This window comes from Anastrepha obliqua, chromosome 2 (genome assembly GCF_027943255.1).
Source record: "Anastrepha obliqua isolate idAnaObli1 chromosome 2, idAnaObli1_1.0, whole genome shotgun sequence".
NCBI classification, from domain to species: Eukaryota; Metazoa; Arthropoda; class Insecta; order Diptera; family Tephritidae; genus Anastrepha; species Anastrepha obliqua.
In genome coordinates this window covers 13,540,436-13,643,473 of record NC_072893.1, presented here as the reverse complement: position 1 = coordinate 13,643,473, position 103,038 = coordinate 13,540,436, and the positions used below count along the sequence as shown (strand labels likewise).

Genomic DNA, 103,038 nt, shown 5'->3' with positions numbered 1-103,038 from the left:
AACATAACATGCTGTTCAAGCAAGGTAACGACGCATGAGCAAGATAACGACGCATTTTTTGGTGCGTGCAGCCGGCTACATAGAATTATAAGACGTTATCACGTCAAAAAATAATAATAACATTAAAACAACAGGTATTATTAACAAACTTGGTTTTATTTTAAATTCTTCAAGTAAATCAAATTAATAATAATTAATAAGGAGGCATATGCAAATACAAATACGTGAATTTATATATGTACATATACGCATATACATACATATATACGCTCACTTAAGTAGGGGAGAGCAAGATGTCGAACGTTGCCGTTCGTTTGCTTTGTCGTTCCTTCCGCGCTTTCGCTTGCAGTTCATTCAATGCAATGAGCAAGGTAACTACATATGAGCAAGGTAACACTAATATGAGCAAGGTAACACTAATGAGTAAGGTAACACTAATGAGCAAGGTAACACTAATGAGCAAGGTAACTACATATGAGCAAGGTAACACTAATATGAGCAAGGTAACACTAATGAGCAAGGTAACGACACATTTTTTCGTGCGTGCAGCCTGTTAAATCGAATTATAAGACGTTATCACGTCAAAAATTTTTTTCAGACCACAAGAATTGTAATTTTGCTTAAATTTCATAGTCATCACAAATTGTTACACTGTAAAAGCTTACACTCACCAAAGCTTTTGGGATCGTTCACTGTCGTCAAGTCAACAAAATGTAAACAAAGGATAACGGCAATGTTGTTTTTGTTTTGATATGCGCAATTCGTATCCTTTGTGCATGATTCGTGACAGACATTTATCGTATCTCTTCAAATTACGTCGCCGTAAGTTTTAAACGATAAAAAAGTAAAACCTCAAAAACAATGCAGTTTTACAGTGGAGTTAACTGGAAATAAAAAATAAAAAAACGGAAATTATAAACGAAAGTAATTTTGATTAAGAAACGTCATCCAATTGAGAACAAAAAAAAAAAAACAAAAAAACGTTCAGAGCCTGCAATCGATTTTTGAATTAAGTTAAACCATAGAATAATCGATTAGCTAACGAAATAATTTTGGACTTCATTAAAAGACCTAAAACGCCTTGCAAGCGCATTCAAAACCATTGAATATAAAGAGGCTGTCACAAAAAAATAGAGAAAGAAATAAAAATCTAATTGATTACAATTAAGTATGGCCACCGATTCGAAATCTACAACTATTAGCAGTATAACAACAACACCGCATACAACAACTACAACCAGTGCGAGTTCAATGGATAATACCAAAGTAGCAACGGAATCATTAGCCATACACACAGCTGCAAGTGGCGTAGGAGGCGGTACAACAACCAGCGTTGTGGGCAGTGGAGGGGGCGAGGCCGGTGGCACATCATCCAACAATGACAAATCAGAAAAGCATATCGCACGTATTGATTTTGATGCTCATGGCGATAGCATTGCTTTGCTTGCCGGTGACGATTCGGATTACACGCCACCCCCATCACCGCTATCAGCCATTGGCTATGGCCCACCAATGGAGCCGCAAAAGCGACGTTGGTTATCATCTTTGCATAGTGTAATCTTTATCATTACCTGCGCCCTAGCAGTGTTCATTGTTTTTCGTAACGTCTTAACTTGGTGAGTATTTTTGAGGGAAAATTGCTAAAAATGCTTCACAGAAAAAAATTTAATTGGCACAAATAAAAGTAAATAAATGATTTCCATATTTTACTAATTCTTTTGCAATACGCAATGTTTTTTCATGCTTTGAAAATAATTTAATTAATATATTATTTATTTTTATTCAAGAGTTACCTTTAGCTGCTATTATTTTTTAACTGTAATTTATTTTTCACTTATTTACTTACATATACTTACTAGCAAGTGCAGCACTCAGACACAATTAAATCCATTGTACTGCACTTTGGATACCTTTTTAAGTTTCTTTAAATCTACGCGACCGAAGTAATCTGAATAGACCTTTTAGTCCCAAGGAGCCCGAAGGTGGTCGCTTCTTAACACATCAGTGCCAAAGACCTCAAGCCTTATTCGAGCGAAGGCGGGGCAGACGCATAGAAAGACAGCGGACCAGTCTCATCCTCCTCTCCAAGTGCTGGGCAAAGTGCGCTGTCTGAGATGCCCACCTTTTCCATGTGCTTTGCCCATAGAAAGTGGCCCGTCATCAGTCCAACCAGCCTCCTACAGTCTTCTCTGCTTAGTGACAGGAGGAACTGCGACAGTCGGTCGGACATGACAGGTAACATCAGTTTTGTCCATCTGCAGCCTCTCTCAGCCTGCCAAGCTCGCTTGTGGGTTAGAGTAAGCCGTTTGCTAACCGTGGCTTTGATGGCCACAGAAGGGGGTGGCAGAACGCGCTCCGGGCCAAAAAAAGTTGGCCTCAGAGCTCATTCTAACTAAATAGTCAGAGATCTTGTTTCCCGCGATACCCACATTTCCCGGGACCCATGTTAGCATCAGGCTATTATGTCTACCGACATATATTAGTTCAGCCTCGATTTATAGGACTCGACTACCCTTGAAGTGGTTGGTGGGCTGTCTAAGGCAATAAGCGCAGCTTGGCTGTCGCTGCAGACACATATAGATCTGCCCTCCATCTGTTATCCACAACAAAGTTCATCGCTTCTTGAACAGCATACACCTCCGCTTGAAACACAGATGCATGCATTCCAAGAGCAAAATGCACGTAGACCCCAGAGCCGAAGCGGTGCTCGGTCCTGGAGCCATCCGTAATCGTCTAGTGGTTAAGACCCTACGTTGTGGTCAATATTTACTTACTTCAAAAGTTTAAGAACTTGAACAGAGGGCTAACTGTTGGATACCTTTTTTACAACCTTCGGTTGGGCCCCCGTGTCGGTAATTTGTTTCGTGCTGGTCAGGGAAACTTTTTAAAAAATTATATCCATAAATCGATAGAAAATTTAATTTTAAGAAGCTACCTGGAAGCTCAAGTCGTTAGCTACAATAGAAATATGTTAAATTCATGTCTAAAATAGAAAAAAGCCAGATCCGGGTACCGAAAGGAGTGTTAATTTCCTTCTGCAAGAATATTTGTTTTTGTAAATGCCTACATCATGCATATACATGCACATATATGCTTTTAAATTTGTTGTTGTTTTTTTTTTTTTTTTTTTTTGAGAACATATACAAGGTGGCGCAAAATTAATCACCCCATTTATAATTTTTTAAATTGATGTCGTACGTCAATCATATTTGAAACTTTCCAAGAAAAGCAGCAGTATACAAGTAAGGCACATTCATCAAAGGTTGTGGCTCTACAGCACCATCCATGTTATACTGTCACAGTTGCAAACAACCGGAGAAAAAGGAAGCAATCTTCCACTTCCTCTGTGAATGCTCTGCCCTAAAGAAGAACAGAATGTCAACGCTGAGCAAACCGCTGTTCGAGAGTCTTGAACAACTGTCTGGCTTAGATGTCAACAACCTGACAAGGTTCCTGAACCGCACAGACTGGAGATAGTCTTGCTGCAAATAACTGTTAAACAAGTTGGTAACGAGGATGTGGCAACAAAATGGTGCGGAAGCGCTAGTTGGATTCTGGATGAATCACCACCACTCTAATCAGCCAACCAAAAACCAAAAATATATTTTCGATGTCAGTTACCAGGATGCCGTCTTTTTTTCTTACAGGGCATCGTCTGATCTTGAAACCTTCTGTGAGTCGCCACATCTTCTGGTAAAATTTTCGAGTGTTTTCCCTGCCGACTAACAACTCAAACTCTTCGCACTCACGTATTTCGACATTTCCCTTCTATTCGCGGAAAAAACGTTTCGCTTCCCTCTTCAACTCTCGACATCGCTCCTGCAAGCGTCACGTTGCACTCTATTTGGGGTATATTTCCTTCCCATGGCGATTTGACCTCCCTCATCATACCAGCTGATTCGCTGGGCGTTTGTTTTCATTTTATAGCTATATTGTTTTAATTTTTACTGTTATCAACGAGCGAACGTATGTACTACGCCATTCTCTTTCTTATTTGCCAATTACGTCGCAGCCGGAAACACTCTCACGGATGACACAATCTTGAAATCTTTTTTGGTTAGTTTCGTGTATCCGAATCAAAGAAAAACCATACACAAAAAATGAATTTTCTCTGCTTTTTCACTCGTATTATTCAATGAAATGCTAATGACCGCTTTTACTTACGTTACATATGCACGAGTATGTGTTTGTGCAGATGTGTACGCAGAGGTATGCAAGTATAACACATACATACATACGGGTATGTATTTTTATATATCAGTGATGCAATGTAAATAATGAAAAACAGGCTTGCAACATGCACGCATACATACATACACACATACATACATATAGGCATATGTCACTTTCCAATGTAGATTTTATTAGAGCTTTCTTTTTGACGTGTTTGTATTTGGTTTTGTTTTCTCTTATTGCGCACTATTGACGCAGGCATGTGTACCTATATATGTATGTATGTATGTACATATGTACCAACATACCTCTACATTCAATACTACAATAAGTACAAAGATAGAAAAATGACCACAAAATAAACATTGTGGGATGCCTTTAATGCGCACACACTTACATAGTATATATTGTATGTGCCGTATGTGCCTACGCTTGACCGAATGTTTACTTTTTACATTTCCCCAAGCTTGTTTACAATTTGCTCTGTTGAGTGTTAAACGCCATTCTCTCCGTCTCTCTTTCTCTAAAAAACAAAACACTTCCAATAAGTATTAAATGATTTGTATTTTTTGTTTCTCCTCTCACAGTATTAGTGTGTGCCTAGTGTGAAAATTCGAACTTTGTGTGTTACATACATAGGCACTAGTTCTGAACTAGTTTAGGCTAAGACTATTGCAATGTACCAGGTGACAGTAGTTTAATGAAAAACACGATTTTCTTCATTTGAATGTTCGTTTTCGAACGTAAATAATCGTACAAAAGAGTGTATATACTTAGTCCAGCCAAAAGTTCTGTTACAAGTTAAGTCCATTAGAGATATGAAATTATAATACTTTTTTTAGTGAAGTTAGTTTTATTTAATCATGTAAATATTAAAATAAAAAATTTAAATTTTCATTCGAAATTGTGACCATTTGCTTTGACACAAGCCTTCAAACGATTTGTCCATTCAGCTATTCTGCTGCTCAACTGCTTCAACACCCCTTTTGTTTGCGTCTTGGGAAGTTTTAGCATAGATTTTGTCGTTTTGCTTATTAAAAACTTCTGCAACAGTGAACATTTTCTCATCTGTGAGAATAATATTTTCATGCCCGTTGACCGCGTGCCACCAAAGCAGCTGCTTACCTGTCGAGTCTAATTTTCTTCAAACGCGTTGTCAAAATATGACCAGTTGAGCGACGGAAGACTTTTATGTGAATATCATCTCTAATTAGTCTTAACATGGATCTAGTCGATACATTAATTTTCCTCATTTTCTGACCAGTTGAGCGACGGAAGACTTTTATGTGAATATCATCTCTAATTAGTCTTAACATGGATCTAGTCGATACATTAATTTTCCTCATTTTCTGTTTTCTAAGAGGATTTCTACAAATTCTTTCTCCAACAGCTTTTATGGCTTCACTGGTTCAAACAACCCAAAGACGACCACTTCTTTAAGAGAACGAATTTTACTCGTTCTCATGGCATCGGAATCCAAAATACGCAGCCTGGAGGATATTCACAAACGAAATGCTCTGTGCTATCCATTTCTTTTAAACAAGTCTTGCAAAAAGGATCTTCAATGACTCCAATGGTGGTCATATGCTGACCCCATGGATTGTGTGCTGTAATAATACCGACTGTGCAACTGTTTCCTTTTTAGACTTGTCACAAAACACTTTGCCAGACCATCGCTCTTTATGTTAACTGCATACATAACCGCAAGGTTAAGTTACAAGGTTTGTTCAAAAAGTATCGCGAATTTCGAATTTTCGCAGGTTAGGTATATTCGAATTTCGATTTTTTTGTGGCGATATGTTGGTACTCATGTCTCTCACTTATGCCGACGAGTTCGGCCATTTTGAATGTTCAGTTAATTGTTGACAGCTGCTTTGCTTGCACGTGTTTCGGCTCTTCGGTCTTCGATTTTTACCTATTCACAAAATAGATCAAAGAACCTGTATCGAATTTTGAGTGAAAAACGAAATTAAGTGCGCGGATGCATTCCGAATGTTGACTGTGTCATACGGAGAAGCTTGTTTATCGGTGGTACAAAATGTTCTCAGAAGGCCGATAACATGTGAACGACGAAAAGCATGTCGGACGCCCGAGCACTTCAACAACAGACGAAAAAATTGATGAAGTGAAGAAAATGGTATTGGCCAATCGTCGAATCACCGTTAGGGAAGTTGCTGAGAACCTAGACATATCGATTGCCACATGCCATTCGATTTTTTTCAATGATTTGGGTATGGGTCGCCACAAAATTCGAGTTGTTGGACTTTGTCCGCGACGGCCCAAATTTGCTCCGGAGGGTCATAACTGGTGACGAATCGTGAGTTTATGGTTATGATGTGGAAACCAAAGATCAATCATCTCAATGGAAGCAGCCGCACGTACCAAGACCGAAAAAAGCGCGCCTAGTTCGGTCGAATGTAAAAGTTTTGCTTACCGTTTTCTTCGCAGGGGTAATTGCAGGGGCGTTGTGCATCATGAGTTCTTGTCACAGGGTAAAATGGTCAATAAGGAATATTGCCTGCAAGTTATGCGCAATTTACGCGAAGCAATCCGCCAGAAACGCCCGGATTTGTGGAAGAACAAAAATTGGATCTTGCATCACGATAACACCCCTGCTCACACATGGTTGCTTGTGCGCGACTTTTTGGCCAAAAACAACACACTAATGATGCCACAGCCACTGTATTCCCCAGATATGGCCCCCTGTGACTTTTTCTTGTTCCCGAAACGGAAGAGGCCCATGACAGGACGACGCTACGCTACGATTGACGAGATGAAGACAGCATCGAAGGAGGAGCTGAAGAAGATAAAAAAAAAATTATTTTTTGAAATGCTTCGAAGATTGGAAAGAAAGTTGGCACAAGTTCATAATAAAGTATATATTAATGAATAAATAAATAATTTTTGAAAAAACACAAAATTCGCGATACTTTTTGAACACACCTCATATACTGGCTGGCCGAAGCCACGCAGAAACCATTTTGGTCCATAGCGATACCAGATCAGAGTCTTTTAGCGAAAATATGCATCACCCAAGCTGCGCGTACTGTTCGCGAATTTTAGTATTGATAAAGTTAAATTATTATGAGAATTTTTTCTGCACACAGCCATGAATTTAGTTTTAGTGACATTAATCTTAAGGTCGTATTTTTTGGTGTATTTACCAATTTCATATAATAGGCTTTGTAGATCTTCCATATTGTCTGCAAAAAGTTTCGCACCATCAGCATATCTACTGTTATTAACAATCAAACCATTATCTGTCTATCGTCCATCTTCTTGTACAAAATCGAATGCCTGTTCTATTCTGTTTTGAAATGGAGCGCGGCTTCTTGTTCTCAAAACCGTATCTTCTCACTATTATGACAAATGCTTCTTATTGGCTAAGTCCAGTTACTGCTATGCAAAAACAATACTTAAGGTCTATATAGTCATAAGCACATGAACACCTCTGCATCTATGTACCTAACGGCCAATTCAGACACACGTATGTGCTTACTATCCTACACCAGTCCTATTTCGGAAAATGTTATAAGTAATTCAGCATTTAAATGAATTACGCGATAGCGAATGTTACCGATTAATAATTGTTTGACTAACGAATTAGGACCAGTCAATTTTCCTACGGGGAATGCATATAGTGCCTGGTATACAAATAAAGGTAATGGCTTTGTTGTGTAAACAAACACGCCTATGCGTGTTATTGTTGTATCGATAACAACTGCAATTTTCCGCATTCCATTTATACGTGTGTGTGTGCTCATATCATACATGCCTTGCAGAGAAATCCACTGGTGGCCTACTAGTAAATTTGATAACAAAATAATCTTGTTTATATTAAAAATAATTCTTTATCTTATGTTCATATATAATTTTCTTTTGTTTTCTTTATACCAGGCTAGATTGAATATAAGCTCCTTCTTTTAAATTTACTAGAAAAAATACATATCTTTAAGAAATATTTCTTCATTTACAATAAGTTTATTAGAAAAAATACATATCTTTAAGGAATATTTCTTCGTTTTTACAAAATGTCTTGAATCTATTAAGCACTTTTGTCACATAAGTAAAGCACCAAAGCATAAACAGTAGCATAGTCGTTGATTTGGTCGCCCGTTAAGCAGTGATGGTAAATGTAGGGAAAATTCCCCACATGTAGGGAAAGAAGGACATATTTTGTTAAATTCTGTAAATGTAAGGAGTTTTCAAGAAGGACAGAAAAAAATTTGAAATAGCGGGAAAAACTAGAAAAGTTCATTTAAAATAAAAATCCGCAGTAAGGTTTCATGCCAGACTTTTTTTCTTTATGGCAGAATACTTTTAAAAGCGTTAATACGGCTACATTGCCGTTTTTTTCTTCGTTAACGCTAACGCGATTTTTTCTTTGCGCTTTTCACTTTTGAAGTAAGTTTGCAAATAATTTAGTTTTAGCTTTTTTTATATTTAAAATTCATATATACTTATATATGAGTTCCTCCTCTTGGACTGACTCTTCGGAGGAACACCAGAAAAAACAATGCAAGTATCGGAAACAAAAGTTCAATAACAAGTGGCTTGTCGACGACAATTTTAGTGGCTGGTTGGAAGCTGTCGCTAGCGATCCATTCAAATGAAAATGCGCTGCGTGCGACAAAGTTTTGAACTGCGGCAAGTCTGATTTTCAGAAGCACGCCGAATCAGAAATGCACCAAAAAAATATGAAGGCAATAAAAAAGACACCTAAAATAAACAGAGTTTTTTAAGAAAAAATCGAGTAAACCAAATAGTTTCAGAAATTTCGAATTAAAACTTAGCATGTTCTTCGCTGAGCATAATATCGCGCTGCAAGTGGTGAACCATTTAATCCCACTCTTAAAAGAAACCGTGCCGGATTCTGAAAAAATAAAAACTCCGCCTTACTTTAAACAGAACTGAATGTAATGAAAAAGTCTAATTTTTAGTCCTTTTGCTGAATTTTTCTTTACATTTGTGCTTATAATATAATAAATATGTGTGATTATAAAAGGTGGCGCAAAATTAATCGGGTGGGTCAAAATTAACCATTCAACTTCTTACTAAATAAAAAATTATTTTGAATGACGGAAATCTTTATTTTGACCCTTACGTGCTCTACTGCTTGTCTGTTTGTATGCTGCAACGGTCTGGCTCACAAGTGTCAAATATGATTGCCGTAGGATGATATTTGCAAATATTATAAATCTTTCCATAATTGATTAATTTTGCGCCACCTGTTATATATAATATTTGAAATAAAATTTTTTTTTATTACAAAGTGTCTTGGTGCTAGTCCAAAACTTAAGCAAATAATTCAATTTTGACGTTGCAAGTGCCTCATTATAGTATAAACACAGGAGAAAAAATGTGGGGAATTGTATAGGGAAAATTTATTTTAGGAGTAGGGAAAAGTAGGAAATTTTTTTGGGCTGTGTAGGGACTTTTCAAAAAATCATTTACCATCACTGCCGTTAAGTAGCCCATCCCTGTGGGCTAGGGATAATATTTCCGAATTGTTGAAAAACTTTCGACATTCCCTGAAGTCAAAGAACACATCAAGAAGTAACCTCCCATATTAGAAGCAAATTCATAACTAAATGACAGGGTTGAGAGAATGCACTTGCACATATTGCGATACCTCAACTCGAGTCTCAGTGTTTTTTAAATAATCAGATGTTGAGCAGCTGATGTAATTATTTTAGTTTTGTGTTTATTTGTTCTAGAGGCTTGTTAATACGAGTATTTTCAACTTGACACACAACTTATTTCTTTCTATGAGTTTCCTTCTTTGTGTTAACCCATCCTTACTTTTCATATTTGTTTGCTATCGCAGGCTTTGGTGACACAATTTCTTCTACGTTATCCCAAACATTTTATCAACATTTCCATTATATTAATTTTTAAGTTACGTTAATTTTTTCACAACAATCTGACCCCTCATGGGCCACCAAAAAAAAAAAAAAAAAAAACGAAAAAAAACCCATACTCTGCTCAGGCCCAATGTAGAATAGCTCATATAGCACTTTACACGTGTAAGAAAATATTGGGTAAAAAATGGGGTCTGCAACCAAAGTTATCCAATTGGTCCTACCCAGCCATTGTAAGAGCTATAGTAACATATGCGGCACTAGTCTGGTGGCCCGCTATAGAAAAGAAATAAATACATACAACCCAACCAAACTATACAAGATACAAAGATCAACATGTATCTTAGCCACAGGAGCGCTTAGCAGCAGTCCCACTGAAGAGTTTTACGTGCTAACACAACCATTATATTTACACATAAAAATAGTCACTACATGCAGCGTGGTGAGACTCAGAGATATAGGAAGCTGGACAACAAAATCGCCACTACTGCTCAAAAACAAATCGGACTTCACAATCCTCAACCTAAACTTCGTGAAAGACTTTACGGTACGTTTTCCACCGAGAGCCGAATGGAGGAAAGGGAAGTGCGATGCGAGGTAGTTGCGATGTCGAAATCTATACCGACGGTTTTAAAATGAAATGTGGGAGCTGGCCTCTATTCGAAGCCGCTCAACTTATTCAAATCAATTCGACTTCCTGACTATGCCAACTTGTTCCAGGCAGAAGTATTAGCAAACAGGGAAGCTTGCAAATTACTATCATACAACACTACAAAGAAATTTGTGCAAGAGTATCTTTTTTTTTTAAGGCAATCAAGCAGCTATCAAGGCCTTAGATTCCAATTCCATTTTATCCAAGTTAGTTTTGCAAAGCGGAGAGGAACTAGAACTGCTTCAAGTTACTCTGATATCGGTTCCCGGCCACAGGGATATAGAGGGTAATGAGATAGCAGATGAGCTAGCAAGTAAATGTTCGACAGAGTAGGCATAGCTGAGGCGGTGAGAGTTGCTACCCCATTCAAAACAATAAAAACATCCACTGTTTCACACTACTATGCGCAAGAAGGTGGAAGCAGTTAACTACAAACCCCATAACAAGAAAAACATGGCCGTCATGCAATAGCCAGAGGACGAATTATCTGTTAAGATGCCCTCACCCAAACATTTCACATATCACTGCAATCTTTACAGGTCACTGGAAGGTAGGGGATCATGCAGCCAGACTTAACCATCCTTTCTATCCCATTTGCAGCAGCTGTCAGGTGGAGGGGGTGAAAAAAAGTCATTTCCACTATTTATGAGAATGTTCAGGTTAAGCCAGAACAAGACTTCGCTCTTTCGGAAAGCCATTTCTACAGCATAGGGATACAAAATTTACTGTTATGCTTGCATCTCACGAAATGGATCTGAAAAAAAAAACACCAGTCTAACGGTTAGACGCGATAGAAGTGAAACCTTCCGTAAAACAAACTGAGAGAGAATGAGACGAAGGCAGCATTAGGAGCGGGATAATTATAGGTTCCTTATAATATTGCTATAAAGTTCATATTTTATTTTCTTCATTTTATTATTATTCATCCTCAATGTTTTCAATTTCAACAAATGATACGAGTGGCTTATGATAGATAAAATATGATACAAATGCTTTGGTTTCGATGTTGTCAACATATCTTTGAAATACCGCGTCAATGGTTGTTTTTGATCGTGTTGTCGATTCAGTGCGATTGTTACACATTTTTAAATTGAATATTGTATTGAGAACGTCAATTAAAGGAACCGCTGTGTCCAATGCAAAATTTACGTTAAAATCGCCACTTAAAATCATTGGAACTTTATTGTAATCTTTTCTAAATATCCGCGATACTTCTGGTGTATACTTTATTAAATTTTCGTGAATGAATTCCGTGATGCTATTTATTGATTTTTTTTTCTGTCGATATTCACGACACTTTTCTGCATTATTTTTCGGCATAATTGCGGTAAATATTTAAAAATGAAAATATTTACGAATATAAAAATACACATGCGGTTGCTATTATGAGCGTCCCCAGCAAAACCTGCGTGACCGAAACTCTAACACAATTACACATATGCACTCGTATTTGTTTGAAAATCGACTTTTTTTTTGGTTCTCCGTCACCTTTGGAAAATGTGTAAACAGTAAGCAAACTTTATTCATATATTTTTCCTCATTTTTGCATCAGTAAAATTAAACAAACGACGTAGCCGAATGGGTTGGTGCGTGACTACTATTCAGAATTCACAGAGAGAACGTCAGTTCGAATCTCGGTGAAAACACCAAAATTAAGGAAAACTATTTTTCTAATAGCGCTCACCCCTCAGCAGGCAATGGCAAAACACCGAGTGTATTTCTGCCATGAAAAAAAGCTCCTCATAAACATATCATAAAATAAAATTAAATAACTGTATAAAAAAAAATTTTTTCTTGTGATTCGAACCAAGGATTTTGCATCGGAAGGTTACATTGCTAGCCGCTCGGCTATCGCGCCATGCTGTCGGCGCTGGCCTAAAAGTTATTTAGTTCGTCGCTACGTGTATATGTAATATTCGTAGCCAAGAGTGTCGCTTTTTTCGTTTCACTTTTTCTCAAATCACTCCCAACGATTCTAAAGAAGTTTTCACTTCAAAAATCAAAAAAAAGGCATCACACGATAACAGATTATTTCAGTAGAAATACTCAACCACTTCAACGACACAATCTTTTATTCTACCGTTCTTTTTCCCCTTCATACTCCAATGTTTTATTCTCTTGCTGGCGTTCAGGTTACACTTTTTTCTAAACCTTTTTTCAAGTCCATGTACTTTTTTCTACAGCGTCTCTAGAGCCCCCATACCTACCATGATTACAGAATGCAGTGGTGTGGCCAACAACTGCTACTAACTATTTTGAAGGAATCGGCAGCAGGGTTATGACAGCAGGGTTATGACAGCAGTTTATTTACGAAAAAACTGAGATTGTGTTGGTGATATATGAAAAAATTAACGCAGCCAATCGTTATGTTGTTTCGTTGCCGTCTGAACAACGACAGATTGGACGACTGTGTGAATACGTGTTAAATGAGCGAGCAGAATTCCGCTGCCGAATCTCCGTGACGTGGCCATTGTACAGACCAATAAGTAAAAACACTCTCAACTGATCGTCAAAAAATGCCCACAGCTGAGATCGCCTGTTTCCAAAATCCTCTTTTATGTAATATGGCTGCATAAAAAATTATTAAAAAATGTCGTACAAATTTAGATATCCTTCAATAACAAAGCATTATTACTGGGTCCGGCACTCGAAGTGTAACCAATTTCAGACCGCTCACGCAGCTGATGCACGGGCATCAAATAGATCAATTCGTAAACTACCAAAACCATAGGGTTTATTTGATCGACCTTTCATACGAAAATTTGAGTCATCGATTTGCCACCACGAGGCAGCACCCGCCACAGATAATGGATGGGCCACTGTAACCCCAGATTGGCGCTCTTCAATCATTTTAATCGAGCCTGGCGTCAAGGTAAATGCGAAATATAATAGGGAAAGTATTCTGGAGGTTGCTTTGAAGCCGCAGGCAGACAAACATTTTGGTGGCAGACCATGGACGTTCCAACAGAACTCGGCACCATCTCACAAAGCGCGAGTGAACCAAGAATGGCTAAAAAACAGCATTCCGAACTTCATAACGTCCACACAATGGCTCTCAAGCTCACCAGACGCGCATCCGATGGATTATTACCTTTGAGCAATTTTGGAGAGCAAGGCCGGAACTAAGAGATTCACCAGTCTCGAGGCGTTGAAAAATGCCATTGACCGCGAGTGAGCCAAAATACCTACAAAGTCCCACTCAGACAGCTTGCGATTTGTTTTCGGACCATCTCAAGGCCATAGTCAAGGCAAAAGGTGGTCATATCGAGGAAAAGTAAATTGATTCTTCATCATCATCTTTTGGCTCTAAAGCTCTTTGTAAGCTTTGGCCTGCTCCACGTGGGACCTCCATACGTCTCGAACGCTTGCAACTTTTTTCCAGTTCATTATCCTAAGTTTCTTGATGTCGTCCTCTAGTTCGTCGGCCCATCTTGTTCTCGGCCTTCCTCTTGCTCTATTCCTCTTGCTCTGGCTTCTACGATTTTCTTCTGCGCCCTCGTACCGTCCATTCTTGTAATGCGACCCAGCCATCTTAACCGCTGCGCTTTGATGAAACGTATAACATTTTCGCCCTTTATCAGTTGATCTAGCTCGTCGTTCCGTCTTATCCGCCACTCGCCGTGATCTTTGATTGCTCCGAAAATTCTTCTGAGTACTTTTCGTTCGAAGGCTTGCCGTTTTGTTTTATCTGCTTCAATTAGCGTCCACGATTCAGCTGCATAGCATAATACTGGTCTAATGATGGTTTTATACAGAGTCATTGATTCTTTATTTTGTATTATTTTCACACATTTTTTACTTTGAATTGCATGAAAGTAATTCTCCAAACTAAATATAATATATGGCCTTTTTAATTGGTTATACTTCGAGTGCCGGACCCTGTATAGTAGGGCGGGTCGATTTAAAAATCGCTCATTGCTCTGTGAAAATCGTATTCTAAGGATCAAAATAAGAAACTTTGCCGAAGGAACCAAACCTCTAAAACGAATTCGGATGTCCCCCAATTTGGGTCGAACGAAAAATCCCACTTTGACCCATTTAGAGTACTCCAATCGAGTCCAAATGTATAACCGACCCCCACTAACTTTGGACGGCCGATCCACCCATGCCAGTGGCACACCCCCTGGAACTCCCCTGGGGGGTTCCCCATACAATCATTTCAAAATATCACCATTTTTGGCCTTTACGTGAGAAAATAAACTAAAAAGTTCGACCCAAATTGGGGGACATCAGAATTCGTTTTAGAGGTTTGGTTCCTTCGGCAAAGTTTCTTATTTTGATCCCTAGAATACGATTTTCACAGAGCAATGGGCGACTTTTTTGCCTTCCCACATATCGACCCGGCCTACTATATAGCTAATAAATATTTTAAAAATATTTTATTTTGTAAATTTTCCAAATCAAAGACATTTTTTTTATTTTTTGATCGATATTCTATTGTTTTTAATGTTAGCATAAAAATTCTGGCAATGTTACCATAGCAGAGCTGGGGATACCACCAAAAAGACCAAGCACTCACACCATCATACACCTAGGTGCCTGTCAAGCTCACACATAAAAAAAAAATGCCAATAAAAAGTTTTTTTACTTATAATTTTAAACAATGGTCGTGACAACCGAAGTTACTATAACAATTTTGCTTCCGATGGCCACACCTGGTAATCTATCATCCTTTATACCTACTACCTCCAGCAATATGAGAAAAATCGACTGTAGGAAAAAAAATACCAGTCTAACGGTTAGACGCGATAGAAGTGAAACCTTCCGTAAAACAAACTGAGAGAGAATGAGACGAAAGCAGCATTAGGGGCGGGATAATTATAGGTTCATTTTATTATTATTCATCCTCAATGTTTTCAATTTCAACAAATGATACGAGTGGCTTATGATAGATAAAATATGATATGCTTTGGTTTCGATGTTGTCAAAAAAAATACCCAAACGGACCGCAGAAACAGACTTACAAATTTCTTCCATTTTCGTCTACTTGTATTCATATAAAAATTTATGTCTCTTCCCACCAAAGCTAAATGTATTAAGTTTATTTCTTCTTGTATTTATTCAAGGCCGAAATCCCGGCGGTACTGCAATACCGGGCCAACCCGTGGCAGAGGTGGAGCAAGCCTCTAAAACACTACGCCCATTTCCAAAAATCAGTTTAACATTTGTTGTCCTCCAATGGAGGATCTATCAGATGTTAAACTGATAAGAACAGATACCACACTACCTAGTCAATAGATTTTCTAATAAACCTTTTGAGAATTACACGCTCACCAAAATTATTTATATCAACATATAATATAACGCTTCGTAACTAAATAACTTTTAGGCCAGCGCCGACAGCATGGCGCGGTAGCCGAGCGACTAGCAATATGAGCTTCCGATCCAAAATCCTTGGTTCGAATCACAAGAAAAAATAAAAGTTATTTAGTTCGTCGCTACGTTTATATCAACGTATAATATAATACTTCGTAGCCAAGAGGGTCGCTTTTTCGTTTCACTTTTTCTCAAATCACTCCCAACGATTCTAAAGAAGTTTTCACTTCAAAAAAATCCCTTTACATATTTGATTCACCCTCTCAGCGCTACTCTTGAATTGGTTACTTATTTCACTAGTTTTAAGATTTTCCTGCAGGGCACGCCTTTACATTTTTATCGACATCAACCAATGCCAGTCATCTTCCAGCGGACTCCATACGCTCTCTTGCATCTGTGTTAGCGCGAGTGCATTCGAGCAAGTGTAAATTGGTGAGCGGCGAAGCACTCCGATCGCTTTGTTTTGATGTAAATTTCGTTATGAATCGAGCGAAGAGATCGTTGCACAGCGTACCGACCGAGTCCAATTGTGCCCATTAATTCCTACTCATAAACATATTACCACACAGCACAAGCGGGCTGACATTCTTGCCATAGTCGTCCAGAAATTCGGTTCTCCATTCATTCTTCAATTACGTTTAGTGTACAGTTTCTTTTTTTTTTTGTTAATTTGTAGTTTTCCATTTTCCATGTTTTGCAATTACATATGCACATAGAGACATATGTACATACACTTATCGCATTGTAGTTCCGACTTTCGTTTCAAGTTCAGCTTAGCTCAGTTTTAAACTGGAAGCCTTGGCATAGATACACCTTTTTGGCGTCATTTTTTTTTTTGCGTTCATTTTTGTTTTTACTTTCTACTATTGTTGTTGTTTTTCTTATTGTTGATAATGGAGAAATTTTACTATTTGGATATGTTTCTACTCAGGCATTTGCAAAGCTTCTGGGGTGCATCGGGTGATTTCTGGCAGGCGCAATGGGATAAATTTATCGATAAAACAGGTGAGTAAAATTTCGAATAGTGGTAAAATCATTCAAAACGTCATTCCTTTGTGTAAATAATGTGCTACTGAATGTGTTACTGACAGTGTGTGTGTGTGTATGTCACTGTTATGCACACACACATACATGCACACGTTTGTGACCGATAATTGTGCCTATGTACATACGCATATCTGCTTTCTTTTGTGTCTAAAGCATTTGTTTGGTGTCTTAAGAACTGGCAAGTGGATTTTGGCGCAAATAGCTAACAATTTGATTTATTGCGCAATCTATTGTCGTGAACGGTACTCTATGGCAGTTGCCTCATATTATTAATTGACATTCGACCACCTAGAGAAATCGCATAGTAAGTGATAATCCATGTTATCGCTGGTATTATTTTTGTTATAAAATTATAGTTCGTAAGACAACAAAAACCGTATGACGGAAAGTTTTACACTGTACAACATTTTTCAGCGGTGTCACGCCTTTTCTTCCATATATGGAAGAGAGGAAAAATTTTATATGGAAAAAAAGAAGGGCCTAGCGCCGTAAACAGAAAAAATTGTCAAAAATCAACGGTATATTGTAGTCATTTGAAACTTGCACTTTGTTATAGTAAAATTCAATGGGCTAGAAAATTGCATACCCAGAAAAATTCTGAAAATTTTGCTTAAATAGAAATTGAAAGTTTTAATGAAATTTTAAAAAATGTCGTAGAAAACTTGAAACTTTGTGTTAAATTGTTTATCTATACTAATATTATAAAGAGGAAAACTTTGTTTGTTTGTTTGTTTGTAATGAATAGGCTCAAAAACTACTGGACCGATTTTAAAAATTCTTTCACCATTCGAAAGCTACATCATCCACGAGTAACATGGATTTTATTTTATTTTGGAAATAGGGCTCGAGATATAGGTCAAAACGTGGACCCGGGTAACCTTCGGATGTGTATGTACAATATGGGTATCAAATGAAAGCTGTTGGTGAATGCTTTAGTACATAGTATTTTTCATGCCGCTCCATGACTGGGGTCTCGAGATATAGGTCAAAACGTGGACCCGGGTAACCTTTGGTTGTTTATGTATATAGCTGTGCTCATAATTATGAAAGAGGTCTAAGTCAAAATTAAAAAAAAAGAGGTTGTCTGTAAAGTCGGTTTACTGACGATAGTTTAACGTGACAACGTCATAAGAAAATATTGATGGAATGGTTGCAATTTTCAAAACAAAATTTTAATTTTATTTGTTTGATAGATATTTTGTATGGATATAGAGGAGGAGGTAAATGGAATTGCAATGGAATAGGTCAAGTTACATTTACACAAACGTGAAAAATGACGAAACATTTATCAAATTCATGAAAGATATCTTCAATTTCGATTGTGCATCAGACGTTAATAAGTCAACAACACTAAGAGGCACCATCATCGATTTGCCTTTTTCAAGACACTTTACACTCGAAACACTCCCTTTCATTTCCTACTTTTTCTATCATCGCCCTATTCTCAACAGAGGAATGGTTCATTACCATGCACACAGGAAGAAGGCATATGCAAATACAAATATGTGAATTTATATACAAATGCGCATATACATACATATACATACATATATATGCTCACTCAAGTAGGACAGAGCCAGATGTCGAACGTTGCCGAACGCGGGGGCCGATTGTGCTCTTTGTCGTTCGTTCCGCGCTCTCGCTTGCAGTTCAAGCACATTAGCTTACATTTGCTTGCATACGGAATAGATCTTTACATACAGATTTGTTCTTTTTGAAAATTGCGCGAAATTGTATATGTATATGCATGTTTATATACATATATTAGTATACAACATATCTTATAAGGTACATACATATATGGTAAATATTACCATACATTTTTTCCTTCATATATAATAAAGAAATTAATAATAATAACATTAAAACAACAGGTATTATTAACAAACTTGGTTTTATTTTAAATTCTTCAAGTGAATCAAATTAATAATAATCAATAAGAAGGCATATGCAAATACAAATACATGAATTTATATATGTATTGTACATATGCGCATACACATACATATATACGCTCACTTAAGTAGGAGAGAGCAAAGATGTCGAACGTTGCCGTTCGGTAAGGTAACACTAATGAGCAAGGTAACGACACATTTTTTCGTGCGTGCAGCCGGGTAAATCGAATTATAAGACGTTATCACGTCAAAAAAAATTTATCACTTATTTCACATCCACGTTATCTTAACACATTTGCGACGGATGACGCCCAATGTCGTCAGTTAAGATTTTCCCTTGGGGGAGGATGACGCTTTATGTCGTCATTTAAGTTATCGTTTAACAATTTTCAAAAAATGTCACTTTTCAAATTCAAATTATTTTACAATACTATACAATTTACATATTTAGTTAACAGAAACAAATGACTAGTCGGTAATGTATCAGGTCAGTCCATAAGTTCGTGCGTATTTTACCCATAATTTCACTTTTGTACGATTTTTGCATAAAAAAAATTATTCGCGGAATATAACGGAACTATTTATATTTTCTTTGATATATTATGCATTCAACAAGTGATTTTAATCAAGGATAGAAGCACGTATTGTTAACAAATAAAATGGAATCTTCAAACGCGTATAAGAGGCATATTTTGTATTTTTTTATAAAAGTGGTAAAAATGCAACAACTGTTGCTGCAGAAATCAACACTGTTCACAGAGAGGATACCGTGAGTGTAAGGACTGCGCAAAAGTGGCTTTCAAAATTCCGAAGTGGTAACTCCGACGTGGAGGATGCCCAGCGCGCTGGTCGTCCTGAAGTCTTTAACTCCGACGCCTTGCTCGAACTCGTGGAAGCTGCGCCAAATTTGACAGTCGATATGATAACTCAGAGGTTGAATTCATCGCATGGTATAAGCACCTGGTTCAGTTGGGAAAGGTTTCAAAGCTGGGAAAATGGGTTCCGCAGAGACTTTCCGTCGCCAACCTTCAGCAGAGAGTGTATGTGTGTTCTCAGCTGCTGCAACAGCTTGAAAATGAAAGTTTTTTAACCGTATCGTTACTGGTAATGAAAAATGGTTAGATAAAGATGAAACACCAGAACCGACCCCTAGAGATGGCCTTCACCCCAAGAAGATGCTCCTGTCTATTTGGTGGGATATGACCGGTATTGTTTATTATGAACTTCTGGAACCAAACCAGACGATAACCGCTGATTATTATTCCCATCAGCTATCAAACCTGAATGAGGCACTTAAGAAAAATCGACCGTCTTTAGTGAATAGACGCAAAGTTTTGTTTCACCACGACAACGCAAGACCTCATACCCCAAGGCAAACATTAGGCAAGCTGAACGAACTCGGATGGGAGCTAATGCCGCATCCACCATACTCTCCGGATATTGCACCTTGTGATAATCACCTCTTCGGTGGACTTCAATCCCATATGAGCAACAAGAACTACTCCTCAAAAGAAGCTATAAAAAGGGATATCGAAGCATATTTTGACTCCAAGGGCAACAGATTTTTTGAGCAGGGAATTAAAAATTCGCCTAAACGTTGGGAAGACATTGGAAATCATGAAAGAAAATATATTATTGATTAATAAATACCTTAAACATCTTTTTTATTAATTTTAAAACCACCTTTAAAAACGCACGAACTTATGGACTGACCTGACAGTAACAGCAAAAACTACGGTAAAAAACAAATTACAAAATATAAACTATTACAGTAATGAAGTAAAAAAAAAGATGGAAAATAAAATGAGATAGCAAAAATAAAAGAAGATAGAGAAAGATGGAGGGAGAGGGAGCGCTCAAAGTGGTGGATTCTGACAGACGCATCTACAGACTTTGAGGTTAGAAGCCAAATTGCTCGTGCTCTGTGTTCACAATAACATACAGTAATTTTTGTAATGAAATGTTAACCCAGTATCTGCTTTGCTACTGAGACTGAAACATTCTCTTCGAGACTTCCAACGACATAAGAACAAATCCAGTCTAAAAAGTATAATTTATAGAAATTTATTCAATAATTTCTCATTTCTGAATAATAAAAACTAGGTGTGATATTTTTCTAAAAACCCTCAAAATGGAGGAAGAGTTTCTTTTGGAGACATATGAAGATTCATTATCAAATATCGCTGAAAATGAAAGTGACAGTGAGGATTCTGATATTCAACTTACGAGGTATGTTAGAAAAGTATCGGACTTTGTTTTTTATTTCTAACACCTGACAAATTTGAATTACACGCGCATGCATAAGCAGACCTGTAACCTTCCTGCACATACATATGTGAATTTTTTCCCGCCTGTCGCTAACGTCAGTTGCTGTCAAGCAGTGTGAACGTATCATGGTATTTAGTGCTCTCGTCGGTTTTTGAATACAAGCAAAATGACGGAACGATTGGAGCAGCGTTACTGCATCAAATTTTGCCAGAAACTGGGCGATAGCCAGGTGGAAACCATTCGAAAGATTCGGACGGTTTTCGGTGACGATGTTATGGGCATCACACAGATTAAGGAGTGGTTCAATCGGTTTAAAAACGGTCGCACATCGGCGGAGAGCGAGCCACGCTCTGGTCGCCCATCAACATGCTGAAATGAGCATGTCATTGCCAAAGTGAACGCTGCGGTGATGCGGGACCGTCGTGTGACTATCCGAGAAATTTCAGAAGAGATAGATATCAGCACTTTTTCGGCTCACTCCATTGTGACCGAAGATTTGGCCATGAAGAGAGTGGCGGCCAAATTTGTGCCGAAGCTGCTGACGGATAGCAAAAGGTGTTGAAGTCTCACAGGACATGCTGGACTCCATAAAAATGATCCGGAATTCCGTCGAAAAATCATCTTGAGTGATGAGGCCCATTTCCACCTCGGTGGATTCGTCAACAAGCAAAATTGGCGGATTTGAGGCTCAGAAAATCCAAGAGTTATTGTTGAAAAGCGTCTCTATCCTCGACGTGTGACTATTTTGGTGCGGTTTATGGTCCGGCGGAGTCATTGGACCTCACTTTTTCGAACATGAAGCTGGAGCAACAGTTACAGTGAATGGATTGCGCTATCGAGAGATGATTAACGATTTTCTATGACCAGAATTGGATGGTATTGATCTGGACAATGTTTATTTTCAACAAGACGGCGCTACTGCCACACAAGCAACGAAACCATTGATCTTTTACGGGAATAACACTTCTTATTGGAAAATCCTTTATAAATAATTGACTTAAAATTAACTTGAGTATCTTGAAAAGGGGGACAAAACTAGAATTCAACATAAACATGCACCATAAGTTTCTTAAATTATACAAAAATTTACTAGCAAAAATAGTCCTGCATTTCCCAAGCAGTGTTCTGATATTTATCATCGTTGATTTCTTCCGTTTGATTGAAAACCAAAAATTGCTTTAAGACAAAGTCCCCTCTCTCTTCCGCGCCCGTCTTTCTACGAAGGACTTGAATGACACAAAATGTAAATATAAAGTGGCATTAACATGGATGAAAATTACTCCCTCAAATAATATTGAAAAGGTAGACCACAAATTTTTGGTATAGGGTCATTGCTTTCAACCGAATGACCGTGATTTCGGTTTGATAGAATGAAAATAAAAAAATTTTATGGAAATAAAAATAAAAAACCCAGAGCAATATTATGAATTGATAGAAAAGTGTAGAAGGAAAAAATCATGTTCGGTAAAACGAATGTCGCAGCCGGATTTTATGTCGACGTAGTCACTAGAAGAATCAATAACAAAAAGAGTTAAGAATACCGCGTGCGAATTTGTCTCTTGGCTAAAAATTTAATGGATGCGTTTCTTGAAAAACTAATCTTATAAAATGTTCTACAAAACTTCTTTAGATGATTCTAAATCCCACGTTTTGGATCTTACACCTAAAAGAGGAAGACCAAAAATATACGAAAATATTAAATTACTTCCATAAAAAGGAAGTCCAAAATAAACGAAACTGAGCTAAAATAGAAACGACAGGAGCTTTGTTCTGATACCTTCGAGTTTATTTATTCAAAATAGTCGCCACTGCCCTCGATACACTGTTTTGCGCGATCGAAAGAGTGCTTCAGATCATTGACCGGAATGTCCTTCAGGATGTCGGCACAAGCCTTTTGGATGACCTCTATGGACGCAAAACGTTTTCCTTTCATTGCCAAATAAAATTTTTCGAATAGGTAGAAGTCACAGGGAGCCATATCAGGCGAATACCTTGAGTGACTGATGGTTAAAAAGAGATTCCTAGTCAAAAAATCAGTCACAAGAATGGATCGATGAGATGATGCTTTATCATGCAATAAACGCCAGCTTCCTCCTTCGCGAAATCAGGATTTGATTTTTGACTTCTCCAAACTCGATTTTTTGGTTGGTGGCTCGTCTGCGGCCTTTCATTCGGCACTTTGAAACACCACGTTTCATCACTCGTTACAATGTTGTAAAGGAAGTTCTCGTCTTTTCTCGCCTCTTCAATGAGGTCTTACGAATGTTGAATTCTCAGCAATTTTTGGCCGTCAGTTAACTTACGCGGAATGAAACGTGCACAGACCTTTCGTAAGCCCAAATGGTCAGTTAAAATGCGATAAATCGATGTTTTGGAGATACTCAACTCCGATTCCATGAATTTCAACGATGATTTCGGTTCATTTTTGATAAATTTACCAACAATTTCGATGAAGTTTTCCGTGGTTACTGATTTTGGACGGCCCGCCCCGTACGTGCATTGTCATTTAAGTCCTCACAACCATCTCTGAAACGTGTAAATCACTCATGAACTCTAGCACGAGGTAGATAATCATCGTCATAAACGTTTCTTTTCTTTCAAATTTTTCGGTAAACGTTTTACCAATTTTAAAACAAAATTTGATATTAGCTCTTTGTTCGAAAGAGCCAGTCTTATTCATTTTGGATTTCACCCTATATAGCGGGGTTCGAAGGTTTGAAGGCCGAAATTGCAAAGAAACGTGCGTATATGGCAAAGAAAAAAAATTTGGTTCAACAAGGCAACACACGCGGTGTCACAAGTCAATCAAAAAAATAGCAAAACTACGTTAATTGAACTTCGAAGCAATCCGCAGCGTTCGCCAGATTTGCCTCCCAGCGACTACTGATTGTTCGCAGCCATAGAAAAATGCTCGCCGGTAAGAAATTTCACTCGAATCAAGAGACTATCGCTGAAACTGAATCCGTAAAACTAATTTTGCACACGAAAAAGTGTTTTCTTTGTTACACCCGGGACTTTTTAGCCCATGTGTTACTTCCTGTATTGAAAATATCTCTGAACTATTTTTCAATTTACAAATTTTACCAACTATGAGTTTCGTAAGACCAACAAAGCAATGCCTGCCAACATAAGGTCAGTGGAACCAATGCTGTGTGTGTTTCCTAATCTTTTTGTTGTTATTTCATGAAGACATTAGGTATAAATATTGTATGTCTAAGAAAGTTTTTATAAGCTGTATTGCCACTTGACCCTTGCGACAGTTTTGAAGTTTTTATGCCATTAGCGACTTTTATGTTGTTTAATATTTCGTCTGCTTCTAATCGTAATCGCTTTGTGTCCATTTCATAAAAAATAAGTAGAAATATGTTTTTACATACAGACAATCTATATATAGTAAATGTATACTCATATGCATTAGACCGGAGTGAAATACGTAAATTTTTTCAAATCATATCGTAATAGCAGGGAAAAGTTGCTACATATCAATACAAATTCAGGAAAAAAAAGAAATTTCAAATCGGTTAATATCTTCCGTTCGCGCATTGCATTTAAAATTTACAAATTTTATAATAAATTGAACAAATATTCGAAAAATTGTAAGAGGTGGAAATGATGTTAGATAAAGTACATTTTTTGTAGACTATTACAACATCAGGTATAGTTTGAAAAGAAAAACGTCTACCGCTTTATCAAAGCCCCTACAGACCCTGAAAAGAAGTGGAAAATGTCATTTTTTGTATAAATTTACGTAATTGCGGGTGGTTAGTTTCTCTATTTTAATTTTTGTAGAAGTTTTGTACAGCTCTTGGCCCGCCCTTTTTGGACGACTCAGAACTCACCGCGTGAAGGTGACTGTACTACGAGTTCCACCCACTCCCTTCCCAACCAACCAACCAAAGATGAAAAATTATTTATTCGGGAGTGGCAAAGTCTGCTTTAGTGTCAAATTGAGGCATAACTGTACGAGAAGTGAGTGCTGCTCTTATAAACCCATCACATCTCTCGTTCCCATACACTTTTGAGGACGCTTGAGTTACTAGTTTTACGCAACGCTCCACAGCTTGCGTATGGCATGGAATATTTGTTAAATCTATGGTTAATTTAGGTTTTTCTTTATCAGAAATTAATTGCAAGATATCTTCAGAAGAAAGGCTGTCTAAAATTGGGGGGCAGGTAAGTTTCATTTCAGACCAATTAATTAACTCAAAATGTTCATTTGCTTCAAAGTTCAGTTTAGGAACCAAAAAGTTTCTAATATTTTTGTCTTTTGAAGGGATTTCTTTTATTTTCAGAACTCGCCTCAATCCAAGATCGCGGACATGCTCTCTGTCATCTACCACCATAGAAATTTGATTTCTAATGGCGGTATCTTTCTATCTTTAGGGCATGTGCAGTTGATAGTTACCGGCCTGGGACAAATACACTTGTCAAAGCTTCTTTGACAAAAGCAATTGAGTGTCATCTCGCACTTGCAGGACGAAATGTCAAATAATGTACTTGAAGATTGTTCAATAAAATCATTGTACTTCTTTTGTTTCTCAGGTGTGTCTTTGTCCCTTGAATAAGATTTACGAAGAGTGTAGTATCGATCATGTAGATGTTTAATCTTTTGTACAACTCTTGTGTGGGAAACTATTGGAATCGAAGCCTTGGAATAAAGGGGCTCAGTCTGATGAGCTACAGTATCTGCTACAACTGTGAAGCTTAACTTCTGACCAGAACTGGCAGCAGAAGATTCTACTGACATTTTGTACCTCACTTCTTGCCAACATTGTATAATGTCGGTATTAGTGGGAAGGACCGATGACAGCAGTGGTTTAGGTGCACCAAAAAATGGGCAGTGTATGTCCTTACGAGTAAGAGACATGAATAAAATGTTTCAAGAGATTTAATGTTAAGTAATTGTGTAAACTATGTAATTCAAAAGAACATCGAATAGAATTTTTTTTGACCAAACAGCGCTGTTCGACAAGAGTGAAAGCAGAACTGGTAATGACCAGAGAGTACTAGCTCTTCCGTGCACTTCGTTTATCGGTATGCCAGAATCAAAAGCAAAATGAAAAGAAAGACGATGGAATACAAGTAACCACATGGAAGACGATCTAAAGCACAGACGTGTTGTAGTAGCCGTAAGCCGCTTTCACGCAAGCCTCATTTGGCATAGGCTTCCTTAGTAGATTTGGTGTAAAATTGGTAAAAGTTAATCGCTCAGAACCACAGAAATGGATAGATTAGTAAATTAAAAATCTACTACTCAATGCTGAAAGTGCTATGTATAAAAAGGGAGCTCGATCTTTAATCATTTACAACTTCTACAAGTTTTCGTAAATCAGCTAGATTTGGGATAAAATTTGTAAATTTTAAATGCAATGCGCGAACGGAAGATATTAACCGATTTGAAATTTCTTTTTTTTCCTAAATTTGTATTGATATGTAGCAACTTTTCCCTGCTATTACGATATGATTTGAAAAAATTTACGTATTTCACTCCGGTCAAATATGCATGGGCTTATTTGACTTATCTTTGTTTATTATTCCGCACAAAGTCTACGTACAGCAGAAAATGTACAAGGCACATAAAAATAGATATGCATTCTTAATTATGTATGTATGTATGTGCATATATGTATGTATGCATGTAGGCAAGAACCTAATCTACTTTTCTGCGCGTAATTGTGATGGTCACGGTCATTTTCCCTCTAACTAAGCATATGTACATACATACATACATACATATGTGCATAAGCCGCAAAGAAAAGGGTACACAAAAAATAGAAAAACTCTAAAAGCTTTTCCCCACCTCCGTTTAGAATAATAGAACGAGCCCCATTTGAGTATTCACATGTACAATATGATTACTGCAGACATGCAAGTGTGTACAGTAACACCTCGATGCAACAAATCTCGTTATAATAAAAACAGTTTCGCATGTTTACAGTGTCATGAAGGTTTTCATGCACAAACACTTAATAGATATAACGAAGAAATATTAAGTTTCCATGCTATTCATGTACAAGTGCCTTTCCCATGGCACACTCGAATTTTTCAACCCTTTTTCTACACGTTGCATTTAATTAAATTGTGTTCAAAATGTTGTTAGTGCGATTAATGACCTTGGAGTAATTTTCGATATGGGGCTTTCTTTTATTAAGCACGATGGAGAGAATAATAAGATGGCGCCAATCGTCGGACCGGTACTTTGCTCTCAGCGAACTTGACGGAATCGCTGTGTGTGTGTGACGACGAAGTTGTGCAATTACTGCGTGTGTTGTTTGTGTAGTTTCTACTTCTTCTTGCATTCTTGTTGGCATTTTCACATCTCTCACATGCAACTACACCAATGTGGCGCTATGCACTCTCTTCCAGCATTCTTGTTTATTAAGCAAATACCGATTTACATTTCATTCCATCTCATTTATTTCAAGTGTAAAACATAACACTCGTTTTTGCAGACCCCTTAAAGCTAATATGAGCTTAAATTACAAAACATTTGTACGTAGTTAAATAAATTAAAACGAAAAAAGTTTACAAATTCATAAAATTTCTTCTCTGACATGGAAAAGTCAAGCGGAATAGAGCTCGAGTTCTCATTGAATTCTCTTAGTGCGCAGCCAATAGGAGCATTACGCGCATAATTCGTGTTAAACAATCAGAATCTGAAATGGGTAAGCATTGCGTAGAGTTCTGATAGGAATATAAAAGTAAATGCTCCATAACAGAGATGAACAAACCATTTCCCTTTCTGAGCCAACACACGTCTCCAGCCAGCCGAAGTCTAGCAGCAGAGAGAGCGCTGCGTTTGCCTCAATTTACGTAATAATTTATTGCTGTAAGCATTATTATGCGATGCACGAAGTATTGACAAATTTTATTCAAAGCTTTCACAAAACAAACGATCTCGATGAGGTCACAAAAATAAGAAGAATGTTGGTAATGAAACAGATGATAAGTAGTAACAGATGACACGCATAGTGCAAACTTCAACACTTTACAAAAAAAAACACAAATCAAAATAAATAAATAAAATTTCTCCTTTAATTACACTAAAAACAAAAGACAGTGAGAGTATAGACCTTCCACTCTCTAGAGCCTTGAAATTTATTAAAAACAAACGAGAATTATGGAAACGAATAGAATTTGAGATTTCGACGTGGATTTTAAAATACCGTGAGATTGAGACATCCTACGGCATTAGTATACGAAAAGGTGGTGTGTTCGCGTTGAATCACACACAGTTCAAAAAAGGTCCTAGAAGCGCAGCTGGACAAAAAGCTTCGAAAATTGACTTCGAAAAAAAATGAATGCAATAGTGTATTGATAATTACCGAGCATATTTTTAAAACAATAAAATCGCTTTCAATCATTAATGTTTTTCCATTGTTAGCCCAAAAATACAGAGTTTTCCAATAACAAGTGTTATTTTGAGAGATGATTCGCTAAGGAGAGTTGGTTAACGATTTTGTATGGCCGGAAATGGATGGTATTGATCTGGAAAAAGTTTATTTTCAACAAGACGGCGCTACATGCCACACAAGCAACGAAACCATTGATGTTTTAAGGGAAAAGTTTCCGGACCGTGTTTTCTCTCGAAGAGGTGATCACAATTGGCCACCGAGATCTTGTTATTTAATACCTTGTAACTTTTTTCTTTGGGGCCACGTGAAAGAGAAGATCCACACCAACAGCCCAGGGTCGATTCAAGACCATCTTTGAGAAGTTCATGACCCACTTTGCAATTCGGTTATGGAAAATTTCATGAAAAGGATATTGTCCTGAAGCGTGGTCGTGGTGGTCATTTGCCTGATGTTAACGGCATACCTTCCTCTTTATAATGAAATAAACATCCGATCATTTATATACATTTTTTTTTTGTCGGGACAACTAGCAAGTGCAGCACTCAGACATTAATTGAGTCCATTGTACTACACTTGGATTCCCTTTTAATTTTCTTTAAAAATCTACCCGATCTCCGAAGAAATCTGAGTAGATCTTGTGGTGCCAAGGAGCCAAGATGGTCGCTTCTTAACACATCAGTGCCAAAGACCTCAAACCTGATTCGAGCGAAGGCGGGGCAGACACACAGGAAGTGGTCCGCCGTCTCATCCTCCTCTTCACAAGCTGGGCAGAGTACACTGTCTGAGATGCCCAACCTTTCCATGTGCTTTGCCCACAGAAAGTGGCCCGTCATCAGTCCAACCAGCCGTCTGCACTCCCCTCTGCTTAATGATAGAAGGGTTTGCGACAGTCGATCGGACATGACAGGTAACATCAGTTTTGTCCATCTGCAGCCTCTCTCAGCCTGCCAAGCTCGCTTGTGGGTGGTAGTTACCCATTTGCTAACCGTGGCCGTGATGGCCGCAGAAAGGAGTGGCAAAACGGGCTCTGGGCCAAAGGAGTTGGCCTCAGAGCCCATCTTAGCTAAGGAGTCAGAGGTCTCGTTACCCGCGATACCCACATTTCCCGGGACCCATGTCAAGCTATTATGTCTACCGACATAGTTCAGCCTGGATTTACAGGACTTCACTGCCCCTGATGTGGTTGGAGGGCTGTCTAAGGCCATAAGCGCAGCTTGGCTGTCACTGCAGACACATATAGATCTGCCTCTCCATCGTTTTTCCACAACAAAGTTCATCGCTTCTTGAACTGCATACACCTCCGCTTGAAACACAGATGCATGCATTCCAAGAGCAAAGTGCAGTTTTGTCCCGCTGGATTCCACGTAGACCCCAGATCAGGAGCCATGCTCGGTCCTGGAGCCATCCGTAAAAATGCGAAAACAGTGTTTGCCGGGCTCATTTTCTGAGTCTCCCCACAACTGAGCCTCTGGTAGCACTACACTGTATCTCTTTTCAAGTACGACTATTGATGGCATGGAGTCAAGGGGCATGGAGAGAATCGTTGGATCGATGTCCATGCCTTCTCTGTGTTCCAATGCCGGACAAGGGCCGTACCAGTTCCCACTGTGTTTACGTCTGCAGATGGCCTTCAAGGCCTCTCCTTGGATGAAAGCATCAAGTGGTGGTAAATCAATCAGAGCATCTAGTGCCGGGCCTGAAGTAGTCGGAAAAGCTCCGGTGCAACAGATGCCCACAGTGCGTTGTAGTCTCGATAAGGTCCTCCTGACTCCCCCTAAAGAGAGTCTACTCATCCAGACCACTGACGCATAGGTGACAATGGGTCTTATCATAGCCGTGTAGATCCATAGGACCTTGCTAGGAGAGAGACCCCACGTTTTCCCAAAGACACCTTTGCACTGCCAGAAAGCTGTCAGTGTTTTGGATTCCTTTGTTTCAACGTCTGATTTCCATAGGAGCTTACTACCGAGGATTACTCCAAGATATTTAATTTCCTTGGATAGCTGGATTGTGACTCCTTTTAGCTTTGGCAGAACGAGTCCATCAAGCTTCCGCCTTCTGGTAAAGAGGACAATACCAATCTTGGCGGGATTTGCCGATAGCCCGTTCGCACAGCACCAAGTGTCAATCCGATCCAGAGTTTTCTGCACTTTCCTGCAGATGTTCATAAGCGAAGGGCCTTTTACCAAACAAGCAACATCGTCCGCATATGCTTGTGTGTAAACTCTCGAATCGTTTAAGGTGGTGAGTAGAGGATCGATTACCATGCACCAGAGCAATGGAGACAGCACACCGCCTTGGGGGCAGCCTCTGTTAACCCCAGATGACACCAGCAGATCTTCCTCTGCTCGCACCGAAACGATTCTTTGGGCCAGCATCGAACGAATCCAATTTACTAGCACCCGGTCTACGCCGTGCCTACTAGCAGAGTTACACATACTATCAAAAGTGGCATTATCAAACGCCCCCTCTATGTCTAAAAAGATACCCATAGCGTAGTCCCTCCTGTCGATGGCCAGCTCTATCCTAGCAACGAGGTTTTGCAGTGCCGACTCGCAGGATTTTCCACTCTGATAGGCATGCTGAAATAGAGACAGAGGGTGAGCCTTCAGCGACTTCTGACGTATGCGCAGTTCCACCAGTCGTTCGAGACTTTTCAGCATGAAAGAGGTCATGCTGATGGGTCTAAAGCTTTTGGGGCTGGTGTAGTCGTCTTTTCCAACCTTTGGGATGAAAGCGACCCTCACCATCCTCCAAGAGCGTGGTATGTAAGCCAGTGCCAGGCATGCCGAGAAGATTTTCTACAGGGCTGCTGTCACGAACTCTGCACCCTCCTTCAGCATGGCAGGATATATGCCATCTGGTCCGGGCGACTTGTAGCCGCTGAAAGATTTGATAGCAAATCGAATGGCGGCCTCATTCACCACAGCTCTGGCAACGAACCAGTCATGCCGAGAAGGTGTAATAGATCATTTATATTAAAAAATAGCATTTTTCTTTGAATATCAAAATAACAACTCTTATTGGAAACCCCTTTATATATGGCAAACCTCGTAAATAAATAAGTATCTAAATGTTAGTTCTAAACCCCCTACACAAAGAATTCCTAATAAATTTAAAGCAAAACTAAATTTTCACTTTCATAAGCCCCTACATAACGAAATATGTACATATGTACATATATGTAAATTTGTAAGTTTTTAATTTAAAATTGAAATTTGGACATTCAGTTAAAAAAAAAACTAAAAATTGGCGTTATAACGAATTTTCCTTTGTTTCTCTTCAGATTTTATTAAATCCAGGTCTGTACGAACTTCTAAACAAAATTATAAAAAAATATTTCGTTATATCGCAGTTTTGCTGTACCTATTAGTGCAAATGCAAGCACATTCACTCATAAGCTCATAATTAGTTGCGGCGACTTTCCTCTTGCGAAAAAATGCGAATGTCATAAGTTTATTTGCACTCAAATTCGAGTTAGTAGCCGGCACTTGCGCATAAGTTTTTCCTAAAATACCTACATTCTATTTATTCTGCATGTGTATTTACATGCCCACATACATATGCAAGTGTGTGTATTTTTATGCACAACAGCCGTTTCTGATTCTACTGTTATTTATTCGCACAATTCACAGACTTCACAATCAACAAGTGTTTGTGCATTTATTACGGCTCAGTCCATCGCTTTTGTTCGCGCATTAAATCAGTGACGAACCCCATTAGCCGCCCTCACAATTTTCATTCGTTTACGAGCATTTACACATTACAAATTCTCCATGTAAATTTATTTGTTTTTTAATATATTTTTTTTTTCTTTTTCGTTTTTTTTTTTGGAAATGTTATTTGTCTGTGAAATGTATCACTTGTCGGGTTCAATTAAACTGTGAGAAATTTTTGCAAACAAAGTGGCACTAAATATAAGTAGATATGTATGTATCGGATGTTCTTTTAAGAGCTTGAGAATTTAAAATGATAATAAGTAAATACATACAATTCAAAATAACATTCTCGCCCAAGCAAAAGAGCAAAACCTTCAGAAATCCTAGAAATACAAACTGGGATCTGTTAGAATGGTAACAAGGGCACTTAAGGGGTTAGGTGGGTTACAGAGGTTCAAAAAAAGGGTATTTTTACTCTTTTGTTTTAATATATACAATCATATATTTTATTTAAACAATTCAGCATATCAAAGATACATATTTAAACAGTATTTTGTGAAATTTTTATTTAAAAATTCCGAAAACTCAGCCGTTGGTACCTCATCTCCCTTAACGTCTCACAAAAAAATGCTCTTGCCGTGGACAGCATAACTCAATATTGGTTCATCTAAAATCAAAAAACCAAAAATATTTCGTTAGTACATGGATAAATCTCGTTACTGGACGAAGGAAAAAAAAATTTAATTTGAATTTTTGACAGACTTTGAACAAAAAAACACATTTTTTGGTCAAATTTTCGCCATGTGTTGGCTCGAAAAAATTAGTTGTAATAAAAAAACAAAAAAATCCTTCGTTCAATAACTTGATAATGTTATTCCAAAGATGTGTGCAAAATTTGAACAAAATCGCTTCATAACTTTTCGAGAAATCTTGTCCACCGACTTAAAAAATCGAGTTTTGAGATAAACGCGTTTAAAAACGAAACGCTGCACTGGCATGGCCTGATGGGCGGAACTTCTCAAGGGTCTATCTCGTAGAATTTTACTCGGATCAATTTGAAATTTTAGGAGAATATTTTAAACATAATATACTATTTAATAAGACAAAAAAAAAATCGATTTTTTGAAATTTTCAAACCCACCTAACCCCTTAATAAAGCATACCCCTACGCTTACAACGCAGATCAAAGCCACCTTGGTGGAACAAGGAGAATTCTTTAAATTGGCTCGAGTAGCCGAAAATGAATCCTGCTGGGAAGAGTATAATGATCTACGACGAATATACAGGAAAGAGGTGCGTAAAGCCAAGAGAGAGTCATGGGAAGACTTCTGTGGCAGTATAGGAAGCACAAGTGAAGCGGCTAGGCTCAGGAAAATATTATCAAAACACCCGACCATGCCCAACTTAATACGTAAATCCAACGGAGACTAGACTGATAGTTGTGAAGAATCATTACAAGCTCATCTAGTTAGTACGCATTTTCCAGGATGCATAGACTGCTTAGGTCAGAAGCCTATTACAAATAACGTAGTAAACATCCCAAAAGATACTTTTACAACACAAAAAATAGGCCATGCTTCAAAGGATGGGCAATCTGTTGGTACCATGGCTAAAAGCGATATACACAACCGTCTGCCTAAGGTTTAACTATGAGCCAGTACTCTGGAGAGAAGCAAGGGTTGTGTTTATACCGAAAGCAGGTAAAAGCGCCTGAGAAGTTTCACTTCAAAAATTTTTTCTAATACTCGTAGTAGTCGCCCCTCGGCAAGCAATGGCAAACCTCCGAGTGCCTCCGAAAAAGCTGCTCATAAAAAATATTATATCTGCCGTTTGGAGTCGGCTTGAAACTGTAGGTCCCTCCATTTGCGGAACAACATCAAGACGCACACCACAAATAGGGGGAGGAGCTTGGCCAAATACCCAAATACGCACCAATTATATATACATATATATAACTCGAACTAGCCATAGAAATTTGGATTTTAGGTTGAAATGCTCATATAAGAACGGTGTTACTTGTAAAACACAAAACCGCAAAGGAATTGTATTTTCTTAAAATTTTTCAAAGACAAGGATATTAAAGACAAGTTGTTGTTTATATTGCAGGTGACGATCCCATGATGCTTTGGGTTGTCGGTAGCACAATATTCACAATGATTGTCTATTGGTTGGTGGGTGGCATTTACACTTTCATGGATTTAACCAACCGGCCAGCATTCCTGCGCAAATACAAAATCCAGCCCGGCACTAATGAACCAGTCGAAAGCGAACGTTTAATGAAGGTAAATTAACAATTACTGTGCATTCTATTGTATTTTCTCGCTACTAATACGCGTCCTTCATTGCGCTGTGTTAGGTTATGTGGCGCGTAATTAGCAATCAACTATTTGTCGGCATCCCATTTGCTTTTCTCAGCTATAAACTAATGACTTTGCGTGGCCTCAACTCGATACGCGAATTACCCACATTCCACTGGGTCTGTGTGGAGCTGACCGTTTGCATTCTAATGGAGGAGTTAGGATTTTACTATTCACATCGGCTATTGCATAACAAACACATTTACAAGTTTATACATAAGCAACATCACGAATGGACGGCACCAATAGCGGTCACCGCAATCTACTGCCATCCCATTGAGCATATTTTTAGCAATCTGCTGCCTCCGTTTCTGGGGGTGTTCTTGATGAACACGCACGTGGCCACGGCTTGGATGTGGTTTGCTTTAGCCATTCTGTCGACATTGAATGCACACTCGGGTTATCATTTGCCCTTTTTCCCCAGCCCAGAGGCGCATGATTTTCATCATTTGAAGTGAGTATGCCACTTTGTAACGGTAACTTAGTTGATTTCGTTTTTATTTTTTTTATTTTCTTTTTGCATCACAGATTCAACAACTGCTTTGGTGTGCTAGGCGTTTTGGATCGTCTACATGGCACTGATATTTTATTCCGCGCTACTAAGTCCTACACGCGTCACATTATGATGCTGAGTTTTGTGCCACCACGTGAGGCCTTTCCGGATTCGTCAACCAAATAAGAATTCTCATGCAATGCTAGTTGCTGAATATATTAGAGGGATATGTTTTAAATTAATTTCAATACATTACATACCTACATAAATAAATATGTACGCATGTAATTAATAAAATGTTTGGCAATACTTATAGATTTAAGTTGCAATCTATAAATTTATGTGATATGAATGTATGTATGTATAAATGTAGCTAAATTAAGCAATAAGATAATTAATAATAATCCGAGGTTGCTATTTAATTGGATAGGTCGAACATTTGGTATTTCAAAATGCATCATAATAGATTTTCATAAAAGTGCGGAAGTCTTAATTACAACGGAAGTAAGGTTTTTATATTGTTTTTAAAAATAATAATAACAGTAATAATAATAATAGTAACTAATAATATCAGATACAATGAAAAAGTTGAGAACAACAATAAACCTGACAGCAACGCATGCATTAACTACAGATGACCGAGCCATTAAGAGAGGTATATTCCAAGGCGACTCCGGAACCGAGTACCAGAATAGAACACAAATCTTAACACTAACAACATCTTAACTAACAAAACTGACGCTGCTGCAGCAGAAGTATGCATGAGCCAAAGAGACCGGGAGCTGTTAAACGTGAAGCGCTCTCCTTCTCGCGTCTGTAAGCAAATCAGTATAGCATAACAGCGGCCCAACAGTCGTTTTTTTTTTTTATTTGATCGGCAAAATGTTAACTTTAATAACAGAGCACAGCGAATTGAAGTAAAATTTTGACTTGAAGCTTGAGAAAACGATAAGTAAAGAAATTGAAGAAAAAGAAATCCATTACTTTCTCGCTGCAGATGGCTGTGGTGATCGATATCTCGTAGAGTATCAAGGTGACTTTTCACACGAAAAAACTAATTTTGCTGCTTTTTATTTCTTCCATTCAGTTATGAGTTACAGGGTGTTCACAATGGAAGTCAACAAAGAAAAAATTGGGTACATTTTATAGTTTTTCTTTGATAAAAGCGTAAAGGCTAAAAATGTCGATAAAATCACAAAAATAATCGAAGTTGAATTAGTCGGAACGTAGCAGTCGTAGCATCGCTCAGGAGCTAAAGATCGACCTAAACGCAGTTTTAAGGTGTTAGGGGTAGTCAGAATTTCCAAAAAATTTAATTTTGTTTTTGCATTGTCTTAAAGTATAAAATCTTAAAAATATTGTGTGAAAATTTGAAGTGAACCCGACAAATACTTTTCGAGTTATTCAATAAATAACAAAGGGCGCTCGGGCAAAACAAAAAAAAAAAAAAACTTTAAATGAGTTTTTCTCAAAACCATGTGCTTGGTAGATTTCATTAAAATTTATACTGCTTTTGAAAAACATAAAAAACTCATGCCTGATCGAAAGATTTTTTTTTTTCAAATTCTTTCGATTTTTGTTTTTCTCAAAAATCTGAAAAATATTTCCTGATTTGTTGATTTTGAACTAAAAGAAGATGGCGACCTGGTGACGACCTTATGGAGGCCACTTCTCTCTCTTGCTGAATGGCGACAGCCAGGCCCGTGCGCAGAAAATTTCCCAGGGGGTGGTTTTAACTCAAGTTACGTAATCAATGAAAAAAGAAAAAAATTTTTAGAGTACAGAAATTTTATTGTCAAAAGTAATAATTAGCTACATTTAGGTATGTAATAAATCAACTCTTCGAGGTACTGAAAAAAACTCTTTCAAAATTATTTGCGGATCGATTTTGACATCGCGATGTACATTGAGTGAGGCTAAGCCGTTCAGGCGATCTTCAAACATTGTTGATCTCAAATACGTTTTCAGTCGTCGCAAAGTTGAGAAGGATCGTTCATCGTCGCTGTTGTCACAGGCAAAACTGCCATCACGCGAAGCATCTGGTTAACATTTGGAAACGCATTTTCATTACAAATATCGAGTGCTTCAAATGAGTTTTTATTTCCTTTCCGACAATGAGCTTCCGCCAAAGTTGTACTTCGTTCACCCAGATTTCACGGGAATCGTCGTGCAAAATTGAACAGTATGGTTGGAATAGTTGAGCGCAGGACTCTTCCTCGAAAATTTGCATTTTGTTGGGAAAAGGGCAAGCGAAATTTGATAAAATATTGCGGTGATTTAAGAATCGAGATTGCAATTGTACCAGAAACGAATCAATATACGGTATGTATGTAGATTGTTATGCGGAAAAAATCTTCAGCTGAATCAGTTTGTACGTTGGAACGTTGGGTCTGTTTCGACGCAATCCTTGGCTTTCGCAATTAAATTTCATATTGTTCGCTAATTTCGCTCACGCTTTTGAAAACTTGTCTAAACTCACTCTCAGCGTTTTCTCTTCTTTCCATCAAAATTTGTTTCGCTGCATCAGCCAATTTGATAGCCTCTCCCAGATCTTGATTTTCTCCTTGAAGTACTCGACTCAGGGACAATGTGAGAGAATGCACCGAGCTCAAAATATGCATGGATATCTGGAAATTTGCGGTTTTTATAGCTGAAAGCAGTTGAAAAGCTCCAGACGAAGTCGTTTGGTCTTTCCAGGTAGTAGAAATCACTTCAAGAGCGCGAATCACTGCTGGTTGCAAATGAAGATATGTTGCGACGGACTCGTGCTGCTCTACCCATCTGGTTTTATAAAATTGTTTCAATTTATTTACTCGAGATTCCGATAGATGTTCGTTTTCATTTATAGCACCCTGAAGGGCATTTTGGCGTTTCGGATAAATGAAGAAGGAATGGATATTCTCTAGAACTCCCAGACAATTTTTGATTCTTGTTATATTATATTGCACGCAGAGCTTACCGCCAAATTGAAGCTCTGAGCAGCACAATGAGAGTAGAGCGCGAGGGGAAAAGTTTTTCTGACAACAGCCTGGGCCCCTTGGAACTCTCCGCTAACCGCTCTCGCACCGTCATATCCTTGCCCGAAGAAATACTTGCAATCTAGTCCGGAAGATTTGAGGAAATCAAGGTAAGCACTTCCTATTCCCTTTCCAGTAAAATCGGTGATAGGAATAAAACACAAAAAATCTTCCTGAATGGTGAACTTTTTGCCGCATTTAGCCAAATAGCGAATGCAAATTGAACTTTGTTCTACTCCTGCAATGTCTGGCGTATCATCTCCGAGAAAAGAAAAGCCCTTCGATTTGTTCACTCGATCGATGTTGTAACTCATGATGAGGTAGTGACAAATGTTTATTATTTCATTCTGGACACGGTTGCTTATGTACATTGCATTCTTTGGTGAATCACTCAGGTGTTTTTTCAACCGCTCATCAGTTTTGGCTCGATATCTTAAGAGAGCTCTAAAAATTCCATCATTCGTCAACGGTTCGTCTTCAGAAATTCTTCCCGTATCATTGGAACCTCTGAGAGCAAGTCCTTGTCGGCCACATAGGATAACTGTTTCAGTGATTGGAATCATGCGTAGTTTGCTTTCATTCAAAAAGTGAACCCCCAAAACCCCCCCTGCGCACGGGCCTGGCGACAGAAGCAGATGTCACAGAGAAGGTGAAAACCCCAACCCCCCAAATGTTTACAGTGGGTCTGTCCTTCCACTACCTCCCATTCCCATGGCAGCCGGTTCTACGTTACCGGAATGACTCGGGTTTTTACTCCCGACCAAGGGCTGCCGCCCCAGTACACTAGCCCTGTCTAGTGCACCGTATTTCACCCTTTCACCAAGTGCAAATAGCACTCCTAAAGAACGCAAATCCCGAATTGCCGGCTGAGCTTATCAAATATGGCGGCGAGAAGCTGATAAGGTGCATGCTTCAACTCCTTTCCAAAATAGAGTCAGATGAATGCATGACTATCAACTGGAATTTAAGTGTGCTTTGCCCAACTCGTAGAAATTAAGGTAATACAATCTGGACCAACTAACGCAGAACTAGACATCTGATCATCCCATAGAAAATCTCACCATCAGCTAAATGATTGAGTCGTATTGGTGTGGAAAAGCAACTATCCAGATATTCGCCCAGTCTTGGCGAAATCTCGCGAAATGGGAATTGACACACCCCGTTTCCTTGCCGATTTTAAAGTCGCTTTCGACAGCACGAGAGGACTTTCCTTTTCTTTCCGTTGGGCAATACCAGCAGCTCCGTCAGGATGAGAAAGGACTTCTCTGAGTAGTAAAGTTCTTTCACGACGCAGAAGCTTGGACGATGACAGCATTCGATGAAGCGGCCCTTGGAATGTTCGAATATCACATGAATAAAAGAGCTGTATGAGCTCCACGGCGACAGCTACTAAAGGCCTTTCGGTCTAAATTTTTTCTCAAAACTCCACCTCGATCTGCGAAATCTTGGTTGAATATCCTGATATTTTCTGAATCAAGCTAATATACGCTGCCTCCAGCCATGCTCGGCGACAGAAATTAAATAGTTTTTTTCTTAACAGAAATTTCGTATATAACCCGCTACGTTTCATTGCGTGTCCAACAACAAGAGGTGGAATTCCCGGCTCATTCCGCTAAAAAAACTCGGTTATCAAATTCAAATATTGGTGTCTAAGCTAATTATTGTTTTTCTATGTTATTTGATATGAAATCAATTAATAAATTAGGCAATTAATATCTAATTGAGCATAAATTCAGTCAATTTGCCCATACCACCCTGGGAAAATTGTTTACAATGAAGAGCAAAATATGTTCGATAAGAAATACAAATTTCATGAAAACAAAAAAGAGAGAACAAGTGGAAAGCAAAATTGAAGTTTACTAAATTAGAAAAATAAAAATTGGAATTTTGTTTTTAATTGTCAAATTCATTTAAATTTGTGCAAAAAATGCCACCAAAGCTAAACTGGAAGAGGCTAGGGCTGAATGAGAGCAGTGCAGCGGATTTCCTTGATTTCTGCTCACAGCGAGTGACTCTCCGAAGCCAACGGAAAAATGAGCACCTCTATGCAGAGATGCATGGTATCCATGGTAAAAAGATTTTTAGAAGTGTACTACCAAGGTGGATTTATTAAGGTGACAGGATTCACCCAGCTGAATTTTTCACCGTAGGTATGGCTTACGTCAAAATGATATGCTTTGTTTGTATGTATTGGTATGTTTACATTCGTATGTTTACATTTGCTTGCTGATTTTGACGTGATGGTTGGACCAAACGCAACAACAAATACATGTAGGGTTTTACTCATATGTGTTTGCTGTCACCTGTAATAAATTCGCCTTGTGTACAACCTAGCAGACTGTTATTCGGCTCTGAGCCACTTTGACACAAAGCTAAATTTTGTGGAACACAAAATGAATGACGTAGAATCCAAAGTACCTCTAAAAATTTTTTTTCACCATACCAAAGAACAAACCTGGTGTCTGTCATCCTTTCATAATATCTGTATAAGCTTTCTTTTAAATCTACATACATTTCTCTCCATTTTTCTCTTTTCACATAGAAAATCAAACCATTTTCAGCTATCAATTGCTAAGTGAGTTAGGTTAATTGAGCGTGTGAACACTAAGCCGTTGACTCAATTGAAAATATAATTACCTCAATTAAGGTGCATGTCTACGCATAGAATTTAATTTGAAAATTACCTTTCGGATGCAACCCTGTCAGTGTATAATATTACGCAGTCAGCTGCTTGCGAAACATACCCATTGATTCTGATAAGATTACTTTGCATACGAAAATTTAGAAAACAAACAGAATTTCGTAAATAGGCAGTAAAAATTAATATCATTTGGAGAGATTGTAGATAATTCTACTTTTTTAACATTTCCTTTGTAAATGCAGTGCGTAGCGACAAAAAGCCTGTTATGGAAATGGAAGTGATTTTGCTGGTTTGTGGTTGTTTGCAGTTGTTGCTGCTTCAGCAATCTCCAATTTTGGTAAATGGCGAAAGTGCGAACAATGCAACGTCATCAGTGCAAACTGCATTACCAAATAATGGCACAAATATTACAATAACAAAATATCAAATTAAAAACACACCCAATGTCACAAATGCGCTGTACGCGGAGATGGTACTCAATGGGACTGGCAACAATGGAAGTACCGAAAAAATGCTCAGCCGTAAAATAACGAAAACAGCAAATGAACCAACACCGACAGAAACGCAAAACAGCACTAAGGTGGATGCAGCTGTACCCGGGCACAAAAATTCCACTCAAGTGGAACCGAAATTAGCTATGGTCGCACCAAATGTTATTATAGATGTGAATACTTTAAGCCCCAATACAACGGAAAGTGTCGCAGCTGAACTAAATGTCACAAAAAGTGGCAATACAACTAATGTACGCCATCAAGACAACACCCTTGGAAAGAATTTGGTAAATACAACAATATCAATAAATTTAAAAAACACAACAAATCAAACTACAACAACGACACTTAGAACTCCAACTGCCAAAGTTGAAGGTGGTGCGCAAGCAGGGGATAACTCGATGGATGTAAGATCTACAAATGGCACGATACCACAAATTAAGCACACCACATCAACCACAACAACTACAACGACTACAACCACGCCAAAGCCTAAAAAACCAAGTATAACATTTGGGCTTGGCGATTTTCCTGAGTTACCGGGCGAACGAATTGTTTTCAACAAAGCGCCAGAGTCGTCTAGTTCAAAATTACCAGTACCCAACGATCCCGTTGTACCACCAAATGCGCAGCCGTCCCAAGAATTGAATAGCGGCTTCAATTATCACAGTAGCCGCGATTATATTGTACCCATAATGACAGTTCTCTTCACAATACCATTGGCAATCGGCGTGGTAATTACCACTTATCGTCGTTTCCGTGATTGCTGGTCAACACGACATTATCGCCGAATGGATTTCTTGGTCGATGGCATGTACAACGATTGACAGGCGATTGCCAAAGAATGAAATGTAGTAGAATGTAATGTAGAAGTAGTTACTAATGCTGTAGATGCTGCTCATCAATTGGTGCAGTAGCGCACAATATTAATAACCTAAAGATTATGACATTTTTGAGAGTGAAACTCGCTTAGGTTTAAACGATGCAAACGATTTTTCTCGCTATTTGGACAAAAAGCGAGAAACTTCTTAAGTAACAGAGAGTAAGGCACTAATGTATTAAGCAATGTCCGTCTGTTTTTTACTGCATGTTGCATGCATTTAACAAAACTACACTGTTTACTAAGAAATACGATTACTTTTAAAATTTCAATGGCAAAGCGTTAGCGGTTAGATTTCTTAAACGGCTAATACAAAATAAAACAAGCGGTTGTGTCAAGGCAGGTCATTGAGTTGCAAATATTTATGTGGCCAAATTTTTGTCAATAATTAGTTCTACATAATAACGGTACTAATAATTCAAATTAAGCAAGCTTGAAGTAGTAGTTACTTGAAAACTGTAAAAAATGAATGCAAATGTATATTCGCTTTCCCTTTTTTTAAATAAATATTTTATGTGTGCATGAACAATTACCAGTTAAGATAAATTATCGCGTCATCTTTGATGCGTTATGATTACCAAAAATGGTGACTAGTATTAAAAAGCGGTGCAAACTATTATTTGAAGCTCAAAAACCACTAAATCGATGTATTTTTTCTTGCTGAAAACCGCCCCCAAAGCAGCATTTATACAAAATAAGAATGCTTTTGTCATTTAACTATAAGAGTTTTTCCCAAAAACGAGCTGTTTTATTTAAAATACTCTATGTGAAAATTTAGAAGACTAAAAAATATGTATTTTGCGTTACGTTGAACTCTTTTTAAATTTGGCTTCCAAATACTTGTATTGAAATGATTTCCTTCAAATTTATGCCAATAAACGAATTACTCATTTTATTTCCGTTTACGGGACAATAAATTTAGAATTCAGTTTTGATAATAGATTTTGAAATTGGAAAAATATAAAGAATATTGGTATAATATCGAAGCAATTATTAAAAAAAAATGAATAAATTGTAGATTTAAAAGTGCCTTATAAATGATAATTGGCGTTTATTTCATTTAGGGTACTTCTCATTAGCATATTAAACTTCATAGAAATAGTTGTTTAGAGAGCATACAATTTTTTTAATAAATCATGAAGTCAAAGAATTTATAAGTAACGTATGTATGTATATGAACCAAAAAATATAAATGTACTAAAAATTATAAACAATATTATACATATCGCTCATTTGCTGCAACGTCGTCATAACTCAAAAATTGTGATTTTACAGGAGACGCATTTTTCAGTTTTTAAATTGTTTTATATATATTAAAATTGTATATGAAAAGAAGATTGTGGTCAAATTTGCTGAAATAGCATCTGGTTAAGACGTATATGTAAATTAAAGGTTGAAATGTATAATGGACTTTTTTCTGTAGCTTCAAAAGTACTCCGAGTTTTTCTTATGACGTTGTTGCTGCAAAAATAGGTTTTATGGTCTGACATAATTAAAATTGTGACGTTACTGCAAATAACAAAAAGTTTTATAGCTGAAAACCTATTGCAAATTCTGACTTGTGACTGTATTATATTTGCACCTTACTAAACATTATAAGAGAAAAAAATATGGATATTAAATAAAATTGATTGCATTCATTGCATATTTTATTGTAACATAAAAATTAACATATTACTTCAGGTACAAAAATAAAGAAACATAAATTCACGTAAAAAATAATATTCATTTTAAATAAAAAAATGAATTGAATAAGGATTACAATTGCTCGTAAAAAGGTCTATAATACTTAGGAATGTGATTTTTCTGTATCAATTCTAGCAGATCTTTTTTTTGCGGTCCGCTATCTGAGGTTTTGTATAAAATGCTCTTATGCCATTATTATTTTCCCTTTTCTTTCTCGTACCACTTTCACGCACATAACGATATTTAGACTGAATGAGCTCCCAGTATGATCTAAAAATTACATTTTCGCTTACACTTCTCTGTACATGGAGGTTCAATTTTTCTCTCTTTTCGAACTCTTTGACACGTAGACTTCATTTTGTATTCTTTTTCACTATTTCTCAACTTTTTGTTTACATTTCTTACGCAATTACTCTCATTTCGTTTACGCTTTACTCCTTTTTTTATTGGACTCGTTAAAATCATCGGAGTTTCGACACCGGTTGTGTTAGCCTCAGAACTATCTGATGTTGAATTTAGTTCGCAGTGACTGTTACTCTTACTGACAATATCGGGTGGAATGTATGTGGTATCACGTACGGTATCGTCATCATCTTCAGAAAATGAGCTCGAGTTTAATGAGTCTGATTTCATTTCAACAAAATTCACTGTTGATGTACTTTTTATCTGGCATTCTTTACCCTTTCCATCTTGTTTTTTTAAAGCCATTCCCCCCATTTTGGCGGATCGAGAATTAGTTTCCATTATTTTTTGACTGAAAATGACAACAATACTGACATAAATGGAAATGATTCATAGCAAATAGTTTATAATTAAAAAATATTTAGTGCAAGAATGTCATAACAGTGAATAGCTCTTTAATACACTATTGCTTCACTTATACATCTTATTTGTAATAGTGTTTCAAGACAAAATAGTACTGAAATAAAAATTATTATTTTCTGCAAAAACGTCATAACACTCAAAAACACTACAGGAATTCACTCAAATTTTTACATGCACAACGTCATATCTTAAAATAATGCAATATACACGATAGAGAAAGAGATATAAAAGTGAACTTACCTTTTATTAATATTGTCACAAAACGAAATATGACACTTTTCTAGAGAACTTCACGATGTTAACCAACAAAAGCCGACGCACAACTGAGATAATACGTTGTTGCAAATACGACGCAATAGGATATGTAATTAGAGCGAAAGGCATCTATCGCGATGCTGCGTGAAATGTTAAAACTTCGGATATAACACTTTGTCAGTTGATCAAACATATTATTTCCGATATATTAGTGATGTTAACTAAAATTTTGCGATTTTTGAGTTATGACGACGTTGCAGCAAATGAGCGATATATGTATGTTCTTTATAAATACTGGAAAATTAAAAATAAATACGAAAATCATTTAGTTGGTATGTTTTAAATTTGGGTTATTAAATAGCTAAGGGGGTCTTTTTCACGAGCATCTGTAGAAAGTGGAAATGTGCATCTGTAGAAAGTGGCAAATTTGTATTAAGGGGTTATAAACCTAGTGAACCCGAAAAAAATGACGATTATTCAAATGAGGCATATATCATACTGAAGGGTAACTCTCGAAGAATACACTTTGGTGTTTTTATTTAAAAAAAATTTATTATTTATTGTTGATATCGCCCCTCCCCCGAAACGCCGTTTTTTAGAAGAGGCTTGCGGTGATCACGGTAGCGCATGAGCAGCTCAACTAAAATCAAAAAAATTAAATGATTATTGTAGAAAAATGTTTTTTAGAGAATCTGAACGGTTTATTTATCCAAAAAAATTTCTCTCGATATGAAAACCGCTTTGCACCAAAAAAAAACGATTTTTGAGGGATTGAAAATTAAAAAAAAAAATGTATTCCAGCGAACTATGCAAATATTTATAAAAAGTGAACCTTCAGATTCACGAGGTTGTAACTTCGAATAATTAAAAAAAAAGTTTATGCAAATCGGTCAAATAGTGTTTGCTAAATAATGATCACCGCGACGGTAATTTTCAAGAAACATGACTTCGAGATAATCGCATCTGAAGTTTTGCGTGCACTTTATTAATGGTTAAGGTCGCGCGCTTCCACGGTATGTAACTTTCGTTCTAGTGCTCCGATCTTTATAATTTTTTGAATTAATATTTTTAAGATGATGTACTTTTAGAATAAGCCATGAAAAAATTTCGATTTTTTAGTCCAACACAAGGTACATATGTATATAACGCCTTAAACCACAGCACCTCAATGGCGGATATGCGCACGCAATGCGGATGATAGATTACTAGGTTTGGCCAATAACTATGGGGAAAAACAAATCGATTGCCACGTAAGGGGTATGATTCGCCAGCCGTTAGGATTACTCCTAAGTATTTTCTTTTGAAATATGTTTTCTTGATTTGAATTTTTTTGTATTTGGAAATAACTTCCTTAATAGTTTGCTTATGTTTAAAGTATATTTTGGCCCAATTGAGTGATGTGACCAACCTTTTCAACTGAGAGGTGGCAGATCGCCCGTCGTTCCCACGACAGTCGGTTCTACGTTACCGGAACGACCAGGATTTATATCCGGCCAATGACTGTCACTACAGCAGTATTCCCCGCACATGTATGGAAAATGTTTATGCTGCTACAACAACAACTCCTAAGTAGATATTTAATCTCAGAAGACAGTTGAAGTGCTACCCCTTTCAATGTTGGTTGTAACAGACCTTTAGTTAAATTTATTTATTTAGTAAATTCTTAATTATTAATTTAATTTTATTTTGTTATTACAACTAAATTTTTTATGATAAATAATTTAAATTAAATAAAGTTATTTAATATTTATTAGTTCATTAAATTTAGTTAATTATTTCAATTTTTCATTTGATCATTTGAAATGAAATTGCCTGTTTTCATTGAATTTTTTTTTATCAAAAAGAGTAAATTTTACTTTTAAGAAGGAAATACTAAAATATTTTATTAAATTTGAAATTTATATTAATTATTTAATTTTTTTAGTTAATATTCGTTATCTTTAATTTACTCAATAAATAGATATAACTAAATTTTAAATAACTAATTTTATTTATTATGTGGTTAATTAATGAATAATAAAGCGTTTTTCAGTAAGAGCGCTTCAACTTTTTTTTTGAATAAAACACAAACGGTTTGACTTTTTTAACTAATTTTTTTTTTTTATTATCGAGTTTGAACACATACATTTAAGTTTAAAATATTCGATCTCTTTTGCATGACCACCGCGTGCACGTTTTACGAAGTCTAATCATTGAACCCAATTTTCGACCACTCTTTTGCATAAATCGGCCGAAATTCCAGCAATTTCGCGTTCAATATTGGCTCTGAACTCACAAATCGTCGCCGGCTTGTTACTGTAGACCAGGGATGGCCAACTTGATTAGACCCAAGATCTACTGTTCACTGACGACACCCTGTGGGATCTACCAATTACATATAGTACTTCTTGAAAACCTTAATAAAACAGCATAGTTCAGTACACAATTATGTAGTCTTTTTATTTTATTAAGAAGAAAAACATAAAAATTACTCTAAAAAACTGCTTATTTAGTTGAGCATTCGTGTGAGCATTGGGTCTGAGCATCTTCTACTAGATTAGCAAAATCAGGTTTGTAGTTGGGAATTGCCAACCTTAAAGAGTCCAATGTATGAGCGTCTGTCAAGCGAGAACGATGTTTATTTTTTGTTTGTTTTAAGTACGAAAATTTTGACTCACATAAATATGTTGAACCAAAACACGAATGCAGTGGTTCAATACATTTTTTCAAATTTGGTTATTTTTCGTTGGAAACCACTGCCCAGAAATCTAGACCTGATGATGATCTTGCTTTTAGAAATATGTCGCAGCGCAGAGTTATAATTTCGTTTTGAAGTATCATGTGGTCCACTTGAAATGTATCTGCAAATTTTGTAGCTATTTCATAGATATCACTATGATCAATGGAATTATTAAACGGATAACTGATGAATTCCACCAACTTCTCAATTTTTTTGAAATCACTAAAGCGAATTTCGAAGTCTGATTCCACTGCCTTAATTTCGTGTACTTGTCAGGAATGAAATTGTAAGTAGTATGTTTCTCAACATAATCCTTGATGTTTACAAATTGTTGAAATTTTTTTCTTTTCGATGTCAATTATCATAGACGCTGCTTGACTTTGAAATGCTGCAATAGAACTTATCATTTCTGTTACTGTTTCATTCTTGCCTTGTAGTTCCAGATTTAATATACTCAGTTTTCCAGTAAAATCTGCTAAAAATGCTAAATCACATTGCCAGTCTAAATCACGCAATTGCTGACATTCATCACCCCTCTCTTCAAGAAATTTTATTATTTCGTCCAATAGATCCTGAAATCTTTGCAAAAACTTGCTTCGACTCAACCACCTTACGTCAGTGTGTGATGCTAAATCTGGTTCCTTCTTATTTAATTGCTGTTTAAAAAGCCGCCTTTGAAGAGATTTTCCTTTAATGGAATTTACAATCTTGAAAGAAATGTCCATCACATGTTTTGAGTTTAGTCTCTTACTAGCCAGTACTTGTTGAATTATGCAGTGGTAGCCAATGAAGTCTGGAAAATCTTCGTCTTTGTGACAAAGAGCAATAAAACCATTATGAATACCTGTCATTGCAGGAGCCCCATCTGTTGTCATTGATACGAGTTTATACAAAGGTAGCTTAATCCGGCTAATATATACTTTGAATTCCGTGAATATATCAAGGCCACGAGTTTTTCCTTTTAAGGAAATCATACTTAGCAGTTCTTCTTTCGTCGAGAAATCTTCAAAGACCATCCGAATAAAAATAAGTAATTGTGCAGTATCAGTGATATCTGTTGACTCGTCAAGTTGTAGCGAAAAAGCAACGCAGCGGACGATATCTTTTTGTAGCTGTTCGTTTAGATTCTTACTTATTGTTTCTATTCAGCGCATCACAGTATTTCGAGATAGCTGTAAACCATGAATAGCTTTTTTAATTTCGTTTTTGTTTTTGAAATTAACGAACAGCGAATCTGACACTGCTTCAAAAATTTCCTTGATGTATTCTCCATCGGAAAAAGGTTTGCACTTTTGTGCAATTCTATAGCTTACTTGGAAAGAAGCTTCAGTCGCAGCTTTACTTTGCTCAATAGACCCAGAAAACATGTTTCTTGGCCTTTTATTTGCGATTTTAATGTTTGCAATTTACTCTTTCTTATTTTGCTGTTAGGTGGAAAGTCAGATTGATATTTACTATGCATTGTGTTAAAATGACTCGATAGTGCTCAACCATCGATAGTGTCGATAGTTTACCACCTTTAATGCGTGCAGCAGTGTTGCGCAGTCTGGTCCACGTATGTATAATATATTGTATTTATATTTTTTTGACTTGCCACGATCGACTGGACTAATAGTCGCGATCGACCGTTTGGCCACCCCTGCTGTAGACCAATGACTTCACATAACCCCAAAACGGGACGGCTTGTTAAATGGACCGTAAAATGGCCGTAATGCTCTTAAAGTAGCAGCAACAGAACGATTATTTTCATAAAAAATTTGCACGATTTGCAATCGTTGCTCAAGTGTGTAGCGTTCCATTATGAAATGTATGCTAATGAAGTTTACAAATGACAAGCGAAAAATAAAAAATATTGCGTCGTTTGAAAAAAGTTGAAGCGCACCTATTGAAAAACGCCTTATTTATTTATTGTGTTAATTTTATAAAAATAGTTAAATTTAATGAAAACATTTGAAATGAAATAGGCTGTATTCATTGAATTTTTTTTAATGAAAAAGTGTAAATTTGATTGGGGATCTTTTTATTTTTAACGAGGAAATACTAATCAATTTTACTTAAAATAGATTTTTTTTTATTTTATGTTTGTTAATAATTAAGAATTTAGTAAATATTTATTAAATTTGAACTTAATTTAAACTTTTTAAAAAATAAATAACTAAATTTTGCTACTAAATAAATAGATTTAACTAATTGAAATTTTTTTATTGTATTTAATTATTAAAGTTTTATTTTGGCTTGTATTTTTGTTATTGATTTATTTGTAAAATTTTGTGTGAAATTTTATTTATTTAAATAATAAAAAATTTGTTTTATTCTCAGTAATTAATTTTATAAATCAAAGATTAAAGTAAATTTGTGTATAACCGCGTCATACAAATAAAATATTTTTGGCAAAAGTTAAATTGTATATAAATAAAATATGTATAATTTTATTAGATTTCTAGTAGAAAGCACTACGATACTTTTTAAAGGATTCACCGAAAGACAATGCAATTCGCACCAATGCAAAATCTTATTTAGAGCTACCTGCATTTTATTGCATATATAGTAGCTTCAAGTGATCGTCCGTGTAGGCTTCGATGTGTTCAATTTCCTGCAAATCATTACGAGCACCAAAGTAGGGCCGCCCTGTTGGCAACCTCAACCTTGACTACTTTATCGCTTCTTTATTTTATTTATCTTGAAGTCTTCGAATACAATTATTCTTAAAGACTCCACATAATCCTAAAACTAAAATAAAATATACATACATTGGGATTCCACACGTACATATATGTAACTTAGCCGGGAAATGCTTTATAAATTCTGTACATGGTTGTAAGCGCCGGCGTAGTGCTATTGTACATTGCCAGCGGAAATATTTAAACTCGAACTGAAATATTTTTAAACTGGCTTTTTCAAGTTTTCGCAAAATTAGCAAATTTGAGTGAATGTGCGAAGTGGGAACAGGCCAGGGCAAACAGCTGTTAGTGGAGACAGAAACCACAAGTGCACTAGACCCAATTGCGCTACCATCAAATAAATATTATATTATATTTCAAATTACAGTAGATTCTGTTTTTATGCGGTAGATACGTTCCGCAAGAAACAGCATAAAAAAAAACAGCATAAAAAAAGCTACCAGTTCTATAGTAAAACTATAGATACGTTTCAAAAGTGCGAAAACCGCATAAATCTGAAATAATGTAGTAAAATCGCATAAAAAAGGGCACTAGTCCCATATTATAACTATAGATACGTTCCATAGACCGCATGAATCTGAAATAATTAAATAAAATCGCATAAACAAAATATTGTATTTTTCAAAATTATATCTTTATTTAAGAAACGTCAGAATCGAAAAATAAATTTACGTCAGAAATAGAATCAGACAATACCCACATGTTGCGCATTCGTTTAGGATTTGGCGTAAAATCACTTTCGTCACTTGAGGAAATGTACACGTCTGATCAGGATGGTGATGCAGGCGGTTCCATACTTGTAAGGTTAGCATTTCTGATGTAATCTGTGATGAGTTTTTGCTTAGCTGGCTTAGAATCTTATTTATATGTACAATTCCCGATAGGTCGACATGCATTTTTTAATTAAAAAAGAACCGCACTATTTCAAAACCGCATAAAAACAAGCCGCATTAAAACAGAACATACTGTATTATGAATACTTACAATACCCCACCAGAAAATAGAAATGGTGGAAATGTAGAAAAAATGCTGCAACTCCATATTGAAAACAAAAAATTAATAAATAAAATGAAAAATCTAGAAAACATATTTGCGCTGTTGGTAAACGAGGAAAATGCGCTCTAGAACGAAAAAATTAAAAATATCAAAAAAATAAAATAAAGAAAATGTACATGAAACCAACGAGGAGGACGTTCCCACGACAGTCAGTTCTACGTAACCGGAAAACCCCGGATTTATATCCGGTCAAGGACTGTCACTTCAGCAGCATTCCTCGTATGTAAGTATGGGGAATGTTTTTGCTGGCACAACAACAACAACAACAACTTGTCAGAAAAGCCGACCCGATACGCATAAAGAAAAAACTAAATAAAAAACAAAAGCCCATTCTTCGCCAGAAGTGGCTAATAAAAGGAAAATAGAATAAATTAATAAAATAAATAAATAAAAATATAAAATAAAAATTAAAAGAAAAAAATATTGCTATTAAAAAGTTAGGGAATCTAGTCAGTTGTTATCAATGGTGCAAAAGACTTTAAAAAATTGCATGCCCAACTTATCGCAACTATAAAGAGCAAGTTCTTTCTAAATATATAGGTTGTCAAAAAAGTCTTGCGGTATTTTTATTGAATTTTCAATTGTTCATAAAATTGGTTATATTAATGCGATTTAAGTCAAATATGCGCCGTTTTGTTCGATGACGAGTTCCCAACGAGAAGCTCGCTTCCCTATTGTCAAAAAACTCGGAGAGCCAATTTTCACAGGACTCTCTTGTGGACAACTTCCGACTACCAAGCTCGTTCGCCATGGACAGAAATAGGTGGTAATCACTTGGTGCGAGATCCGGACTATACGGTGGATGCAAAAGAACCTCCCATCCGAGCTCCCGGATCTTCTGGCGCGTCACCAAAGATGTGTGTGGCCTGGTGTTGTCCTGATGGAAGACAATTCGGCCTCTGTTGATCAAAGATAGCCTCTTCTGCATGAGTGCTGCATTCAAGCGGTCCAGTTGTTGGCAGTACAGGTCCGAATTGAGCGTTTGGCCATAGGGGAGCAGCTCATAGTGGATGATTCCCTGCCAATCCCACCAAACACACAGAAGAACCTTCCTGGCCGTCAATCCAAGCTTGGCCACCGTCTGGGCAGCTTCACCGCTTTTCGACCACGACCGTTTGCGCTTCACGTTGTCGTAAGTGACCCACTTTTCATCGCCAGTCACCATCCGCTTCAAAAACGGGTCGATTTTGTTGCGATTCAGAAGCGATTCGCATGCATCCATACGGGCAAAAATGTTTTTTTGCGTCAAGTCGTGTGGTACCCATACATCGAGCTTCTTTTTGAATCTAAGCTTCTTCAAATGGTTTATAACGGTTTGATGACTCATGCCCAGCTCTTGGCCGATGCTACGGCTGCTACTATGCCGGTCTCTTTCGATCAATTCAGCGATTTTATCGCAATTTTCGACGACAGGCCTTCCGGACCGTGGCGCATCTTCGATCACCTCTGCACCAGAACGAAAACGTTGAAACCATCGTTGTGCGGTGGAAATGGAAACTGTATCGGGTCCATAAACTGCACAAATTTTATTGGCAGCATGAGATGCATTTTTGCCTTTATCGTAGTAGTACTGTAAAATATGCCGTATTTTCTCTTTATTTTGCTCCATGTTTGCGACGCTATAACTCACGAACGACTAAAAGCAAACAACAATTAATCAAACACGTGTTAGCACGTGAAAAGGCTTTCCAAAAAGCTCTAGCGTGAACCGATGCGACGAATACAACTAGAACTACGCGCTTGCAAAGACAAGCTTGCGGAAATACCGCAAGACTTTTTTGACAACCTTTATATTATAATTAATGGTTCATATAGAGTAACTACGTGAAGCTCTTGATTATCGCTATGTTACAAAATAGCTAACTAACGAGAATATTCCCGGCTTCAGTCACGAAGACAAACAAACAAGGCCTATAAAAGTAAACAATTTTCATCACTCATGCAAATGACATTAAAAACAAAGATATCAAAATTCGAGGGCTGAAAACAGTTGTGCAACCAACAAACTTAAATGGAAGTACAAAAAACCGCTTAAGGGGTCCCGCGTGTCTAGAATTAAAAAAAAATCGATTTTTTTTTTTTTTTTTGATATTTCGAAAGTATAGGCTTGATTGAAAAGTATTTATTATATTTTTAAAGTATTTATTATATTATATTATTATATTTATACTTATTTTTTTAAGTAGTTTTATTAAACCTTTTGGCTTATACAACCAATATTCTTCAAAATAGGACACTTGAGCGTCAATACACTGCTGGTAGCGCTCCTTCCACTGCCGGAAACATTTTTTAAACTCATCCGCCAGAACCGCGTTCAATTCGGCTGTCACAATTTTGTTGGATCGCCTCGATGGAGTCGAAACACCTCCCCTTCAGCTTTCTTTTCAGACGCGAGAACAAGAAGAAGTCCGGAGGGGACAGGTCTGGGCTGTAGGGAGGGTGGGAAAGCACCGGAACCCCCATTTTGGCCAATGCAGAGGTGCAGAGGAAGGCGGTGTGCGCCGGCGCATTGTCGTGATGAAGGCCTTCCAGATCGCTGTTCGTCTTCGATGTCCTCCCGGCCTTCCTTGAACGACTTGTGTCACCGTTTTACCTGGGCACTGGACAGAGATTGCTCCCTGTAAGCCTCCTTGAGTAGCCCAATGGTTTCGGTACTAGTTTTGTTTAGCTTTACGCAAAATTTGATCGAGTAACGTTGCTCCAACGATCGCTGCATTTTCGCCACTGCAAAATCCTAACACACTTTTAAAGCAGCTGTCACGCGCGTAGCGATGTTGACTGCACCGCTGTTGCCAGCGAACTGGAACCGGTTTCTAGTGGAAGGGGAAGGTCCAACGATCATTTTCCCATACCAGTCGATTCGGTTGATCGCTTGACAGACGCTCCGCGCGGGATGGCTCATTACTTTTCAATCAAACCCTGTACTGTCAAATTTTTAGAATATTTTTTGGATATTCCCAGTATTTTCGATTCTACAGCCGTTTTAGCAGGTAGAGTCAGATTCGTCACGCGGCGGCATCAATGGTCGCATTTAAATGGTCAAAACCTTAAACTCAATTATCTCAAAAACCTTTTTTTGGCCTGGTGTTGTCAAAAAAAAACAAAAAAACTATTTAATCGAATCGTCTGAAATTTTATTATGTTGTTCACAACATCAATGGCTACCGCCCGTACTAGAATCATATTATTATTTCAATTATTTCGTATTTTTTGATTAAAAAACGGAACACTAACCTGAGTTAGCACTAGAACAGGGTATTTTCTTCTGACACAGACTGTACATGGGCTAACAAATGGAGAACAAAGCTAAACAAAAGCTCATCACCACATAAAGGGCTTTCGCTAAAAAACGCTACTTGCAAGCTGATCTGCATCGATGCGTCGATAATCCCATACATCGGCGAGCGCTCAAGCTTGTCAATCCGCAACAAATTTACAAGCAAACTTACGGACTTCCGGTATACAATTATGGATATATGCTAGTCAAAAGTACATCAACTCTCTCCAACGTCAACAAAACGAAATCCGATGACACTTCGTTGCCATCTGAACAACGACTGATGGGACGAGTGTGTGAACACGTGTGAAATAATCGCGCAAAAATTCGTCTGTCGAATCTCCGAAAAGACGTGGCAGCCGAAGCACCTCTCACAATTATCTTTTTTACCATAGTTCAAGAGCGAACCTTGTACTCCTATTATCCTTGGCCATAGCTGACAAACACCGACAAAAAATCGTGTCAACTATGTAGCATAGTAGGTGAAGTGTACGTTGCTTCTTGGGGGAATGCACACAGAGGCGTATGGCAGTTGTGCCAGTAGCCTAAAGACCGACCATTGTGGTAGAATGCCACTCCTGCACGAGGTGCCCCTGCTTTTAACCAAAAATGGCGGATCTAGAGAGGCATAACCTAATCCTAGGTGTAATTCGAACCGTGCCTATAGGATGAATGGCACTACGTAAGTGTGTCTTATAACGGTGACCTCCAGATATCGGGCGCCCTCTGGTTGTAATTAGCCTTACCGCGACACCGGGGCACTGTCGTGGCTCGACCTTGCCTTCCCCTTCACTCGTGGAACCACATGGCAGAGTCAAACAATTTAATAAAAAAGGCAGGAGTGCCTAATATAAACCAGGTCGATAACGACCTTTCGGTAAACAGTGCCGAATTACCAACAACATCGCAGGCAGCTAAGGGCAAACAATGCCCTCCAACTGTCAGCGAAAGCACGGATATGGACATGGCCCTGGGGCCAGATGGCAAAGCTTCTACCATATCACCAGAGGAAGAGGAGAAACTATTATCTTCTCCCACTCGTGACTCAGGAAGAAAGGACGAAGACAAGGTGCGACTTTGCGGTGCCGCCAGAAAGCGCCTAAAGTACTTCCTGAGAAAAGGCCACAGCATTGACGAGGCAAGAAAGTTGGCTCAAAAACCAGCTGATCTGAAGCGACAACGCTCCAGCAGCACCACGCCAAAGCAAAGCTCCCCTAAACGTGCCAATTTACAGGGGAGCTCTAGCGTTGGAAAAAAGGCAGAAGAGACTACCGAAACGGAAGGACCAAAGGCAGCAGTGCCTAATCCAGAAGTCAAGGTAGACTCAACAAAAATGTCTTACAAAGACGCGGCGTGTAGCACGAAGTTGGGAATAATTCCTCCTGACTATCCCACTACAGTATGGTCGAGGGAAAGACTAACGGCCATACAACATGCTATCCTGGAGGCGATAAGGAAAAAGCAGACTGGTGCTGCAAAGCCCAAATTTAATAGCTGCACCTTTCGCCCAGGATATATAGTTATATCATGCGGCTGCGATGATACGGCTAATTGGCCAAAGGAAGTAGTTCCTAAGCTAAAGCCGTGGAAAGATGCACAGCTGAAGATTGTGCAGGAGGCGGACATACCGCGCCCACAAATCTTCGTTGGTCACTTTCCAGAATTGGACAGCACCTCAACTGAGGATATTATTAGCCTCCTTGACGGCCAAAACGAGGGCCTCAACACTAATGACTGGCGGGTGCTCAACAGAGTGCGCAAGGGTACTGTGGTAGAAATTACCATTGCTATTGACCCAATCTCCGCAGAAGTCATAAAGACTTCCAACAACTGGCTGAACTACGGGTTCGGTAAAACCCAACTTCGGCCAAAATCTAAAGGCCCGATTGATCCGCCTAAGGTTACCGAAAAGGATTCTGACCCCTCGGCGAAACAAAACTCTGAGGAAGCGGGAACTTTGACTCCAACGGCTTCCATAGCCCAGGACGTGTTATGTTATCGAGCATTTGCACAACGCTTCTAAAAATCTAAGAATCGTTATTAAAAAAAGCAAAAACAAAAAAAATTCAGCTGCCTGTTCGTTCAGTCGAAATCATCAAAGCAATTTGATCGACAACAGAGGCTGCCACTTTATCCCCGGGTGAAGACCGCAGGATGGCCTGGCGCTTCTTTGCTGATTTGTGTTGTTTTCCGCATGTCAAATCTGGCGTTTATTTATGTATTTACACCTTCGAACCAAAACAATTCACGTCCCACCGCGCCACTCCTCCATCGAATTGCTCCAGTGAGGCCCAAATAGCGCATTTACCATAGGTTGATAGCCAAAGGCATTGTTGTGGCCGCGGAAGGCGTGCGAGTGGATCAGTGAATCACAGTGCATTAACAACTCAATAGAAATTAGAAATAATCATGTGTCTACATGCCGACGAAAAAAAAAACGAATATCTAAAAATATATAAACATTTGAACACACACACACACACACTTCCATGCATGGACATACACATTTAGAAATAAAAGTTTACATTTGCATTTAATTAAAAGAAAAGAATACCCATACAACTAGTTGGTGGTTATTTTGTTTGTAAAAAATTATAAACAAAAGCATGAAGTCGAAATTGGCTGGAAAACATTTTCCAGCGCGAGTCGCCGCCAATGGGTATATCAGAAGCAAAAATCGTATAACCGTGCATGTAGAGATGCTGTGTGTTGATACACATACGCACATACATGCGTATACATTTAAATATGCGCAAAGAAACGTGTAATTTTGAAATTTCTTCGCGCTTCTCAATTTTTCTTTGACTCAGTTTAGTTGGTTTTTCTAGCTCCTAACGTTTAGAGCTCCTTGAAGCGGTAAATTTTAGAAATAATAACGAAATCGAGCACCTACTTTGCATTTTTAATTAAGTTTTAAAAGTAAATCTAAGTCTAGTTACAAGTAAATCAAAAGCAACAAACAAAAATGAATGCTGCACCTACACAACATCGCGCCCGTGCAAATCCTGTGTCTCCGCATGCCATCCTATATCCAACCACAGACGTGCGATCGCCAACCGTGCACGGTTCACGCGTCTACCAGGGATTAAAGACATGTATGTGGGATTTGTTCTTTTTAATGTGCATACATACATACATACATACATACAAATATCAAATATAGTCACAGAAAAAAAATGTAACAGTGCAAAATAATAATAACCGATTGTGGTTAAAATGGTAGTCTATGGTATGATTGTATTTAAACAAGTGGAAAATGATCTTAAGGAAGTGAACTTAACACTCGAGTACTTAAACGTCAGATGTACTTGTATGTGTAAGTACGATAGGCACACCTGCATTTGCCGCGTTAAATATACACTTAGTGTCATAAGTCTACGCTCCTTTGAGGGTAGTTGAAAAATTAACACGAAAAAAGTTTGTAAGTTTTTGAAATTCTTTTCACTGGGCTGGCAAATAAGTAATTGCGGTTTTGACGTGATAACGTCTTATAATTCGATTTAACAGGATGCACGCACGGAAAAATGTGTCGTTACCTTGCTCATTGCCGTTACCTTGCTCATTGCCGTTACCTTGCTCATTAGTGTTACCTTGCTCATATGTCGTTACCTTGCTCATTGCCGTTACCTTGAATGAACTGCAAGCGAAAGCGCGGAACGAACGACAAAGCAAACAAAGCAAACGAACGGCAACGTTCGACATCTTGCTCTCTCCTACTTAAGTGAGCGTATATGTGTATGTATATGCGCATATGTACATATATAAATTCACGTATTTGTATTTGCATATGCCTTCTTATTGATTATTATTAATTTGATTTACTTAAAGAATTTAAAATAAAACCAAGTTTGTTAATAATACCTGTTGTTTTAATGTTATTATTATTTTTTGACATGATTATGTTATGTTATGATATGTTATGTTATGTTATGTTATGTTATGTTAAGTTATGTTATGTTATGTTATGTTATGTTATGTTATGTTATGTTAAGTTAAGTTATGTTATGTTATATTATGTTATGTTATGTTATGTTATGTTATGTTATGTTATGTTATGTTATGTTATGTATTGTTATGTTATGTTATGTTATGTTATGTTATGTTATGTTATGTTATGTTATGTTATGTTATGTTATGTTATGTTATGTTATGTTATGTTATGTTATGTTATGTTATGTTATGTTATGTTATGTTATGTTATGTTATGTTATGTTATGTTATGTTATGTTATGTTATGTTATGTTATGTTATGTTATGTTATGTTATGTTATGTTATGTTATGTTATGTTATGTTATGTTATGTTATGTTATGTTATGTTATGTTATGTTATGTTATGTTATGTTATGTTATGTTATGTTATGTTATGTTATGTTATGTTATGTATTGTTATGTTATGTTATGTTATGTTATGTTATGTTATGTTATGTTATGTTATGTTATGTTATGTTATGTTATGTTATGTTATGTTATGTTATGTTATGTTATGTTATGTTATGTTATGTTATGTTATGTTATGTTATGTTATGTTATGTTATGTTATGTTATGTTAATATATGTTATGTTAAGTTATGTTATGTTATGTTATGTTATGTTATGTTATGTTATGTTATGTTATGTTATGTTATGTTATGTTATGTTATGTTATGTTATGTTATGTTATGTTATGTTATGTTATGTTATGTTATGTTATGTTATGTTATGTTATGTTATGTTATGTTATGTTATGTTATGTTATGTTATGTTATGTTATGTTATGTTATGTTATGTTATGTTATGTTATGTTATGTTATGTTATGTTATGTTATGTTATGTTATGTTATGTTATGTTATGTTATGTTATGTTATGTTATGTTATGTTATGTTATGTTATGTTATGTTATGTTATGTTATGTTATGTTATGTTATGTTATGTTATGTTATGTTATGTTATGTTATGTTATGTTATGTTATGTTATGTTATGTTATGTTTTGTTATGTTATGTTATGTTAAAGTATATTATGTTATGTTATGTTAATGTTAACTCATTCTGTATATCCATACAAAATATCTATCAAACAAATAAAATTAAAATTTTGTTTTGAAAAATGCAACCATTCAATCAGTATTTTCTTATGACGTTATCACGTTAAACTATCGTCAGTAAACCGACTTTACAGACAACCTCTTTTTTTTTAGAAAATCAAAGACAATTTTCTCATGGAACTAAATAGCTTTATTCTGAAATGTATTGCTTATTTGGATCAATGACCCTTTGCCATCTGTCAGGCAGCATCATAATCCCACGTTCATAGAACTTCTGGTTTTTATTAGCAAAAAACTGAATCAGGTACGATTTGACATTATCATCATTATTGAAATTTTTACCATTCAAGGAGTTTTGTAAAGATCGAAGCAAAACGTAATCAGATGGTGCAAGATCAGATCTATATGGTGGATGTGGCAAAACATCCCAACCAAGGTCCTATAATTTTTGGAAGATGTGTGTGGCCATGCACTGTCATGATGGAATGCAATACTTTTCCGATTTGTCAATTCGGACCGCTTTTCTTCAACTGCATTGTTAAATTTCGTTAGTTGTTCAATGTAGACATCAGAACTGATACAGTACACTAGACAGGGCTAGCTTAGTGGGGCGGCAGACCTTGGTCGGGAAAAACCTGAGTCATTCCGGTAACGAAGAACCGGCTACCATGGGAATGTCATCAGATTTGAGCCTTCGGTTGGGTGGTAAGAGTTCAAAGTAAACAATTCCTTTGTAATCCCACCAAACTGATAACAAAACCTTCTTTTGATGAATATCAGCTTTTGATGTTGCTTGAGTTGGTACATCTGGCCTGGTCCACGCTATTTTTCGCTTGATATTGTTGTAAACAACCCATTTTTCATCGCCAGTTATCAGTCGTTTTAAAAATGGATCATTTTCATTACGTTTCTTTAGCAAATCGCAGCTGTTAATGCGTTGCATTAAATGCGTTTCTTTCAGTTCGTGAGGAATCCATGTAACGAGTTTTTTAACATAGCCAAGTTATTTTAAGTGATTTTCAATGCATGTGTCTGATGCACGAAGCTTCTCTGTAATCTCACAACACTGTGACAATCCGAATCGATTATTGCTTTGATTAGGGCGTCATCAACTTCAACTGGATGACCAGAGCGTTTTTCATCTTTGAGTGAAAAATCAGCAGAACGAAATTTGGCAAACCAATTTTGACACTGCCGTTCCTTTAAGGCTTCGTCACCATAAACAGCGCATAACCTTTTATGAGCTTGCGATGCGGTTTTCCCTTTGCGGAAATAAAAAAGCAAAATATGACGAAAATGTTCCTTTCGATTTTCCATTTTTCAACGAATGCCAAACGAAAACTACGCAACCGATCAAAAAACTTTTTTTACTAATTGACAGCTGAATTCCAAACTATCAAATAACAAAATGTGTTTTACATTTGTACTACGTCTGCAAACCTAAAAATTCAACTGAAACCATCTATGAGTGAAATCCGCAATTACTTAGTTGCCAACCCAATATATTATTTTTAATTACTTAGTGCGTCCATAAGTTCTGTTACGAGTCCGTTATATTTATAGATCTGAAATTATAAAACTTTTTTAAATGAAGTTAGAGTAACTTAATCATGTAAATATTGAAAAAAAAGTTTAAATTTTCTATCGAAATGGTCACCTTGCTTTTACACAAGCCTCAAACGATCAGGCCAATCAGCTATTGCAGCACGCACCGTTTCCAAGGAAATTGACGTCGTTGCTCGAACCAAAGATTGTCTGAGACTCTCCAAATTTCTGTGAGATCTTCTATAGGCAATATCCTCCAATTCTGGCCACAAATCGGCCAATCTCCTACGGCTATGAACCTATGAATAGTTTTTTAGCCACTGATGGGTGGTTTTTTCCTTATGGGCTGGAGCTGAATCTTGCTGGAAGATCCAACGCTCTCCATTAAAGAGAGTATTGCTCAACTGTTCCTATTCCTCCTCTTTTTCGCAGAAGTGAAGTGATGTAACGCTTTTACAAGATATTTTTCCTTGTTCACTCCTCTCGAAAGACTTGTCTTACGTTGGTTTCGTTAATCTGTTTTTGATTTCTGGCAGGGTGAGTGATTAGCCTGCCGCTACCAGCCCTAAGTGGTGGAAATGCCCACCTGTTGACTAGGTAATTGATTAAGAACAACGCCTTCTTACTGCTTGGAGCGCCATCTGTGTTTCACATTTTTCTGCCAGAAGGATCGCACGGATGGTTGAGGGCTTCGTTAAATTTGGTGTGTCTGCGCTTCCTCTTGCTGGCGCCACTGATGCAGTGTGTAGCTGTGTGTTTTTCTTTGTTTCTGCTTATCTTACCAGCCACAATGCAAATAATGCGCTGACTACTGTGAGGGAGTGAGGATGGAAAGGAAAAGTTTTTGGGTTTGAGGAATGAGATTTTTTTTTTAGAAACAGGGAAAGTAGGTAAATTTGGAAAAGTGCGAGGACCGTGCTTCATATGCGATTAGGACCCACAACCTCTGGGATTGGAAGGCTAGTGCACTTACGCTAGACTACCGAGGCCGCTCCAGAGGGTTGTTTTCGTTGGATTAATGGCTGTTTTTGGGGCTGCTCTTCAGCTCAAATACAACAATTTTGCTTATTTACGTACCCATTAAGCCAAAAATGGGCCTCATAGTTAAGACCTCATCGTTGGCCTGAGCGCGCAATGGACACTTTTAACAGAGCGTCGATTTTCGTAACACAAATGCCCGATTTGTAAACATTGTTGAGGGGTGTAAAAAGTATGTATTTAGTTTAAAAGTAGTCACGCGTGATCGGTCAAAAAACTCGATTGGAAAAACTACCTCCAATCTGATCACCCTTTTATAATACAATATTTAGCTCGGTATCACTTATCCAAATGAGCGCTCCAATCGCTCCGTTTATTTTTAAATTTTTATGGTCAATACCTGAATGAACATAAGACTGAAAATGATTGAAAATATATTCAATACCCCAGTAATTGTAGCACACGTTCATGCATATATCCACACTTGCACTCTTTGTTAGGTGTTCGGCCGAGCTCCTTCTTCGCATTGTAGAGTGCATCTTGATGGTGTCAATCATATTTAACGATTGACAGACGAGCAATGGTGCGCTAAAGGTCAAAATAAAGATTTCCATCACTCAAAATATTTTTTTTACACTGAGAAGTTTAGGCCGTGCTTTTTTTCAACCCATTAAGTGTATCGTGACTTTTTTTGGCAAAGAGAGAGTCCTGCACTAATAGTTTTATATTAAATTGGCAGAATTGGCATTGCAAGACGCAATTCGTTCTGCACTACTAAATCTACGAGAACCCGATTCAGCGCACGAACGGAAGTGGTCAAATCTAAGCTTCCGAGTGTACATATGTATTTAAAAAATGAAAAATCTCCTCATAGACAAAGCTATCTAAAACTGTAGTCCCCCACCACAAATAAGAGGAGAAGCTCCGCCAAACACCAATAACAAAGGGTTATATAGGTATTGCACATATTTTGGTCATTTGCCCTTTCGAACTTTAAATCGCCCAAAACATTAAATATCTCAACCAAACCAAATTGCTCCAGTGATTAGGTATTTAAATAAACACACAACTCTATAAAAAACATATTTTGTTTACATTATCAGAAACTTAAAATCAAATGAGGCAAAAGTAAGCAAATTAAAATGCCACCCTGAAAGAAACTAATAGCCAACTTGTGCCCTTGTATGGACCGTCAGCCATGACTGTTCATCTTCCTTAATTTTCCCATTCAGACAATTGGTAAATTTTATAAACTAACCCTAAAAAGAATTGGGCAAAGCTACTGAATTGACAGTCCTTGAACGGATATAAATCGAGGATCCTTCCTTAACATAGAACAGCAGATGTCGATACTCGCAATTGATAAAATCATGCCAGTTCTAACCACAAGTTTTTTTCACTAGATCGAGTCTTCCCAGCAGGGTAGGCGTGCATTAAATTGTCTAGCGCTGTGAATTCGCAAATATATACAGACCTATGAGTGTGGTTAGGCGCTTCCATGAAGATATGTAAATATTCCAAATAACAAATTCGCTTTGGTAAAAACTACGCAGATTTTATCAACTAACCAGAGCCGCTTGGAGATGGATATTAGAATCAATATGCATATATACATACATTCATACACTTGAGCAAATTTTTAAATAAATACAGCTATGAATTTTCGCAATTTTACCGACAAATGGTATTTAGAAGATAAATAAACTTTACGCGCCCACAAAGTGCATTGTACGCTGAATTATTTCCCTTGCCGACAGATGTATGAATATGAACTAATATAGTTAAGCAAAAGTGCTTTATTGGCCTCATAACAACATAATGTATATGTTTTTTCCGGGAAACTATAATTTTAACTACGTCGGAAAGGTTAATAAAGAATTATTAATTAGTTTTCTATTAGCATTTAGTCCCAATTACTATTAGGTTCAAGAATAAGTTCGTAGTGTTTTTACTGAAGTCTTTTATTTAAACAAAAAACAATAATTATATCAATAAGTTAATCAATTATATATTCGCCGTTGCTGTTAACAACCTCTTCCCGCTGCGGGACGTGTCATATCATTTGAAAGCTAAAACTGCCACTGAGGAAAGTATTTAAGCCTATTTTGTGGTAAAATAGACCTTAAGCCTCCTTCACTTCCACGCTTGGCATATGAAAGTAGTTGTGGTAAAAAGTTTGTTAAAAATACATTTTTAGCCTTAGCAAGATGTACCGCCATACTTTTATAAAGATAATAGTGATGAAACCAAAACTATATGTCTCAAGAAAAACATTAAACACAAATATATATATTTTTTAAATACTAGCTTATACCCGTGGGTTTCACCCCACATTTCTATCAAAAAGTATGCAATGTAAATAAAACAACTTTAACTTTTTTAAGTCAGTTTAGGTATTATTTAAAACGATCGGATGTACGACATTTTTTGTTATATTATTTTGAGTATAAATAAAAAGGTTTTTCGGTGCGCCAACTCTGGAGCAGGCTACATATAATTGGCCATGGGTAAAACATGAGTTGGTTAGATTGACTCCTGCTACAGCTAATGATTGTCCCTGAGCTTTATTTATGGACATTGCGAAAGCCAGTCTAATAGGAAATTGGAGGCGTTTAAAATTGAAAGGTATATCCGTCGGTATCATTGGAATTCTTGGTATAAAAACTTTGTGGTTTTCAAAATTTCCTGAAATAACATTCGGTAAAAGTTTCGTGATGATTAGCCTCGTGCCACTGCATAAACGTGGAGGATTCAAATTACGCAGAATAATTATCATGGCCCCCTTTTTAAGCATCAGTCGATGAGGAGGAATTCCTGGTGGGTCCAAGGAGTTAAGAAACTCAACGGGATAATGAACAGCATGAGATTCTTCGACGACTGTGTCAATGGAATGATAAGTTGTGACAGTTCCTGGTAGTATTTCTTGAATTTTGGAATTAATGACATTTACATCGTCATTCTTAGGTGCCAAAATGGCCCTTTCTCGAAGCCTCTTATAGTTTGTGTGATTGGCTGAAATATTTGGAAATACCCGTTCTATCAAAGCATCGACTGATAACATAAGTTGACAAAAACCTGGAGGAAAAGAAATTAAATTTGGTGGTAAAGAAACTGGTATTTTTCCATTGCCTATTGTAAGTAGTTGTTCAGAAAAAACTTCTGCTGAAGCATCTCCTCCCAAATGTGCTCTCATATTTGTAGAAAGAGTCAATTTTTGAACATAGTCCCATAGGTATGACGATTTTAAGCAGGCATTCACTTCATCTGCGGCGGTTCCTTTCGGAATAACTGGAAGAATTTGTCGAAAATCCCCTGCCAGTAAGAGTAAGGCACCACCCATGGGTTGATCATTACCTCTCAAGTCTCTCAGAGATCGGTCTAAAGCTTCCAGCGACTTTTTATGGGCCATTGTGCACTCATCCCACACGATTAGCTTACATGTCTTTAGAACCCTACCTTGACCTGAGTTTTTGCTTATATTGCACATCGGTGTGTCAGATATTTGCATAGACAGTGGTAACTTAAAAGCTGAGTGAGCTGTTCGTCCGCCACACAAAATGGTAGCCGCTATTCCTGAAGAAGCAACTGCCACAGCGATTTCTTTCTTTTCTCTTACATCAGCCAATATCAAATTAAGCAGAAATGTTTTGCCGGTTCCTCCAGGCGCATCCAAAAAAATCAATCCTCCCTTATTTTCAATAATCGTTCCTTGAATAGTTTCGTATGCGACTTTTTGATCCGTAACCAATAGAGGTTTGCTTTTGCTTATAAAAGTACGAAGAGCCTCGATATCGTAATTCATCTCCCGGGAGATATCTTTGTCGGCCAAATCGATTCTGTCTCGAACGGGAGAAGGTAATCCCAAATGCTCCAAGGATTTGCTATTAATTGAAATACATATATTTTCTATGACGATTAGCGCTTGGTTGTAAATTTGCAAAGAGCAGTTCAGGTTTGTATTATCGTTTGCAGCTCGTGCTGCTCTCATGTAGTCTTCACTAAGGTTATCTTTGTGATTTTTCCAAAGTGCTTTTGGATCTGATGGCGAGCAGGTTGTCAATATTATTGCCAATAAGCTGCGAAGCTGCGAAGAAAGGCATGACAGTCCAGCTTCAGATAATGTAATTTCCCAGTGATTATCGTTTTCCAGTAGACCTAAATGTTGGCAAGCTTGTCGATACGTGGAACATAATACCCCATCCACAGTTCGCAGAGCTTGAAAGGACACCGGTCCTTTAACTTTGTGTAGCAATAGCCTTAGGTAGAAGCACTCAGCGTTACTTGGATGGATTGTATAAACACGTCCTAGAGAGTCTCCTTGGCGAGCTTCTGTACCGGACACAATTGCGCCTTGTTTTCTTTTTATGAATTCTTTTTTGGAGGAATTCTAGGTATAAAACTTAGGAACTTCCACATAGAGCAATGTTCTGGCAAAACTGTCATGCTGACACAACTTGAAAAAAGCAGTCAATGTAGTGTCGGGTGGATTTAAAGCTCGTGCCAACGCGTTCGCCTAGGTAAGATACATACGCTGACCATTCTCAAGGTGAACTGACAGGTGAACAACTGGTGGATACTTCTCGTGGATGGAAAATCCGAGTATGCGTCAAACTGCTTCATTGCTGTTAATGTATCGTCCCATTTGGAATTGCGTTATTTCATCATTAGAGTTAGTTATTCCCAGAACTACCATGTCGCTGGCCTTATTCACATATTTACAAACATATTTTACCAATAAGAGAATGCATTCAATTCAGCAATACCTCTATCGTTGATAATATAAATTCGTTTCTATATCAAATGGTCTAACCCCCATTTTTCTTTAAGCTCATATTTTTTCTAGGAGTACTAAATACTAACTTCATTAAACTTTTTACCAATTTTTGGTATTCTACCATAAATGCGTCCAGTGATATGCAGTATGAAAAATCCCATTTGTATAGGAGGTGTGACGCCCCATTTCTAGCTATCACCAGTTTTCAGATATATAATCTCTTACGAAATTTCAGTTGTCTAGACCAGATACTTCCGGAGATATGGACAATGAAAAATTGCATTTATATGGGAGGTGCCAATCCCCCTTTTTCGTTTTTCTCAGTTTTCTTGGAGGTGTTAGGGATTAACCTTATATAACCCCTTCCCAAATTTCATTGGTCTAGCCTAAATACTTCCAGAGATATGGACTATAAAAAATTCCAGTTGTATGGGAGGTGCCACGCCCCCTTTTTCATTATACGCAGTTTTTCTGGATGTTGTAAGGATTAATGTCATATAACCCCTTACCAAATTTCAGTAGTCTAACGTAAATACTTCCAAAAATACGGACTGTTGAAAATTCCATTTGTATGGGAGGTGCCACGCCCCCTATATATATCAAAATATTTTTTAGCCTATGACCATCCCGGTAAGGTATCCAGTTCGTGTTTCAAATTTGGTTACGATCGGCTTATGCGTTTAGGACGCAAGTCGATCTATAGATACATACATAATTTGAATTTTATATAATATATTATATATAGATTAAATAAATCCGTGTTGGAAGAATTGGGAAAATTTAAAAGCAAAAAACCAACCTCCAAAAATTTGTTTATGACTCATGGCAATTTGAAAAAAGGACTCAAAACTGGTATCGCTATGGCCAAAATGGTCTCTACTCTTCGGCTAACCTAACCTATGGCAATTTGGTCCATCTGTTGCTAGGGGAAAGTAATATTTTCTGCGCTTTCTTCCACCTCGGAAAAAAATTTCATTTTGAAGAGATGTACTCGTATACAGGCCCTTTTTTTGTATTTTTAAAGATTTTCGTTTAAATATTAGTTTGGGAAAAAGAAATCCATTATTTTTATTTAGTTAATAAGTGAAATACTTTACAATCCACTCTTGGTTGCGTTAGAAGATATTCTAACAAGGCTGAGGGATATACTATATATTTCTTTATCGAATTGAGAAGGCTTTCTGCTGTCATCGACGTCAAAGTCGCCTTTTTTGAACTTTGCAAACCATTTCCGTGCTGTATACTCGCCTGAGAGACCTTCTCCACACACCCATTTCTAAGCCACAAAACTAATAAAAAATGAAAAAACTGAAAAATACAGTTAACATAGTTTTCTAAAGCAGAAAGAGTTCTACCGAATGAATACTTAGCCTTTGCCAAACAGCAAACAAATCGTTGCAAAATAAAGAAAATATAAAAACGCTATGAGCTTATTCCCCAAAGCAATACAAGCATATGAGTGGCACGTTGAGCGTTGATAGTTTTGCACAGGGTTTTAGCCAACATATCAGTCAGTTCTTTATCTTTACATTCCTTTGCTTCTAAGCAACCCTTTAGTAGTAGTGACCAATCTATTCAACGAAACTTCCACTTTCTTATGGGCTGCCAGTGAGGATGATGCCGAAGAGATAAGAATAAGGCCATCCAAACATGGCTCGTATCAGCATTGTAGTCTATGCAAACTAAAGGTACCCGAGAGATATGCTTCGTTGTCGCACACTTGTGTTCATATGGGGACGCGCACACGAGTCGTTAGCTACTCGTACTCGTCATGCAGCAGTTCGTCTATCATACAACAGTTTCGTCACATAACACATGGGCTGAAAAGTCCCGAGCCTAACAAGGAAAACATATTTTTTTTTTACTCAAAATTACCTTTATTCATCAACGTAATTTCCAGCAAGAACAATGCAATCGTTCCAGCGACGCTCTAACATTTCAACACCACTTTTGTAGAACGATTTACGTTTTGCCTCAAAATAGGCCACAGTTTTAGCGATAAACTCTTCATTCGAACGAAATTTCTTACCACCATTTTTTTAGGTCTGCGAACAGCCAGTAGTCGCTGGGAGACAAATCTGCCGAATGTCCAGCGTGGGTGCAATTCAAAGTTCAATTCACGTAGTTTTGCCATTGTTTTGATGGACTTGTGACGCGGGGCATTGTCTTGAAAGTGAGCAAACGCGGCACCCACTTTGAACAGAGCTTTCTAATAGTCAAATGCGCATGCAATTTAAAGCCAATTCGTTCTTTTGATATCTTTACGATGTCAGCTAACTCACGCAAGTTCACTTTTCGATCATTGAAAACGATTTTGTGCATTTGTTCCATGTTTTCTGGTGTTACCGCCTCAAATGGGCGGCCACTGCGTTGTGCATCATCGGTGTCTCTACGACCACGAGACCATGTTTGAAGTCAGCAAACCATTTTTTTTTTTTTTTGAAATTTGAAAAGGTCGAGCCAAAGAGCACCAGGAGATTTGGTGGCTCCTAAAACATTTAAAGCTCTGGAAAGGGGATAGATAGCGAAGGAGCGAAGGAGAAAAGTATCAGAGAAAGAGATAGGAAAGAATAGAGACAGAGAGAGAGATAGTTAGTCCTGTGAGAATTTTCCACATTCTTTGGCAAGCATGACAGGCATATCGGGTTCTCGATGATTCCAATGGTAGGCATATGCTGACCCCATGGGTTGTGTCCTGTAATGATGCCGACCATCAGCCGAATGTCTTTCCTTCTAAGTTTTATTGTTGTTTCTGATGGAACGGAGGTCCCCATAACACTTTTCCAGCCATTGCTTCACTAGAACGGTATTTTTTCCCATCAAGAAGCAGTGTAAAATTAAAACAAGAAATAGTTTTTGGTCCATTTTTTGGAAATAACAATAGTAGCGTCACTCTTAGCACAATAACTCACGAACTAATGAATAGAATATCATGAAATTTTAAGAGCTGTCTTTTTGAGGTTAGTACTAACTGAAAAAGAGGTGAATGCTATAAAACGAGTGCCATCTATGCGATAGGCCCGGGACTTTGCAATTCTTTGCTACGGATCGGAGTCTTGGGCAATACGTGAAAAAGTCAAAAACGAACTCAAAGTATTCGAGAGAAAAATGTTGAGGCTAATCTTCGGTGCAGTGTGAGTGGCATATAAGATGGAGCCATGAACTGGACCAACTTATAAGAGGGGAAAATATTGTGCGGTTCATCTAAACTCAAAGACTAAGGTAGCTCGGGCATACCATGAGAATAGACCCTACGAGAGCTCAATGAAAAATAATTGACGCGAAAACATTTTCAAGGAAAGCAACAGGCAGACCAAGATCAAGATGGATTGTAAAACTAGAAGACGTCATGAGGAAACTCAAGGTCAGCTACTGAAGGGAATCAACCAAGGATCGGGGCAAATGGAGAAATTTTGCGCAGCAGGTCAAAGCTCACATAGAGCTGTAGCGCCAATAATGATGAAGAATTATTCATAGGTATAACTCAAGAATCTATCGGCATAAATATTGAATTAAAATAATATTTTTTTTTTTTTAATATCAGTATTTGGATTTAACCCGGCGTTCGTCGCTACTGGGTAAAAATTACTACAGAGGTAATAAAACCAAAAAAAAAACGGCGGCCGCCGTAGCCGAATGGGTTGGTGCGTGACTACCATTCGCAATTCACAGAGAGAACGTTGGTTCAAATCTCGGTGAAACACCAAAATTAAGAAAATCGTTTTTCTAATAGCAGTTGCCCCTCGGCAGGCAATGGCAAACCTCCGAGTGTATTTCTGCCATGAAAAAGCTCCTCATAAAAATATCTGCCGTTCGGAGTCGGCTCAAAACTGTAGGTCCCTCCATTTGTGGAACAACATCAAGACGCACACCACAAATAGGAGGAGGAGCTCGGCCAAACACCCAAAAAAGGTGTACGCGCCAATTATGTATGTGTGTGTGTGTGTGTATGTAATAAAACCACTTCTAACTTTTTGACGTGATAACGTCTTATAATTCGATTTAACAGGCTGCACGCACGAAAAAAAGTGTCGTTACCTTGCTCATGTGTCGTTACCTTGCTCGTTGCCGTTACCTTGAATGTACTGCAAGCGAAAGCGCGGAACGAACGACAAAGCAAACAAAGCAAACGAACGGCAACGTTCGACATCTTGCTCTCTCCTACTTAAGGGGTAACACCACTGTACACGCGTAAAATAAACACGATTTTTAAAGAATTTTTTTGTATAGAAGGAAAGGGAAAACAATCACTCTGATTTGGGAAGTTATTACTTATATACTAAAATACAAAACTACAAAGTTTGATCGAAAAATTTTACAAAATGGCGGCATTGGAGAAATTTTTGTAATATGGTTTCTCTTGAAGGAGCTCCGCGGCACGCAGCACAGAGGGGGCAAATTTTAATCTGGAACAAAGAAACATTTTTTTTCTTAATCTAGATAAGAATAGATAGAGAAACACGTAGGGGATTTAAAAAATATTTATTTTTGTGGAATTAGCAAGCATTTGAAGGAAAAAACCCTATTTTGGACTAAAAAAACGGCACTTAAATAATTATAACAATCGTTTAAATTAATCTATCGAAAATCCCCTACGCTCTTCTCTTAAGAAGGTTATTATACAGACGTAGTGAAAAACCTGATTAAAAATATTTAAAATTGTTTGAGTTATGCTGCGTGCCAATTTCAGAAAACGTGTTTTGAGAAAAACGCGTTTAAAGTTTGGAAATTTGGAGAAATCGTTAGGTAGCAGTCAGTAACGCTTGGTCAAAAGCTTAAAATATTTATGAAATAAACTTCGGTAACGTATAAAACTTTTTGTTCTGTATTTTAAAAAGGTTCAAAGAATTGTTAAAGCTTATAAAAAAAAAATCAATTTTTTGAAATTTCTACAGTGTTGTTACCCCTTAAGTGAGCGTATATGTGTATGTATATGCGCATATGTACATATATAAATTCACGTATTTGTATTTGCATATGCCTTCTTATTGATTTTTATTAATTTGATTTATTGAAGAATTTAAAATAAAACCAAGTTTGTTAATAATACCTGTTGTTTTAATGTTATTATTATTTTTTGACGTGATAACGTCTTATAATTCTATGTAGCCGGCTGCACGCACCAAAAAATGCGTCGTTATCTTGCTCATGCGTCATTACCTTGCTTGAACAGCATGTTATGTTATGTTATATGTTATGTTATGTTATGTTATATGTTATGTTATGTTATGTTATGTTATGTTATGTTATGTTATGTTATGTTATGTTATGTTATGTTATATTATGTTATGTTATGTTATGTTATGTTATATTATGTTATGTTATGTTATGTTATGTTATGTTATGTTATGTTATGTTATGTTATGTTATGTTATGTTATGTTATGTTATGTTATGTTATGTTATGTTATGTTATGTTATGTTATGTTATGTTATGTTATGTTATGTTATGTTATGTTATGTTATGTTATGTTAAAGTATATTATGTTATGTTAATGTTAACTCATTCTCTATATCCATACAAAATATCTATCAAACAAATAAAATTAAAATTTTCTTTTGAAAAATGCAACCATTCAATCAGTATTTTCTTATGGCGTTATCACGTTAAACTATCGTCAGTAAACCAACTTTACAGACAACCTCTTTTTTCTACAAAATATCGTGACCTGCCGCTTCAAGTACCTTTCTGCATAGAAACAAAAGACGCACTCCCTACGTAAAATAAATATTTAATTATTTATACAGCCATATATTTTGTGGTAATTTTTACCCGGTTGCGACCGTTTGCGTTTGTATTTGGCTAGCGACAAGCCGGGTTAAAAGCAACTGCTTGATTCAAAATTAAATGTTTTCTCAAAAGTTCACAAGTATTTTATAAACAGCGGAAAAACTCTTATATTTACTTGACAAATTTAAATATAAATTTAAGCTTTTAAAACTTAAATATACGATTTTGTGAAAATATCACCGTTCAGCTCGCTTGCATTTCTTTTCTCTTAAATGCATATTAATTTTAGTCTTCAATGATTTCTGATAATTTTCGTGGATGCAAGCAAACGCCAAAGGCATTGGATCGTTTTGTATTTTCATGCGCCATTAAATCACGCAAATTCGCCGACAAACACAACAATAACTCAATAGTTCATGTGCTCATATCGAAAATACAATCAGTTGAAAATTTGCTTCTAATTTTCAAACAGTTCGAGCAGCAGCAAATAAGGCAGCTCGTGTAATATGATTTTCTCGAGTGATGGATGCGAAAACATTTAAATTTAAAATGTAAATGAATACATCACATAAATACTTGTATATTTGCACATAAGTGGGTTTGCTCAACTTATGAATAACTGGACGTACTTATATTCATACAGAGGCGTCGAGAGAAAAATCAGGTCAGGACTGCAAAAGGACGGACGGGCCCATCTACAGACTTAGTCATACATAAAATTTAAAAAAAAAAGTTAGTAAAATTGACTGATCTCAAGACAGGGTTTTTCTCTATTGGAAATCTGGAGTTTCAAGGCGATTGTAAAATCGGTTCATGAAAAGTGTTTTAAACTTTGGAAACTTTGAAACCATCGAAGATTTCTTTAATGTTATAATGTTTGTCACATGGAAATCCACTTGCCACGATTATATCGTAAATGATTCAAACAGTATAAAACCATACTAGCCACTAAATTTACGTTGCTTATAACTACGGCGCACAATCGCCCCCCATTCGTGCGTTTTCAATGGTTCCAAAATGGTTTCCCTGCCAACACTGTCACTTATCGTCTTTAACGGTCTGTCAACGGTCTCAACGACTGACCACATTTTGCACCAATCAGAAAAAATATCTTCCGTAACCAAATATCTGCTACATTTCCTCAGAAAATATATCAAAATTTGTCTTAGTTCAGGATTGAAAAAATTGATTTCTAATTTTCTTTTCTTGTTATATTTTTTTATCAGATGATAGTGGCCACCATATTTAAATGGACAATGGCACTGCATCGGGAGCGTACTCGGAACAATTATGCTTAAATTGTTCCTTAAGACTCCCAGGCCGATGTAGCGTCTTCCAAGCTGAGATCTACGCTATAAATGAAGCAGCAAAAATGATGATTAGCTTACTTTCGGCAAGCCTTACAATTTTTGTTGATGGTTAAGCAACCATCAAGGCACTGGCCTCAGCGCACATCAATTAAAGATGCCGGAGGTCACTCTACCTTATCCAACAACACAGCACCACGCTTTGTTAGCTCCCCGGCCGCTCTGGAGTGGAAGGAAATGAGAGAGTGGATGAGTGTGCAAGGAAAGACTCTGAGCTTGGCATTAAGGGGGGAGCCTGGTTTATGAGGTCTAAAAATTGCATCTCTTTGCGATTTTTTTTAAGGAAAAAATTAATTTAGCACTGCAAAGTTTTTACTATCTTTTAATGAACATTTAAAAAGTATAAAAACATTTTTGTACTGGTTAAAATAAGTTGAAAAAAAATGTTTAACATCGAAATTAGTAGAGCGCTGCAACGCTGGAGTTTCCAACTGGCGTACAAGATACAACTCGTAATTATTATCTAACGCAAAAAATTCAAATGGATTTCTAATTATCATGATTTTTTATTCTAGAATCTAGATGAACTAAGAAAACTGAGAGAAATTCCAAAATTTCAACTTTTTGGAGGTTTTAAAAAAAAAAATGCCTTGCTATAAAAAAAAAATTCACTTCAACTTGGTATAAAAATCTTGAAAAATTTTTTATTATCTATTTTGTTAGTTCAAATAGAAGAGAATTTAATACTGAAGGGAACAAGCTATGATTCATTTCAAAAGGCTCATTAGTTTTTTATCCATTCATGTACGCCAATTCAAAGAAATCATAAAAATGAAAAGTCGAGAAAAGAAGATAAAGTTTGTACTATAGCTGTCCGGTCACAGCGTAACTACCTAACGCTCGCCTACCTTTGGCTTTGGATCTACGGAAATATTGAGAATTAGGCTCTGTAACTTTGTGTGAATATTCTGAAATATATTAGGAATCGCTTAAAACGAAAAAAAAATGATTTTTTTGACCTTATAAACCAGGCTCTCCCCTTAAACGAGTGGTAGAGGACATAAGCATTCCTCTAAACGAACTGTACACTGCTATTGACTTGAGCGTAATCAAGAATATCACCAGGCCGTGGTCTCTGACTACTAACTGCAGGATCTCTAAAGCGCTCTGGCCAAAACTGAATCTTAAAAGGACAAGATGTCTGTTTGGCTTGGACAGATTCACTACCAGCGTCCTCACAAGTGTCATAACGGGTCACCGCACTATTGGTACCCTAGGCAGTAGAATAGATCTACCTCACAACGACTTTTGCAGTACCAGGTGTATACATATGAAATGAGACTTTTTTCAATTTCAAACGTTTATTAACAAAAAATGGTTACAAATTTAATCTTCAAAATAATAGCCATCGCTAGCGACACATTTTTCCCACCTCTCAAGCAATTTATGGATGCCGCGCCAAAAAAATTGGCCGTCTTTGGCCGCAAACCAATCATCGAGCCATTTTTTGGTTTCTTCGTGAGAATTGAAGCGCTGCTCGGAAGGTGCGTGGCCCATCGATGCAAACAAATGATACTCGGAAGGCGCCATGTCTGGTGAGTAAGCCGCATGCATCAGCGGTTCCCAATCGTACGTCTCCACCAATTCCCGGGTCGCTCTTGTTGGATGTGGCGGTGGATGTGGCGGTGCATTGTCATCAAGAAAAATTACTTTGTGATGCCGGTCGGCATATTCAGGGCGTTTTCGGTGTATAGCGCTGTTCAAATCGGTAGGGGTACCGTCAACTGTTTCACCTGGTTTTAATAGCTCGTACCAAATCATACCACGCTGATCTCAGAAAACACACAGCATTGCCTTGCGGCCGATGCGATTTGGCTTGGCCGTTGTTTTTGGCTTGTGGCCGGGCGGACCATACGATCGTTTACGCTTGGGATTGGAGAAATACACCTATTTTTCATCACCCGTAATGATTCGATGCAAAAAAGACTTCCTTTTGAACCGGGAGAGCAGCATTTCACAAGTGGTTTCACGATGCCCGCAAACCGTAGTTTGAAGGCACGAAATTCGACATTTTTAAAAGTGACAAAAATGCATTGTTGTATGAAACGTAACAAACAATGAACTGAATACTGTTGACAGATGACGGATGACATCTATGGACTAATAGCTGAAAGTCTCACTTCATAGGTATGTACCTGGTAGTTATGGAGATGAAGAAGAAATTGAGTCGGTACAACACCTCCTCTGTGAATATCCAGCACTTCAAAGAAGCCGTGCCAAATATCTGGGCGATTATTTTTTTGAAGGCCTGTGAAATTTGCAAAATGGAGTCATTAGTTTCCTTCTTAAAAAGATCCAAGTAGTTTAAGCAACTTAGTTAGGAGTAAATCAAATACAGATATCACCATGGGCTTTAGAGCCATTGAGAGTTTTGCCTTGGACAAGCAACCTGGCTAACCTAACCTAACCTAACCTAAACCTTAATTAATTAAGTTTTCTAGTCGCACTTTTACGTGTAAGACCTTTAAGCTAACTACCTTTTATTTTTACATCAGCGAGCCGAAGGTCCTGGCAGCCAGTGATCCGTTTTTCACGTGTAAGAATATTATTATTTCACCTTTCTAAATAAATAAATAATTGAATACAAAAAAATATAAAAATTCTTAAATAAATTCAGAGTTATCGGTCCCTCTCGAACACCCCGTTTCTACGGTACTTCCCCTCCCCCTCTAGACGACCCACTGCATTTACGCTCATGGTCACAGATTATTAAAGATTTCTGCAAATTTATAATATATATATGTAGCCGAAATTATACGGCATATAACTAGAACGCATACATATACATACATACAAACATACATACATATGTACTTGTGTATGTAGTATTTGAAATTCCGAACCTCATTACAGAAATTTATTAGCTATTTGCGTTGAATTAAACTTCTATTAAAATGAAATTAACAATCATATAAAAGTATACTGCCTCATTGGGAAGCAATTGAAAGTGAATATTAAAAGATTTAAGATTAAAGAAAATCAATTAAATCACTAATATTATTTGGAAACTATTTCCGAAATGTTCACCAAATATCCCATATCAATATCCCCAACACAAATAAAGCTTCTCTATTCCTCTGCTACCCCCATTCGATCCTGCAGGCACACAAAATGCTTTGAGAACGTGGGAACGAGGGAGATATCAAAATTTTCCTACAGTCTGTAAGAAACTTGTATTATCATAGACTAAATTTGTATATAAATAAATAAAACAATTGTTTTTCTTAATTTTGGTTTTTTGCAAACTGACAGTTTTTATAAAAATACGCCAAAGTAAAAAATAAGTTCATTTATAAACTTATTATCCAACAGTTTTCTCAGTTTTCCTTCAATAAAATATTTTACTAATAGCAGAAAAAATGGTTTCTCCACAACTTCAACTTTTTTGTATAATTTCAGAATTAAAATACAATATTTTTATTTCCCACAAGTTCGCGCGAATTACGCGTAAAGTGTAATTTAAAAAATTTTACAAAATAAAAAGAAAATTAAGTGACAAAGAATTTTTTCTTGTGGGTTTTCCAATAAGAGGTGTTATTTTGATATTCAAAGAAAAACTATTTTTTAATATTGTATAAATGATCGGATTTTTATTTCATTATAAAGAGGAAGGTATGGCGTTAATAGTGGAAAATAACATCAGGCAAATGACCACCGCGACCACGCTTACAGGACAATATCCTTTTCATGAAATTTTTCATAACCGCATATCCATAAAAGTTTGATTAAAATTTGTATTTTTTTTTTTATGTAATTTGTTACAAAGTGTGAAACTTTGAGTGAAATGGTTTCTGCCGTAGTATAACCTATATTATCACAACAACAACGAAAAACTATTTACAAAAAATATATATTTGCAACAAAAAAATATTTACAACAACAACAAAATATTAACAACAAAAAACATTTACGACAAAAAAATATTTACAACAAAAAACTATGTACAACAACAACAAAATATTTACAACAACAAAAATTTTTGCAGCAAAAAAAATATTTACAACAAAAAATATTATATTTACAACAAAAAGTATTTACAACAGAAAATATATTTACAACAAAAAATATTATATTTACCACAACAAAAAATATATATTTACAATAGCAAATGTATTTGCAACAACAAACATATATTTACAAAAAAATCTATTTACAACAACAAAAAATATATATTTACAACAACAAAAAATATTTACAAAAAAAAATTTACAACAAAAAAACTATTTACAACAACAAAAATATCTGCAGCAAAAAAAATATTTACAACAAAAAAATATTATATTTACAACAAAAAAATATTATATTTACAACAAAAAGTATTTACAACAACAAATATATTTACAACAAAAAATATTATATTTACAACAAAAAATATTTACAACAGCAAATATATTTACAAAAAAAATATATTTACAACAACAAAAATCTATTTACAACAACAGCAAAATATTTACAATAAAAAAATATTTACAACAACAAAAAATATATATTTACAACAACAAAAAATATTTACAAAAAAAATTTACAACAAAAAACTATTTACAACAACAAAAAATTTACAACAACAAAAATATCTGCATCAAAAAAATATTTACAACAAAAAAATATTATATTTACAACAAAAAAATGTTATATTTGCAACAAAAAGTATTTACAACAACAAATATATTTACAACAAAAAATATTATATTTACAACAAAAAATATTTACAACAGCAAATATATTTAGAAAAAAAATCTATTTACAACAACAAAAATCTATTTGCAACGGCAAAATATTTACAACAAAAAAATATTTGCAACAACAAAAAATATATATTTACAACAACAAATAATATTTACAACGAAAAAATATTTACAACAAAAAAACTATTTACAACAACAAAATATTTACAACAACAAAAATATTTGCAGCAAAAAATATTTACAACACAAAAATATTACATTTACCACAACAAAAAATATATATTTACAACAGCAAATGTATTTGCAACAACAAACATATATTTACAAAAAAATCGATTTACAACAACAACAAAATATATATTTCCAACAAAGAAAGTTTCCAACAACAACAAAAATATTTACAAAATAAAATTCTTTACAACAAAAAAAATATCAGCAAGAAAAAAATATTTACAACAAAAAAAATATATTTACAACAACGAAAAAGTATTTACAACAACGAAAAACTATTTTCAAAAAAATATATATGTGCAACAAAAAAATATTTACAACAACAACAAAATATTAACATCAAAAAACACTTACGACAAAAACATATTTACAACAAAAAAACTATTTACAACAACAACAAAATATTTACAACAACAAAAATGTTTGCAGCAAAAAAATATTTACAACAAAAAATATTATATTTACAACAAAAAGTACTTACAACAGCAAATATATTTACAACAAAAAATATTTACAACAGCAAATATATTTACAACGACAGCATAATATTTACAACAAAAAAATATTTACAACAACAACAAAATATTTACAACAACAAAATATATATTTCCAACAAAGAAAGTTTCCAACAACAACAAAAATATTTACAAAATAAAATTCTTTACAACAAAAAAAATATCAGCAAGGAAAAAATATTTAAAACAAAAAAAATATATTTACAACAACGAAAATATATTTACAACAACAACAAAATATATATGTATTTACAACAAACAAATATTTATTTACAACAAAAAATATATATTTACAACAAAAAATATATATTTAGAACAAACAAGATTTTTTACAACAAAAAAAATCTATTTACAAGAAAAAAAATATTTCCAACAAAAAATATATATTTACAACAACAAAAAAATATTTATGTCAAAAAAAATCTATTTACAACAAAAAAATATTTCCAACAAAAAAAATTACAATATCTAAACATTGCAAAGTGCCACTGTGCTTTTATTGGAAGCATCTCTGTACGAGAATCTTTTTCTAAGCCCGTGCAAAAATAAAAATTAATTAATTGTCCGGGGCAAACCTTTTTTATTTTTCGCCATAGTCACATTTTAGGCTTATACACTTCGTCTAACGCTGTTCTAATTTGTTGATGCCTTCCAAATAATAAAATTTGTACAAGTGTGAAAAATAGCCACTAGCTTTTGTAATCACCTTCTCGTTTAAATAAAATCTGCCATTTTAGCCCGCCACCAATTCCTGCAAATTGCGGAATCAATAGTAGTCCGAGGGAACGGAAGGAGCTATGTAAGTCAAGTGAGAATCGGAGTGATGTGAAACGAGTTGAAATCGTATTCCCATAAATTTTGCTAACACAACTGCTGAGGCGTGAGCTGGTGCTTTCTCGTGATGGAAGAGGAATATCACTCGACTTCCTCGATTTAAAGGAATGCCAAACACAAAGAATTAGAATTAGCTAACAAGCTGAAATTTGGAGAGATGCTGCTAACTTAACATAACTTCGATACGCACCAGTGGTGTCATCTCTGTGATATTACACAGATTTTTCAATCGACCCTCGCCCTATTTATGTGCATTATAAAACAATCTTTAGTAATTTAATGTTTGACTCTAAATATGTATGTATTTGACGTAGAAAAAATTATATTGAAATTGATTATTTTAAAAGTACATTAGTTTCCAACAAGAAAATTGATTTAGAATGTGAGCACTTCATACAAATAATAAAATGTATGTACAGGTATGTGCCTACATAATCCGCACATAAATGATGCACACATACCTACACTCTGCATACGTACTAATACATAAACTAAATGTGTGTATGTATGTACATATATATGTAGTTAATAGAGCAAATCTAGCGCTATCTTGAATTATGTTTATATTCCAGTCTAATTTCGAATAATGTTTTTAATTGCTCAATTTAAAATACCAATCCATGCGATGAGAATGTGCATGTATTAGTGTGCCTAGTTTTCTAGACATACCACGCGACGAGATGTTCAATTAGCTATTGAGAAATCCATTAAAGATTTTTAATTGTATTTCGTTTTTAATTAGTACCCTCCTAATTAGTTGCCTTCATTGTCGTTCAAATAAGAAAAATAATAATAATTACTTTCTTACTCTCCCCCATAGCAGAGAATGAAGAAATGGGTTGTGTCGAGATACTCGCAACCGCGGTTTCCATCCTCATCATGATACTCACCTTCCCCATCTCCGTGTTTGTCTGCTTCAAAGTGGTCTCCGAGTATGAACGCGCAGTCATCTTTCGCATGGGTCGACTGCGAAGCGGTGGCGCCCGTGGTCCGGGCGTTTTTTTCGTGCTACCTTGCGTCGATGACTACTGCAAAGTAGATCTTCGCACCGTCTCGTTTGACGTGCCGCCACAGGAAGTGTTGTCTAAGGATTCGGTAACCGTTACCGTGGATGCAGTGGTCTACTATCGCATTAGCGATCCTCTCAAGGCTGTGATACAGGTGTCGAATTATAGCCACTCAACGCGCTTGCTTGCTGCCACAACACTTCGGAATGTACTCGGCACACGTAACCTGTCTGAATTGTTGACAGAACGCGAAACTATTTCGCACACAATGCAAGTGTCACTGGATGAGGCAACCGATCCGTGGGGTGTAAAGGTTGAACGTGTGGAAATGTAAGTTGTCGTTTATTGCCAACGTAAATTTTGCAATTGTTGATGAAAATCTTTGGTCTTCCTGCAGCAAAGATGTGTCACTACCAACAGCATTACAGCGCGCCATGGCAGCCGAGGCAGAGGCGGCGCGTGAGGCGCGCGCAAAAGTGATCGCGGCCGAAGGAGAAATGAAATCATCGCGTGCATTGAAGGAAGCATCGGAAATTATTTCAGCGAGCCCATCCGCTTTACAGGTGGGTGTACTAAAATATTTCTCTTTGGAATTAAAAAAGAGGAGGTGCTATTTAAACGCTGGTAGTTCTAAAAAGCTGTGTATTTGAGAAAATTTTACTTTGGAACGAATGAGGGAGGCATGAAATAAGATACTATGGGCGTGTGGTATAGAACTTATCCATAACTTGCTGAAAAGTTTCAAATGATTGCCTCTGTAGGCCACTCTTAGAATTACCCTATGATCAGAAAGTAGCAGGAATGTTGAAATAAAACAAAACAGAGTTAAATTTCGGGCAAATTTTTTTCGGCTCCTTCAAAATATGACCCGTCTGAAGCAACACACATGTGCCAACGTTTAGCCCAGTCCGCCATGCACCTCTGGTAGGCCGACGAAGGGATGACCTTCAGCTGCTTCGTCGCATTCTCTTTGATCTCCTCCATCGACTGAAATCTCCTTCCACGAAGTGGTAACTTCAGCTTGGGAAACAAAAAGAAGTCACACGGGGCCATATCAAGTGAATACGGTGCTTGCACGTTGGTGTTTACTTGGTGTTTGGTAAAATAATCCAGCACAATTTGGGCTCGGGGCGATGGCGGGTTATCATCAAGCAAAATCCAAGAATTGTTTGCCCACATTTCCGGCCGTTTGCGACGTACAGCATCTCTCAAACGCTTCAAAGCGGATAAATAATACCCTTTATTGACTGTCTGGCCCAATGGAAGGTACTCATGGTGCACTACGCCTTAGCAATTGAAGAAAAGCGGCAACATCACCTTCCCGGTACTTTTTGATCATAGGGTATCCTAATTGACACCCAACGACGCTCGCATTACGAATCCCATTTTTCTTTGTTTAGCGTTGTTTTTGTTGTTTGTGCAAAAACATAAGCATTGCAAGTGAGTGTTTGGAAATGTTGCTGGAGTGACAATTTTCGGCCGAATGTAAATCCGCGTCATTCCGTTCATGATACCGGACGTTCCGGTAGCGGTATTTGGGACCTTTTAACTAACCCATTAGGGGTTAGCTCTCTGAATTTTTAAGCGTATCGTTCTTCTTTTTTTCTGTTGATGTTGGGTTAAAAAATACCTTCGCACTCTGATGAATCCACTAAAACGATCCCTCCCCTTCTCTAGGATTTTTCCCTCCACCCCGGGACTGCTTCCGCATTGCTTCGAGGTCGCGGTACAAGACGGTGTTCTAAGAAGGACACTTACTTAATCACCTTGTCTCCAGGGTCGCTTGTTTTGAAAATCGTATGCTTTATGCTCTTCAACGGTGGCAGTCTCCACCCCACTGAACACATTAAAAGCATCCATTGTTTCACACTATCATGCTTTAGCCGAAAGAAGATGGAAGCCATTAACTACATGTATTACAACAAAAACACATAGCCGTCGTACAAAATCGAATGGACGAATCATCCGCTAGGATGCTCTCGACCAAACATTTCACACATCACTGCAACCCCTACAGGCCATTGGAAAGTAGGGGATCATGCAGCTAGACTCAACCTACCCTTGAGTCCCATCTGCAGAAGCTGTCAAGCGGAAGGGGGGAAGGAAAGTCTTTTCCACTACCTACATATGTGACTGTCCAGGGCTAGCTGGGGCACGACTTTGCTCCTTCGGTAAGCCTTTTTTTACAGCAAATTAATGAGATTTCAGACATCGAGATAAAGAATTTGCTGCTATACTTGGACCTCACTAACAGACTTAGAACAAAAAAAAACATCATCACACGAGGGCAGTGGTAGTAAAACGGTGCTGGTCACTAATTCGGATTATTTCAGTGGAAACATGCAACCAACATGCTCTTCAACATAAGTTTCCATTCCACGCCCCTTTTTGTCGGATAATATCTCAAACGAAATTTGCGACGGCTTTCCATTTGTCTTCGCCTATCAACATTTCCTCGATTATTTCATTAAGTAAAAAAAAAACCAATAGGCCCTTGCAGCGCTGTTCTCTCTGTGTTCCACCTCTCGCATTTGAAGAAGGCTTTCTTTCTACCCACTTTTTTAAATCGACTATTAGTCTCGCTGTCCATCTACCGTACTGCTCAGAGTTCCATCTTGTTTGCCAAAGTGTGAGCGTTTGAATTCTAATGTCGGAGACGCATGGTCCTGGAATTCCAGAGAATCTTGCCTCACATCTCCGTTTGCGCTCTTGTGCTAAGAGATCTATAGGGTTGGTTAGGCTGATCACTAAAACCGCAGCTTCTAATACTGTTCTGCATGAAGAAGCTATGCTGAGGAGCTACACATTTGGGAAATTTATCGCAAGAATTTCACCCTTAGCGAATCGTATTTCGGCATCAGTATAGGAAGTTCCCATCCGAGGCTTTGTACATCTTTTCATTGGGGCGGATTTTTTAGTGGCGGGTCCCAAACCCAGCGCACAACCAGCTACCCTGGAATGCTTCGCCTTCTCACGTTGGATCACTCCCGAACGGGTGTTCGGAAGCTACCCAGAGGATTCTTGGGCTAATCCCGGAAGTTGTGAGCTGCTTCAATCATAGTAGAAGAATCGCCCTGGCCACTCCAAAGAGAATCGCTATGAGTAACTTTTCCCACTTGCGTGCTCTTTTACATATGGAACGATGAGCTGTATAAGCTTTACCACATACGAGTAGACATAGCGCAGGGAATAAAGATCCGGCGACTACGGTGGCTGGGTCATGTCGTCTTGTGGTAGCAGAGGAAGAGGAAGACCTCCTCTGCATTTGAAATATCAAGTGGAGAAGGACTTGGCTTTACTTGGTTATCGCGCCAATTAAGAAGAAGAATGTTATGTCGAAGAATCGAAATCGTCGTGCCCATTTAAAGTTTTTGCTTGCTCTGAGTGGGACCTCCAAGGTTTGTCATGAGCTTACTTAACATGCCACTTACTTTGGCAACTCTTGTGGCAGCATGATTTATGTGCGTCCAGTAAGTTAGCCTTGTGTCTAATTGCACCTCTAGTTATGTGTCTACTCTTTTTTCGATAAAGTGGCACCAAGTACTTGCAAATCTACTTCTAATGAGGCACGTCTGTTAGTTAAAAGGGTTAGCTTTGTTCTCTCTGTGGTCAGTTTTAATCCATGGTCCTCTAGCCATGTCTGTACTCGGATCATCACCTGATGTAACTTCCTTTTGGCTTCGTCAGTGTTTCGAGCGATTGTTACAGTCTGCGTATCCTACTAGATTGACATTCTCAGGCATTTCTATTCGAAGAATTTCATCGTAGCTTATATTCCAAAGTTCAGGTGCGAGTATTCGTCCTTGTGCCGCACCTGCTGTTATTTTTCTCGTCTTGCATCCTTCGTGGGTGTCAGAGCACGCTGTTGCTTAGATAGCTGCGAATAATATTCAATAGATTATTCGGGATCTTGAATTTTGTCTTTAAGGCTTCAAACATATCGTAAATCGCGCGAAATCAGCAATCGCCCGGTTCCACCATCTGTATGGAGAATCCATCCGGGAAGAACATTTTAACTAATCTTTTTCCTTAAATTTTCCATGGGTTGTCAGCTTCAGCTGCGGCCGCAGCCATTTTGAAAAATGAAATCGTGAATGCCCTGTCTCAATTTTTTTGACCCAGTACACCACCGACATATGTTTCGTTGTCGAAACAGCCCGAATTTATATATACAGGGTCCAGCACTCGAAACGTTATCATCTTCAGACCACTCGCGCAGCTGATGCACGGACATCAGGTGGCTAAATGACAGTTCAGAGTATTACTGAAAATATCTGGCCGTAGCGTTCGCCTCATACTGAAAAATGATCTCAACGTCAAGTCTTACAAGATCCAAAAGGCGCATAATCTCACACCAAAGCAGCAACAAATCAGACTAGAGAGAGTGGAGGAGTTGCTTCGCTTGGTCGAAAGCGGTCAATATCCGAACACAGAGTTTATTTGACAAACCATTCATACGAGAATTTGAGTCATTGATGTGCCACCAGGAGACAGCACCCGTCACAGGTAATGGTTTGGGCCGCTGTAATCGCAGATGGGAGCTCTCCAATCGTTTTCATTGAGCCTGGCGTCAAGGTAAATGCAATATTTCGGAAAGTATTCTAGAAGAAGCTTTGAAGCCGTGGGCAGACATTTCGGTGGCAGGCCATGGACGTTTCAATAGGACTCGACACCACAAAGCTCGAGTGAACCAATAATAGCTAAAAAACAACGTTCTGAACTTCATAACATCCACACAATGGCTCTCAAAGTCACCAGACGCGAATCCGATGGATTATTCTTTGTGGGCCATTTTGGAGAGGAAGGTCCGAACTAAACCAGTCTCGAAGCGCTGATAAACGCCATTGTCCGCGAGTGGGCCAAAATAAGTGCAAGTCACATTCGGGCAGCTTGTGATTCGTTTTTGGACGGTCTCAAGGCCATAGTCAAGGTAAAAGGGGGTCATATCGAGCAGAAGTAAATTGATTCTTAATTATGCATTATTTTCACACATTTTTTACTTTGAATTGAATAAAAGTAATTTTCCAAACTAAATGTATGACCTTTTTAATTGGTTACACTTCGAGTGCCGGACCCTGTATATAATAAGAACTGTCAAGCCAACAGTATTCCCAAATATTTAAAGAAAATATTTATGCTATTACAACATTTTTGACGTGATAACGTCTTATAATTCGATTTAACAGGCTGCACGCACGAAAAAATGTGTCGTTACCTTGCTCATTAGTGTTACCTTGCTCATATTAGTGTTACCTTGCTCATATGTAGTTACCTTGCTCATTGCATTGAATGAACTGCAAGCGAAAGCGCGGAAGGAACGACAAAGCAAACGAACGGCAACGTTCGACATCTTGCTCTCCCCTACTTAAGTGCGCGTATATATGTATGTATATGCGTATATGTACATATATAAATTCACGTATTTGTATTGGCATATGCCTTCTTATTGATTATTATTAATTTGATTTACTTGAAGAATTTAAAATAAAACCAAGTTTGTTAATAATACCTGTTGTTTTAATGTTATTATTATTTTTTGACGTGATTATGTTATGTTATGATATGTTATGTTATGTTATGTTATGTTATGTTATGTTATGTTATGCTATGTTATGTTATGTTATGCTATGTTATGTTATGTTATGTTATGTTATGTTATGTTATGTTATGTTATGTTATGTTATTTTATGTTATGTTATGTTATGTTATGTTATGTTATGTTATGTGATGTTATGTTATGTTATGTTGTGTTGTGTTGTGTTGTGTTGTGTTATGTTAATGTTAACTCATTCTCTATATCCATACAAAATATCTATCAAACAAATAAAATTAAAATTATCTTTTGAAAAATGCAACCATTCAATCAGTATTTTCTTATGACGTTATCACGTTAAACTATCGTCAGTAAACCGACTTTACAGACAACCTCTTTTTTAAACCTATATAATGTTTTGACAAAGATACAATACATCCATGCGCTTGGACCTTCATTTCAGCACAACTTGAATGATTTATGTCAGACAACATTACACAAAATATATTTCATTTATCATTTCAGTTACGCTATCTACAAACCCTCAGCAGCATTTCAGCCGAAAAAAACTCAACTATCATATTTCCCTTGCCCATGGAATTATTGACGCCGTTTCTGGGGCACTGCTCAGCGAATTACACGTGCCGACAACACGCCCCTCAAGGAGGAAACCATCAGTGACGATTACTGCTAGGGGAGTATCTTAACGCTCTGAGTCTGTGTGAAATCACCCATAATCGGATACCCCAACAAAAATAGTTCAAAGGCTCTGGGAACGGTGATGGTTGCAATGGCATTCGCAGTCACCACAAAACCAAAAATTTACAATAATTGATCACACAAAACTTATTAAACTAAAAACGCATTAAGTGCAAATTTAAGTAAATAAAAGAGCTAAATTATTTATTATTTAATTATTTATTTTATTTATTATGAATTTAAGAGGTATTCTAGTCAAGAAATTTGAAAAAATCGAATTTTTTTTTTCAAAATTCGATAGTTTAAGTACTATATTCAAAAATATCTCGCTAAAAAAATTTCCCAAAATTCGAATTATTTTCGAAGTTACAACTATTTTAGTGACTCGACAGCTGGACTGGTTTGAGCGACCGGCGAACTTTAAACGTGTTTTTCTCGAAACTACATCTTTCGATACGGTCGGCACGATATCTCAAGTTCTAATCAACCGATTTGCTTGAAATTTATCATGAATATTCTTTAAATATATCTCTATCGGATGACGCACGAAAAACTGGAAATTTCAATTTTTTAATATGTGTAGACAGTTCGAGAAAGCTTAAAAATTAGGGAAAAATCAACCTCAATTTTTGAGTATCCGCCATTTTAACAAAAAAAAAATGTTCCCCTTTTTTTCTGCGTCATACGATAATGACATTCATATTAATTAAGAATTTGCCACCTTTTTGTTTTTCAAATGACCACAAGGGTAGAAATCGTGACGACGAAGACATTGCCTTTTGTTTTCCCCTTCCACTTCAAGGACGCATAATTCCATGAATTTTTTTTTTTTTTTAAATCATTTTGTGTACTCTTAATATATAAATAAATAAGTCATAAAAAAATGGATAGTAAAAATATCAATAGCTTTTTTTTTATTCACCGTCCAAAAAATGCTCGAAGTTCGGGCCTCTAGACTAGAATACCCCCTTACTCTAAACAATGTGGTTTAAGTACTGACGGCAAAGGCCAGCGGCTTTTTAAATTAAAATTAGCCGTACACCTAATTCTGTTGTTGTTGTAGCAGTAACTTTATCCTGACAGTGTAGTGTAGTCAGCGGCTGTCTCCGCCTATCTCATCTAACGGTAGGCCCTGGAAACTTGCGGTTGAGACAGGTTGGGTCCAGAGGGAGAGGCGTATTAGATGAGTGGGTTTGATGGGCATGTGAAAAGCTGATTAGTGTCGTGCGGGGTGCCTTCACATGTCGGACATATGTTTAGTATGTCGGGGTCGATTCTGGATAGGTAGGAGTTTAACCTGCGACAGTATCCAGAACATAATTGTGGCAAAGTTACGCGGATTCTTGGTGTGGCTGAAGCTCTTCATCTGCCGTGGGTGGTGGTTGGACTCCGATGACGGCATTCGGAGGTCGGGAGCTTAAGAAGGTGGTAAGAGTCCCCCGATGGATGTCGTTGATTGTCTATCTGTACATTGTCCGATCCAGTAATTGTCGGTCTGTTTTGTCCTGGATCTCATCCGCGTAGTTGAGCAGGTGCCTCCTGACATGCCTGAGAGGAGGCTCAAGCTCAAGTAGGTGTCTGCATGGGTGGGACCTGCGGAACTGCTTGCTGATCAGTCTATTATGCCCCCTGACAGGGAGCATATGGGACTCCTGGTAGTGGGGACATCAGAAGACATCCTGTCGCAGCCCTCATGGCAGTGTTTTGACAAGTCTGTAGCTTCGTCCAATTGGAATCACTGGTTCCTGGCGACCAAACAGGCGCAGCATAGTTTAAAACCGGCCGACCAATTGCCTTAAATTTCGCCAGCAACATATCTTTTTCTCTGCCCCAAGTGCTGCTAGCGATTGGAGGACCTTGTTGCGGTTTTGGACTTTAGTAGCAATTGCGGTTGTGTGGGCCGAGGAGAGCAAACTGTCGAAGGTAACTCCCAAGATTTTGGAGTTGTGAACAGTCGGAATTGGTATGTCATCAACTTTTACTTTAAGTTGCAGTTTGATCTCCTTTGTCCAAGTGATGAAGAGGGTCGCCGTGGGCTTCGTGGCGGAAAGTTGTAGGTTCCTCGCAGTGAAGAAGCAAGAAAGGCAGGCGAGTTAGACGTTTACCTTGGCGCACAGGCCGTCAATGTCATTGCCCGACGCCATTATCGTGCAGTCGTCGGCGTAGGAGACCAGGGCAGTCGGTTCTACGTAACCTGAACGAACCCGATTTATATCCGGTCAAGGACTGTCACTTCAGCAGCATTCCTCGTACATGCATGGGAAATGTTTATGCTGCCACAACAACAACCAGAGCGACGCCCTCTGGTGGGGACCTCTTCAGTTCTGGCGGGAGTGTCGACTGTAAAATGTCATCTAGTAGCGTAGCGTGGCTAACTGTACCGAAAACCCTTTTGAGGTTCAACGCTATTAGGACAATCCTCTCGCAGGGGCGGTTTTGGTTGAGGCCGCGGTTTACCTGACTGTTTATGACGGTGATTGCCATGATGGTGCTGTGCACTCTACGGAAGCCATGCTGGTGCGAGACTGGGGTCAAGTGTGTCGTAAAGAGTGGAAGTAGGACCTCAAGAGTCTTCACTACTGCGGAAAGGAGAGTTATCGGACGATAAAATTCCCCTTGGTTGGCGGGTTTCCCAGGCTTCAGTAGTGGGACCACTCTCTCTAATTTCCACTTATCAGGAATGATGAGTGGCCATAGACAGGTTGAAGACCCTGGTGAGATATTCTACTCCCAACGGACCCAGCTTTTTCAGCATCAGCATGTTAAGTCCGTCAGGGCCAATGACTTTTGATGGATTCATGTGTTTGATGGCCCCGAGATGATGTTATATTTAGATTCAAATAAGCTCTTTTGAGGGAACAAATTCGCAAAGGTTGTTTGGGTTAAGATTTTGTGCTTTCGCAGGGAGTTGCTCACCTAATATGGCTGAAGTAGATTTGATGACTACCTCCCGGGTCGCAGACCATTATAAGTAAGAAGTATGAAACGGATTCAGCAAAACTCAAATTCTTGTTACACTAAATGAAAGTCGTTACGTTTTTATTTTAAATATCTTATCTTTATTTTGTTGTACTTTTTAAGATTAGCAACTTATAATTATGGGTTTCCATAAGTAATTATTCACAAACGTACATACAATGGGGTAAATTACTAAAAAAAATTAAAGAATTTACCTTAAGTTGGTGCTTTTTTTGAAAAACAAGTATGTTGGTGGATTGCTAGACTGTGTTTGGGACTTTTATGTGATCCAATGTGCTAGTAGGTTTGCTCACTTATTCTGCGAACAAAAATTCCAATCCTGTCGTTTACCAGTTCTCACTTACAATATAGGGATAAATTTCTTAATCTTGTCTCTGATTTTGTCTTTCTCACAAATTACTCTCAAAAACTAAAACTTATATTATGATAAGTTCTCTCTTTCTATATGATTGTAAAATGTAGATATCGGGTAAAGAAAATAGTTTCTTTTTGAGAATTCACTTCAAGGAATTTTAAAAGTTCTATATCTAATGACGATCACGGGAGTCCGATCGGCTGCGTCTGTCTCTTGAAAAACTACGTGAACGACTGCGTGTACGACGTGGTGAGCGCGATCTGTAAGAAATTGTTATATAAAAAGAAAAAGAAAGTTTATTAGGTTATTGAATTCAAATATTTTACACAGTGCACAAATTACAAGAAGATCCATTATTTATATGGACTTATTTTTGGAGTTTTTTTTTTTATTATTTTACTAGCGCTGCACACACATTCGATGTATGTAGTATGTTGTTGTTGATCGTTGCAGACAGCAATTCGGAAAAGACAACTCTGCACTATAGCAGGATGAGTAGTGTGTTGACGACCAAATATTTGACCATTGCTAAAACAAGTAAACCCGACATGACAGAAAGCAATTTATTGCGAGCTAATAAAACAACGATTACCAGAAGTTCTGGGACACCACTCCATGCAGGAGTGACTGGTGTATTAGTTCGCAATAATTTCCAAGCTGACACCTCTTAAACGAATAATTGTTTAACAATAGTCCCATCAGCAACACCACAGTAGTTGGATCAACTTCAACGACAATGTGGTGATGCTGTTAATTTCGTGTCTTCCACTCAGGTTTAGCCAATAGATTCAACCCCTCCAACGGCAGTTTTATATTAATTCAAATGTTGCTTAATTTACGTAACGACGATGATAGTTGTTTTCTTTCCCTTTTTTCAAATTTAACAATTTCAACTTTTTTTTTCAGAATGCTGCTTTGTTGCACCGCAAAATGACGAGCTGCTTTTGTGTTGCCGACTCTGTTTGCAGAATTTCTGGGGCAGATAGAAATACTGTTGATTGACTGTAAAATTCCTACTACGAGTAACTGTTGGCAGTTCAGTTGTTCATTTATTGGATTTGACTGATTTGTTGAGGTGTTGTAGTAGTGGTGGTGGTTTGGTGATTATGGAATTGGTTGATATTCAACTGATTTTATGATGACTACTTCAAATGAAAAGGAGAGGAAATTATGAAAATCGCAAATCAACTATTGAGAGAATAATCATGTATGCAAACTCGACGGACGTCTGTGGCAATGATACTCAGAAGAAGTGGTCGTTGCGCATAGCGGACATGATAGGGATGGTAAAGTAGATAAAAGCCTTGATTTGGATTGCCAGTCGTTTTTGTACATCAGCGGAGAGGTAGAGATGCAGATGCATTTGCATTAGCTTGCTGTTGTCGTCCTTGATGCAATGTGGGTTCGGTTATTTAGCTGACAACCTGTAGATCGGTAGTGAAGCTGGTTTGTTGGTTGGAACGCTGATTAGCATGATGTACATCGGCCATGTGTTCAGTAATTAGTCGATCAAACACACAACCGCTCAACCGACTACCCAAAATGGATGCAATGGAATCAAATTAAGCACAATCCCGTCTACCACACAAGAGGATTTTGCACGCAGAGGACCATAGAAGACGGATGTCAGGTAGTTGTTGCAGAGGAGAGCACATATTTTCACTTATTCAGTAGAAATAGATGTTGCAGATGCGATTGGTGATCATTGAGCTGATATTGCTTTGTGTTCACCTGCTCGGATGCAATTGAATTTACAATTAGTGGATAGAATTTTGTCAAAGAAACTTCAAATTTTAACATTGTAAAATTACTTTAAACTCAACTTGAAATAACCTCAAGAATCATAATATTAGTAACAAAAAGAACTATGTAGTATCTAAATTAGAAAGAAGTTTTTCTTACTTGAAGTTGCGGCACTCGTTTTCATTCGTTCTTGATGCATTTAAACGGCGCTTTGCACATTTTCATGTCAAAAACGATGTACAGGGTGACACCCACTCTTCCCTGCTACAAAAAATTGATTCAACATACATAAACTCGCCTCGTTGATTTTTGCATTTAGTTGAGTTACATGTAAACCCAATTAAGATGTAGAAATATTACCCGAACGCATGTTGAAGGTGTGCATTTGCAGTTGTAACGACTGCAGAAGGAATAGAGAAGTAAGTTCGTATAAAGTTGCAAACACTGCTCGAATATGTGGTTGATTGCACAAATGCGTTGTTTTATGTAGATTGACTGAAGACCCATGACGCAACAGCACCTCGCATATTTGTTGTGTAATAAATAAGAAAAAATCCGAATATCGGCGGATATTCCCTCCTTCAACATTCTCGTAGAAAGTCATTCAGTAAGTTAGGTCATATATGTATATGTACAACGACGCACCAACACTGCCGAAATAGACATTTTAGTACTTTTTTTTTTCTACTTCTGATAAAAAAAATTTAACATTACTTCGGCAGTGTGGAGTCAAATTTTTTTACAACAGTTCGTACGTCTAATTAACCTATTGAATAAAGCGTAACGTAATTCAGCAGTTAATTTAAGTCAGTTTATGTCTTATTAGTATTGTCGCAATGTTATTTGTTAGGACGTCATTTCCAGTCATAAGATGGTGATTATGGTGCGAAACTCGTTAAGCAAATGACAACGTTCTTGTTAGAAAATAAATCGAGCTAGTCCCTGAAGAAAATACATACAAAGTTATACTGAAGTCACCCTCTTTCTGTGACCATCCCCATCTGCGGGCCGTTGGCGAGTGCATTCATACATTACCCGGTCATGCACATTGATCAATTTACCAAACCAGTATCTCATGAGCGTGCATTTATTGTCAAGGTCGATGTTCTTTTTGTTGTTGTTGGTTGTGGTATTTGTTGTGCTGTAGGTAGTAGTGTTGTGGGCTCATATCAGTCATTTGCATATGCAAAGGAGAAGGAAGTGGTAGTATTTTCAAGTTGTTAAGGTGGTATTGGTGGTAGTAGTGGTATTAATGATGATGGCTGTTGTAAATGCTTTAGCTTTTGCCGCTGATGCTGATCCTGCGCCTGCTGCCCAAGCACACTTTTACTAGTTGCACTAATTCTTGTAGTAGCAATAGTTGCAGTGACTGTAGAAGCAGTTGCAGCTGAGGTAGTAGTAGTAGTAGCAGGAGTTATTATTATACTAGTAGTTGCTGTACTAATGATGGTTGATCGTTTACTGCACTTAACATCAGAACAACTGTTTCTGTTTTCTATTACGACAACAACAATTGTTAGATAAGTTGTGATGACAATGACTACAGCGAAAACGAGAGCAAATTTTATGTGCAATATTGTGGTGACGTTGGTGTTATTGGTGTTCAAGGTGTCGGTGTTGATAACAAAAACTATGATTTTAATTTTACTGATGAAAGTTTTGTGTCGTGGCTTTTCTTGTAGTTGTTTTTGGTGATGTTGAAAGTAATGGTAGTAGCTTGAACTAAAATTGTTGTTGTCGAAATTTTGTTGACTTTTTTGTTTAAAAAATTGTTGGTTGCTATTTTTTTCTCTATTATCAAGATTGTTGTCGTTGAACGATATTAAGTTGAGCTTATAGTTGCTTGTCGTGGTGAAGTTTGTGGAGAAGGAGCAGTAGTTGTGATACGTGAAGATGTTGTTTTTGTAGTTTTTGTTGAAGGAAGAGGAGGTAGAAGTTCTAGTAGAAGTAGTAGTAGCAGTAGACTTTATCCTGCAAATGATTATCGTAAACCACATTTAAAATCTCTTTCAAAATCTGTTCACAAACTATATAAAAAAAAAACACGTTAAATATGTGTAATGCACGATTGAACTAAATGGCACTCTAGTATAGCCCTTTAGCAGCGATTATGGCTTATGTTTGCATACAACATTTTTTAAACCTCATTGTTTTAGAGTATTATTACATTTTTCCTATACAACACTCTGTATTTGAAATACCTTTTTTTTAATTTTTAATATGCTCTACTACATATCGATATCAGTTTTTACGAAGACTTGATTAAAATTAATATAAACCATCAGATAGCACCTCCATACATAACAAATTTTGACTGATATAAAGCATTCATAAAACTAATTCGCTCATTATTTGCCACGAATACGAATACATGTAAATCAATAAAGCGCTAAAATATGCAACTATACAGATAACTACTACGTTTTGTACTTACCTATAGCGTCCTCCACCACGACCTCCGCTGCTGCTTCCACCACCACCGCCACCACCGCCGCCGCCGCCACCACCTCCTCGTCGTCTATCATCACGTCGTGACCGACCCGACGACATTTCTACGCGGATACGAGTACCACAGCATCGTCTGCAATGAATATATACGCACATATATTTAGTTTTATTCCAAAAATAATTTTATCGTAACTTTTTATTAGTTACTTACGTTCCATCCAAACCTCGTGTTGCATCCTCTGCATCTCGACGATCTTCAAATTCTACAAAGGCAAAGCCAGGTGGGTTTCTCGCTACCCAAACATTTCGCAGAGGACCATATTTGCTGAAAGCATTCTCGATTTCATATTTTGAAGCAGATGAACCCAGATTTCCTACGTATACTTTGCACGCCAAATCCCACTCGCGATATCGTGGCATATTGAATGTTTATTTATTTGTTTCCGGATATAGTAAAACAAATTCTAGAAAGTACGAAAATTTATTAGATTTTCACATCCAACATACAGCGATATCTATAGGCGTGGAATTTTCTCCATATACAGAAAAAACAAAATGGCGGACATGACGATGATTTGCGTAACTAGTTTTATTGCCAAAGCCACACAACAAAAATAGAAATAAAATAGATTTTATTTTATTTATGAGCTTACCACTGTTTGAATTTCAGCCACTATATTAGTACTTCTGATATTTCAATTGATTTTAGATTATTCCCTGCAAGATATATTTTAACAAAATAAGGAGAGCTACGCTACACATCCAGTCACCACAAGTATGAAGAAAGAATAATGGAAATTTATTTTTTCGCGTTTTATTAGTGCCTCGTCTCGCTTCCACTTTTCGCCCTTATTTCCGAACGCACACTTTATGTATACACAAACATCAAAGCGAATTATATATACGGATAACAGGGTGCTCGTAAAATGCAGAATTTTTAAATTGTATCTATTAATTAAGGCAAGTTCAACTGTAGGGTATTTTTAAGTTAGTTTAAGTATGAGAAATTTTGGTACGTAGTCATAGTTAAATACAGTGGCGGACTAATGGGAGGGCGGCGCCGGGCGGTACGCCCCGAGCCTTTGGTCTTGAGGGGGGGCGCCGACCTCCAAATGGCTGCAAGTTTCCTTGATTAAATCTTTATTAAATCGCTTTATACATTAACGTTTTTGGCGATCTCCCGCCAAGGTCATATACCATACACGATGCAAAATTAATGTGAATAGTGCTGACATCCAGCAGATCGACAGTAGGTAATACAGGACGTCGCACTAGCCTATTTACGGTCGTTTTGCATCGTATATTGTATATGATCTTCGCGGGAGTCCCGTCAAAAACGTAGTTGGAGGCCCCGATTTTTTTAAATTTAAATTACGTTTACTGCCTTATATTTCTAATGCCTAGTACATTACTTTCGACTGTAAAATACTAAGTATGTACAGTACAGTTGTTGTTGTTGTAGCAGCATAAACATTCCCCATACTTACATACGGTGAATGCTGCTGGAGTGACAGTCCTTGGCCGGATATAAATCCGCGTCGTTTCGGTAACGTAGAACCGACTGTCGTGGAAACATACAGTACAGTCATATATGTATATGGTATTGTACACAACAATACATTAATGCCTTGTTCTTACCGACTGAGAAAAAAAGCATATTTATGTTGTTAGTATGAATAGAATGTACAGTACTAATACTCTTTTATTCGCTGTGTGCAGAGTATATGGTGGGGAGAACTGGCGCTGACTATCACTCAAGATGGATTTATTAAGGTGACAGCATTCACCCAGCTGAATTTTTCACCGTAGGTATGGCTTACGTCAAAATGATATGCTTTGTTTGTATGTATTGGTATGTTGACATTCGTATGTTTACATTTGCTTGCTGATTTTGATGTGATGGTTTCACCAAACGGAACAACAAATACATGTAGGGTTTTACTTATATGTGTTTGCTGTCACCTGTAATAAATTCGCCTTGCTATCACTTTTACGTGTAAATCTTATGGAAGAGCGTCCTTTTATGCTAATGGCGGTCACTGTAACTAAATTACTCCGTTTGATTCAAGGTGGATTTAATAAGGTGACAGCATTCACCCAGCTGAATTTTTCGCCGTAGGTATGGCTTACGTCAAAATGATATGCTTTGTTTGTATGTATTGGTATGTTTACATTCGTATGTTTACATTTGCTTGCTGATTTTGACATGATGCTTGCACCAAACGCAACAACAAATACATGTAGGGTTTTACTTATATGTGTTTGCTGTCACCTGTAATAAATTCGCCTTGGTTTGATTTAACATAGGAAAAGCGTCCAAAATGAGGGCAGCACCTAACGTGCACACAGCGAATATTGAACGCGTTCACATCGTCTAATGGTCACGAAGGAAGTAGTCGATCGAAGTGTATTTTTTCAGTCTCTTAGTTCTTGTTCGCCTAAATACGTTGAAATTGAGAAATACGCCCTTTCTTTTAAAATTACTTTAATTTCGTAATCATATTTAGTCATATAAAGTTACTTTAGTATTAGTTAGTAATACTGTTTTTTGTTTTTGTTGCGGAATATGAACAAAACAGTTTTAATAGTGATCATATTGTCGTGCATTTGAAGAAACAGTAAGTACTATCCTCATATAAGTAGCTAGCTTCGCGGAACTTAATTAATAATATTGGGATATTTATTCATAGCTGCTTTTAGTGAGAAGAATTCACCCATCTGGCTCTCAAAAAAGGAAGCTAAAATAGCAAAGACTGAACAGGCTAAAGAGCTTGTTGGAACTTTATCTAAATACCTATTAGATAGTAAAAAAAACTCAAGAAACTAAAAAAATAAATATATTAAAAAAAACGATTTTGACAAGTCTGACGTCAGCTCCCTTTGCAATACAAAACAAACAAAAATAGGAGATATTAGTTGTCTAGGATTTGTGCTCATATTCCTGTTACATCCTGTTTTCAGTTTTGTGTTTTTTTTAAGACTTCGTTCAACGATTAAATGATGAATTATTTGTCAAATTACTCTATTACAGTTTATTAATAAATTGTTTTAAGTTATTGTAATTCTTATACTGGAATCATTTCTTTATTTGTATATAATTAGTTCGCAACACTATAATTTATTAACTATAATTAAGAGCAAATTTCGATTACGTCGCTAGAGGGCGAGTAAACTGTAGTGCTGTGATTTATCGCTTGTCTTTTTTTATCCGATATTTAAGTTATTAATAAATAAATCAAATTAGTGTACTCTCAAGTATTCAAGTATAATTTTGCTGATACTCTGCATATATCTCAACGCTATCATACCCTTAAACTTCAAATATGCCTCCAAAAAAACTTGGCTCTCACCAGCATCACTACACATGTGGTATTTGCTCAACTATTATTAATGAAAGAATGGAGCCCAGCATTCTATGCTCTGGATGCCGTACATGGATTCACTCAAAATGCACGGGACTTACCCCTGATGAATACAAAATATTGGCTAGGAGCATTAAAAAGGATGGTGTGATATGGAAATGCGCTACTTGCAAATTTGAGGTTAGTGTCATCACCCAAGAAGACCTGATGTCAGATGATGCCGACGACACAGTCACTATGGACAAACTGGAGCAATTGTTTAACAATCAGTTTAACCGTCTATCTCAGAAACTAGAAGCAAAGATTGACAGATTCAAAGCTGCCATCGAGGACAACATAGCCGATCTCAGAAACGATGTAACTAAAATCGCTAAACAAAACACCTCTTTAACTGATACTTGTGCCCGTCTCAACAATAGGCTAACCACAGTCGAAAATAAACTCACATCCTACACCGTTAACTCCACGTCTCCCGAGGAAGTATTTGCTGAGTTCAACGAACGCAAGCGGCGTGAATCAAACGTCGTAGTGCTCAACGTCATGGAGTCGAAGAAAGCCTCTGGGAACGACAGGCTTGATGAAGACAGGACACAGATATCTGCCATCCTGCCACCTAACCTATCAACTAGCATCGACAACCTAAAGCTACGCAGGCTTGGTCGCCCCATAGCTGGACGTTCGCGTCCTTTGCTAATTGAAACTCCGTCCCCAACTATTGCCTTAACTATTCTAAAATCTAAGCCTCCTACTACAGTTGATGGAACCCAGATAGCTTTCAAATCGGACCTTACTCCTGCTCAACTACTTCATCTCAAGAACCTGCGCACTCAGTTGGACACATTAGAGAAAAATGGTGACACAAATAAGACTATTAAATACATAAACGGCACCCCTAAAATAGTCAACAAGAATTTTCGCTCGCTCAGCAAAGATCGCAAAACCCTCAGCAATAAGAGTGTTGTATCAGAACGTCAGAGGCCTGAGGACAAAATTAACCAGATTTCTGACCGCTACGGCGATCAGTAACACTGATGTCATCTGTATAACGGAGTCCTGGCTTCACCCAGCCATCCTTGATGGCGAAATCATGGATGATACATTCACTATCTTCAGGAGAGACAGGGATTTATCTACTAGTGGGTGTGAACGAGGTGGAGGCGTGCTTGTTGCTACTAAGCGCTCTATCCAAGCAGATCGCATAGCAACTGCGGACACAACCGTTGAACAAGTGTTCATCAGGATAAAGTGTAATAATGCGGATCTCATCGTCGGCTGTGCCTACCTACCACCAAGATCAACCCCTGTATCATACCAAACACACATAGACACTCTCTTCTTTCTGAAAGAAAAATACCCTAACGCCAGACTCCTGATAACAGGAGACTGCAATCTTCCGAGTAGCACTCCTCGCTCTGACTGTGAATATCTGCTATACGAAGGCTTCTCCTCACTTGAATGTACACAATATAACGCCATACTGTATAACAATAATAATCTGCTAGATCTCTGCTTCAGTAATATTGAAGCAAGAGTTACAAGCACTCAAGAACTAACCAAGATGGATTCCTTCCACCCGGCGCTTGCTATTGAGGTCGAATTACAGCCTAACCTAAAATCCGCCAAATCAACCTACAGGGCCTCCAAGAATGCCGATTACACCAACCTGAACGCCTTCTTCACCAACACTGACTGGTCTAATCTATATTCAACTAACAACGTCGATGAGAAGATCAGCATCCTCTACAACATTGTGGAATTAGGTATATCTCACTACGTTCCAGTATACAGCAGAAAAACTAGTGACTTCCCTTGTTGGTTCTCTAACGACTTAAAATTCAAAATAATACAAAAAAAATCAGCTCATTCAACGTATAAAAAAAGGCCCACCAGAGAAAACTACTTTAAATTCAGTAATCTTCGTCGTGTATGCAAGAATTTGAGTAACTTGTGCTACAAAAATTACGTCTCCAACATGGAACTGAAGGTGTTGTCTGACCCGCATGAGTTTTGGAAATTCGTCAAGAATAAAAAAAGGAACAATTGCGATATACCCTCCTCAATATATTGGAATAATAAGTCGGCCAACACTGGTGTTGAGACCTGCGACCTATTTGCGTCTTTTTTCGAAAGTGTCTATTCTTCAAATATGCAACGTGATAACACTGCGTCTGTCTGCAACCCTAACGCTATGTTTAATGCCTTGAGTGAATTTGAAGTTAGCCAAGATCTAGTTTTTAAGCTTCTAACAAATTTAAACCCAAGAAAAGGCGCTGGCCCAGATGGCCTGCCGAACATATTCCTTGCAAACTGCGCAATCGGTCTCTGTGAGCCACTAACGGATATTTTTAGCACCTCGCTGGAATCAGGTACCTTCCCATCTGTCTGGAAGCTCTCGTTTGTCAGCCCCATTCATAAGGACGGCCCCAGATCTGATGCTGCCAACTACAGACCAATCTGCATACAATCAGCGCTAGCTAAACTGTTTGAAAAACTCATTGTACCTCAACTTACGTGGCACTTTACTGATATCATCTCGAATAGACAACATGGCTTTGTGGGCGGAAGATCCACTGCGTCCAACCTCTTTACTTACACCAACTATTTAATCGATGCCTTGAACGATAACGCCAAAGTACATTCCATTTACACGGACTTTAGCAAAGCCTTTGACAGAGTCAACCACGAGATATTGGTAATGAAACTAAGTAGTTATGGCATCCAAGGCAGGGCACTAAGTTTGATTCAATCGTATCTGATTGACAGGAAGCTCCAAGTCAGAATAGATGGGCACCTTTCGACGAAATACGATGTCAAATCAGGTGTTCCGCAAGGATCACACCTGGGTCCCATACTTTTCAACATTTTTATTAATGACATTGGAAACAATCTTCACTCAGACTACCTGTTGTACGCTGATGATCTAAAAATCTACAGAAGAATCAATCGTTACGAGGACATGAATCTACTACAGCAAGATATCAACACATTGGCTGATTGGTGTACCAAGAACAAGCTTGATTTAAATATCAAAAAGTGTGCTGTGGTCTCGTATTCAAGGTCACACACCCGTGAAGCCGCAAAGTATACGTTAAATGATGATGACATCCATGAAACCGAGGATATCAAGGACCTAGGCATCATTGTGGATAGCAAGCTATCTTTTAGTAAACACATAGATAAGATCACGCTTCAAGCCAATAAAGTTCTGGGTTTCATAACAAGGACCAGCAAAGATTTCACCAATCCGCACACGCTGATATCTCTCTTCAACACTCTCGTACGACCGATCCTGGAATACGGATCTGTCATATGGTCTCCATATACAGATTACCAGATCAAACGCATCGAGTCAGTCCAAAGGAAGTTCTGCAGGACTTTAGCACACCGGTATAAGCCTCAAGGCTGCACCTCAACTGATGACATCTACATTCATTACGGAATCGAGGAACTGCAAAGACGTCGACAGGTGACAGACTTAGTTTTCTTTTACAAAGTACTCAATGGCCTGATAGATGCTCCAGACGCAGCAGCCTGCTTTGAATTTGCGCCGGCTAACCTACATCTGAGGCGTCGTCGCCTATTAAAAACTGTCAAGTCAAGCAAAAATTACGTAATTGGTGGCCCACATAATCGTATTGCGAATCTAGTCAATACACTCAATAATGACGTGGAATTCTATGGCGGATCCATTGGTGCATTTGTTGCAGCTGTTAAACGGCACCTAACATAATTTGTTTGCTCAATTTATTAACATATTAGTCTTACTGTTATCTCAAACTAATAAATACCCCCTCTATATTATTATATTATTATAAATTATTCCCTTTTTTGAATAAATTAAATCTATGTAGTATATTGCCGTTTGGCGTTTGTATAAAAAAAAAAAAAAAAAAAAAAAAAAAATTACATTTTTGTGGAAATATAGTGAATGGCTTGGTAATATTGTGATTTGTGTGATTTAAACTAAACAAAGTAATGAAAACAAAGTACCGCTTGGTAAATTGTGAAAGCACGAATGAATATAAAGCCTCCAAATGAAGTTTTTATACGGATGACGACGTGGCAAGAATGGGTGCGTATAATTTCTTGTGATTTCGCCTACTCTTCCCTGCGCAAACACGTAATTCCCCATCTTCCTGTTTGCTTAGTCATGCAGCTTGACGACACAGCGAATTAGGAAGGCGCAACCTTGTATTATTCCATCCTAGGATACCAAGGCGAATTGCGTTTTGAAGGTAGCGCCATTAAAAACAGTTGCTTTATTTTTCGCGATTTTGGCAAGTCTGACGTCAGCTCCCTACGCAATACAAAATAAACGAACAAAACAAACAAAAGGAGAAGAAATTACATGCTTGTGAAAATTCAGTGAATGACTTAGTAATATTGTGATTTGTGAGATTTAATCTAATTCAAGCGATGTGTTAAATTGCGAAAGCACAAATTAATATCTATAAACCTCCAAATGCAGTTCCTTTGCATTTTTATGCCGAAGACACCGTGGCAAAATGTGTGTGTATATGTTTGGTTGCTTCCATTCCTTTCGCTTACTCTTCTTCTTCTTCTCAAACAAGTAATTCCCCTTCCTTCTGCTTGTTTATTCATCCAGTCTTAATTCTGTTTCTCTA

General features: G+C 37.3%; 4 protein-coding genes and 1 non-coding gene across 6 annotated transcripts; 3 read left to right on the top strand and 2 right to left on the bottom strand.

Annotated features, from left to right (window-relative positions):
• The first annotated feature begins 1,002 nt into the window (after positions 1-1,002).
• Positions 1,003-35,485, top strand: LOC129237371 (fatty acid hydroxylase domain-containing protein 2). Its single transcript, XM_054872066.1, has 5 exons — positions 1,003-1,616; positions 16,934-17,007; positions 34,333-34,508; positions 34,583-35,037; positions 35,112-35,485. Exons 1-5 carry the CDS (start codon positions 1,171-1,173, stop codon positions 35,260-35,262), a joined length of 1,302 nt encoding a protein of 433 aa, XP_054728041.1. The 5' UTR covers positions 1,003-1,170; the 3' UTR covers positions 35,263-35,485.
• LOC129239831 (U2 spliceosomal RNA) lies at positions 15,744-15,937 on the bottom strand. The gene has a single exon (XR_008581957.1). It is a non-coding gene; the product is annotated as a U2 spliceosomal RNA (small nuclear RNA).
• Positions 35,486-40,833: 5,348 nt separating the features above from the next.
• On the top strand, positions 40,834-43,310 carry LOC129237370 (mucin-5AC). The gene has a single exon (XM_054872065.1). It carries the CDS (start codon positions 41,000-41,002, stop codon positions 42,050-42,052), a length of 1,053 nt encoding a protein of 350 aa, XP_054728040.1. The 5' UTR covers positions 40,834-40,999; the 3' UTR covers positions 42,053-43,310.
• A 14,208-nt stretch (positions 43,311-57,518) lies between these two features.
• Positions 57,519-87,659, top strand: LOC129237936 (band 7 protein AGAP004871-like). Its single transcript, XM_054872937.1, has 4 exons — positions 57,519-57,699; positions 81,108-81,624; positions 81,692-81,857; positions 87,353-87,659. The coding sequence occupies exons 1-4, from the start codon at positions 57,570-57,572 to the stop codon at positions 87,506-87,508; spliced, it is 969 nt and encodes a 322-aa protein (XP_054728912.1). The 5' UTR covers positions 57,519-57,569; the 3' UTR covers positions 87,509-87,659.
• Positions 87,660-90,562: 2,903 nt separating this feature from the next.
• LOC129237102 (RNA-binding protein 1-like) lies at positions 90,563-95,846 on the bottom strand. 2 transcript variants are annotated; one of them, XM_054871529.1, is made up of 4 exons: positions 95,705-95,846; positions 95,263-95,515; positions 95,038-95,184; positions 90,563-94,574 (listed from the first exon to the last, which is right to left on the bottom strand). In XM_054871529.1, the coding sequence occupies exons 2-4, from the start codon at positions 95,469-95,471 to the stop codon at positions 93,824-93,826; spliced, it is 1,107 nt and encodes a 368-aa protein (XP_054727504.1). In that variant the 5' UTR covers positions 95,472-95,515; positions 95,705-95,846; the 3' UTR covers positions 90,563-93,823. The 2 variants fall into 2 exon arrangements, with proteins under 2 accessions (XP_054727504.1, XP_054727506.1); XM_054871531.1 differs by having other exon boundaries at positions 90,563-91,120; positions 95,705-95,843.
• Between the last annotated feature and the right edge of the window lie 7,192 nt (positions 95,847-103,038).

Excerpts from the sequence above, each read along its gene's own strand:
- LOC129237102 (XM_054871529.1), bottom strand. The coding sequence starts at position 95,471 with ATGCCACGATATCGCGAGTGGGATTTGGCGTGCAAAGTATACGTAGGA. Across the intron at positions 95,185-95,262 it reads ACACGAGGTTTGGATGGAAC|ACGATGCTGTGGTACTCGTA; the intron begins GTAAGTAACTAA and ends TATTCATTGCAG. Across the intron at positions 94,575-95,037 it reads CGTGGTGGAGGACGCTATAG|GATAAAGTCTACTGCTACTA; the intron begins GTAAGTACAAAA and ends AATCATTTGCAG.
- LOC129237936 (XM_054872937.1), top strand. The coding sequence starts at position 57,570 with ATGAATGCTGCACCTACACAACATCGCGCCCGTGCAAATCCTGTGTCT. Across the intron at positions 57,700-81,107 it reads CTACCAGGGATTAAAGACAT|CAGAGAATGAAGAAATGGGT; the intron begins GTATGTGGGATT and ends TCTCCCCCATAG. Across the intron at positions 81,625-81,691 it reads AAGGTTGAACGTGTGGAAAT|CAAAGATGTGTCACTACCAA; the intron begins GTAAGTTGTCGT and ends GTCTTCCTGCAG.
- LOC129237370 (XM_054872065.1), top strand. The coding sequence starts at position 41,000 with ATGGAAATGGAAGTGATTTTGCTGGTTTGTGGTTGTTTGCAGTTGTTG.
- LOC129237371 (XM_054872066.1), top strand. The coding sequence starts at position 1,171 with ATGGCCACCGATTCGAAATCTACAACTATTAGCAGTATAACAACAACA. Across the intron at positions 17,008-34,332 it reads TAAATTTATCGATAAAACAG|GTGACGATCCCATGATGCTT; the intron begins GTGAGTAAAATT and ends TTTATATTGCAG. Across the intron at positions 34,509-34,582 it reads AAAGCGAACGTTTAATGAAG|GTTATGTGGCGCGTAATTAG; the intron begins GTAAATTAACAA and ends GCGCTGTGTTAG.